This window comes from Pristis pectinata, chromosome 22, assembly GCF_009764475.1.
Source record: "Pristis pectinata isolate sPriPec2 chromosome 22, sPriPec2.1.pri, whole genome shotgun sequence".
NCBI lineage: Eukaryota > Metazoa > Chordata > Chondrichthyes > Rhinopristiformes > Pristidae > Pristis > Pristis pectinata.
The window spans coordinates 1,602,202-1,746,380 of NC_067426.1; the positions used below are offsets into that span (position 1 = coordinate 1,602,202).

The window sequence follows — 144,179 nt, forward strand, 5'->3', positions numbered from 1 at the left end:
TCCAAATGATTAGCAAGTGCTTTTTGTCTTCTTCTAGGCAAAAATACTATCAAGTCTGCAACAGTTTGCATTCCGTGGATCAAGAAAGATTGGCAGCCGAAACAGCTGTTGTAAGTTCCAGATGCTGCCTAGAGATTCCTTCGGTCACTAAACTGGTCTCCCCGGCAGTTCCCCAGTGGGAGTGAGAGTAGATGTACAAAGGCTGCTCAGAACCCTCATCAGCCCAGGATCCCGACCACAGGTACTGAACGCAATGGCACCTTTCAGTGCTGCCTTCTCCTCGCCTTACCATCCTGCACTTGGAGCTTGCTTCCCCTTGATCTTCCTCCTCTTGCCCTGCAGAGCCCTGGATGTCCAGGTGATTTCCGGATGTTGGCCATTCTTCATGATCCTTCAGCTGGGAAGACAGGAAAGTGACCATATATTGTGGGTGACTGGGAGCGTAAGAACAGAGGGAAGGAGTGTAAGTACATGGTTTCCTGAATGTGGAGTCACAGGTAGATAGGGTAGTGAAGAAGGCTTTTGGCACACTGGCCTTCATCAGTCAGGGCATTGAGTACAGAAGTTGGGATGTCACATTGCAGTTGCAGGTGAGGCCACATTTGGAATACTGTGTTCAGTTTTGGTCGCCCAGCCATGGGAAAGATGCCATTAAGCTGGAAAAAGTGCAAAGGAGATTTATGAGGATGTTGCTGGAACCGAGGGACTGAGTTATAGGGAGAGGTTGGGCCGGCTAGGACTTTATTCCTTGGAACATATGGGAGATCTTATAGAGGTGTATAACATCATGAGGGGCATAGATAGGGTGAATGTGCACAGACTTTCGCACAGATATAAGATATTTATTTATTAGTCACATGTACAATGAAACACACAGTGAAATGCATCTTTTTGCATTACTAAGAATGTGCTGGGAGCAGCCCGCAAGTGTCGCCACACTTCCGGCACCAATGAGGGACTAGGGGGCATAGGTTTAAGGTGAGAGGGGAGAGATTTAATAGAAATTTAAGTGCAACTTTTTCACCCAAAGAGTGGTCAGTATGAGCTGCCAGAGGAAGTGGTTGAGGCAGGTACATTAACAACATTTCAAAGATTTGGACAGGTACATGGATAGGATATGTTTGGAGGGATCTGGGCCAAACCTGGGCAATTGGGATTAGCTTAGATCAGCATCTTGGTTGGCATGGACCAGTTGGGCCGAAGGGCCTGTTTCTGTGCTGTGTGACTCTGTGATGCTAAGGGACAAAGTACAAGGAAAGAATGAAAGGAGGGAACTTCAGACGGTCAGTGGGATTGGCTAAGGTTGAATAGATCTTTAATTGTGGACTAAAACACAATCAAACAACAAAGACACCCCCACAAACACTGGCCCCCCAGCCATGATAAATGAAGAAAGTGGCCTTGGAGTTTACATCTCTAAAATTAGAATGACAGGTCAATACAATAGTTGGAAAGTCTCCCTTGCTTTCCGTAATAACCTTGGATATATCCCGTCCGGCCCCGGTGACTTATCTATCCTAATGTTTTTCAAAAGTTCCAGCATATCCTCTTTCCTCACGTCTTGTTATTTTCGCACCTTTCCAAAATCTGCCTCCCGATCTGCTCCTCTGTCTCTGCTGCTATTGGGGGGTCTGTAGAATACTCCCAATAGAGTGATCGCTCCCTTCCTGTTTCTGACTTCCACCCACACTGACTCAGTAGACAATCCCTCCAGGACATCCTCCCTTTCCACAGCTGTGACACTGTCTCTGATCAGCAAAGACACTTCGCCACCTCTTTTACCTCCGTCCCTGCCTCTTTTGAAACATCTAAACCCCAGAATATCCAGCAGCCATTCCTGCCCTTGTGACAGCCAGGTCACTGTAATGGCCACATCATCAAAGTTCCACATATTTACCCATGCTCCAAGTTCATCAGCCTTGTTCCTGATACTTCTTGCATTAGACATTCAGCTCATCCAACTGACTGGAATTTTGCCCTTTCAACTGCCTATCCTTCCTCACAGCCTTTCTACATACTTCATCAACTTGTACACTTAAATGCACCAACCTCTGACCTATCACTCGGGTCCCCATCCCCCTGCCAAACTAGTTTAAACCCTCCCCAACAGTTCTAGCAAACCTGCCCACAAGAATATTGGTCCCCCTCCAGTTCAGGTGTAACCCGTCCCTTTTGTACAGGTCATACCTTCCCCAGAAGAGATCCCAATGATCCACAAATCTGAAACCCTGCCCCCTGCACCAATTCCTCTGACCAACAAACTTTCATCACTCACCTACCAAAGTAAGCCTTCTGAGGCCTGAACAGGACTTTATCTGAGACTAAAAGACAATAACTGGCAAATCTCACACAAGGTAGGACTAACAATGCATTCGTTCAGTGACCAGGATCTAACGTATTATCACTTGGAGCACCATGGAATGTAGTAAGACTGAGTCTTGAGCAGTTATCTTATTCCATTCCATTTGTTTAATTATCCCCAGCAGTTTTCTGGCTTAAACAGTTAATGCAACATTGTGGTTGCTGCTCTTCAACCACACCAGGAGTACAAACATACGAACAGAAGGTATGGAGGAGAAGGCTATTCAGCCTCTGGAGCTTGCTCTGCCATCCAAGGTTCATGATTGATTTCTACATTGACACCATTTTCCTGCCTATCCCCATATCATGAAAAATGAAGAATTAGCCCACATCAAGGAGAAACTCAAACCGTTTGGATCCAGACTGGACATTCTAAAATAGAACGCAACTTGTTGCAAACTAATATCGAACTGGCAAAGGAAACTGGGTGAGCAAGTGATAAGCAGAGAACATGTGACAATCTTCTGGTGTAATCTCTCATCATTACACGTAAATACAGAACTACTCTGGGAGAGATTTTAGTTACCTTTTTCCCCACAAGACAGCAATAAGCCTGTTACAGGGAATTTACTTTGATGGCCTCCAAGTGGTGTGGCTTTCTCATTAGCTCTGGAAACATAACCAATGTTATTCAATAACCTGGGTGCCAATCAATTTAATTACTGGCCACTTCATTTACAATGTTTTGTATAATCAACTAATCCATTACTCTTGGCTCACTCTAGTATCATTCTATCCTGTGACTTATTTAGTTGTTAAACTTTTATTAGTCATTATAAAGAAACTACACACAAAACAACACCTACATTCTCACATCTGATATGTCAGAAGGCTGTAATAGGAACCATTAGAAGATGTATTAAAAGCTACTGGATCTTTTGAATTAATACTTTATCACTAAAGCTTTGAATAATTGCAATTTATTTCAGTATTACCATTACAAGTATGGTCCGTATTCCACTCCCTCAGATATCCAGGTGTAATTTCAGCAGACTCACAGCCAGGCAGTGGAACAACAGGTAAGATGCAAGTCAGAACCATGTAAATATAATTCATTCAGGCTTTAATTACACCATTAAAAATACATATACTTTCGTTACATGCAATATGAAAAGACAAATCATTCTGTATCAATGCTTTTAAATCAGTATTAAATTAGATTAACAAAACTTAATTAACACAAAATATATAGGTATAATTCATGTGTAAGATAATTCAATGGTAGTGTATTAATTCAGATTTCATTGCTTTCTGAGAATTGTGGTTTATTTTCAAATGATTTTTAAAAGAACACTTCCTTCTGCTGGCAGTTTTTGTACCTCAAGGACACTGCGGGCAGCGCTTTTGTACCTCGAGGACACTGCGGGCAGAGTGCGGACCGTCCCCTCAGCAAGCACCTTCTTGGATGAATTCATACTCTCCAATCACTAAGGACTGGGACTGCCTCTGATTTCCTTATTTTACGTTTTGCTTTTAGTTCCAAATTAAATTGCCATCTCTTCCTTTCTTAAAAACAATACCTTCACAAAATGTATTGGTTAATCTAGTAGTTTTTTTAAATGTGATCTGGCTTTTAACTGAGATGTATAAAAACAAAATTAAGAAAAATTCTTAATACAGCCAGCTAGTGGGACACAAGCCACAAATTCACTTCTGTGCCCTACTCTAGCACGAGATGCTGAAGGTGCAGTTTGTACAAGGTTACACAGGCTATCACTGAGTCAGAGAGATTTATCCAAAGACCATTCAGCCCATTGTAACTCTGCTTGTCACAAAACCAGCTGTTAAGTTTACTCCCACTTCCCAGCTCTCAGTTGTGGTCTCCTAGTTTATGGCTCCACAAGTGCCTGTCCACGTTTGTACTTTAAATACGATGAGAGGTTCTGCCTCCACCACCCTCTCAGTCAGTTCCAGACTCCTACCGATCTCTGGGTGAAATATTTTCATCTCCCCTCTAATCCTTTCCCCAGTTTACTTAAGTCTACATCCGCATGTTATTGACATCTGTGTCAAGGGGCACTCTGTGTGTCCTGCAATATATATTGAATCTACAACATTATGTTCTGTGATTTAATGTCTGCTATTCAATTCTTTCCTTGCCGACTCTGCCGTCCAGATCTTTCACGATGCCATAAAGACTGCTAAGTTTGAATGGTACTTCAGACCTGATACACGGCTGCCCATGATGCACATCAATGACCGTCACCGAGCAACCTTGCAGTTGAAGGAGGCTCCAGCAGATTGTCTCACCATGAGAACCAACAACATCAGTACTATGAGCTTCACTTCACAGGAGCTCATTTGTAAGGTTTGCAAGCACTTGCCTGAGAGCTGGAGGTCTCCTGAAAACCAGATGAAGTTCAGCAGAGCATTGGTGAGTAAAGCAGTTACAACGTGTGGCAATTAGAGAACGTCACCCTTGGGTATTTCAGGAAGACATTGTAGTTGCCACAGAGATGCACTTTACTTTGTTAATGGTGCCTGCAGTCTGGGATTGTCTGTATGAAATTTGATACCAGGACATGTCCTTTGAGAGGGCTGACTGAGAGGCATGATCATCAGTGCAGCAGACACATCACTTTCAGGGAGGCCACAGAAAATTAACATTGATTCTTTCATCTAGATTGCCTTATTTAGTGATAAACTGGCAACTTGCCCTAGCCCAGCACAACCTCCTGTTGTCCTGCACATTGTAACAACACACTAACCTGCAGTTAAAATAATTGTATTTTTCCATTAAAGGAGCAGTATAAACTTTATTTCCTCTCATACCTGAGGAAATAAAGCCACTTTTTCCTCCACTCCATGGCTTAAGGCATCGGCTCTTGGGCATAGCTCCAAAAACACTGCATTGTGACCTCACCCAAATCACCCTTATTCATCAGAATGCAGGAGCTTGAGAGAGTGTCAGTGGACAGCTCATTGTGTGTAAATCATGGACCCAGCCATCCAACAAGCACTCACACTGCTGCTGCAGCTGTCACCAAGGAGATGGCAAGATCAGGAACACTGATTAATTTTCCTTGTAATAATCCAGGATGTTAGGACTCATTTAACGGAGATCAGTTGACTCACAAATCAGGGATCAAGCTAGGTAAATTCTGGTCCATGAAACCCTTTGATGTACTGAAATTTGCTGAACCAACAGCAAAGATTGATTTCCCCCCCCCCCCCCCCACAGGAAGCAGTCTAACTTCAAAAATTTACGTGTCTATTGATTTTGAGGTCTTTTTGGGATTCAACAAAATTGAGGAATTTAGCAAAATCTCAGCAGTTTGGTGAAAACATTGACACAAAATTCTGCAGATGCTGGAATCTGAAACAACACACACACACACACACACACACACACACACAAAGTGCTGGAGGAACTCAGCAGGTCAGGCAGCATCCATGGAGGGAAATAAACAGTTGACATTTCACGTCAAGAACCTCCATCAGGACTCATGAAGGGTGTCGACTCGAAACGTTGACTGTTTATTTCCCTCCATAGAGGCTGCCTGACCTGCTGAGTTCCTCCAGCACTTTGTGTGTGTTGAAAACATTGTTATTTCTACCAAGAGAGATAAACAAATCAATTATTAAGCAATTTTAGTAAAGACTGGCATATTATTCAAAGTTCCAATGTCTGAAACAAGTAATTAAATCCTTATGGATATGTTTTGCTTTAAAATCACAAAACATCCCAACATGCTTCACATGATGGACATGGGCAGATTTTGTGATGAACATATCATAAATGGTCATCTTCAGTCCAGATTGTGTGTCGATCCATTTGAGACCAGTTGTCTGTCTCTCAATCTCTGCACCGTCCATTAACGGAGAGGTACGTTCAATGAGTTTACGAAGGCAAAGATCCTATTGGTGCTGACATCGACATGCCTTCCCTGGAGCAGGTACTCACTGGTTTGAAATATGATTTTATTCCATTACTGACAAAGGCCTTATTCTCAGGAATGGAGTAACCTCTACAATATATGAAGGAAGGATTAGCTTGATGAGCACTAATTCACATTTTAATTAAGGGAAAACGTTAGTTGTTTTTAATGGAATGTCTAAGATTTTATTGTCCAAGTTTCACCTATTGCTGCAGGAAATTAATTGTAACAAAAATTCATTGCATTCAGTTTTAATTTTATGACCTGCCAATGTCCTTTGTACAGTATCCACTTAACAGAATGGACTTTCTCCATCAGAGCAGCAGTCTGCCTGGTTAAGTTGATCACCTTTGCTGCTGCTTTAACGTGCTTGCTCCCTTTACGTGGCCTCAACAGTAACAGAACGAGTTGAGAAAGCAGCTGTGTTATGAAATCCTGCACAAATCCACATTACTAACACGCATTTGTAAACTCTTGTGTGTAATTCCACATTGACAGATACAGAGCAGTAAATTAGCTTTTTATTAAGAATAGGCTTTGCCCTCGCTGTGACAGTGCTTTGTTCAGTGCAGTAGGCCAACGATCACGTGTCCATGATATGAATTGTTACAAGGAATTTAAGTTTTTCAGCTCTGCAGAACAGCACAAAGCATAGAATAATTAAACAACAATGTCACCTTCACCAGGGAAATCGGCCAATATATTGCTTCAAATGAAGTATCAGTGTGTTCAAAATTAATGTCATAAACCATTGCCTAATGGTTCAATCAGCAAACCTCAACCAACGGAATCCACAAAATCTCTACTCACCTCTCAATGTGAAACAAAATCCTGGCAAAGGATCACTGCCAGTTCCATAAACTGAAATTGACCTGACTTTGAAAGAAGACTTCTGTGTGATTTTAATTAAGCTCATTAATCAGGATCACTAATATTTCTTTCCGGAAATATATTTTTTTCTTTGAGATACTGGCAGGTTCAGTGGTCTTTCTTAATACCTCATTCCACGAACATTTTACCAACAGAGCAATGCATTGGCCTCATTTTTGTCATCTGCTTACATTATCCTAATCATCACCGTCAATGACCATGGGTGTTCCACCGATTAGAGGTCTGAGCTGCAGGCCCATCGGAGACAAACACCAAGTTTGGGCTGGTTTCTGGGACACAGCTCAGCAAGGACTCTGTTTCCATTTTTTACTGCCTCGATAAAGAAGCCAACATAATCAAAGACCCCACCCAGTCTGGACATTCTCTCTTCTCCCCCCTCACATCGGGCAGAAGATACAAAAGCCTGAAAGCACATACCAGCAGGCTCAAGGACAGCTTCTATCCTGCTGTGATAAGCCTAACTGAATGGTCCCCTAGTATGACAAGGACTCTTGACCTTTACCTTGTAATGGCCCTTGCACCTTATTGTCTGCCTGCACTGCACTCTCTCACTTTATTCTGCATTGTTTTTCCTTGTACTACCTCAATGCACTGTTGTAATGAAATGGTATGTTTTTCACTGTACCTCAGTACGTGACAATAATAAACCAATTTTACCCATTTTGCAGTTAATAACTTGATTCTCTGAGCCAATTTGACAATAATCTCCTTCAGAGGACAGCTTGATATAGAAGAATGCAGAATTTGTATTCCTTCATCTTCAGGCTCTGGACCAGCATCTATTGTCCATCCTTAGTACCCTGGAGGTGATGGTGAGCCACCACCTTACACTGCTTCAGTCCTTCAGGTGAAGGTGCTTCCAGAGTAGTGTTGGGCAGTTCCAGCAATGACGAGGAAGGAATGGTGATGTGTTTCCAAGTCACAATGGAGGGGAACAGGCGTTCCTTTTCCTTGCTGCCCTAGCCCAGACGTAATACCTCAGCCTTCCTTCTCAATGCAGCTGATGGCTGGTCGATGAGCTTCGAAGACAGCAATGCTCGAAGACTCGGGGGGTGGTAGCACGTGTATGGACGCAAGGAACTAGTAGCAGACATGCTGCAACATCCGCTTAAGGAACAGCAATAATGCACGTGTCAGGTTTACGTAGAACATGAACCCTTTGTCATTGGTGGTCCCGAGAACATTCGATTTAGTCTTAAACCTTTTCAGAAAAACGCAACAATAAACAGCTAATAATTTGCCCAGGTGTGGATATCTGTTGCTGTACTGAATTCAGTTGTGTAGAAATTGATCAGGATTAAAAGGATTGCAAGTTACCAACAAAATCAAGATCACTGGCCATTCAGCCCCTCACATCCTGCTCACCCATTCAACAAAATCATGGCTGATCTTATCGTAACTCAACTCAGCGTTTCCACCTACCCCTGCTGACCTTCCACTGCCTCTTATATTAAAATATCTGTCTACTTCTGCCTTAAAAATATTCAGAGCCTTTGCTTACATCACTTTAAGGGAGAAGGTTCCAAGGAGACAACCCTCAGGAAAAAATGCTGCCACTTCTCTCTTAAATGGACAACTCATTTTCTACCACAGAGGAAACATCTTCTCCGCATCCATCCTGTCAAAACACCAATACTCTGGGTTTCAATCAAGTCTTCTCTTACTTTCCTACCCATTCCAGGTATCAGTCTAGTAAACTATCTCTGAAATGCTTGCAACATATTTACAGCCTTCCTCTACCAAGATGAATAAAGACAATCTTCTAGAGCACGAGCTGTTTTGGGATAGTAATGCAACTAATTTTCCTTAGAAGTCATTCCCATGGATATGTAAGTAAATTGGTAAATTATTGTCACGTCCCAAGGTACAGTGAACAACTTTGTTTTGGATGCCATCCATGCAGATCATTTCATTACAACAGTGCATTGAGGTAGTACAAGGGAAAACAATAACAGAATGCAGAATCTAGTGTTACAGTTACAGAGAAAGTGCAGTGCAGGCAGACAGTAAGGTGCAAGGCCATGACGAGGTAGATTGTGAGATCAAGAGCCCAGTGGTATGTGCTTTCAGGGTTTTGTATTTTCTGCCTGATTGGGGAGGGGGTGGCAGGGGGGGGAGAAGTGAGAATGTCTGGGGTTTGTGGGGTCTTTGATAGTACTGATTCTCTGGAGGAGCTGCTGGCCTCAGCCATGACCATCAGATACACGTTCCCACCTGAACTGTCAATCACGTTAAGGCCCTCTCACCTGACAGAGAAATGGCTGCCCAATGATTTAGTTCTCTTTATTTATACTTTTTATTCATCACAACATTGTCTGATCCAAACACAATCAAGTGCCAATTGTTACATTCCCCATCAGTAAATTCAGCAAAAACTCTGAAGCTCAATGTTCAGTGAAACAGTCTCAGGATAGTTTCAGTCACATCTTGTAAGAAATAACGTCATTGTTAATTTTTGCTCACAAAACCATCTGCACAATACACTGCACATGTAACAGGACTTCACTGTAAAACAGTTGCCAGAGCACCAATCATTTCAACAAAATCCAGTATCTAGGATGTAAAATAACCACAACCAATTTAGGAGCTCAAACTACCAAACCTTTATTTCAGAACATTTGTGAAACAATCCTTTATTCCATTGGGCTAATTTGGAACACAATTTATAAAATAACCAAATAAACACTAATTCCATCAAGGAACAGCATCAGGAGACGGCATTGGTGCTTTTGGCAAAGTGACTGCAAACTTTACCGTTTGAGTCCTTGTGCAAAGGTGCAGTTAAACGTTGTCAGGTTTTCTTTGTAACAAAGTCCAATTAAGCAGAGCAAGTGAATAAATGAAGTAAACAAAACATAAATGCTGTTAACATTCTTCTGTATTTATTTAACAAAATAAACCCTCCGTTACAATTTGGAAACAACACTCTCCACACCTTAAAATTCCATCTCAAATTCAAAATACTGCGGGTCAAAGTGATGTATTCTCACGTAACCATCTTCACCTCCACTGCTGTAGCTGCAAACATGAAAAAGTATCATTAAACTAGGCTGTGGAATGTTCCAGACCACCCCAAGGTATGGTTTGAGAAACAGGGCAAGTTAGATTTCATTCTCTCATCCCATTCTCCACCTTCTTTGCATTTTAATAACAACTTTCCAGAGTGTATTACTCTGGGTTCACTCAGGCCATTGCCTCACCGGCTGCACAATTCGCTGCCTCTCTGTTGTCTACACTATCTTTTGTACAGGGAGGGCCAAATGACAATCCAAAACACTTTCGAGAATGTTCCCATGATGTTATGCCGACCTATACAAACCTACTCCGTGATCAATCTAACCCTTCCCTCCTACACAGCCCATAACCCTTCATTTTTCTTACATCCATGTGTCTACGAGCTTTTTTAAATGTCCCTATTGTGTCAGCCGCTACCACCACCCGCGGCAGTGCGTTCCAGGCACCCACCACTGTGTAAAAAACCCTACCTCTGACATTCTCCCCCAAACTTTCTCCTCTGACCTTGAACTGATGTCCTCTGGTATTGGCTGACATGAAACCTTTGATTTTTTGTAAGTGGTGACCCAGTGGCCTGACATGACAGGCTGCCAGACCACTCTGAAGGTGTCGCTGTCAGTTATTGCAGGAAGTCTCACCAGTTGGGACCCTGTCCCATAGATCAAGGTGCCACTACAGGCAAGTTCAAGTAGAGGAGAGGCGAAGTGGGGGGCCTCGTCACTGACTGAGGCAAACCAAGTTTTGGGTCAAAAACTAAACAGAAAAAATAAGAGGGAAATTTCGCCCATTGTCTGGGCTCATTTTTGTAATTGATGCAGCAAGATTTGCTGGATTGTAGAGTAAACCAGATCACTATGAATTATCCGACATGTTATTACTGTTACTGCATAGCCAAGTATAAACTGCCTGCAGTTTGCTGGATATCCTCAGAGCCAGAAACTCAAGCCCCAGGATACCACTCAACTTTGTATTGAACACAAGCACACCTAAAACAACCAGGTCTGTTTGAAGAAGATTAAAAGCCTCTAAACAATGGAACTGAAACATTTTCTGACTGTTCAATTTAACACACTAGGATTTTTATTGAAAAACACCTACATACCTTTTCCCGTCTGGATGGAAGGCCACACTATTGATTGGGCCAAAGTGACCCTTTACCCTACCAAACTCCTCTTCAAAAGACAAATGGAAAAACCTAAAAAGGAAAAGAAACAAACTACTGATTAAATCATAAGAAACAACAGAGCAGGCAAGGGCCCTTCCATTGCCAGGAGGTATCCTCTGAAACCAGGATAGAGCAATCAATTCCCACCTTTATTACTCTTCCAGTATCTAAAAGCCAAGCGTTCTGTAGATCAGACCTTTCAACTGAAGGCTTCTTATCTTTCCCTATCCAAGGCAGACTGTTCAAAAACCTGAATACATTGACTATACCACCTCATCTCTGGTTAACATTGGCTTCATTTTCCAACATTTATATAATTTGCAGTGACCAGAGAGGAACGTGGCTATCACACCCTGCTGAAGTCACTCTGCCACAGCAGATAAACATCTGGAAAAGACAAGCTGTAGTCTGAATGCTGAACTTGAGGCTGTTTCAAAACTTTACTGATAAAATTATTACTCACTATGTACATTTTAAAACAGAATGCTGTTTACAAGATGCGAATCCCTTCTCTGCCTTTCCATAATTTATATAGTGATACAAACTGATTAGCAGAGTGGGATCAGGTTATTGCATTCTTCTGAAAGTGAACCTCAATACGCAAGGCTCAAAAGCTGCCTTCTATGAAGGACAGCCTCACAAAAAGCAGTGTGAATGATGAATGTCACACAAGGCTGAATCACAAAATCCATCTTGAACATTGCTGTGGTGAAAGGATGGACACAAATCTAATTTAGCATATTTACATAGATCAAATAAAGCAACTTCAGATTCAACTTGGAAAACGTGCAAATAATGTTTCAATTAATTATATTTTACTTTAATTCCACATCATTGTTACGTACCGAGCTTCAAACTTCCCAATTCTGGTTGAGGTGGTTGTTACATCCATGGCTTCCTGACCACCACCAAGAACAACCTATCAAAACAAACCTGGTGTTAAGAGGATTAATCACACAGAAGACCGAAAGGATGAACTAATACATTGACATTTCGTTCACGCGTCAGACACAAAATCAAAACACCGTGGAATGCAGTGTGTGTACAATGGAGCAGTAAAACACACTCCCCAACTCAGGAAAAAAAATCTGCAATGTCTAGAGACGAGTTATCTGGGCAAAGATTCTGCCTACATCGGTTCTCAAATTAAATCCTTTGATAAGTTTCAGCCTTCTGTATGAAATAAGGTGTTTTTATAAGATGCAAAATGCAAACCAAACTGCAGTGATCAAGGTTTAACAAAATAAATCAGCCTTCACTGTTCACTATGCGAATTGCACCGATAATCTATTCTGGCTTTAATGCTACCCAGTTCAGCACTGGATACACTCAATTGAACAGGGAAGTAAGCCATTTTTCATGACATCGCCACATCCTGTTCTGGCCATGAAGATCTTGTTAAAGATGACTTGTACTTAAGATCTTTTAATTTGTCACGATCAGTGTGTTGTGTCACAAAATGACACCAACAATTTAAATGTGACTAATTAAAATTGGACACGTGTATTCGCAATCAAAATGGCAACACAAGAGACTGCAGACGCTGGAATCGGGAGCAACAAATTAGGAGATAACGGCAGGGTAATAGATGGAGGCAGAGAAAGAGAGAAAAGGAGGCAGATGGAGTGAGGTAGGGGAAGAGGAGGGCGAAGGTTGGAGGCAGCTGCTGGAGGGAGATAAGCAGGAACACAGAGGACTGCCAGTGCTGGATCTGATAAGGAGATGAGAATGGAACCTTAGGGCAGAGGTGAATGGTAGATGGAATCAGAGCCAGAAAAAGGTTTTTGGGGTGGGGGGGGGGGGGGGGGGGGGGGGTGAACTGCGTGTGTAGTGCATGTGGTGGGGGGGGGGCGGGGTAAGAAAGGAGGGGGGAAAATCCAGAGGGAGGGGAATGTCGACTTTGTCCCCCCACAGATACTGCTAGACCCACCGAGTTCCTCCAGCAGATTTTCTTTTGCTTCATAATCAAAATGCTGCTTGCCAATTCTAACCAGGTGGTGTTCTCACTCTGTACCATGATGGTTTCTGGTCAGCTCCTAAATAATTGCTCCCTGGCAGCTCTGGTCTTTTCAGGAGACAGCACCTAATCTAGATCAGCAATATTTAAGCTTTGTCCCCAAGCTGCTGCACACCATGGTCACAAATAACGAATAAAATCAATGCTCCGATTAATCTGTACAAGCTCAAGGTGTACATATTACAAAAGACTTGATGTTCCAATTTAGAATTCTACACAAATTGCACTACAGTGCCAAAAACAAAGCCTACTTCATCAGCTGGCCTGAAAAATTCACTGGGCAAACTAGTTCATTAAAGGCTCAAATTAGAATTACATTGCTTGGCATCACTGGTTGGTTTACTGTTTCTCCCAGCTGCATGTCCCCATGGGCTGTACTGCAGAAAACACTGGTTTAGATAAAGGTTTTTGTTATAAATACATCCCAAAAGGAATAAAAAAAAATCTAGTTTAATCCATTTGTTATTCAATTTTAACTGGAGAATTGTGATGTAGAGTCATCTCACATCACATGGTATTCACTGTGGAAGCACAGATTATTACCCTTCTCACGCCCAGGAAACAAGCAAACCTTGGAGATACAACACTATTACCAAGCCAAAAGTTAACTGCTAATCTGCACTTTATATTAACAGCATTCCACTTTAGTGGACAATGTCAATCAGTCCCCAGTATTCCATGGCATTAGGCTCTGTACATTTAGACAATACAGTCTGGGTACAATAAATTATGAAACAAGAGACATCAGTTGGGCTCGACAAGTCATCTCCTTTACAGTCCGTGCGTAGTCTTTTATTGGAACACACGTTAGCTGGAACTCTAACATGAACAAAGCAAATCAAAGTTATCTAAGCAGTGTTCTGGTTTACTGTCAAACTTGTTACAGTTTGGATCAGCTTTGCTTCTCTCCTCCAAAAATATAGTTTGGCAAGAATGAACTGAAGGATTTTATAGATGATGGTTTGAAGTATAAACCCAGGTAACCTAGAAGAAAGGAACAGCACCTTGAGGATAAAAACTGCTGTTGGCCCAACCTCAAAACTGGTCTCCACAGGCAAGCTGGCAGATAACATGACCACTGACATGTGAATAATCTGCATTGTTAACTAGCAAAGCAGAAACTGCTTACTAGAAAGTAATTTTTTCCATTGAATGGAATGTCTATGAAGGCAGACGTACAAAGAAATTATCACATCCTTGGAGCCAATGACAGTGGCATCAGCTTTCCCGGAGCTACATCATTATTGGGAAAAGACTGGAACTTCTGTGAAAAATGGGGCTGGAAGGTGAAGGCGAGAGGCAGTAGCTCACATTGCAGTACAGCAAACGAAATGCCACAGAGATTCAAGTGGAACACTAATCCTGTCTGAGGAACCACCATTAAATACATTCTACAAATGAGGAGGTCCTGTAGCTGACTCCTCCAGTCAGAGAGATCATGGCCGATCTGTTCGTTTTCTCAACTCCACATTCTTGTCAACACCTAACCTTTTGCCCCTTATCAGGAATCCACCTACTGCTTCCATAAGGAAGCACATTTCAAAGAATCACAACACCAAGGAAAACAAAAGGATTGCTTCATCTGTCATAAATGGACAACCCCTTATTTTTAAAGTGACCCATACTTCTAGATTCTTCCACAAGAGGAAATATCCTCTCTGCATCCACCTTGTTAATATCCTTCAAGATCTTATGTATATTAACCACACATACACCAGTACAGCACAGAAACTGGCCTTCTGGCCCACAATGACTGTTCTGACTATGATGCTATTTTAAACTGACCCCATCTGCCTGCACATGGTCTATATCCATCCATCCCATTTGCTCATGTGTCTGTCTAAATGCCTCTTAAATGTTCCTATCGTTCCCTCTCATTCTTCTAAACTCCAGCAGATACAAACCTAGCTTGTCCAACCTTTCCTCATCTAACAATGTGCCCATTCCAAGTATACAAGGGAGCTTTCCTACTCATTTGCTGTACCTGCACATTAGCTTGTGTGAATCAAGCCCTCAGACACCAGATCACTCTGCATCTCATTGCTCACCATTTAAAAATGCTCCTTATTTTTTTATACTCCATTTAACAGATCTTTGCCCAGTCAGCTCACCTATCTATGTCCCTTTGCAGCCTCCTTACATCCTTTTACTGTCCAACCTACCTTCACCAATCATACCTTTGGTCACTTCATGCAAGTCATTCATATAAACAGTAAAAGGCCCATTTACTGGCTAACTGAAAACAATCTTCCATCTCACCAAGATGTTAACTACGACACCACAGTCTGTTGTTTTCCATAATAACCTTTGATGCTACAATTTTCAAATGCCTTCTGGAAATCTCAGCATAGTACATCCACTGGTTCCCCTTTACCCACAGCACAGTTCTTTTCCAAGGAACTCTGATAAATTAGTAACATACGATTTCCCTTTCACAAAACCATGTTAGCTATATTATAGAAAATGCTGGAAATACTCAGCGGGTCAGGCTGCACCTATGAGAGAGAAATAGAGTTAACACTTCACTGATCTGGTGATTGTAATTGTCCTCAGTTACTCTCTTTTCCAACTCCTAACCTACAGTAATTCCTTGAATGTTACTTATATCTTCTATAACGATAACTGTTCAAAATATTTGTTTAACTCATATACCATCCCCTTATCTCAATTATTAATTGTACAGACTCACTTTCTATAGGATCAACTTTGTCAACTCATTGTGTTTTTAAAAAACTCTGGTTTTACATTTCTAGCTCGTTGTCTTTTACAATAATTTTATTTTCCCCATTAATCTGTCATTCTTTAATGTTTATATATTCTGTACAATCAGCTGAGCTGCCACCAGCCTTTGCCCAATCATATGCTTTATCATTAAGTTTTCTTTTGTCTTTAACGTTTTTTAACCATGCATGGTGGATCCCCTTGAACATCTACCTCCACCTCTTGATTGAAGACGTCTTGTTGCTCATTTGCTTTAACTGGTTCTCCTTTCATGCCACTATAAGTGCTCTTATTTAACTTTAAAATATTAGATGGGCCATTTTTATCTGTCTCAAACTGAAAGTAAAATTCAATCATATTATGATTGTTGCCACCCAGGGGTGCTTTCACCACCAAGTGGATAATAAATCGAAAAGATATTTTGAGCATTTACCAGTCTAGTATAGCCTGCTCCCTTCTTATTCTATTCCAAATGCGCTATTCTAAGGAACTACCCCACAACCCCTCTAGGAACTCAGGATACCTTTGCCATCTGATTTTTCCAGTCTGTATGTAGATTAAAATCTCCATGATTATCACCCTCTGTTTGACAAACCCCTGTTACTCCTTTGCTTATACTCCTTTCTCCCATGTGATTACTTTTAGGGGGCACCACTCCCAAATGACTTTTTGCCATTTTATCTCATTGCCACCCACATCGCTGCTACATCTGGGTTTCTCGAACTTAAGCCATCCCTCCCAATTGTGCTAAGTTTCTTATTAATTAACAGAACCATTCCTCCATCTTTTCTTAGCTTCTCATCCTTCCTAAATGTTGTGGACCTTTCAATCTTTAGGCCCCAATTCAGGATATCCTATGATCATGTCTCTGTAATTGGCCATCAGATCATACTTATTTCTGTTTGCACTCTTGGAACATCTGTTTTGTTTTCAGTTGTGTGTGTGCTTACATACAGAGCCTTTAGTTTTGTCATTTCATTATTCCTGTAACCTCCAGGCATATCTGCTGACTTAGGGTTTGTGCTCTCTCCTCCTTTCACAGTCTGTTTATCATTTCCATTGCCTTATCTCTACTCTTTGATTTACCACATCTCTCCAACTTTGATCCTTTGTCCCCATTATTTAGTTTAAAATCCTCTACTTTCCTAGTTACATGGCTTGCTAGAGCACAAGTCGAAGACCTGGAATGCAGTTCTACCAGGTCAGTCTCTGAGCCATATCTAACCTTATTTGCCCTCTGCCAATTTACACACGACTCGGGTACTAATTCCAACTCAATTTTACAGAAATAACTGCAAGTCTTTGAGTAAAGCTTATTTATACCTACGTTACATAATATTAATTTATCAACCACCAAATCAGATGGCAAGTATCAACACGTTGGTACTTCAGAAATTCTTTTAAAAAATTATTGTATTGTGTGCCTTTGACTTTATTACCCATCTATCCCCCAGTATATACATTTTTAACCATGAATACTTTATTTTAAAAAATCTTTGGTTTTAGTTTCTAAATGAATCAATGACCTATTCGCAAAGCTCAGATCCTTTCATTCTTTCCTGCTGTGTGCGCAGAAATAAATGTTTTAACATAGTTTGTAAGTATAAGGTGCATACTTGATCTTTCACACTTTGCTCCTGAACTGAATCACTACCAGAATGTTTGCCAGTCTACTTACAAGTACTGATTAAAGCTTAAAGCACAGTGAACCAGAAAAGAGAATGCCTTCTATCTATCGGCACTCTGGAATCACCAAACTGAAGTGCACAAAAAGTTTAGAAATTCTCGCAGGAACCACTATCCTAGAGATGCTTCATTCATCTGCAAGGCCAAAAGGGGAAGTGGGAGGATTGTTGAATCAACACTCCCCAATGACTAAGCCAGGGATTGCAATTTCCTTAGAAAATATTTCGAGCAAAAGATTCCAGAGTACATGAAATATAAATGGAAAAAGCTGGAAGCCCCTGGCAGGTTTGTGGAATGAGAAACAGAATTATTTCAGGTCAATAACCTTTTATCAGAGCCAGGTGCGTGAGCTTTTTACTAAATTGTTTATTACAAAGTACACATGGAACCCTTGCACACAATTCAAGCAACTTACATGTTCCACAGAAGGTGAAATAGCAGCAGAATTCACAGGTCGTTCAGTCCTGAATGTCTTCAAGTGCTCTAAACTCGCAGAATCAAACAGCTGTAATAGAGAAAATCAAAGTTTAAGAAGAGCAGAAAGGTAGCTGCTTTTACTTCAATCAAACCTATGTGCAAAAGTCTAAGTTTAGTTATGCCCTCACGACTAAAGCCCCAATCAGAGCAGGCCCAGCACAACCTCAGCAAGACATGACCATGGCCAGGTGCATTCCCTTCATAAAAAGCAGAACAAACTGAACCTGACCAAATCTTGCCAACTCCTTAATTATTAAAGTAATAGTGACACACCGATAAACCGAATGGAGATCAGTTCAGGTTTGCTCAGATCATATGGTTCCTTAATCCTTCACAGGTCTGGAAACAAAAGCTGAAGAGCAAAGATCAGAGGAGGCTGCCCTTGTACACTCGTACAATTAAATTCCAGCACTTAACTGAGTAAAGTGCAATCACATTCTTTAAATAAAACCCCACAATGTAATGTTACAGATCAAAATCTCCAATCTTTCTACATGCTTCAGTTGGAACCGAGTGCTTTGCATCTGGCTGAACTTACCGCTTAGTTTACATTACCACTGGAACATTTTAGTCTGACGTTTGAAGGAAGGATGTTAAATTGCTTACCTTAGCAGTATTATCCTTTGAAGCAGTAATAAACATGGTCAGGTCTAAGGATGTCTGGATGTCATTAATTTGCTTGGTGTGCTCTTTGGCTTTAGAAATTACTTCCCCAGACTGTCGAAAGTTTAAAAATAATTCACAAAGAGAATAACATGTTAATACCAGCAAAAATGCTAATAAATCATTTAATTCCTACTTTGAAAATAGATATTTAATAATATAGTCATACTATAAAATGGTGAGCTCTCTCAAATCACTGTGATACAGAACAGAGACACGAGAAAGGAACACCCCTTTAGCATAGTTCAACTACTATTGAAAAAGGTGACCAAATATCTAAATTTAATAATGTTACTGTAATGAAATTCAAGCGTAGTTCTTAAAATGTATTCCAAGAGAAAATTAGCTTTAAGAGCTAGATTTTAATACTTAGAAAAGGCCATTGGAAGTTCACTTATTAGAATAATGATTTTTCAAATTGTTAGATTTAAATAAAAAAGCTTATTTTGATCTTTTCCAAAATAAGAAGAACAATCCTCTTTGCCAGGTGTCCTGTTAAACTCATATGACATTGCATAGATAGCAAAAGAAAGTTTCAGACAAAGGATGAAGAACTCAAGCACATTTTAAAAGCATTTAAGGGTCAATTACTTCAGACAGTGAAATTCAGGAGTTCTAATGCTACTACTACAGATCAATACACCAGGCAGGCATATCCATAAATTTCTGGCACACAGTGCAAGTTTTGAAAAGATTCCACGAAACTCAGAAGCAACATTTTAAATTAATCACCAATTTACAATCTATTTAATTATTAAAATTACTCAGTTTGCCACTTTATCATGGATTAATAAGATCGGCCAACCAACATTATCTAACTTTAATCTATTTTTATATTTCTAGTGTTAAGAATAAATAGAGGCAGTTATTTCTTACACAATTCCTACACAGCTTTGTTTTATCAATTTAAATGTCACAAAATCGAGTTACACTAATAGTTTGGGCTACACTTTTCTACTGATCCCTCTCAACTGCATATCAAATACTTTGGCAGGAACAGCAGAGTTAATTCCACATAAAACAACTGCATTTCCAATGAAATCAAAATAATTCATTTTACAATATTATCAACATAACGTTCTGAACCAAGCTTGCACTATCCATTAAAATGTAACATTGAGCTGACATTTTGTTCTACTTCCAAAGGTTCCAAATCAACTTACTACACCACAAAGCTTTGTTCTACTTCCTAGGAATAAAATAAGAATAAGCTTCTGTGCATTTCCAAACAATGCATTGTCCTATAGGGTAGGAAAATTCTGAATAAAAATCAGGTGGAAGTTACAATGACATCCATGCAGACATGTGCGTGGAGATAAGCAGTCAAGCATACTAATTCACACAGTTGTCCACTGCCCATCATAGTAACAATTTTTAAAACAAACTTACCTGCATAATATTTTCCATTTGATTTAAATGCCGTCCTCTTTCTTTTTGATCATATTTGCTTCCCATGTTCTGAATTTTGTGTATTTTCATGGTAGTTGGGGTATTTTGTGACATGATAGAGGTATATAAAAATTGAGGCATAGATAGGGTAGATAGCCAGAGTCTGTTTCCCATGGTAGGGGTTTAAGTTGAGGAGGTTTAGAGGGGATCCGGGGTGTGGGGGTGGGGGGCGTAAATTTTTCACACAGAGTAGTTGGTAGCTGCCAGAGGTGGTGGTGGAGGCAGGAACAACAACATTTAAAAGGCATCTGGACAGGTACTTAACTGAGCAAAGCATAGAAAATACAGGCCAGGGGATCAGGGGATTAAATAGGCATAATGGATGGCATAGAGACAATGGGCTAAAGGACTTGGTTCTATGTTGTACAAATCTATGACTCTCGTTTCATAGAACCATACAGCAAAAAACAGGCCCTTCGGCCCACCATGTTGTGCCATCCATCAAACCACCTTCACACTACCTAACCCCTTCCTCCTGTATATCCCCCATCCCACACTCCTCCATATGCCTATCCAACAAGCTCTTGAACCTGTTCAATGTATCTGCCTCCACCACCACCCCAGACAGTGCATTCCATGCACCAACCACTCTCTGGGTGAAAAACCTCCCCCTGACATCTCCCCTGAACCTCCCACCCATAACCTTTCTCTGAACTGCTCTCAGTGCATTGCCACCCTTCCTTAAATATGTAGACCAATATTGTACAGAGTACTCCAGATATTATCTACCTCTTTATTCAATGCCCTAGCAACAATCAAGTTTCCCAATTACTTGCGAATTACCGTACCTACACTCTCTCATTCTACAAATTGTACACCAGGATCCCTCGAACACATCCCTACACAGGAACACCCAGATTCCTGCACTTACCTTGGCACTGAACTGGACCAATTCACCATTCTCATGCCCTGCAATGACAAATTCTCCAAGGGGTCCCCAAACAGCACTTGTTATTTTGGATTCATTGGCTGACACCTTCATGTACGGTTCATTATTACCTAAAGATCAACAGGACATTAAGGATAAGCTGAAGGTTCCAAATCAACTTACTACACACAAAGCTTTGCATGTGCATAGCAATTTTAACTGAACACTTTACAGCCAAAGTAATCAAAGATTAGACACCAAGACAGGAATCAACTTACATAATGGAAGCCTGCAAAAACAGCAACATGATAGTGAACAAAATTTTTTTTAAAAGCATGATTCAGGGTTAACTAAGAATCCTGGGATAATTCCACCAACTTCCGCAAAAGTGCCACGAAATTTTATTGATCCACTCAAGACAGGCAAGGCCTTCCGTTGATATCCCATTCAAGTGACTGCACCTCTGATGGTCGAGCACTCCTCAGTTCTGTCCAGAGTTTGTACCTCTAGCATGGGTTTGAATTCACAATGGTACAACTCAGATGAGAACACTATCAGTGAGCCATCACACCTAACATGATCTTACAGTAGGTGACCAATAAATTACCATCTTGGATTAATTTGGGAACAGTGATATGATGAACTGAATTCTGTGCTTTCGTACAAACGTTTCCCAGAGATCAAATCTTTAAATACCATGCATTTAGAGCAAATGACTTCCAAATAAAATCAACAAAAATGGGGAAAAAAAAACAATAAGCTTATAGCATGGTACTCAATGCTGCAATTTCTTTTGATTATTTTTAATTGATGAGAAGCATCATGAATTTTCTTTTACAATTATTAAAGAAAATCAGATGCTGGAAATCGGAAATAAAGAAAATGCTGGAAACACAGGCAGCATCTGTGGAAAGAGAAGTTAATATTTCAGATCCGGGACCTTCATCAGAACGGAAGAAGAGAAAAATACAAAGCTGGTGAATGCGGAATCAAGTCTGGAAGGGTGCAATGTGTGAACCGAGTCCCTGGCTGCATATCATCTACTTCCCACACTCCTGTTTTCACCCTTTGCAAGAATAGAGAAGAACAGAGTAAAAAGGTTCCCCTCGCCCTTACCTTCTGCCCAGCAGACTCCACATTCAACAGACCACAATTCACGGTATACACCAGCTGTTACTACATTCCACCACAGACACATTCCGTTCCCTTCCCCTTTCGGCACGTCAAAGGGTCCACCTCCTTTGTGACCCCCTAGTCCGCTTTTCAGTTTCCAACAACCACTGTCCATTTTATGGAACTTTCCCATGCAACTGCAGGATATGCAATACCTGTCCTTTCATCTCTTCCCTTCCTACTGTCCAGGGACCCACCGTCTTTCCAGGTGAAGCAGCACTTCTTCCAGTCTAGCATACTGCATTTTGTGTTCACAATGTGGTCTCCTCCACAATGGAGAAACCAAACACAGACTGGGTGATCGTGCTGCAGGGCACCTGCATTCAGGCCACAGGAGTGACCAAGCTTCCAGTTGCTGTCACTTTAATTCACCATCCCACTCTGACCTTCCTGCCTGTGGCCTCCTGCACTGTTACAACGAGGCCTAATGTGAACAGTGAAGGTGGTTGTCAAAGGATACAGCAGGTTGTAGATAAGGGGAGGGAAATGGCAGAGTTTAACCCGGGAAAGATGTTGCACTTTGGGAGGTCAAATGCAAGAGGAAAGTATATAGTAAATGGCAGGACCCTTAAGAGCATTGCGGTACAGGGGGATCAGCACTGCAAATGACAAAGGTTGATGGTGTTGTGGATACTGTAGAAGGTTGCTGTAGGTTACAACAGGACAGTGACAGGATGCAGAGCTGGGCGGAGAAGTGGCAGATGGAGTTCAACCTGGAAAAGTGTGAAGTGATACACTTTGAAAGATCAAATTTGAAGGCAGAGTGCAAGATTAATGGCAGGATTCTTTGCAGTGTGGAGGAACAGAGGGATCTTGGGGTCCATGTCCATAGATCCCTCAAGGCTGCCGCACGGGTTGACAGGGTTGTTACGAAGGCATACAGTGTGTTGACCTTCAATAGTTGGGGTATTGAGTTCAAGAGCCACAAGATAATGTTGTAACTCTATAAAATTCTAGTTAGACCACACTTGGAGTATTGTGTTCAGTTCTGGTCACCTCATTATAGGAAGGATGTGGAAGCTTTGGAGAGGGTGCAGAGGAGATTTATCACGATGCTGCCTGGATTGGAGAGTGTGTCTTATAAGGATAGGTTGAGTGAGCTAGGGCTTTTCTCTTTGGAGCAAAGGAGGATGAGAGGTGAATTTGTAGAGGTGTACAAGTTAAGAGGTAAATTTCGAGTGGACAGTCAGAGGCTTTTTCCCAAGATGAAAATAGCTAACATGAGGGCGCATAATTTTAAGGAGACTGGAGAAAGGTATAGGGGGATATCAGAGGTAAATAATATATTTTTTTTTACCCACAGAGAGCGGTGGGTGCGTGGAACACACTGCTGGCAGAGGTTGTGGGGGCAGATACTAAGGACATTTAACACATAAATGATAGGAAAATGGAGGGCTATGTGGGAGGGAAAGGTTAGGTAGACCTTAGAGCAGGATAAAATGTCAGCACAACATCGTGGGCCTGTACTGTGCTGTGCTGTAATGTTCTATGTTCTAACTCGGGGTCAAAGCTTGAGGAACAAAGCCTCATTTTCTGCCTTTTGGACTCTCCAACTTTAGGTAATTCATTTTTTCTTTGTCTTTATCAGAAACATCCATCATTTAGCTCAGTTTCCCTTATTCGATTTGCATTGCCTCACCATTTACAACATATTTCATCAATAAAGAAGCTTAATCTGCGAGTAAATGTCCCATTTGGACTCACCCTACCAGAGATATTCCTACTCTTTAGACCATCCCTTCCCCACCTTCTCTGCTACTGAAAGCTAACCCGGTTTTCCCGTTTCTCATTTCTGATGAAGGGTCCTGGACCCGAAACATTTTTTCCCCTCTCCACAGATGCTGCCTGACCTGCTGAGTGTTTCCAGCATTGTTTTTATTTTAAACAAGTGATACCCTGGTCTTCCACACCGCAAGTAGCACTATCTAATGGAGATTACTGAAAACAAAGTTGTCCCATTCCAAATCCAACATTCTTTACATATAAAAATTTGACAGGAATTCACTGTAAAATCGAGAAAGGTAACACAGTAATTAAATATTAGACAAATAACCTAGCGATCTAGAGACATGAGTTAAAATTCCATCATGGCAGCTGGGAAAGTTTAAATTCAGCTACCTAAATAAACTTGGAATAAAAAAGCCCAGTATAATGACCATGAAATTACCAGATTGTTGCAAAACCCATCATGCTCACTGCAGCTCATCAGGGAATAAAAATCTGCCATCTTTGGTCGGTCTGGCCAAAATAACTCCAGATCCGCATTAACATGCTGAGCTTGTACGGTCCTCTGAACTAGCCCAGCAAGCACTCAGTTCTGGCAGAAGATTGGCAAAAAATACTGGTCTTGTTAGCACCCATGAATGAACAAAAAGTTACATCAGTAACACAACTGGCTCAGACTTCAAAGTCAAGCAACTAAATACTTTCAATTGACAACTCATTTTAACTGGCAGAGCATTAAAATTAATGACTGTTAATTGTGGATTATTCCTTTTAAATTATAAAAAATTGAGATGTAGCACTGAAAGAAAAAGCACATTAGATTCAACTGTTTTCTATGGAAACATCACAGAATCTATCCATTTGGGAAATGTAGATGCTGAAGATGTCAGTTGTCATCTAGATATACCATCTCTTGGAAGCAAGTGAATAAGGAGGCATCACAGCTAATTAAAATTAATGTACTGCTACTGAAAGTTGTCCTTTTGCCAACTCTCATTACTTTACTCAGACAAGTTGTCTTAATAAATCAAATGGGTTTTAAGTCTCTAACAGACAGTCAGCATCTTCTAAATACTTTAAGGAAAGGACATCCAATCCCAGAAGGGAAGATTTTTTTTGTAATTCCTATTAGAATGCATCATCCTTACTTATTTGAGCAGGATCTCGAATGTCAAAGAAGCTGACGTAACAATTGTAGCCCATTTGCTTGTCTGTTGTAAACATGATGATGTTGCCACTGAAGTCAAATCCACCCGTTCGGACTGCAGAGCTGGTTTTAAACAAAGCAAGTTGCTTCCCTAATAATGAAAACAATCCAATATGAATAAAGAACAACAAAGCACTACAGATATTAAAATATGCAAGAGACAAAAAAAAGTAATATTACCGCATTCTAATTGTTGTTTTGCACTCAGAATTTATGAAATAAAAAAAATTCTGGGAATTTGCAACAATTATACAAGGACTGTGAGACCACTCCTAGTGAAAACTGTGTGTTCTTTTCATTGCCTTACCCAAGAAAGGAAATTACTTGCCAAAGGCTTACCAGTCATATGAGGAGAGATTAGGTCAATGAGGCCAGTATTCATGAATTTAGAAAAAATAAAGGAGATCTTATTGAAATGTACAAAATTCTGACAGAGCCTGACAGGCAGGACATGGGGAGGATGTTTCCCTTGGCTGGGGAGGTGGCACCTAGAACCAGGGGTCACAGTCTTGAGAGTAGGGAATAAGACACCTGAGTGGAGGAGATATCGTGGCCAGTGGTGTTCCACAGGAATCAGTGCTGGGACCTCTGCTGTTTATGATATACATAAGTGAGTTGGATGAAGATGTAGATGGGCTGATTACTAAGCACGGAGACAGAAGTTAATGGAGCTGTGGAAGGTGAGGAAGGTTGTCGAGGGATACAGCAGGATAGACATCAGTTGAAGATATGGACGGAGAAATTGCAGATGAGTTGCTGCACTTTGGGAGGTCAAGTGCAAGAGGAAAGTATACAGTAAATGGCAGGACCCTTAGGAGCATTGTTGTACAGAGGGATCTCAGGGTCCAAGTCCATAGCTCCCTGAAAATGGCAACACAAGTAGATAGGGTAGTAAAGAATGCATATAGCATGCTTGCCTTCATTGGTCAGGGCATGGAGTATAAGAGTCAGGAAGCCATACTGCAGTTGTATAAAACTTTGGTTATGCTGCACTTGGAGTACTGTTTCCAGTTCTGGTCACCCCATTACAGGAAGGAAGTGGAGGCTTTAGAGAGGGTGCAGAGGAGGTTTACGAGGATGCTGCCTGGATTCAAGGGTATAAGAGGCTGGACAGACTTGAATTGTTTTTTTTTCCCCCTGGAGTGTCAGAGACCTTGGGGAGACCTGATAGGATTATAAAATTATGAGAGGCATAGATAGGGTAGATAGTCTCTTTCCCCAGGTAGGAATGTCAAATACTAGAGGGCATAGCTTTAATGTGAGAGGGGGAAGTTTAAAGGAGATGTGCAAGGCAAGTTTTTTTTTAAACACACAGTGGTAGGTGCCTGCAACACACTGCCAGGTGTTGGAAGCAGATACGATAGTGACGTTTAAGAGGCATTTAGACAGACACGTGAACTTGAAGGAAACGGAGGCATATGAATCACATACAGGCACATGGGATTAGTTTCATTTGGCATCACAGACAGCACAGACATTTGGGCCGAAGGGCCTGTTCCTGTGCTGTACTGTTCTATGTTCTAAATTTCTTTGCTACGAACTCATGGAAATAGGAGTAGGAGTAGGGGAGAGCCACTAGGCCCTGCAAGCCTGCTTCACCATTCAATACAACCATGGCTGATCTACGCTGGTCTCAACTCCTCTTCTGTGCCAGTTCCCCATAGTCCCCAATTCCTTGATCTTTCAAATATTTATCTATCTCCATCTTAAATATATCTAATGATCCAGCCTCCACCACCCTCAGGGGCAGAGAATTCCAGAAATTCATTATTATGAGAAGAAATTTCTACACACCCCAGTTTTAAATGACTGTCCCCTTATCTTGTAGCTGTCCCCTTGTTTGCAATTCTTCCACTAGTGAAAACATCTGAACATCTATCATGTCAAGGCCACTTAGCATCTTATATATTTGAACAAGGTCACCGCTCATTCTTCTGAACTCCAAGGAATATAGACCCAAACTGCCCAGCCTCTCTTGATAGGACAACCCTCTCAACCCAGGAATTAGCCTGGTGAATCTCCTTTGGACTGTCTCCAATGCTCCCATAGCCCTTTTAAGGTAAGGGATCAAAACTACACGTGGTACTCCAGATGTGGCCAGCACCCTGTACAACTGTAACAAAAGTTCCCTATTCTTAAACTCTAACAACTTCACAGTGAAGGCTAAAATGCCGTTTGCCTCTTTATCTACTTGTTGGACCTGCCTGCTAACTTTGTGATTAGAAAACTTGGATCCCCCGAACTTCAGTCTTGCAGTCTCTCTCCACTAGATAATAATCCATCTTTTGTTTCCACGATAGGCAAGGGTGGTAAATGGGTTGAACTGTCTACCACATAAGGTTGTGGAGGCCAAGTTGCTGAACATATTTAAGTAACAGAAAGATTTCCAAACACATAAGGCATTGAAGGATGTGGGAAGAGTATGGGATGAATGAGAAAGGGGATCAGCCATGACTGCATTGAGTTTCAGAGCAAGCTTGAAAGGCTGAACAAACATTTCTACCAAGTCGCTGACCCAGAGTAGGAATTTCCTGATTCAATTGTTCATCTCAGCCAGTGTGATGCTGGGAGAGATGTTCGGGTTCAAAATACTTTAAACTAGGGAGAGGGCAAAGAAAAAGATTGGGCAGGCATTCCATCCCCGATCACCGCCCAGACTGATGTGCACATGTGTGAATGTTGAGGCAACATAATTAAGTACAGTTTCCATTCTCACTTCACCAAACATCACAGTAGTCAGAGTACGACAGCACAGAAACAGACCCTTCGGCCCATCTAGTCCATGCCGACCTGATCTTCTGCCTAGTCCCATCTACCTGCACCCGGACCATATCCCTCCAATCCCCTCCCATCCATGTACCTATCTAAACTTCTCTTAAATGCTACAGTTGAACCTGCATCCACCACTTCTACTGGCAGCTCGTTCACACTCACATCACCCTCTGAGTGAAGAAATTTCCCCTCAGATTCTCCTTAAGTATTTCACCTTTCATCCTAAACCTATGCCCTCCAGTTCTAGTCTCACCCAACCTGAGGGGAAAAAGCCTGCATGTGTTCACCCTATCTATACCCCTCATAACTCTGTAAGACCTCCCCTCATTCTCCTGTGGTCCAGGGAATAAAGTCCTAACCTATTCAACCTTTTCCGATAACTCAGGTTCTCAAGTCTCGGCAACAGTAAATTTTCTCTGCACTCTTTCAAGCTTATTGATATCTTTCCTGTAGGTAGGTGACCAGAACTGCACACAATACTCTGAATTTGGCCTCACCAATGTCTTGTACAACTTCAACATAACATCCCAACTCCTGTACTCAATGCCCTGATTTATGAAGGCCAAAGTGCCAAAAACTCTCTTTACGACCCTATCTACCTGTGACGCCACTTTCAAGGAATTATGCATCTGCATTCCCTGGTCCCTTTGTTCTACTGCACACCTCAGAGCCCTACCATTCACTGTATAAGTCTTGTCCTGGTCTGTCCTCCCAAAGTGCAACACCTCACACTTGTCTGCATTAAATTCCATCAGCCATTTGTCAGCCCATTTTCCTAGGTGGTCAAGATCACGCTGCAAGGTTTGATAGCCTTCCTCGCTGTCCACTATGCCCCCATTCTTGGTGTCATCCACAAATTTGCTGATCCAGTTTACCACATTTTCATCTAAATCATTGATATAGATGATAAACAACAACGGACCCACCACCAATCCCTGCAGCACACCACTAGTCACAGGCTTCAGACCAGAGAGACAACCATCTACTACCACTCTCTGGCTTCTCCTGCTAAGCCAATGTTGAATCCAATTGGCTACTTCATTGGAGTAGTCATAGTCCATTAGCCAAAACCTCAGAGGATGCAAGTTCTTGCCAGAGAGCAATGTCTTTAGAAAGAGTGGGAAGAAATTAAGAAAGCCAGTATCACCAGCTGAAAACAAATGTAACCACTGCTGTACAACATGAGCAAGTAGTAACAATGCAACCTCTCACCTGTTTCACAGTCCCAAAGTCTGCACGAGTTATCTGCAGAACCGGTTAACACTTGCTTTGTATCCCCTGATTATTAGATTAAGGACAACAAGAATCACTTGATAGGATACTGAAAGTCAAACAAACACACACACACACTTACACTACGTCAGAACAAGCAGCAAAGTATGTCCTGGGAACATTTTTAGTTTCTTAGAACAGTGATATTTCATTGAAATTAGAGAAGGCTCATACAGATCCACTACGTTTCTAAAGTTACAGTTCATTGTCTGATCAACTCTTTGATAATGAGCTATTGCTGGATACTTAGAATTGTGTAGATTCCCCTATATCTGCAAGTATTTTGCTAAGCTTCTGAACCTTTCTAGTATAAAGCTGCAAGATTCTATCTGTAAAATAACTGTTCAAAACATGAAAGATTAAGTTAGATTAGAAAAATTAGAATATTCATGGCAATCTATGAAATCTTACGATATGCAAAAACTGCACCAGTCAATCGTGTATTTGTAGAAGACAGCATTCAAAACAAAGGATTCCACAAATAGTAGCTGTCCTGCATCAAGATTCAGAGGTTACAAAGAACTCAATGCTTCTTCCATGCAAACTATGTTCTCAGTGCTATACTGGGTAAACACACACCATGGATAGAAGATATGCTCCCTTTTAGAGTCAAAGAGCACTACAGGACAGAAACACGTGCATCTAGTCCATTCTGACCTGATCTCCTGCCTAGTCCCATTTACCTACACCCGGACCATATGCCTCCAAACACTTCCCTTCCCATCCATATACCTAACCAAACCTCGTAAACATTACAATTGAACCGCATCTACCCCTTCCGCTGGCAGCTCATTCCACATTGGCACCACGCTCTCAGTGAAGAAGTTCCCTCTCAGATTCCCCTTATATATTTCACCTTTCACCCTAAATCTATGTCCTCTAGTTCTAGTCTCATCCAACCTGAGGAGAAAAAGCCTGCATACATTCACCCTATCTATACCCCTCAATTTTGTATACCTCTACAAGATCTCCCCTCATTTTCCTCTGCTCCAGGGAATAAAGTCCTAACCTATTCAACCTTTCCCTATATCTCACATCCTCAAGCCCCAGCAACATCCTTGTAAATTTTCTCTGCACTCTTTCAAGCTTATTGATATCTTTCCTGTAGGTAGGTGACCAGAACTGCACACATCACTCTAAAGTTAGCCTCACCAGCATCTTGTACAACTTCGACATAACATCCCAACTCCTGTACTCAATCCCCTGATTTATGAAGGCCCATGTACCAAAAGCTCTCTTTACAACCCCATCTACCTGTGACACCACTCTCAAGGAATCATGGATCTGTATTCCAAGGTCTCTTTGTTCTACTACACACCTCAGAGCCCTACCATTCACTGTGTAAGCCTTACCCCTAGTTTTTCCTCCCAAAGTGCAACACCTCACACTTGTCTGCATTAAACTCTATCTGCCATTTTTCAGCCCATTTTTCTAGCTGGTCAAGATCACTATGCAAGCTTTGATAGCCTTCCTCGCTGTCCACTACACCCCCAATCTTGGTGTCATCCACAAATTTGCTGATCCAGTTTACCACATTATCATCTAAATCATTAATATAGATGATAAATAAAAATGGACCCAGCACTGATCCCCGAGGCACACCACTAGTCACAGGCCTCCAGTCAGAGACAACCATCTACTACCATTCTCTTGCTTTTGCTCAGCCAACGTTGAATCCAATTGGCTATTTCATCCTGAATGCCAAGCAACTTAACCTTCTGGACCAGCCACCCATGCAGGACTTTGTCAAAGGCCTTGCTAAAGTCCATGTAGACAATGTCCACCACCTTCCCTTCATCAACCTTCTTGGTAACCTCCTCGAAAAACTCTACAAGATTAGTTAGACATGACCTGCTAAGCACAAAGCCATGATGACTATCCCTAATCAGGCTCTGTCTATCCAAATACTTATACATCCTGTCCCCTAGAATACCTTCCAATAATTTACCCAGGACTGACATCAGGCTCACCAGCCTATAATTTCCTGGCTTATTCTTAGAAGCTTTCTTGAACAACAGAACATTAGCTATCCTCCAGTCCTCTGGCACCTCGCCCGTGGCTAAGGATGTTTTAAATATCTCTGTCAGGGTCCCGGCAATTTCTGCACTAGCCTCCCACAAGGTCCAAGGGGACACCTTGTCAGGTCCTGGGGATTTATCTACTTTAATTCACCTCAAGACAGCCAGCACCTCCTCTTCCATAATCTGGATACGATCCATGACCTCATTACTCTATTGCCTCAGTTCTATAGATCTCCCCCATCTCTTTTGGCTCCATGCATAGATGACCAGACTGATCTTCAAGAGGACCAATTTTGTCCCTTACTACCCTTTTTCTCTTAATATAGCTATAGAAACCCTTGGGATTCTTTCACCTTGTCTGCCAGAGCAACATCATGTCCTCTTTTTGCCCTCCTGATTTCTCTCTTAAGTGTTTTCTTGCATTTATACTTCTCAAGCGCCCCATTTGATCCTAACTGCCTATACCTGATATGCACCTCCTTTTTCTTTACCAGGGCCAGATTTTGAAAAACTACTGACATTATGGAAATGGGAAGAAAACAGAAAACTTCTCACCCCCGTGGCAGTATGCACTCTCACCCCCGTGGCAGTAGTTTTTGAAATTATTCAGTTTAACAATTTTTGAAATTATTCAGTTTTACAATGACCGACCCCCACCCCCGTTCCAAGTTTTGAACAGTGTTCCCACTGAGAATTATGACCTGTATAAATGGCATAACCTGATGGGCCAAATGGCCACCTCTATACAGTAACCATTCTGTGACTGTGAAAAAAAGAATATTTCAATGGCGTTTTCAAAAGCTCAGGCCATCCCAAGGGATTCCCTAGCTAATGAAGTATTACATACATTAAATTTACCTGTACATTATGCTGGTTACTACCTCAACAAATCAAACACAAATGGCACCTTGCCATGAAGGATACAGTCAACATCCACGCACCACACTGCTCCTGTGTGCCCATTGTAAGTGCCAAGCCTCTCTCCATTCAAAGAATACCAGACATTAACGACCTGTGCAATAGGAAAAAAAAATCCATCATGGTCTGATAAAAGGATGTGCTAATAATAACTCTGAAGACTTATTTTCACTTCACACCAGTACTGATGCATAATTTCTACCAAATGATGCAAACCAGTGTTAAAGTGAAACATTTGCTGATCAATTAAGAAGGACCAGATAAATGCCACGGATCTCAAAATTTAAATTGTGGACACCTTGCATTCTTTTGTAGAAATACAAATAAATTCATTTCTTAAATTCAGAAATGGATTAAAACACTATTGTTCTGTCACAAATCAGGTTTTATTTTACTCGGTTCACATATTTGATATTCATATTTTGTATACAACCACATCTGGCACAGTTGCTCAGAAAGATGAGTGCAGGAGATTTGTCCACTTCGTGCATTTTATAGTGAACAGGGAGGGCTCACCCAGAAAGATATCATGTTGCTTGATCTACTAGAAAAATCAAGAGTTGTAAGACAATAAGAATTTCCTCTATCTGATTGAGGAAATTGGCTACAAAACATGAATAGCAAATGTTGCTGTAGTAACTTATCCATATTAGAAGCCTCTGGACTTTCTGCTGTACGAAGTAGAAAGCTTTTGTTCTGTGAGTTATACATTACATGACTACAACTGCTATTCAGACATTATGAATGGCTACAGGCAGGTAGCCACGGATCAGCGGCCCTGGGGGCCTCCAACCAATGGAAAGATGATGGGAAGGAAGGAAAATTTAGCAGCTCACCTTTAGACACGTCACAGATTAAAAATAGCAAGTAATTTTGGAAACACTTAGATTTATGACTTCAAATCCTTGCAAATACAATTATAAATACATTTGGAATAGTACAACACTTTCAGTGCTTCTTCTTCATAATAAATTTAAGATAATAACAAATCCATTGCACTGTGATAATATGTAGCACATTGGCTCAATTAGCTGTCAGTTGGGTCGATACAACTGGCCTCCCTGCCTCTGGCCTTCGTGGTTGGCAGGAAAGAATGAAATCAGCCAGGTTATCACTTCACATCACAGTCTAGTTGAAGATCCAGGACAATAAGCAAAGGCAAAACTGCAATATTCACCAAGCTACATATTGTCCAAAAGCAAAATACTGCAAATTTGAAATCAAAGCAGAAAATGCTGGCAAGTCAGGGAGCATCAATGGAGATCAGCTTAGGTAAACAATCCGACTGCTCCTCCGATCTGAGGATTGTTACACAGGGGAATTTGGTATGCTTGCCTTCCAAACCCACCACCTCTACCTGCTGGAAAGACAAGAGCAGCAAGAGCACAGGGACACCATCACCTGGAAGTTGCCTTCCAACCCCCCATCACCCCCTCTTAAACTGCTCACCGCTACTTTCTCGAGGGCAACTGAAAGCTGGCTCAGCCTGCGGTCCACATCCTGTGACTGAATATAAACATAGGCCAAGGCACTGGGAACAGTTGGGATGTCATGTTGCAGTTGGTTAGACTACACTTACAGTATGGTGTACAGTTCTGGTTGCCACATTGCAGGAACGATGTGGTAGTGAAGAGGGTGCAGAGGAGATTCACCAGGGTATTGCCTGGAATGGAGGGCTGTAATTATGAGAAACTGGATAGGCTGGGCTTATTCTCACTGAAATGTAGGAGGATGAGAGGGGATCTCAGCTGTTTTCAAAATTATGAGGGGGATAGATAGTCAGAATCTTTTTCCCAAGGCAGGAAAATCTAGAACTAGAGGGCACAGGTTTAAGGTGAAAGGGAGGAACTTAAAGAAGATCTGAGGGACAAGTTTTTCCACACAGAGGGTGGCGAACATTTGGAATGAGCTGCCAGAGGAGGTAGATGCAATTACAACATTTAAAAGGCATTTGAACAGGTAAGTGCACAGGAGAGGAGTGGTGGGATAGGGCCTATCGTGGGCAAATGGGATTAGCGCTCCTGGCCATCACGGTCAGCATGGACAAGGTGGGCTGTGAGAGCCCATTGCTGAGACGTACACTTCTATTACTCTCCAGGCTTTAAGAGGAAGAAGGGAGGAAAGAACAAAAGGAAGTCTGTAGCAGGATGGAAGTTATTTTAATTATAACCCAGCTTCATCATAAAAATGGGTGAACTGAAGGGCCAAAACCATGGAACTACATCCCAACAGGAGAAGGGAATAGGAGGGAAAAATGGATCACATCAAAGCAGACAGAAGACAAAATGGTTCAAGCCCATCAGTTCACCAGGTGGGAGGAAATAATCTTATGTTACCGGAAAATGTATATGGAGCTGAAGATGGTGCATTCCAAGCACTTTAGCAGATATTGAAAAACGAGAGCTGCCAATTTCAAAGCATCGCTATTAGCATAAATTAATTTGATAGTGTTGATTTAACAGGAGTTATAGGAAAGTAAGTAAACTGTACCTTAAAGTAAGAGGGTAAATATTTAAAGGAGATTTGAGGGGCAAGTTTCGTTTTGCTGTGCATGTGACTAATCAGTAAATATCTTATCTTACAATTACAGCATTTAAAAGACATTTAGACAGGTACACAGATAGGAAAGGTTTGGAGGGGAATGGGACTAGCTCAGGTTGGCATCTTGGTCGGCATGGTCGAGTTGGGCTGATTACCCCGTTTCTGTGCTGTATAACTCTATGAATCTATTGAGAGCATGAAAGGCTGAACTAAATTATCAGGAATGAGAAAATGGGTAGCAATAGATTATTGTTCTTGACGATTATATATCACAAATAGATTATACACTTGATCACCATCTCACAAAGTTATTACTGATGATTTTGTGGTGTGTCAATAAGAATTGCATAGAAGTTACCAATGAACTTGCATACTTACAGTGTCCTTTGCACAGGAGAACACCAAATCTCCCTCCCTGTTGTACTTAATCTGTGTGATTGATCTTTCATGACCCTGTAACAGGATGGGTTTCTGATGCAGGATAGAAAAAGAAAATTGGATAAATTCAACAGATGATACATTAATTATTCAAAATAAACACACAAAATGTACAACTTGTTATAGGCTAGTAAAGCTCTCTAAACCCCACTGTTCTTCTATCAATAACCTTCTCCTCAAAATGGTTTCCACAAAAGCTCCCAATAATTTAGCTGCTCACTAAACGTCACTCTGATTCAGACTCATATCGCCGCTGGTTAGACTGGCATGGATGTTGGAGACACGACTGGGCCCCAAGAAGCCGTCCAGCACCCTCTGGTACCCATCCCAACACCGAGCGTTCTCAGGTCAGGCGTCATTCGATGGAGCCGAGCCTCAGCCCAGGCTGGGAGGGCACAGGCTCCGCCGCCCCGCCACAAACACCCCTCAGGCGACGCATTAAACTGCGGCCGTTGTAGAGCCCCGGGCGCCAGTTCAACCAGCAGCAACGGCGACAGCTGACGCTTCCCGAGCTCGTTCATCACGGCGGACAAACAACATCCGGGGGGACTAAAGGCCCACCGGGGGGGGGGGGGGGGGACTAAAGGCCCACCGGGGGGGGGGGGGGGACTAAAGGCCCACCGGGGGGGGGACTAAAGGCCCACCGGGGGGGGGGGGGGGGGACTAAAGGCCCACCGGGGGGGGGGACTAAAGGCCCACCGGGGGGGGGGGGGGGGGGGGACTAAAGGCCCACCGGGGGGGGGGGGGGGACTAAAGGCCCACCGGGGGGGGGGGGGGGACTAAAGGCCCACCGGGGGGGGGGGGGGGGACTAAAGGCCCACCGGGGGGGGGGGGGGGACTAAAGGCCCACCGGGGGGGGGGGGGGGGGACTAAAGGCCCACCGGGGGGGGGGGGGGGGGGGACTAAAGGCCCACCGGGGGGGGGGGGGGACTAAAGGCCCACCGGGGGGGGGGGACTAAAGGCCCACCGGGGGGGGGGGGACTAAAGGCCCACCGGGGGGGGGGGGGGACTAAAGGCCCACCGGTGGGGGGGGGGGGACTAAAGGCCCACCGGGGGGGGGGGGGACTAAAGGCCCACCGGGGGGGGGGGGGACTAAAGGCCCACCGGGGGGGGGGGACTAAAGGCCCACCGGGGGGGGGGGGACTAAAGGCCCACCGGGGGGGGGGGGGGACTAAAGGCCCACCGGGGGGGGGGGGGACTAAAGGCCCATCGATTCTGCGCTGCCCCGAAGCCCCCTGCAGGGTGAGGCCAGGCCCCGGGAGTGGGTCCGCCGCCGAGGGCGAGGCCCGGGACGGGGCCTCGGCCCCCACCCACCGTACACCCCCAGCCCCCGGTCGCCGGTCCCCGGTCCCCACCATCCCGCCGCCGCCGCCGCCGCTCCTCTCTCTGCCGCCGCACGGGGACCGGAAAGAGCGATCACGCCGCCGGAAGTGGTGCTGGGGGTGAGGGGTGAGAGGGCGGGGCGCCGCTGCCATGGCGACTGTCTGTGAGTCCGTGGGATCTTCCCGGTGAAGGGCGCGACTGACCCGCGGCCGCTCGGCCAGTGCCGCCCCCCCCCCGGGCCGCTCGGTCGGGACCCTGGGGGGTGTGGGTGTGGGTGGGGGGTTGGGTGGGGATGGGGTGCGGTGGGTGGGGGGTTGGGTGGGGATGGGGTGCGGTGGGTGGGGGGGGTTGTGGGGGTGTGGGTGGGGTGGGGGTGTGGGGGTGTGGGTGGGGTGGGGGGTGTGGGGGTTGTGGGGGTGTGGGTGGGGTGGGGGGTGTGGGGGTTGTGGGGGTGTGGGTGGGGTGGGGGGTGTGGGGGTTGTGGGGGTGTGGGTGGGGTGGGGGGTGTGGGGGTTGTGGGGGTGTGGGTGGGGTGGGGGGTTGGGTGGGGGAGTGGGTGGGGGTTGGGTGGGGATGGGGTGCAGTGTGGGTGGGGTGGGTGAGGTGGGTGGGGGTGTGGGGTGGGGTGTGGTTGTGGGTGGGGATGGGATGGGATAGGGTGTGGGTGGGGGGTTGAGTGGGGGTTGGGTTGGGTTGGGTGGGGTGGGGGGTTGTCGGGGGAGCGGCCGCCAGTGGCCTGGCTGAGGGATCTGCCCAGTGCTCGGCTCCCCCCAGCCCCACATCGCTCGTATGTCGGGGGTGTCTGTAAGTCGAGCGTTCGTAACCCGGGAAGAGCATGGTCAGCACAGAAACAGGCCCTTCAGCCCACTGAGTCCGTGCTGACCATCAGACACCCATTTGCAGATTCAGATTCAGATTAGTTTATTGTCATCTGCAGCAGAATTCCTTGCTCGTTTGAAGCTCGCAGAGTAAACTATACGTGGGTGATAATAAATAGAGCAAGGAGTACAAACCAACAGAATGGTGCAAAGATTGTAGTGCAAAAAGAAATGCTAATCCTACAGTAATCCCAGTTTACGCTCGCTATATTCTCATCAACTCCTCTCAGATTCTACCCCTCACCTACACACTGGGGGCAATTTACAGTGGCCAATTAAACCACCGATGTGCATGTCATTGGGATTTGGGAGAAAACTGGACCACCGAGAGGAAATCCACGGTCACAGGGAGAATGTGCAAACTCCACACAGACAGCACCCGAGATCAGGATTGAACCCAGGTCTCTGGATTTGTGAGGTAGCAACTCTACCAGCTGCCCACTGGGGTGGAGAATTCTAATGACTTGTTACCTTTTAAAGAAGGAATTTTTAAACGAATGAACCTCCAGATTTCCCCTTAGGGAGAAACATCTTCTCGGCATCAACCCTGTGAACCTCCTCAAAGTCTTATATTTTTCAATAAGATCATTTCTCATTCTTCAAAACAACACCCATTCCTTATTCTAGGAATTAACTGAGTGAACCTCCTCTGAATTGTTTCCAATGCATGTATATCCCTCTTTAAATAAGGAGACCAAAACTGTATGTAGTAACCTAGATGTGTCCTCACAGGTGCTCTGCACAGTTGCAGCAGGACTTCCCTATCTTTTTCTCCATTCCTTTTGTAATTAAGGCCAGTAAATGGTTGACCTGCCAGTGATGTCCACATCCCACAAAGAAATAAAATTTGATTTATGGAGCTTCTGTTTCTTGGGAAAATGTGACATTGATTTAAAATATAAACCTATCCAAATTTATGCAGCTGCATTTATTTTTCAAAGAGTTAATTATATAACTGTTTTATTTCAGTTGGTATTTTATGATTTCACTAGGATTATGTGAAAAAAAGACTTCTGTTATTTACCAAAAAAAACTTTGCATTTATAAGTTGGTAATAACTGCAGTAAAATCACACATCACTTAAAGCAGTGTGCAGGATAAAATAAAATTATAGCTTGGATATGGGAATGGTAACTGAAGTTAAATCAAATTTGATTAAGATGCAATGGAGAGTGTGGATGAGCGTAATATGGTTCACAGTCACACAGTCCTCAGGTACCATTCCCATATCGAAGCTATAATTTTATTGTATCCTGTACATTAATTTTCAAAAAGGTGTTAGATAAGTCACCACATGGACATGTTTTCAAAATTGAAGTCCATGGAATTAAAGGAACAGCAGCAGTGGGAACATCGGATTGTCTAGGTGTCAGAAAACATAGATAATTCTGCTTACTTATTTTTTCATATCAATATCAAGACCAGTGCACGACTTTAATAGTGATCTTAGCGTGGGTGTACAGGACGTCGTGTCAATATTTCTATATGAAATAAAACTTGAGAAAAGGTTGGGAACAGAGAGGACAGAAACAAAATTGGACAAACTGGTGGAATGGGCAGACACATGGAAGTTCAGATTTAACCTAGAGAAAGTAAATTGTTTCATTCTGAAGGGAAGAATGAATAGAAGTAAAACAAATCACTTGTTGCAACTTTAAAGAAGATGCAGGAGCAGAGAACCGGAAGCACACACACAAATCATTGAGGATGACAGGAAAGGTAGAGGAGCCTGTTTAAAAAGACATGTAGGTCACTGACTTTATAAACAGGTAGAAAGTGCAAAGACTTTATAGTTTTACAAATTTTCGTACCACACTGCTTGGGTACTAGCTGAAATATTATGCTCAATTCCAGACACCACCCATTAGGACACAGAAGGTGCAGGAGAGATTAACAAAATGGGATACCTGAGAGACCAGAGAAATTGGGATTATTTTTCTTGGAGGAGAGGTTAAAATGAAATTTGACAGAAATGTCAATAGTAAATGAGGAAAAAATGTTTGCAATGGGAGATGTGTCAGTAACCGGAGGACAAGATAAAGTTTTTGCCAAGAGGACCTCGTCCTCGTCCTAAATGACAAAACATTTTCGCATGGCAAGTTATGATAGGACATAGAACACTACAGCACAGTACAGGTCCTTCGGCCCACAATGTTGTGCTGACATTTTATCCTGCTCTAAGATCTATCTAACCCCTCCCCCCACCACCACCACCCCCCCACATAGCCCCCTATTTTTCTATCATTCATGTGTCTATCTAAGAGTCTCTTAAATGTCCCTAATGTATCTGCCCCCACAACCTCTGCCGGCAGTGCGTTCCACGCACCCACCACTCTCTGTGTAAAAAATTTACCCCTGACATCTCCCTTATACCTTCCTCCAATCACCTTAAAATTATGTCTCCTCGTGTTAGCCATTGTCGCCCTGGGAAAAAGTCTCTGACTGTCTACTCGATCTATGCCTCTTATCATCTTGTACACCTCTAGTAAGTCACCTCCTTCTCTCCAAAGAGAAAAGCCCTAGCTCGCTCAACCTATCCTCATAATACATGCTCTCCAATCCAAGCAACATCCTGGTAAATCTCCTCTGCACCCTCTCTAGAGCTTCCACATCCTTCCTATAATGATCTGAAATACATTTATTGAAAGGCAGTGTAATCAGATTCAATAGTAATTTACAGAAGGGAGTGCCTTACAGTGCACTGTTACTAATTGGAGAGCACTTTCATAAAGCGGGCGCAGGGACCTGGGCTGAACTGTCTTTTATGTTGTGTCATTGTATCATGTTGGGCAGGAGTGCAGCCGGTGTGGATGTCCTCAAATCTGTAATCTTTGATTTCTCTCCGATTATCAGACTAGTTTAGAAACAATAGGACTGGTTTGACTTGATCTCCCTTTATAATTCCTCCAGCTATCTATTTTTGAAGTTATAAGGTGATTCTTCAACGAATTTGTAAGCTTATTTGTTGGATGAATTAAAATTAATTAATTTATCTATTGCATCCCATTCCAGAACCCCATTAGTGCTTGAATTTCTCCATGTTGTGTATTTGTCCTCATTAATCCAAGGTTGAAAGCGGCCTGTAAAGGCCCCTGGGGACTAATGGACTTCATCATAGAGTTTTAAGAGAAGTGGCTAGTGGAATCATTGATGCATTAGTTTTAATTTAGTTTATAGAATAGGTTACAGGGAAATGATTAGGGGAATGGGATTACTCTGAGACATGCCATAGAATTGATAGACTGAACAGTCTCCTCTATCGTGACACATATGAAATGTGAAAATGTGAGATTTGTGCAAAAAGTTTGTATCTTTAGGATTTAAGCTGGGTATGATGACAAATGCAATGTCATTAACTTGATATTAAAAGAGAAATAGTTGAAAGTCTTCATTATGTCAGGCTGTGTCTGAGGAAAGAGAAACAGTTGTGTTTCAGGTTGATGATCTTTCATCAGAACTTGTACTACATCTGTGAAGTGGAGGTTTTGAAAATTGTTATGTTTATGGTCATGTTCCTTGACCTGAAGATGCATTTCCTGTAACTTTAACTTGTTTGTGTAGTGCACTAGTTTGTAGCATTGAAACATATTACATTGTTCTCAACCCTTATATATCCTCTGGGCCTGGTTATTCCAATGTTGTTGGCATTTGATAACTTGTTAAAATGTGTTTTTCAGGTAGAATTTAAATAGAATTTAAATCTCAAATAGAATTCTGCAAAGCAGACGTATTCTGAGGACATTGGTCTGGTCATAGGTTCTGGAGACTTCTTTGATCTGTTGCATGTATAAATGATGTACCGGTCAGTGAGGTGTTACTGAGAACCTCGTGTGTTTCCTATTTCAGTGGAAACTTCCTGCCTCATCCTGGTGGCACTGCTGTGGGGGGCAACCAACCCTTTCCTCAAAAAGGGCACGGAAGGGATAGAGAAGGTTAAGTCTGGAAACTTTGTCACTCAGCTGTTTGCAGAGATGAAATTTTTAATTCTTAATTACAAGGTAATGACATAATTTTGAAATTCTGCACTAAGTGACCTGCCTTTAAAAGATGAGTGATGTTATGTAGAGAAGTCACCACTATTTATCATTTTTGCCATCTTTATCTAAGTTGGAATGAAATTTGTGTGTTGCTCATTGGTGAAATTTTAAAGAATACACTCCAACAGTCACATCTCCACCTCTGGCAGCTCTGTGTAATCAGTTTAATTGATGCCTCTCTGCCCAATCCTGCCTCTTGCTCACTAGCTATGGTAGAGTGGCTACCGCTCCAGCTCCCCACTTCTTGCTCCTCACTCATGCTAACCCTCTACTTTCCTGAAAAAGATCTTGCTCACTGCCCTGTCATTTATTCCAGGTTGAGCTGGCATTGTATTTTACTGAGAGTTTAACTTCAAAATTAATATCTAAGAAAAATGCCAAAATGAGCATAATCATCATTGAGAAGCACTGGAAGCTGAAAGTGTTAAATACACTTCCACCAGTGAGAAATAGATCTTGCATTTATACCGTTCCTTATTCTACCTCTCAAGTATATCCCAAAGCACTTCACGTGTGATTAGTTACTTCTGAAATGCAATAGCTTTTGCTACATGGGCAATGTGTAGCCCTTTTCTCCTGAGCCAGAATCCACAAGTAGCCTCAGTTAATCTATTCTTGGTGATTCTGAATGAAAGAGGTATGTACTTCTGGACACAGGTAAATGTGACGTGTCAGACTACGCAGATTTTATCACAGATACCCTGCAATGCCCTCATATCCTGCAGCCTCCACCTCCACTTCTCTCAGCTCAGAATTCAACTGTCTGCTGACCTTCCCTGATCCACCAAAGCATTTCCCAGCTCATTTCTATTTTCAGTACTCCCATATTCCACAACCTCTACTTCCCCATTTAGAGTCGTAGAGTAATACAGCACGGAAACAGGCCTTTCGGCCCATCTCATCCATGCTGACCATGGTGCTCACCAAGCTAGTCCCATTTGCCCATGTTTGGCCCATATCCCTCTAAGCCCCTCCTATCCGCATACCTGTCCAAATGTCTTTGGAATATTGTTATTGTACTTGCCTCAACCACTTTCCTCTCTGCGTGATGGAGTTGCCCCTCAGGTCCCTTTTAAATCTTTTACCTTAAACCTATGTTCACTATCCCTGGGAAAAAGACGATGTACGTTCACCTTATTATGCCCCTCATGATTTTATACACCTCTGTAAGGTCACCTCTCAATCTCCTACATTCCAAGGCAAAACGTCCTAACCCATGATGTAGATCCCCTTTCAATAACTTTCTAACTTAGAGGAATGGAATTGACAACATAATATTGCTCTGTTTCTACTGAGAAATTTTAGTTCAGTATTATTTTTTCTTTTTTTGTTTGTTTTTTTTGAAATTTTTCTGTTTAGTTTATATTGTTTTATAATTTTTCTTATTGATTTGTTTTTTTTTCTCTTTCTTTTTTTAAATTTATATAATAAATCTTTTTCTTTCCTTTCTTTAATATTATATTCATTTACTAAGAGATCGTTGAATCTACAGATTTTTTTATATCTTATTGTTCTTTATGATTATCTATGCCATGATTGTTATCCAGATCTCTTTGTATTACATGTACAAAGATTGATGTTCTATATTAATCTGTATTAATTTGAAAACTAATAAAAAGATTGAAAGAAAAAGTCCTAGCCTGCCCAACCTCTCCCTGTAACTCAGGCCCTCGAGTCCTGGCAGCATCCTTGTAAATATCCTTTGCACTCTTTTCTGTTTATTGATGTCTTTCCTATAACAAGGAAACCAAAACTGTACATAATACTCCAAGTGCGGTTTCACTAACGTTTTGTACAACTGCAACATAATGTCCCAGCTCCTATACTCATTGCCCTGACTGATGAAAGCTAGCATGCCAAACACTTTCTTCACCACTCTGTCTACTTTCACACTGCTTTCAGTGAACTATGTATGCACTCCTAGGTTCCTCTGTTCTACAACTCTCTCCAGGGCCCAACCATTCACTGTATGAGTCCTATCCTAGTTTGGCTTCCCAAAATGCAACACCACACTTATCCGAATTAAACTCCACTTACCCAGCTGATCAAGAACCCTCTGTAATTTTTGATAGCTTTCTTCACGGTTTTGGGTACCACCTATTTTATTATCATCCGCAAACTTACTAACCACGTCTTGTGCCTTCTCATCTAAATTGTTTATATAAATAATGAACATCAAAGGTCCCAGCACTGATCCCTATGGCACACCACTAGTCACAGGCCCCCAGTCTGATTTCATCCAGATTGCTCCAGTTTTCTCACACCTGTAACTCTTCCCTCCTATTCCAAGGCTTGGCTTCCCAACACGTATACATCTGTGCAGCCACACCAATTATTAGAACTGCTGCATGCACCTACAGCTTAAAACTCCTCTCGATAGTCTTCCTTAGGTCTCCTTTTCGGTTAAGTATTTAATGTTACATTTGGTCGTAATTAGGGCTGCTGATCCACAATTTCCACATATATCGTCACAGAATCAGAGCCTGGAAAGATAATTAACCACAAAAATATCTCAGAATAAAAAGCATTGCATTACTGTAAATTTGAGGTCCTGATGGTGCATTGCCCAGAACATAACACGGTACTCTTTGTCTGATCATGAGCAACAGCAGTGGACATCCACTGTATAAGTAATGTCTTATGTAGAACGGGGCTTGACCTGGATTCCCACATGCTCCACAAATACACTCAATGGTTCAGTCCAGTAACAATGGCCTGCATTAGTCTTTTCAGTCAGGAGGGTAATGTTATTGGTGTTGGAAGGAAAGCTGAGAAACCACTGTTTGCTTACATGTTTGCCTACTCTTGTCCATTTATGTTTTCCAGTATTTGATACCCTTTCTTCTGAACCAAAGTGGGTCACTTCTCTACTACTTCACCTTGGCTTCTACAGGTCTGTGTGTTTACTTATTTGTATTCGTGTTTTACAATACGTGTCAACTGTCGTTCTTTTGATCACTATTATACCAGGTTCCAGGTTCAAGTCCCAATCCAAAGACTTAAACACTAAAATATAGGTTGACAATCCACTGAGAAAGAGGTGCACTGCTGGGAGTGCCAACTTTCAGAGAAGACTTGAAACCGAGGCCACATCTGCTTTTAGCAAGTGGATGTACAGGATCCCACAACACTATTTTGAAGAAAACCTTCAAAGTTAACCCCAATGTTCTGCTCAGTATTTGTCTCTCAGTGAACATTACTGAAATCAGATTATCCAGTCATCAGCACTTTTTTCTCCACAGATGTTTTTGGATATTCCAGTTTCAGTTTGCCCCTTTGTTTTCTGTCTGTCTCTAAGCTGCCAGAATTCCAAGTAATTGATGGCTTGACAACTTTTGTCTGCACCCAGTCACAGACATTCCCAATGCTCTCTCCACCCCTCTCAGCAACTTTTCTAGTTCTGATGAAGAGTTAATGACGTGAAGTGTTGACAGTTTCTCAGTCCATGAGTGCTGCCTGACCCGCTGAGTCCTTGCAGTATTTTCTCTTTTTGTTTCAGGATTCCAACATCTGCATTTCTTTTCCCTCCAATTACTGTTGTTTGTGGGAACTCCTGCATAAATTGGCTGCTGCCATTTCTTGCATAACAGCAGTGAATACGCCAATAAATGTACTTCATTGGCTGTAGAAGTGCTTTCGACTTCCTGAAAGGGATACAAAAGGCACTTTATAAATGCAGATCTTTATTGTTGATATGTTGTTAAATCTTCTGCTTTTTGAGGCAGAATCATCATCAGAATCAGATTTATTATCACTGACATATATGTTATGAAATTTATTGTTTTGTGGCAACAGTACAGTGCAAAGACATAAAAATTGTTATAAATTACAAAATAAATAAATAGTACAAACAAAAGGGATAACGTACTAGTGTTCACGGGTTCGTGGACCGTTCAGAAATCAGATGGCAAGGCCTTCCCAAAATACCAAGCAGAACTTGGAGGTGATATAAAATCCTTAAACATATTCTCTTCCCCACCCCACTTTGCTAAAGAACAACTTTGTAGTTTATTTCCTTTAAGTACAGATTTTTTATGTTGTTGTCATGCAAGTCTTTATATTTATGGATACTTTAAAGTAAATACCATTTAGTGGTACATGGAATTAATTTTCTCAGGAATCTGGGGTCCAGAGTTAAGTTTGATGTTTGGCTGCTTTCTTGATCTGTAAATTATCATTCTATGTATTCTCAATATAATGATATTCCTGACAAAAAGTCCAGTTCCTAGACCAGGCTCAATTATATTTTTCGTAAGGTACATGGAGATCATGGAGGTTGATTCAATGCAAGAGGTTTCTTTCTGTTGGGAAAAGCCCCTCTGAAGAAGCTAAGACCAGGCACCTGAGCTCAGGACATCAGGATTCCATATTTAAACTTAAATGTGATCTGGTTTAAGCTGGGTACATGTATTGTTCATATTTATTCCTAACTCCAGTTGTTCTGAGGAGATAGTGGTGAGGCCTCTGTGAAACAGCTCTGTTTTGTGACTTTACCACAAATTTATTATCTGAAAGGCATTCCAAAAGTTGGAAGTTGGAAAACCAAGAATAAATATCTCACATGACTCAAGAGTAAATTGGAGTGAATACTGTGCCCATGATTTTTATATTGTGATTAGTCATGGGTCTGGGATGTGCAATAGGAAGGTTAAGGACATCACTTTCTTATCATGAGTAAAATTGAAATGTCAAATGTCTGACTTAAACACAGTTATTTCCTTTATTGAAACATAAAGTGTATGCACTCCAGCAAATTTCCAAACATCAGATTTATTTGGTGATGGTGCTCTGTTCCTCTGTGAGATCTGAGGAAAGAACCCATAGAGGAGCAAACTGGAGATAGATTAAAGTGAAATAAGCTTAAAAAAGTAGCTCAGTGTTGCAAGCAGCTATGTGATTAATATAAAACCAGAAGGTTGTCAACATACAAGAATTGGGTCAAGCAGCATCTGTGGAGGGAAAGGAATTGTCGACGTTTTGGCTGAAGACCTGATCAGGGTCTCAGCCCCAAATGTCAACACTTCCTTTCCCCCACAGATGCTGCTCGACCCACTGAGTTCCTCCAGCAGATTGTTGCTCCAGATTCCAGCGTCTGCCGTCTCTTGTGTCTATGCTTGACCTAGTGGTTTACCACAGATCTGGTTGTGGCGACTTCTGCCTTGTCCATTGGAAACGTTTCCTTCCAGTTCTTGCAACTTCATTGCTTGAGTGGACACCTTCAGCCAGGGTCCAAGTTTGGTTCTCTCCATTTTGCTTTTTATGCACAATCCTTTTCCTACGTCCTCTTTCATATTTATGCTTCTGATGATCAGCTGCAAATCGTGCATTGATACATAGTCATAAGCCAACATGAAGAACTGGGTATCAGAACTTGTGAAAATATAATAGCCAATCTGGATGTCTTTGTCACATGAAGATCTTAATTTTGAAGTTATTACAACTGTGATCTAAGTCATGTAACAGTCCAACCTTCTGACATGTAATGATACAACTGCTCTGGTGAACATTGTGTGATGAGAATGTGACATTGCAATTACAGTTTATACCAGTTTTAATGAAGTTGACCATGTGAATGAGACTTGTCTGCTGTATGCAGAACCCAGTGTACTGAGTTAGAATGTTTCCAAGCAAAAGTTTTATAATTTCCTTGTTACCTGCACCTCTGGGATAAAGAGCCAGTAACAAGGAAGTGTAGTATTTGAAATGAAGTTAAATGATTTCAAGCTTTCACTTTAATTAATTTCAATTCACTTTGTAAAACTGCTATTTAATGTTGATGGTAGTTGCACATAAATACTCTCGTAGGTCTGAGGAGTAACAAATGAAAATCTCTGTCTCTTCAGATTTGTCCTTGGCTGTGCTCTTGTCAAATTCTCTTACATTTTTGTTCACATTACTAACTGGAAAGTTACTGGGGGAAGATATTGGTGGTAAACGTAAGTACAGTGCATCATATACAGCAATATATGTATTCAAAGTACTGAAGCAAGTCATTGGGTCCCTGCCTCTGCTTATGCTCTACCTGGGCCTCTTCACCTTTCTTTATTTAACTCCATAAACATATTCTCCATTTCCTGTTGTTTTGTGTTAATTTTGTATCTGAACTACATGTGTTAATGTGATTCACATTCCGAGTAAACGGGGTTCTTCTGAATTCTATGTTTAATTTATCGAGTGCAATGTTTATGGTCCCTAGTTCTGCTACCTTGCCAATAGAAACACGCTTTCATAATCTTCGTAATCAAACTCTCTCAGTATACTTCTCACATCTGTCATCGAGAGAAAAGATCCCCAGTCTAATCAATCTTTCCTGATAGTTCTGAGGCCTTCATAGTAAATCTATTTTGCATGTTCTGTATCTCATTTACAACATGAAGACAGATCACTTCCAGTACTATTTTTAAATGTGGTCTGGCCAAGGTTTAACATAACTTCTCTGCTGTGCAATTTTTTCCCTCTAGATTTTGAGGTGCTATATTTGCTTTCTTTTTATGGTCTAGTTAATAAGGGTCACTATTTTTATTTGTGTACCTTTCTGTTTCTCCTCAACCCAATTCGGGCACTTACTTTCCAAACACATTCTTTGTCAGATTACATCGCCTCACATGTATCTATCTTGAACTTCACAAAGAGTTGTTGATCTGCTACTTTACATAAGGACATTAGAAGCAGGAGTAGGCCATTCAGCCGCTCATGCTTCCCGTGGCACTCAATAAGATTGTGCCTGATCTTTTATCTCAGTACCACTTTCCTGCACTAACCCCATATCCCTTGATTCCTATCAACCCCTCCCGTGAATATACTCAGCAATTGAGCCTCCATTTGGGTGGAGAATTTCAAAGATTCGCCATCCTCTGGGTGAAGAAATCACTTATTACGACAGTCCTGAGTGACTGATTCCTTTTTTGAGATTATTACCCCTGGTTCTGGACACACCAGCTGTAGGAAGCTCAACCCTGCATCTACTCTGCCAAGTCCCATTAATCCTTTGTACATTTCAGTGCACTGTAACCATTGATCAAAAGCAGATTATTAGTGCTCACCAGCATCATGCAGGTTGGGACAATGTGGCATTGCTACCCATCTGTTGTGTTTTTGTTGTCACTCTTACCAAAAACATGCTTCTTTTTAAATGTCTTTACTCAGAGGCAATCACAGGAATGCTGCTGACTCTTATGGGAATTACTTTGTGTGTAGCAAGCAATATCAGCATGGAAACTTGACAAAAAGGAGCTCGATCTATCCAAACCATGAACTGAAGCTCTTACTTCTTTTGCTGAATTTGATCATCTCCTAAAATGAGGAAGAAACTGCAGAATGGCAAAAAACAAAAGTCTTTCCTGGATGGAGCAGAATTTGAGCAGATGGGACGGTCAATTATCTTGGACAATATAAAGCTGTACTGCAGTTGGTGTGTTCACAACTTTATCACAGATTTGTACCGCCCTAAAAATTCCAGTTATCTTCAATTTGCTGTCAGATTAGAGGCGAGTAATTTTCAATTCTCAGTTGCTACTACTTAACAGCATGAAGTTTTCAAATTAAAATCTGTATTGACAGATATACAATCAATAGAGATTACTCCCATGACATGGCATAAAATAAAATAACCATGGAAAGAAGTGAAAAGCTTTGTAATATTGAACATCGAAGATGAGTTAATTGTCACATGCACAAGTACATGTGTGCACAGGTGCAATGAAAAACTTACTTGCAGTAGCATCACAGGCACAGAGCATCAGATAAGCAGCGTTCACAAGAAAAACATAAATATAAATTATACACAATTTTTGCAAGAAAGAACATCATTAGAACAAAAAAGAATAAAGTCCATTTTAGTGCAAAATGATTAAAGTGGTCATAGTCATTAGGGCTGTGCCGGTTGGTTCAAGAACCAAAAGGCTGATGGGAAGTAGCTGTTCTTGAACCTGGTGGTGTGGGACTTCAGGCTTCTGTACCTCCTGCCCAATGGGAGCTGTGAGAAGATGGCACGGCCCGGATGGTGGGAATCATTGATGATGGATGTTGCCTTCTTGAGGCAGTGCTTCCTGTAGATACTACCGATGGTGGGGAGGGATGTGCTTGTGATGTATTGGGCAGAGTCCATTACTTTTTGAAACTTCTTACGTTCCTGCATATTTGAATTGCTGCACCAGACCGTGATGCAACCAGTCAGAATACTTTCAACAGTACATCTGTAGAAGTTTGTTAGCATGTTCGGTGAGAAGCTGAACCTCCTTAACCTCCTAAGAAAGTAAAGACGCTGGTGTGCCTTCCTTGTGATTGCATCTATGTGCTGGGTCCAGGACAGGTCATCCGATATGTTAACGCCCAAGAATTTAAAGCTGCTGACCCCCTCCACCGCTGATCCCCCAATGTAGACTGGCGCATGTTCACCCTCCTTCCCCTTCCTGAAGACAACAATCAGCTTTGAACATCAAGAAGTAGAAAAAACAATATGTAGCTGATTGGAAAGGTGTAGCTGCTGTGAAAGTAAAGTTGTCAGACAAAATCAATGCTCTGTGCTGACACCTCCATTGTTTCAAACGCAACTCATTTTGACCAGTCTGTGATATGGTGTTCCTGCCACTAGGTGGTATTAATGCCTTTGTAAACCCTTGCAATAACAGTACTGTTCAGACACCATAAATCTGTTAACAAAGTACCTACATAATTTTTGAGGGATTTCTAAAATTTCACCAAATAGCATTCCTTTTATGATCACTGTGGCTGTTATTGTGGAAAAGCATGTAAGGAGTTTCCTATTGAGAGTTCTGAGATATGAGAAATATTTTCCTATCGTATTAATGTAAGGAATGAAGGACAAATTGGATGAGGTGCAAATAATGAGCCCTTGTGACAATGGGGAATGAACCATGGTGCATTCATCATGTTGAGTAATATTTATCATCTAGCCAGATATAATGTTTGGCAAAAAGGACTTGTGTTGCATTGGAATTTTTTAAATTAAATTTTTTTAAATCTCTCAGTGTCTTGATCTTCCTAATGTGAGTATGCAGTTTTTACATAGTCATAGAGTCATAGAGCAATACAGCACGGATACAGGTCCTTCGGCCCAACCAGTCCATGCCAACCACGGTGCCCACCCAGCTAGTCCCGATTTCCTGCCTTTGGCCCATATCCCTCCAAGCCCCGCCCCTCCATGTACCTATCCAAGTGCTTCTTAAATGACGCTATTGTACCTGCCTCAATCACTTCCTCTGGCAGCTTGTTCCATATCCTCTGCATTAAAAAGTTGCCCCTCAGGTCCCTTTTAAATCTTTCCCCTCACCTTAATTCTGTGCCCCCTAGTTTTGGACTCCCCTACCCTGGGGAAAAGACTGTTACCGTCCACCTTATCTATGCCTCTCATAATTTTAAATACTTCTATAAGGTTGCCCCTCATTTCCTACGTTGCAAAGAATAAAGACCCAGCCTGGCCAACCTCTCCCTGTAACTCAGGCCCTCTGGTCCTGGCATGCAAGCAGATTCTTCTCACAAATAGTACAGTTGTTGAAAGTTGAATATTGGAGAGTCATTTCTTCTCTCAAGAACAAACTTGTTAAATACCACAGTGTGAACCAACAATGCGGGATACAGGAACACATGGCAGAACCGTAAGCATTAGCTTCATGTGCAATATCAGTCCAAACCAGTCTAAACATTAAACCATGGTATACACATACAAATAAGGAAATGGTTTAATTCATTATTAACAGTCTGGCCTTGTTTCTAAATCTCTTGTTAATTTAGTGAATGCTGCTTTAATTGAAGATTGGAAATTCAGTCACGACAAGATTTGCCAATTTCTGCTGATATTGTGAAATGAAATGAAGGAAGGAAACGTATGGCAGTAGCACATTACAGATGACTTCTGTAAGTGTTTTAGAAGGCTATGGCAATATGGTGTGTTCACACCTTCTGAACAATCAATTTGAACGTGGAAGATCATGTGGATCTCTGGAATACATTCACAACATCCTTGGACATAACAAGTCAGGACAACTGGAGGACATATGGCTCATGTTGACAGCAAATATGTTTTTGGTACTTGATGTGCAATTTTGTGCTAACATTTGAAAGAATTTTGATTCACAAATATTTTCCTATTTTTCTTTCCACCTGAAGAGTTTGGTACCTTGCTGGAAATGTTGGTGTCAAATTTAAATTAAATTTAAATTTTACTTACAGTGTGGTAACAGGCCCTTCTGGCCCAACGAGTCTGCGCCGCCCATTTAAAACCCAAATTAACCTACTTGTACGTCTTTAGAACGTGGGAGGAAACCGGAGCACCTGGAGGAAACCCACGCAGACACAGGAGAACGTACAAACTCCTTACAGACAGCGACGGGAATCAAACCCCGATGCCTGGCGCTGTAATAACGTCGTGCTAACCGCTACGCTGCCATGCCACCCACATTGACTTCCATCTTGGATAGGGAGCCCTGGGCCTTGTAATCCTTACAAATCTCCAAAAGGCGTTGTTGATTCCGTGGTTGTTCTGCAGTACTTTAATCAGGTTTGCCAGTGCTTCTCTGGAAACATAACATTTGAGCATGTTGAGATGGGGAATGGGAAAGAGAACCAAATGAGTTCCTTCCCAACCTCATCTGATTTCTTTATTCAACAACAGTAACCTACTTTTCAATGTGTGAGGCATGGGACCGATTTATGCATAACTGGATTCCAGTAACAATAGTATGAAAATCTGCTCTCATGATGTAAATTAAGGCAGATGTTGGAAGGACACTGGGAAGAATCCCTCAGCTATTCTTCAAAATAGTTATGGGATCTTTCACTTCCATTGAGAGAAGAAATAGGATAGTACCTCAATTATGCTCAATTCCCTGGTGTACACAACCTTTTGAATTTGTGTTTGTAACTGAGACATAGCTGACAGGCTGTAAAGATCTATTCAACAGAAAATATTCATACTTTCCAAAGAAGTCAATGGATAGTACCAAGTTACCTCCTTAACCGATAAATACAGGCCACTGACACGTTAACAAGAACAGCTAACTTGATCTAGTCTGCGGATGCCTCACCTATCAAAAATCTTAACCAGCTGAGCCATCTCAGAAGCCTTTCAGTTTGAACGATGATTAGTGGCATGTATGTTTTTGTTTAATTCTGAAAATGGGAGGTGATACATAAGTGCAACTTCTCTCATTACAGTGCGATTGAGGTAACAAGGGAGGCAGAGCAAATACGTGGAAAATGGGCCACGCAAAGTATTGGAGAACAAATTCTAAGGTTTAAATCTATTGTTATAGATTTTGTGGATCAATGAAACACAATATCAATAAGTCTGGTCTCAGTAAATAATAATGATTAAAGGTCAAAGTACTTGCTGCTCTGTGACATCACAGAAATCTAGTTAAGAATCTCTGTTACTAAGGTGATCACTGGGAATCAATTGTACTGGTCAATTTAGTTTCTTTAATGCTCGTCAGACATTGGAACGTTTCCCATTGGTGCCCTATTTTCACTTCTCTTGGGGGTTATCCAGCTCTGAAGTTAGTCATTTTTTCACTTAATAATTTAGCATTTATATTGTTCACCAGGTAAGCTTAATAAAAAGAGTTAAAACAAAATCAGAAACTTCTTTACCTAGGGAGTGTTTGGAATGTGAAACTTGCTGGCACTGGGAATATTGAGGCAGTAATTCAGGAGTAAGCTGGATGAGTGTGAGAAGGAAAGAAGGATGTGGTGTGAGTGGCATAAAGTAACAGGAAGCTGTGGAGCATTAACACTAGTGCAGCACATTGAGCTGGATGGATTGTTTCTGTACTGTGTGCCTCATGCAACATGTAATCCTTTATAAATCCCTTATAATATTTTAGCTGTGAATATTTCCAATTTGCACGTACTGGGTTTTATTATGATGCAAAGTATTATTTAACATTATACAAGGAAGTTGTTGAAGAGCTCCACGTTTCCAGTTTTCTCCCTTGCAGGCTACTCCGCCTGGCATTGCTTCTCACCTTGCTGCCCTCCATCCAACAGTTGGAGACAGGGTTCACACAGGGCTGCTTCCTTGCACCCAGCCAAGGGAGGACACTGGCTGAGAAGGGACACAACTCAACATAGTGCAACAAACAGCTCTGATCTGCAGCCACCTGGGCCTTCAATTCATCCCAAATGAGCTAGGCAACAGGCAGATTCAACGATAGCACCTTGTATTGGCACATGGCTTTGTATGTCACAGAACTTCCCAAGGCACTTCATAGAAACCTTATTGAACAAGATCTGACACCAACCCTCTTATGAAATTTGACCCAGCTAAGTGCAAAATTATTAATTTTGGTTAGAAGATGTACAACAGCAACTCAACTCTCGAACAGGAAGACCTGGGTACGTGTTCCAAAGTTTTAGACTGTGACAGGACAAGTGGTGAAGTCTAACAACATAGATACATGGGGTCCTTAGCTTTACTAGGAAAGAAAAAGTACAAAGGCAAAGAAGTTATGCTAATTTTATATAAAACACTGGTGAGGTCTTTAATTGGGATTGTGGTGAATTCAGGATATGGATGTCTCTTTCAATGAGCTGCAATAGACATGACAGATTCAATTACCTCCCATGCTGCAACATTGGAGGATACTATATCAAACAAATGGCTAAAGAGCTCGGTTTTAAGGAGTGAATGAAAAGAGGCAAAAGAGGAGAAGGGAGGACTTGGGGAGGGAATTCCAGAAATTAGGACCTTGGCAGCTAAGAACATAGCCACCAATTCAGGGATGATCTGGAAGTCAGAATTAGAGGAACAGACAAACACTGGAAGGATTGTAGGGCTGGAGAAGATTCCAGGGATGGTGCAATGCAAGGCTGTGGAGGGATTTCAAAACAAGAATAACAGTTTTAATAACTACCAGGAGCCAGCGAATGCAACAAACACACAAGTGATGAGTGAACAGGGCCTGGTATGAGGTGGGAGACATGGGCAGCATATCTATGAGTTAATGCTTATGAACCAAAGTAAAATAAATGATGTGAAATAAAAACAGGAATTCCTGGAAAAAGTCAGGTAGGATCTATAGAGAAAGAGAATTAACACTCTTAGGTCAGTGACCTGGTGACACAACAGCTGTGACATGCATTGTTAATTCTCTTTCATCAGATGTTTCATACATGGCATTATATGCTTATATTTCATCTTTTGAGAAAAAAAGGACGTAGGCAAAAGGCAGGTAGCCATAGGCCAGTTAGCTTAACATCTGCAATTGGAAAATGCTTGAAAGCTATCATTAAGGAAGAAATAGCGAGACATCTGGATAGAAGAGGTTCCATCAGGCAGACACAGCATGGATTCAGGAAGGGCAGGTCCTGTTTGACGAAGTTACTGGAGTTCTTTGAGGATATAATGAGCACAGTGGATAGAGGGGAACAGGGGATGTTGTATACTTGGATTTCCAGAAGGCGTTTGATGAGGTGCCACATAAAAGACATCCATAAGATAAGGATGTATGGAGTTGGACTAATGTATTTGTATGGATAGGGATTGGTTAACCAATGGAAATCAGAGAGTTGGGATAAATGGGTGCTTCTCTGGTTGGCAATCAGTGGTGAGCGGGGTGCTGCAGGGGTCGGTGCTGGGCCTGCAACTGTTCACAATATACATTAACAATTTGCTGATGACACTAAATTGAGTGGAAAAGCAAATTGCACATGAGGATGCGGAGAGTCTCGCAGAGAGATATAGATAGGTTAGTGAGTGGGCAAGGGTCTGGTAGATGGAGTACAATGTTGGTAAATGTGAGGTCATCCACTTTGGAAGATTATTATTTAAATGGTGAAAGATTGCAGCATTCTGTTGTGCAGAGGGACTTGGGAGGGCTTGTGCATGAATCACAACAGGTTGCTTTGCAGGTGCAACAGGTTATCAAGAAGGCAAATGGAACGTTGGCCTTCATTACTGGAGGGATTGAATTTAAGAGCAGGGAGGTTCTGCTGCAACTGTACAGGATACTGGTGAGGCTGCACCTGGAGTACTGCATGCAGTTCTGGTCTCCTTACTTGAGGAAAGATATACTGGCTTTGGAGGCAGTACAGAGGAGGTTCACCAGTTTGATTCCGGAGAGGAAGGGGTTTAGCCTATGAGGAGAGATTGAGTTGCCTGGAACTATACTGCTGGAATTCAGAAGAATGAGAGGAGATCCTATAGAAACACATAAAATTATGAAAGGGATAGATAAGATAAGATATCTTTATTAGTCACATGTACATTGAAACACACAACGAAATACATCTTTTGCGTCGAGTGTTCTGGGGGCAGCCTGCAAGTGTCGCCACGCTTCCGGCACCAACATAGCATGTCCACAACTTCCTAACCCCTATGTCTTTGGAATGTGGGAGGAAACCGGAGCACCCAGAGGAAACCCACGCAGACATGGGGAGAACGTACAAACTCTTTACGGACAGTGGCCGGATTTGAACCCGGGTCACTGGTGCTGTAAAGCATTATGCTAACCGCTGTTTCCACTGGTATGTGAGACTAGAACTAGGGGACATAGCCTCAAGATTCGAGAGAATAGATTTAGGGTGGAGATGAGGAGAAACTGCTCCCAGAGAGCAGTGAATCTGTGGAATTCTCTGCCCAGTGAAGCAGTAGAGGCTACCTCATTAAATATATTTAAGACGCAGTTAGATAGATTTTTGCATAGTAGGGGAATTAAGGGTTATGGGGAAAAGGCAGATGGGTGGATCTGAGTCCACGGCCAGATCAGCCATGATCTTACTGAATGGCGGAGCAGGTTCGACGGGCTGGATGGCAGACTCCTGCTCTTATTTCTTATGTTCTTACAGTTGGAGAGCATCCAGGAGAGCATTGGAGTAATCATGTGTAGAGATGATAAAACCCTGGACATGGTTTTCACTATAGATAAGGTGAGGCAGGGGTAGAGTTGGGTACTGTAACAAAGGTAGGAGTAGGTGGTCATTGTGGTGGACACATTGGACTGGAATCTCATCCAGAGTCATTACCAAGGCTATGAACAGTCCAGATCAATATCAGGCAGATGTCAGAGAGTGGGACTCAGTTGGTTGCCTGGAAATGGACCAACTAGTGAGCTGTAGAGTCGGCTGATACACGATTTTCTTGTGTATAAGAGACGGTTACATTGGCCTTTATTCATATAAAAACTGTCAGTCTGACAAAATAGCAAGTCCCCCTCCTTCCCTTGAGAATGGGTGCAACTGAGATAATTAGTAGTTTCATTTCTCCTGTAAATTATATCACATAGTTTATTTTGTGGATGAAATTTTAATAACTAATTTTCACATGCCAAATTTGAGAGGGTTTACCCCTCTACCCACCAGTTTATTCAGAGTTTGGATGCAGAGGTGTTATACAAAGCCCTCTGCTGTCTCATCAGTATAGTCAGTGGGTAATGCAGATTTCTAAATTACACCAAACATCACAGCCACACTATGTACCCCTCTCTGTATACTGTCACATTCACAGCACTGACCACTAGGTCATGGTGAGGAAGTAGAATATTGACAGATCCTCTCCTTACCACTAAACCTATCATTACCACACCGATTACTGTTGAAATTTATGGAAAGGTTTTATTATGTGTTTAATCATCCTCTATTTCCCCCCTCTAGTGTATAGATGCCCTCGAAGACATTAATAGGCCATCAGCTGTGTGTAGCTGATGGGTGATGGCATCCTGTATAGAAGGACTATTGATGTAGTGATATGATATTCCAGTTAATTACTGAGAAATAAAAGCAAATATATCTTTTTAAATAAAGTGTGAATGATGCAGATGTACCTTTGATGCCACATAATATGAAAAAGGTACTAAGTCATATAAAGAATAATGGATAATGGGTGAGGATACAGATCTGTAAATCCACTTTTTCAAATTGCCTTGTATTCAAAGGGAACAAGACTAAGTATTTCTGACGTGAATACAGAGGTGTGTTTACAGCCTCAGAACATCTCTGAAAGAAATATATTTCCTCTCTACAGGTTTTTGAAAAGCATGTCTGAGGTTTCTATGCTCTCTGAGCCCCAACCTGAGCCAGTGGAATTAAACAGAGAGGATGAAGCCCTTCCCAAAGATTGTGAAATACCTTCAGTTCGTACAAAAGTGAGGAAGGCAATAGAGCAGAATAAGAAGTACACACGTGAGGCAAGTGATGCAAAAGCAGCTTGATGGAGTTGTCCAACAACATTGCAAGTATTGTTGTCCGATTTTTAGTTTAATGGAAGAAATTGCTGATGTGGCTTGAGAAGTTCCAGTTCATTAATGTAAATAATTCACCATTCTCTCCAAGTTTTGTTTTGGCTTCATGATTTATCTGTTCCATGGTAATTTTATTTCTATTCCTTATAGTCTGATGCCTGATTCAGAATAATTCTAGATATTCACCACAGATGTGGGTCATAGTATTTATATAACCATCATTAGATTCGACAGCAGTGTCTCAAAACATTTCATGTCTCTTTCAGAAACTGATGGACCTGAAGTGTAGTTAGTAATTCCACTCACAGTATGCCTATTTTGACATATTTTTACTCTTCCATTTGTTTCAGATAAGATATCTTTATTAGCCACATATACATCAAAGCACACAGAGAAATGCATCTTTTGTGTAGAGTGTTCTGGGGGCAGCCCGCAAGTGTCGCCACGCTTCCAGCCCCAACATAGCACGCCCGCAACTTCCTAACCCTTACGTCTTTGGAATGTGGGAGGAAACCAGAGCACCCGGAGGAAACCCACACGGACACAGGGAGAATGTACAAAGTCTTTACAGACGGCAGCCAGAATTGAACCCGGGTCGCTGGCGTTGTAAAGCATTACGCTAACCGCTATGCTACCGTGCTGCCCCATTTAAGTTTTCAAACTTACTGAACTAATTCTGAATCTACATTAAACCTGTATAATCAGGCAGTGTTTTAAACTGTAACCTTTTAAAAAAAAAGCTTCCTCTGTATTTCTAAGTATACATAAGAAAGATAATGTTTGATGAATGCAGGTGAAAATTAGTTTATCATAAAACGTGAGCATTTTAAATTGCAGTCCATCCCCTATTTGTACATTACTGAAAATTACTCCTAAGAAATATGCTAAGCCAGTTCCCAGTCCAATTTGGAACACATTAATTAGTTCTTTAGCAATTCAACAAAAAATTCTAAGCTCTCATTCAGTACTTACTGTTTTTTTGTACCCAAACATTCCAGATTAATGTTAGCACACAGAATCACAGAAACCTGTGTTTCACTGAAAGCAATCTGCACTTAAAGTTCTTTGATCGATTTGAACGATCAGGCAGAAGCTTCGGGCTGTTTTTATGGAGATTGTGCTACATTTCAATGTTATCATCACAATATGATGTAAAAATGTGTCACTTTCAATTTTATGTACCTTACGGATGTGACCATCAAACACCAAGAGGGATGGGGTTTCCTTGGTGGACCTGCCTGCCCTGGAGTATGACACTGAGATGGTGCAGAGTTCTATTGCTGCTCCAGTTCCTTTCATTTCCTTCCCAAACAACCTGGATCTCTATTGGCCTCTTGACCATAAATGGTGGCAGGAGCACAGAACCTGGAGCTCTGGCATAATCCCCTCACATACATCTCAGCTACTCTGTCCCCATGGCCACCCTGTGGAGTAAGTGGGATTGTGGACTTGAGCCCAGGGAAGGAAGCAAGAGTGTCTCAAAGTAACGGCCCCACCCACGATGGAGGCCTTGCAACTATTTCTGGTTACTCTTTGTGGCTGTTCTACCCTTTATAATTCCCAATGCAGAGTTAGAGTCATTAGTGTGGAAATCTGCAGTGACTGCTGCTCAAAATCAATGACTGTCAACCCAGCCAAGGGTGGTTGCAAATTCTGTGCATGAGCCAAACTACTGTCTGGTTTTACGTTGCCTTCTAATTTGGGACATTCTGCCCAGTAAATTAAATATTTGGTAAATTGGTTTATTATTGTCACATGTACCGAGGTACAGTGAAAAACTTTGTTTTGGATGCCATCCATACAGATCATTTCATCACATCAGTGCATTGAGGTAGTACAAGGGAAAACAATAACAGAATGCAGAATAAAGTGTTACAGTTACAGAGAAAGTGCAGTGCAGGCAGACAATAAGGTGCAAGGTCACAACAAGGTAGATTGTGAGGTCAAGTTATCGTACTATAAGGGGACTGTTCAATAGTCTAATAACAGCGGGATAGAAGCTGTCCTTGAGCTTGGTGGTATGTGCTTTCAGGCTTTTGTATCTTCTGCCCAATGGGAGGAGGAGAAGAGAAAATGTCTGGGGAGGGAGGGTCTTTAATTATGTTGGCTACTTTACCGAGGCAGCGAGAAATGTAGACACAGTCCATGCTTCCTGCTTGAACTGCACAATGGTAGTTGGCAGACTATTCCCAAATCGATTAGATCCACTTCCACGGATAGATAGAAATATCAGGGAATGAAAAGTAATTAATCTAGTTGTTAGTGGATGGGGAAACTATGATCTTTGTTAGTAAGAAATAAATGTATGAACAGGGCCAAGCAGGTGGTCAATTAGTCGGGCTACTTCTGACACTCAATAGCCAAAGAATACTTTGATAGCTTAAAACTAAGTCTTGAGATAAATTTTCAATATAATAACCATGTAACATACAGGCTATCCCTGGGTTATGACTACCCAACCTATGGACATCCCTACATATGAACGAGCTCCCGCCATATTAATAAATCCAAAAGACCAATGTACGGACATATGTTCATTCCTACGAATGGCAGAACTAGTTTCCTCTCTCTCTGCACTATTGATTATCAGTCTTATGTGTTTTGATGCCTTTAGTTACAATACTTTGGAGGTATGGTTATCATATCAAGTGATGTTTGTGTATTTTCCGACACAGACAAAATTGATGTCTGTAAAAACGGAACCTGTTTGTTACCAAGGGACAGCCTGTACCATCGATTGGTAGCAATCTATCCTTCGAGTCAGAAGGTTCCAGGTTCAACTCCTATACAGAGACTAAACACCAAAATGTAGGCTGACACTCCATTGCAGTACCGAGGTAGCACTGTACTGCTGGAGGTGCTGTCTTCCAGATGAGACGTTAAACCACATTTCCAGCTTACCCCTCAGGTAGAAGATGACTGTTTCAAAGAAGTGGGGAGTCCTCCATGGTGTCCTAGACAATATTAAAGATCATAGTTTCCCCATCCATTAACAACTGGATTAATTACTTTTAATTCCCTCATATTTATATCTACCTGTGGAAGTGGATCTGTTCTATTTGGGAGTTGTCTGTTGACTACCACTGTACAGTATTATCAAAGGACACAACTGAAACAGATAATCTATTCATTATCATATAATTGTTTCTGGGATCTTGGTGTGTACATGTTGACTGCAGTGTTTCCATTCACTGTGTCATTGACCGGTTCCAAATAACATCATTGTCTGCAAAACTCATCCAACCTTCCTGAAAGGAATGCTGAAGGCACTTTATGAATCACTTCATCGACTGATCATTATGCTTCCAACCAGAACAATATTGTTCAGATCCTGGAAGGTGTCAACCAGTGCTAACCCTTGCACCTTGCCTTCTCTTTCTACAGAAATGCATCGAATGCAACAGCTGCAGAGGAAGCAATCAGCACTTAAAGAGAAATTATCAGGGAAGCAGTGAACAAACTCCAGCAATTAAATCTTGCAGGTATTTCAGCACGTCAGATTTTTTTGTCAATAAAGAGTTATATGTGCCCAACCTGGCAAATAGCATTAATTACTCCAGGTGGCAACAAATGTTTACAGAAATTTCTGAAATGATCTTTTTCCTTATAGTTTTTGAATGAAGTCACCTTAAGATTGTAATAAGAAAATACTAAAAGGATGCAAAAGTAATCTTCAGAAGTTGAATTAGGTAAAAGAATGTTCCTTTAACAACAACCTGTCTTCATACAAAACATTAAATGTAAGCTAGCTGAGACGCTTCAGGGGAGTGTTATCCAGCAAAATTTGATGCCAAGTCATGTAGGGAGATATTACGGCAGATGGCCAAAGGCTTTTTGAAAAATTACAAAGCAATGTGAAGGAAAAAAGTGAGATGGAGTGGTTTAGGGAGCGAATTGCAGAGTCTCAGCAGTTAAAGGCACCGCCACCAGTTGTAGAGCAATTACATTCAGGCATGAACCAGAGGCCAGAACTGGATGACTGCAGATATGTTGAAGGGTGTAGGACTGCAGGAGATGTGAAGGGGTCAGGAAAGTGAAGTGGAGGGTGGATTCAGGTGATGGAAATTTACTATCTTAGCCGTGATGATCTGAAACTCACCTCTGGCCAAGATAACATCAACATTACAAATAAATTGGTTCAGTTTCTCATTTAAACAAATGGCAAAGAGAGGGACAGAGTTGTAGACCATGACAGAAGTGGAGATCTGCTCAGATATAAAATTAAAACCGCACCAGATCATCGTCATGGTCAATCAAAGCCTGAAGACCTAATTTTACCCATATCCAACCGGGCCATCGCCATTAATGTGACAATCTTAGCACATGCTGTTCACATACAGGTGGATGTGAATAAATCACCCTGACCTGGGTAAAATGCTGAACTCACCTTAATCTGAGTGTTTCATAGAATATGCAGCCAACACAATGGAACGACACATATCATCGAGCTCAGCATCAAGTTGCAGTTTTCAATAATTCACATCCAAAGTTTGACACCATTTTGAGAGAATGGTTATGAGGATGAGTAATTCTCTGAGACCCCGGTGTGAAATTAGTTTGGACAATCTTAACCTGCTGATCATGAAGCCAGAATATAAAACAGCTCAAGATATGTATATGTTGAAAAACATTATAGATACTGAAAATTAGAATACGTTACAATGCCGCAGAGCTGCTCTTCGTTGGTCAGTCCTGAGACACAGATAAGGTTTATAAACAAAAATAATGCTGGATATACCCAGCAGCTCAGGCAGCATCTGTGGAGAGAGAAACAGAATAAATAATAACTCTATTTCTGTCTCCACAGATGCTACCTGACCTGCTGAATATTTCCAAATCTGCAGTTCATTGCTGTTTGACATTTGGCTTCCATAGTCTCTGGAGCCAGTTATTCATTGCTTTTCATACTCTGGTTTGTGACTGAAGGATTTGTCAGTGATCCATTACAGCCTCTTCGTTTCGGTCCATTGTAACCGCCAGGCAGGCAATAACAGGGACACTGTCCAGTCCAGCTGAGGATTGCCAGTGCTGGACATCACCCCACTTGCCATTCGTCATCATTTTCGGAGTCACACCAGCCTCCCCATTTACAATGACTTGGCAAAACCACTACAGAGGTGTTTAAATTCCCACTGGCCATTTGAGGGAACGGCAGTCAACATCTGTGCCCTGGGCATAGCTCACTATCCAGGAGGGAACCACAGGATGGATCCATTGCAGGGAAGGAATCATCAACCTTTTGCTCTGGATGTTTGAGAAATAAGCAGCACAAACACAAACTATTTCTTAGAAAAACTCCTTGTCTCCTTAAGTATGAAACAGTAAAGTTACAATGAACAACTCACAACTTGTTGCCATAGCAAGTGCAGGCCAATATGCATGTGAGCACCAGGTACGTCCTGTGGCATCCAGTCCTATTCCTTTGTTCTTAGCATTCTGCTACAGCTTACGTGACATGTATCAGAGTTCAGGGGCAGACATTTCCTGGTTAATATGCAGGTTCTCAAAGCATTGCTCCATTTGCAGTGAATCGTCACTGCCTTGTGTCAGGATGTGGTAAGACTGATGACCTAGTTCATTGTTTAGCCTTTCCATTTCCAGCTGGAAAATACACAGTGTCCAGTCGTTAAGTCAGCTTAGGTTCCCCTTACACTCTGCTAACTTGACATTCAGCAATGGTCCTTTTACAACATCTTGTCACTGATCCCACTGTGGATCAGTATTCCTGGCTTTGATCTCCCATAAAACAGTCGATACTCTGGACAAAATCTGCACAGGTCGTAGACACTGCCTGCCTGACAAACAGTAGAAGGTGACCCAAAGAATAACTGTGACCATGGAGCACATCACATTAATCTGCCTAGTATGTTCTGCTGCAGGGGCACCACACTTCTCCAAACTGCTGACTTTGGAAATCTGAAATAAGAACCGAAAATATAGGAAATACTCAGCAGGTCAGGTGGCAGCTGCGGAGAGAGAAACAGACTTAATATTTTGGTCACTGAGCTTTCAGCAAAATAAGTAAGGGCCACAACTCGCGAAGATGGGTTCTGATGAAAGGTCGTCAACCACTAAGGTTTGCTCTGTTTCTCTCTCCACAGATGTTGTGTTGCCAACATGTTTCCAGCATGTTCAATATTCACCTAATTTCTCCTCTTGGCAACTCAGGAGTCATTGCTTTGATTGTTAGACGGGACATCCAAATGTCAGGCTTTTCATGTCATACAAAAGAAAATTAAAGTCATGTTATTATAACCAACACTGACACAATGACAAAGTTTCTTTGGCCAGATTTCACAAGAAGTACATTGCCAGTGTCACACTAGAGGGCATTTAAGTCAGGAGAGGAAACCTCAGTGTTTACTCCTCAGTTAGATATGTAAATAAAACAAAAAAAAATTACCAGCGACCTTCTGGGGAACCCGTTTTTCCCATGGTCGGGATACCAAAAACGAGGGCATAGGTTTAAGGAGAGAGGAGGGAACTTTAAAGGCAATTTGAGAAGTGGTTGACATCGGGAATGCACTACCAGAGGAGGTGGCGGAACCAGCTACAATCACTATGTTCAAGAGACATTCAGACAGACACGACAATAGGCAAGACACAGTGAATACGGTCATAATGCAGGCAAATGGGATGAGTGTAGATGGGCAAAAAGGTCAGCACGGATGTGGTGGGCTGAAAGGCCTGTTTCTGTGCTGTACAATATGATTCTATCATCCAGCAAGTGGCAACCAGGAGTTAAAGCCAGCAGTCATGAAATTCAATAAACAGTTGAAAATGGGTAATTAGCAAGATCTACAAAGTGGACCACTGAACTAGCTCAAGACATTTATTTGTGTCTGCTCTTTGGATTCTTCACATAGCTTAAACTGTCCTTTTGTAGTATAATGACCTAAAATGTTATAACATTTACAATACTTTTTATGACAGTTCAATGCCTTTATGACAAGTTAGAGAGCAATGAATTTGGCAGGGTTTAAGACAACTGAACATATGGATGAGACCAAAGCTACAGAATGTCTGGGACTGTGTGGATGTGTAGGGAAAAGTTCGGAATGGTGTATAAAATTATCTGCAGAAACATCGAATCTTTAGAAAGACGTATGCTGAGTTTATTTTTGTAAAGAATTCAAAATAGACAAAGTCATGAACTTTGTTACACTTCTTAAGTTTTAACAGGAAATTTATTTTTAGAAGTACTCTGCTTTTAGAAAAACAAGGGATGAATCCTGGATTTTGTTCCTCAAAAATTTCAAAGTACCGGTTAATAAAAACAATTTGACCATCAGCTGCCCTAATAATTGTAACTTGTCTGACATGATATAGCATGCTTGTCACTTCAAAACTATTCTCCCTTTCAATACTATTTATTATAAAACTACTAGACAAAATATATGCATTGTACAATCAGGCACGGAATGCTAATGTCAAATATTTCTTTATCTATGTATTACATAATAAAAATGCATTTATTAGCCAAGTATTAGTGAAAGTTACACTGCACATTTTACCAGTGAGGACCGACTGATAGAAAAGAGGTGTAGTCCAACCAATGGAAGGAAGCATTCAAAGAAGACCACAGATTATGACAATGGTAAGCCTAAGACCAGAACTATAATTGGTGAGCCCATGGTAAAGATCATGAAATAAGATTGGTGAGCCCATGGACACGACTGTGGTTTATGATGATGGGCCATGCATAAGGCTATGAACTATGATTGGTGAGCGCATGGATAAGATCATGAACTACGACTGGTTGTTCATGGACAACACCATGAATTATGATAATGGTGGGTCATGCATAAGACTATAAACTATGATTGGTGGATTCACGGACGGGGCCATGAAATTTGATGGTGGTAGGTCTAAATGATCTAACACAACAAATACAATATCTATAAAGCACCATCAATGTATCAACACAGGACAATGTACCAATAAGTATGTTGTCAAATGAAAATTGATGCCAAACCACACAAGAAGAAATTAGGTCAGATCACCAACTATTTGCTCAGAGACAAAGCATTTTAAAAAAAGGCAAACAAGGTGAGAGAGGGAGTTCCAGAGCCCAGGCAACCGAAGGTGAACCAGTGATTCACTTGCACTCTTTCCAATTTAATGTAGTGCATTCAGTGCTTACAATGTGGCCTCTTCCACATTGGAGGAGCCAATGAAGATTGGGTCAACTTTTTGCCAAACACCTCAGTTCAATCTGTAAGGGCGACCCTGAGTTTTCAGTCACCTGTCACTTTAATTTTCTGCCCCGCTCCCACACACCAACCAATATCTTTGCCCTCCAACAATGTTCCACTGATGCCCAGTGTAAGCTCGAGGAAGAGCAGCTCATCTTCTGACTGGGTATGTTGAAGCCTACAGCACTAAGAGTGCCTTAACAGTTTCAGATAACCATTCTTGTCTCTACATGGATGTGGCTATACCTCTCTCTTTCAGTTTGATTCACTTTTCTTTCTGTCTCCAACCACAGCTTTTTAAAGTAATTGTTTCCTTAACCACTTTGGGGTGCAGCCTATCACATTCCTTCGCTTCTCTCTATCCTCATCTCTCTGCAACCTTACGTGTTAATTTTGTCACTTTTCCATTTCCATTGAAGGGCCCTTGACCCAAAGCAACAGCTCTGTTTGCCCCTTGCTCCCATTGATGCTTCTTGTCCTGCTGGCTGCTTCCAGCATTTTGTTTTTGTTGCAGATTTGCAGCAGCTGCGGTATTTGCATTTTATTGCTGATGCTTTTGCAATAATTGTGTGGACAGTTGCAAGAATAACCACAGAGCACAAGCTTCCTGCAATCCAATGCATATGGCACACAGTGCAGGTGGCCATGTGGTTCTCATGCTACTCCATAATCTGCTCATAAAACCACAGAGCTCAAGCGGAGGAAGATTGCAGCAGCTCAGACCCCTCCTCACACAGTACGGATGTGCTTCACCGGACATAGAGGTCATGAGCCACAGCTGGGGAATGCCAAGGCCAGGGTTAAATCATAAGATATAGAAGCAGAATTAGGCCATTCAGCCCATTGAGTCTGCTCTGCCATTCAATCATAGCTGATTTTTTTTCAATCCCATTCTCCCGCCTTTTCCTCATAACCCTTAACCCCCTTACCAATCAAGAACCTATCAATCTCTGTCTTAAATAAACCAACGACTTGGCCTCCACAGGCCTCTGTGGCAATGAATTCCACAGATTCACCACCCTCTGGCTGAAGAAATTCCTCCTCATCTATGTTTTAAACCACAGAGCTTTATTCTGAGGCTGTGCCCTCGGATCCTAGACTCTCCTCCTGACGGAAACATCCTCTCCAAATCCACTCTATCCAGGCCTTTCAGTAGCTGGTAGGTTTCAATGACGTCCCCCCCTCATCCTTCCGAACTCCATCGAGTACAGGCGCAGAGCCATCAAACGCTCCTCATACATTAAGCCTTTCATTTCTGGGATCAGTCTTGTGAACCTCTACAGGGCCAGCACATCCTTCCTTAGATACGGGGCCCAAAACTGCTCACAATACTCCAAATGCGGTCTGACCAACGCCTTATAAAGTCTCAGCATTACGTCCTTGCTTTTATGTTCTGGTCCTCTAGAAATGAATGCTAACATTGCACTTACATCCTTTACTACCGACTCAACCCACAAGTTAACCTTAAGGGAATCCTGAACCAGGACTCCCAAGTCCCTTTGCACCTCTGATTTCTGCATTCTCTCCCCACTTAAAACCCCATTTAGAATAACGGTTCTACCATTATTGTTAATTCTCCCTTTGTTTATGCATTCATTCTCATGTTTTGCAGCTAAATATTCCTTTGAAGCTGTGTTTCTTTGAGCAACTTCTCAACTATCGATTTCCTTTGCTACCTGGAGCAAAGGGCAGCCTGAGGCCAGGATCCCACAACATGCTGTGTCAATCCACAGCAACAGTACGGGTATATCCACCCAACAGGCATTACAGTATAGTTTGTTGAGATAGGGACTTATCCATCAAGTCCTGTATAACTTTATAATGTTAAACCTCGTATTACAAAGCTGTGATGATTTTTTAAACTTTATCACAGGGTTTCAGATGGAGAGCTGGATTAAAATTCTTCAGGATAGGTTGGTGTAATAAAAGGTCTGAAGTTTCTGTCTGATTATCCTAAACCTTTGGCACAGTGTTGGTGCAGGCTGCACAGAAAACAGGTGTAAGGCCAGGTTGTCTTAAGATTTCTGCAATCTTCTACACGGGTTGTGAAGACACCTGGTTCATGAGCAGGCCCTGCCCATAAGCAGCGCGTCTCCAAACTGAACTAATTGCTGTTGGATGTTTCTGCAGCTTGTTATCATTTGTGGCTTTTGAGGAAGCTCTGGCAACTAAACCTGATGATGCAGGGCAACAGTAGTTAAGTTTTCAAAAGTTTAGAATATACCTTTATAAATTTACTTTGAAATGGGCTAAACAATCCGACAAGAAAATCATTTGGATTCCTTTTGTTTAAAAAGTAATTTTCAGTATTTTCATCCTGGATCACTGCAGTTTGGCACTGGGTGGCACAGTGGTGCAGTAGTTGGTGCTCCAGAGACCTGGGTTTGATCCTGATTTCTGGTGCTGTCTGTGTAGAGTTTGCACGCTCTTCCAGTGCTGCTTATATGACGTTCTGTGTCTGTGATGCTGCTGTAAGTAAGTTTCTCATTGCACCTGTGCGTACATGGACTTGTGCATCTGACAATAAATTTGACTTTGACTGCGCGGGTCCTGTGACTACATTGCCAGTTTCCAATGACATGCAGGTACTTTAGTCGGCTATTGTAAGTTGTCCTTCGTGTAAATGGGTGTCAGGAGAATCAGGGGAATTGATGGGCCTAGGAGAAAGTATAGGCCGCGGGAGAAAGGAACTGATGAGGTTGCTCTGGCACAGGCTTGATGGATTGAATGGCTTCCCGTATCATATGAGAAATATGAAAATGCTTTTGCTTTGTGCATTTTCATCAGTGTTGCAAGTTGCCACTCTCAAATATACCAAGAAACTGTTTTTAAAGCAAATTTCACAAAACAAGTATGTCTTTCAAAACACTGATGATGGCACTATACAGTGGTGTCCATAGCAGCAAATAAAGAGCTTTTGAGATAACACCATCTTCCAACTCAGCTGGTATTCTGTAGGGTCCGGCACATCAGCTGCCTGTCAGTTATTATCTGATAAGGGTTTCCATCTCCACCTCCTTTTCAGATCCCCACATTCTTGTGAGAAAACCTTTCTCCTCAACACCCCATCAATCTTTCTACAAATTACCTTAAACCTGTCCCCATTAGTCACTGGCCTTTTTACCAAGGGAAGCAGATCCTTTCTGTTCACTTTGAGGAAAAAAACATTTTGGATGCAATCTGCATCAGGTTTGTTGATTGTGTCTGGAGCAGACTTTCTGGCTTGAAGCTAGAAACCATGAGTTGGTGAAGGAAGGAGGATGTTTAATAGCAAAGCACTGAGACGGTCAGATGCTGTTGCTTACTTTTGGAATTATCAATGAACTCGTATCCTTTCAATCATTCTTCTCAGCAGCCTTTTAAACAGCAGATGCAACTGAGCCCACAGAGGAAGGAGTCATGGAGTGGCATGGATAGATGTGTGATTTAGGTTTCTGACTGCTCAGCTGGGTGTAGCTCACTTCTCCACAGTTCGTCGAGAGTAGAACACACCAGCTCCTGATGACACAGCTGCTGCACTTGCACTGTGGTGCTACTCTTTGTAAGGGTCATGGGAATCACTGTGTTGAACAGAGCCAGTGAGGGATTCAGCATCACACCAGGTCTCTGCAGACGTTGTGCTTGTGGCAGCCCCGGTCTTGGGGGTGTCTCCTGGTGCAGCCGTAATTCTTCCCCTGGAGCTAGGTTCCAGTCTGAGTCTGGAGTTTTACTGCAGCACATCCTAGGCCAGAAGGCAGGTATAATACAGCCACTGAATGTACCTTGTACAATAATAAACTAATTCCAATTCCAAATTGCCTGAAGAATATTCCAGCACTTGCAAAAACTCCCTTCAGCAATTTTCAGTATTTTCATCTTGGTAAATTGTTTGTTATTGTTACATGCACCTAGGTACAGTGAAAAACTTTGTTTTGCATGCCATCCATACAGATCATTTCATTACAATAGTGCATTGAAGTAGTACAAGGGAAAACAATTACAGAATACAGAATAAAGTGTTACAGAGGAAGTGCAGTGCAGGTAGACAATAAGGTACAAGGACCATGATGAGGTAGATTGTGAGGTCAAGATTTCATCTTATCATACAAGGGGACCGTTCAATAGTCTTGTAACAGCTGGACAGAAGCTGTCCTTGTGGCTGGTGGTACATGCTTTCAGGCTTTTGTATCTTCTGCCTGATGGGAGGGGAAGAAGAGAGAATGTCCGGGGTGGGTGGGGTCTTTGATTATGTTGGTTGGTTTACCAAGGCAATGAGAAGTGTAGACCAAATCCATGGAGGAGAGTCTGGTTTTTGTGATGTGCTGAGCTGTGTCCACAACTTTCTGCAGTTTCTTTTGGTTTCGGGCAGAGCAGTTGCCATACCAAGCTGTGATGCATCCAGATAAGATGCTTTCTATGGTGCATCAATAAAAATTGGTGAGGGTCAACCGGGACATGCCGAATTTCTTTAGCATTCTGAGAAAGTAGAGGTGCTGGTGAGTTTTCTTGGCTGTAGTGTCTATGTGGTTGGACTAGGACAGGCTATTGATGATGTTCACTCTTGGTAACTTGAAGTTCTCAACCCTCTTGACCTCAGCACCTGTCCTGGACCACTGCAGTTTGGCATTGAGTGGCACAGTAGTTGGTGCTCCAGAGACCTGGGTTTGATCCTTATCCCCAGTGCTGTCTGTGTGGACTTTGTACGTTCTCCCTGTGATCATGTGTGTTTCCCCCGGATGCTCCAATTTCCAAAGACATGTGGGTAGTTTAATTTGCCGGTGTAAGTTTCTCTGGTGAAAGTAGGTGACAGGAGAATCAAGGGAAATGATGGGTATGGGAGAAAGGAACTGATGGGCTGAGTGGAAGCAGCCTCGCCCTCCTCAAACACCATCCCCAAACACATCAGCCTTTCTCCTTCAAAAAAACATTGTAAAGTTCCCATATTCACAGAACACCAGTTGCCCTTGACATTCATTCTGTCTGGTTGATTCAAGGACCAGATATTTTGGTAATTGTACAGGAACATACCTTAATATCAAGATTGGTGGCATCCACTTTCCTGCTACCCTGATTCTAGCAAGGTGTAAACACCACATCAGTCCCTGACCATCCCTGTTGATTCTTTGACATCTGTGCTGTGGGAACAGTTGGAAAATATATCTTCTCTATGGAACTACTTGCATAAAATGTATCTGTCAGTATTTGTTGTTAAGGTGCCATTTTCCTCTATTGTTCTCAGACCTGGTACAACTTTATGTAATAAAGGTGGTGCCAGAGGAAGGAATTAAGGAGAAGAAACTCAACCATTGTGTTTGGGGGAGACAGTATGGTCAACTGTTTCCATCTTGTCTCCACCCCTATTATTCCTGAGTTGGAGCCAATTAAGTAAATAGGGCAATAAACAATCTGCTGGAGGAACTCAGTGGGTCAAGCAACATCTGTGGGGGAAAGGAGTTGTGAATGTATCAGATCAAAACCCTGCATCGGGATTCAGAAACATTGATAATTCCTTCCCCTCCAAGATGTTGCTTGATCCATTGAAATCCTCCGGCAGATTGTTGCTGCAGCTTCCAGCATCAAATGAATAGGACAGACTCCCAGGAATGTATCGGCTCTATATCACAACAATGCTGTCCTTACTGCAGAGCTGTAAGCAACTGGCCAGCAGTGACTTGGTGCAATAAATCATTCTGAAGGAAGGCAGAAATGGGCAGTAATGGTCTCAGCGTTGATGCTGCTTGCACGGTTTCATGAAGGCATAGCTGGAATGTACTGTCACTGTAATGCAAAGGCCAGTGAGCTCTATCTCCAGGCCACCATCGGTGCTTTGTCCACATGGCCAGTCTTTCCCAGGGCTTTTATAGACTGCTCAAGGATCTTACCTGGCTTCCAAAGTAATTAGATGGCAATCCCCAGCTGGAACTCACCAACCTTGGATATTGTGGACAGTTTTGGTCACCCTGTTACAGGAAAGACATCATTAGGCTGGAAGGAGTGCAAAGAAGATTTACAAAAATGTTGCCAGGACTTGAGGGACTGAGTTATAGTGAGAGGTTGGACAGCTAGGACTTTATTCCTTGGAGCATAGTAGACTGAGAGATGTTCTTACAGAGGCATATAAAATCACGAGGGTAATAGATAGGGAGAATGCACTCAGTCTTTTCCCAGGGTTGGGGAATGGAGAATTAGAGGGCATAGGTTTAGGGTGAGAGAGGAAAAATTGAAAAGCAACCTGAGGGGCAACTTCTTCATGCAGTGGGTGGTGGGTTTTTAGAGGAGCTGCCAGAGAAAATAGTTGAGGCAGGTACAAAAACAACATTTAAAAGATATTTGGACAGGTACAGGGATAGGAAAGGTTTAGAGGTACATGGGCCAAATGCGGGCAAATGAGATTAGCTTTGGTAGGCACCTTGATTGGCATGGATGAGTTGGGCTGAAGGGCCTGTCTCTGTGCTGTATTACTCTATGAAACATTGGATACTGGTACTGAGGCCTTCTGGTCAGTGTAGTTTAGTTCCACACCATCAATATTTGTCCACTAAACCATCAGGAAGTACTGTACGTAGTTTCTGGGTGACGTGACACTGTGACCTTTTACATTTCTTCACAGATGGTGATTTTCAGTCTGACAACGGGCAGTGTAAAGTACATCAGGGCAGATGTTACAGCTGTGGTCATAGAAAGACAAAACAAGATGATGAATGTTGTGGGGAGAGGGGAAGTAAAAGTAATCACACCGTCAAAGAGAGATCAGATGAGCACTATTTTGAGACAAGGATTAGTGATGTTCCCTCAAAGCACCTTCAGGAGAAGAGGTCAGTTAATATTAATTATATAAAAGAATTACCACACTCCTTTCTAAAACCCAATTGTTGCCTCTAATTGCAAACCAGTTTCCTATTGTGCCATATCATCTCCATGGCGATATCATGTAACAGAGGTGTGATGATGTCATTGTACACTTTCAATGGCATCATTAGTTCCAAATCAATGCCTGGTCAGTTCTACTTTACCTGTCCCCAGGCAGATTTACTCTTGGATTTCTTTGGTTCAGTAATGTGTTGGCATCAAATGGAGATCTTGGGCTCCAGTATAGTGGTTGCAAGTTGTGCCACTGCTGGAACAGGCAGAAAGGCAGGTGGTCCAGGGCACCTGGAGCCAATGACTGCTTGAGGTCCTTGTGAATTGCCATGTCACCAACGGCCTGATGAACCAAACCTCTCTGTGGCCCAATGGGCTGTCCGTTAAACAACAACGGTAGGCCCTGCATAAAGGTATGGTTTCAAAAACATCTTTGTCACTGTTCTCCACCAGCCCCTGGCTTTCCCATTCCATCACTGATCTGATGATTCAAATGTTCTATCGTGACCACTGTATCGACCCCACATCACAGTCTCCGCACACCCTGACCCCATTTTCACTGTGCCTTCTCCCCAAGACTTTATTTATTTTAGTGAACAAGATTTTCAAAACGTCATATTCTAATTGTGTGCAGCAAAACTGCCAGAACCGGACTAGTATCAGTTTATGGCAAATTGTCTGCCATATTTACTGTATGACAAGTGACTCCACTCAGAAAATTAATCCATCAGTTGCAAAATACTTTGGGACTTTGCAAGGATATCTTCTAAGACTTCTTCCATCGGATTTTCTCTAGCCTGCATGTACTGTATGTATGTTATTAACATGTTTCTAAATAATCAGATCTGCACAGTAAGATATTGTAAACTGTGAGTGTTGAACCCTTTTATCTGGTGTTAATTACACTGAGTCACTGCAACCAATGCCTGTTTACTGCCATAATCATGGTGCAGGGCATGTTCAGAACAATACACTGTAAATACACACAATCTTCTTAAAAGCTAATGTACCAACAGAGCATAACAACACCACTGGCCTCCAGGAGTTGGCCACCTGGCTCCACAGTGCCCCCTTTTCCAAGATACAAGGACTCAGAAACAAGCTGAGAGTGAGACCAATGAAGAGTAGAGTTTAGTGGCATGGCTGCCTGAAGCAAATGGAATATTCTGATATGAAAAAGCCGATCTAAAACACTCAGAATCTGTCCCCCACCGCCCCCCCCCCCCACAACCCCTGGCAGTTCATGGACCCCTCCCCACCTTCTCACAGGCCAGAAAGCAATGGGTGGTGAAAAGTCAGGGAGTCAAACAACGTCCCATCATCATTGTGCGTCTCGACCCTCCTGGCCCTTCCTCTACAGATTTCCATCTAATGGAAAATCTAAAGAAATCCTTGACCCCATCCTCCTACTGATGGTTCAATCGTTAGTTAACATTGTTTTGAGACTTTCTTGTGTGGATTGAGTTGATAGTACTGATATCACATATAGCACTGAATTGAGACAGCTACTTGTGCATGAAGATTTTCACAGCTCATTTATTGATTACTTCTCTGTTCCCTTTGATAGCATCTTTACATGGAATAATGCGCTTCCTGAGAACCAGAGTGGAAGAGTTTGGACGAGGCAGAGCTCTCTGGTTCTTCCCTATGAGTGGGAGGATGACTGTGAGATGATTGACTGGGTGATTGACCAATATGTGCAGGAGGATTACAGCATTTCTGCCTACTACAAGGGCAAGATCATTCTGACCCTAAAGGATGCTTTGGGAATCACGTCAGTGACTGCAGATTCAGAAAACCTACCTAAAAGACTCCAGAGTCATGTGTTTGAAACAAACATCCCGGTCATCCCAGAGGTCTGTTAATTAATTCTATTTTTAAGTGTGAGATTGTCATGCCTTCCATTTTCCTTGTTCAGTTTTCTGCCATCACAGAGTAGGAGAGATTTCTACATGCAGTTGCTGCTTTCTGTAGCTTCATCCACCTCTCCTTTCTGGACGTGTGAACTGAGATAACAAGCAAGGACAGGTCACTTAAACGCTTTGTCCTAACCAATCGCAGTCTGACTCTTGTTCAGTGTCAATAGATATCACATTCCAACAGCACTCACTGGGTAATGAGCAGCACATGATCCTGCAGATTTTCATCCTCCTGTTACATACAGCCCATGACAGCTAAACTTACCGACTTCACTGCAGCTAGCACAGCACAGGACAGGACAGGCTGTGATGGAGATCTTTCCGATCTGCATAGCTGTCACAAAATTGCATACGGCAGTTCACCCGCTAAATCTCTGGGAAAATTGTGTTCTCAGTGCATAAGACAATATCACCTAAGGTCTAAAGGATTGAAGGATCAGGATTGAAGGATTGAAAAATCAAATGATAATTTTAGGGCAAAAAGAACTAATGATAAACAAAGTGCTTAAGGCATTAACAGCCATGATTTTTCACCTCAAGGCTCTGAGCTTGAGTGTGGAACACTTCCTGAATACACATTGAGCTCACCACCTTTTGTCCCAGGCTGGGGTACTGGAGATACATGACTCAACGGAAAAGCAATGTGGGGAATTGGTGCCTAAGATTTTTCTTTAAAAAAGCCACTGTGCAGACAAACCTACCTGAGCGAGTATGGGTGAAAGGGGCAGATTGATGTACACCCAGTGAGTTGACTAAACGTACAGCAGAGATCCATTGCGCATACAAAGACCTTTTGAAAGGCAGTAACCAGAAAAAGAAATTTCTCTCTGCAGTGTATGATTACTAATTTAACAGTTCAGGCCACCACTACAGTGGATTGATGAGTTCACAAGTAGATGAGTAAGCACATACATGCCACCCAGGGCTACCAGCCACTCAGCTCGTTGTCAAAATGTGAATGTTCTCTTTCTGTATTTCAAAACATTTTGTCATTAGGAAGCAAAATTAATTTTTCATAAGCAGTATTAAACATTCCCGATAGTCAGCAACTCAGAGACATGAAAGTCTGTCCGGATACATCTTGAGCACTTATCCATAAGGGCGACATTTTCTGACAATCAAGCCTTGAATTGAAGGGTGTGCTGTAAGTAGTTTAATGAAGACTAAAGAGCACAGATGGTATGTAAGACAGCATAAAAGGTATTCCACTTAAACTAAAGGCTTGGAATAGCCTAAAATAAGCCTGTTTCCATAGTGACTGCTTGAGCAGAACACCAGGCACCGTGCCCATGGAATTCAGGTCCATACTGGTCTTTTCATGATGATGTGTACGAGGACATTGAAAATACAAGTTTCATGTAGCGTTTGAATGCTCTGGATGACTGACATTCGTAATAACACACTGCTTCAGCTTGCAGTTCTGCCCAGTTACATGTAGCAGTCACTGCTTCTGCTTTGTGGCTACTGTTTACATTCACAGAGTTTTATTGCAGCACTTCTGAACTTTGCATCACCCAAGCACCCGAGGTCTAATGGACAGAGGCAGCAGGCACATTCACAGCAACATATCCTAACAACAAAATAGACTTTGCCACAACACTGTCATTTCACAGAGTGACACTCTGCTGAGAACTTCACTAACCAGATAGAAGTACAAATCTGAGTGTGAACCAGTGTTACTATGGAGCTAAAAGGCATTTTTGTTCAGATAAAGGTGTTTGCTGCATAATTGAATTACTTTGTGTTTTCTTTAGAGTCAGAGTCATACAGCATGGAAACAGGCCCTTCAGCCCAACTGGTCCATGCCGACCAAGATGCCCATCTAAGCTAGTCCCATTTGCCCACGTTAGACCATATCCCTCTAAGTCTTTCCTATCCACATACCTATCCAAATGTCTTTTAAATGTTGTTATTAATTATTAACTAATTTTTAGTTATCTTACTGATTTGTATTACCTTTGAGCTCTGGACATACACTCCAGAGTCCCTCTGTTCCTCCACACTGCTTGCTATCCTTCCACTCACTGTACATTCTCCGTGCCTTATTTCATAGAATCATAGAATCATACAGCACAATTCAAAACTTGGTTCTATGCCAGGACATTAGACTAATGTATTAGCTTGTTTTAATATCATATTCAAGTAATATGTGAACATGGGTGAATGAAAGGGAAGTCAAGCTTGACAAACCTACTGGAGTTTTTGAGGGTGTAACTGGTAGGATAGATAAGAGAGACTCTGGACTCTGGATGCGGTATATTTTGATTTTCAGGCGCCTTTGATAGAGTTCCATATGAGGAGTTCATGTGCAAAGTTAAAGCAAGTGGGATGGGGTCATAAACTGGCATTGACTGAAAATTATATAGAGCAGAGAACATGGTTGAGAATAGGAGTAAACGAGGTGTTCTTGTGAGGGCAGGCAATGACTCGTGAGTGGGTTCAGCAGGGATTATTGCTTCAGCACCTGCTACCGACATTATACACCAATAATACAAAACAGGGAAGGAAATGTAATGTTTCTAAGTTTGTTGATGATGTGAAACTGAGTGAGATTGTGAGTACTGAGGAAAACCCAAAGAATCTTCAAGACAATTTGGACAATTTGAGTGAATGGACCAATACATGGCAGATGCACTTTTATGTGGATAAAAGATAGCCGATTCCAAGGGAAAACAGAAAGGCAGAATATCGTTTACATGATGATAAAGTGGGAGATGTAGATGTACAAAGGGATCCAGGTGTCCTTGTACACCAGTCACCGAAAGCAAAAATACAGGCACAGGAAGCAGCGAAGAAAGCAGATGGTATATTGGCTTTTATTGCAAGAGGTTTCAGGTACAAGAGCAAGGCTGCCTTGCTACAACTGGGGAGAGTTTTGGTGGGATGACAACAGAGTATTGTCTCAGTTTCAGTTCCGTACTTATGGCAGGATCTACCTGCCACAGAAGGAGTCCAATGAAAATTCACCAGGCTGATTTCTGGGGTGCTGGGACTCTGAGGAGACGTTGGATCCACCAGGCCAGTATTCACAAGCACTTAGAAGAATACGAGCGAATCTCATTCAAAGGTACAACATTCTTGAAAAAGCTAAGCAGACTCAAAGTGAGAAGGATGTTTCACCTGGTTCGAGAGCTGGGACATTTAAATCAGGGTCACAGTCCAGGATATGGGTAAGAGGTCTCGGACTGAGATGAGGAGAAATTTCTTCACTCGGTGGGTGGTGAACCTGTGGAATTCTCCACCATACAAGGCTAATAGAGAAGGAGATATTGAGATTTCTAGGCACAAAATTCATCAAGGGATATGGAGAGCAGGATTATGATACTGAGATAGAGGATCAGACATGAATGTATTGAATGGTGAAGGAGACCCAGAGGGTCGAATAGCCACTCCTGCTCCTACTTTCCATGTTCCATGTGTGGTTAGTGCAGGATTGTAAACAGATGATTTATTCTGCAAATTCACAGCAAAGGAGAGAGTGGTAAAATAACCTTAAACTGACTGAAGATCTTGAACATCAACATACTAAATTTAATTGCCACATTAAGCTCCACTTGTTTTATTTCTTATCCAAAGGTCTCAACCAGGAGCTTAGGTGATGAGTTCACAAAGATGCAGCATTATTGCACGTTGTTCACTCTGCTTCATTGTTTTCCCTGTAGCTCTGCTCCAAGTTAACTGTGACAGATTGCCAGCCACCTGAAGAAGACTGTAACAGAGAATCCCTAAAGCTCCAAAACTCAAGCCCTCTGCCTCCCTGTGAGATGTCTGCGGAATTAGTTAACATTCTTCCTGAAGTAGGGCAATCTGATGAATCCCAACCAGGTATGGCAACAAATCAAAAGCAGTTTATCAGACAGCTGAAAATTTCATAATGTAAATTTTAATATACGGTCATTCATTGTTAACATGAAGTTTTTTGAATGCTGTCTCCTCTGCCCATCAGACTTAAGATGACGCTGTCTGATGTAAATTCCTGTGTCAAATCTTCTTAAAAGAGAAATGTACAAAGAAACTCGCAAAGAATAGAAAGTACAAGCCACACTATCTGCAAGGTCTTAATTGACCTTCCAATGAACAAATGTTCTGATCTCTCGCCAGAATAGTTGTTAACATTTGAATGAACCTATTTGAAGTAAAGAATGATTAAACTGTGGCTTTGATGGAACGTGCATTTACCAGGAGCAGAATAATTTATTGGAACAGTTTTTGTCCTATGCCAGAGAGGCTGGCAGCAGATCCCAAACTGGATGGAAGGTTGACTGGTAGATGCTCATCGGTTTTTCACTCATTCTGTCTTTAGGTTGAGTTACAATGTAAACAGAAACATGCAGAGATTCCAGTAACAAATCTAGAACATTTTGTGTCTCTGGCCATATTTCCACACTCAAGTCATGAGAAACAAAAAGGTGCCCGTGCTGAAACCTGAACTAGAAACAGGAAATGCTGGAAACACGCAGTGGGTTGGGCAATATCTGCAGAGAGAGAAACAGGGTTAACGTTTCAGACTGATGGCTGGGAAAGTTAGAATTCAAACAACTTATAAGTTGGAGAGAGAAGGGAGAGGTGGAGGGAATGGAGAAATGTCTGTGATAGGGTGGAGACACAAGTAGTGGTGGTGCCGGCTGGGACAGGGTGTAAAGGCTGGTTAATTGCAGATGATCTGATGGAGGAGAAGTAAACTGAGGGGCATGAATGAGAACAGGAGAAAGATAAGCGATGCTGGAACTGTGAGATGCAGAACATTGTTAAACAAACTGTTGGAAATACTCAGCAGGTCAGGCAGCATCAGCAGGGAGAGAGAAACAGAGTTAATGTTACAAGTTGATGGAATGTTATCAAAATTGGCCAATTCTGATAAAGACCAGAAGGGCTGGTTATCTGAAATTGATGGTTATCATTATTGAGTCCTGAGGACTGTAACATGTCTTGTCGGGAAGTGGGGTGTTGTTCATTGATCTTATGTTATTCTTCATTGGAAACCAAAGACACAGAGGTTAAAGTGGAAGTAGGATGGAGAATTAAAGTGACAGGCATCTGGAAGTTCAGGGTCACCCTTGTAGAATGAAAGAAGTGTACTAAAAAGTGGTCTCGTAATCCTCCCTTGATCCCTCCTGAAAAGAAGCCCACATTGTGAGCATCAAATGCAGCAGACCAATCAGGGAAAGTATAGGTGACCCAGTTTCACCTGGAAGGAGTGTTTGGGTCTGTGTATGGTGGGAAATGGGTTGGTCGAGAAGCAGGGAATGCTGAAAGGGGAGTGGAGGGGACAGAGGGGAACAGATGTCTGGCAGTGGCATCTTGTTGAAGATGGCAGAAATTACAGATTATCTGTTGAATGTGGGGTGGAAGGTGAGGATTAGGGGAACCCTATTCTCCTCTGGATGAGAGGAAAGCAGGGGGTGGGGGGGTGAGAGCCCTGTCAACAATGGCAGAGGGGAAAGCATAACTAAAGAGAAAGGAAGACACGTCTGAAGCACTGGTCTGGTAGATGCGATCATCAAAATATATTCGATGGAGCGAAAGAAGCTGAGGCCATGGGTGGGAGGAAGTGGTCAAAGGATTTGCAGAATGTCTGTTCAGTCCTCAGGGATGACACTGAGCTTTCAGGCATTTTATTCCTTCATCATGGTCCCACCCACTGGCCGAGCCTCTCACACTGTTCCAACAGGGCCCAATGTAAACAGCAGTCCATTTTCTGACTGGCCATTTCTGATACAACAAGTAAATCTGGTTTCTCTCTCTTCAGATGCGGCTAGACTTGCTGGATAGTTCAGCATTCTCTTTTATTTCAGATTTCCAGCCACTACAGTGTTCTGCATCCCACAGTTCCCACCATTGTTTCTATTCCCAATCCTCACTGCATGTCCCGGTTACACCTCCTCCAGACAGTCAGCGCCTTTTAGTCTCCATCCTCATCACAAACTTTCCTTTTGTTCTCCCAGCTCTTCCCTTCCTCTGCAACTTGAAACATGCTTCATTCCTAACTTTTCTTGGTTTTTACATAAGGATTTCTAACACTTTCTGTTTTAATTTCAGATTTTTGATTCCTGCAGTATTTTGGAATTCTGAATAAGCCTTGCCTTCAAGCACATTTTGCACCATAACTCAGGCATTGCCTTCCACAGGCGCTAGGATACCAGCACTATTTCACACTTTATTCATTATTGACAGGGAGAAGTGATAACAGGGGACTGAAATGCTCTAATAAATGAGGCAGAAAGCTTAGAGGGAAATTATTAATCAGAATGTTCCAAAATCCTCCAAAGGATTTTTGAGGTTACTTTATCCATTGTTCCACATTTTCACAAAGCTGAAGGTCAGGCCAGTTTCTCACAGAACGTTGGGAAGACTGCAGTTATCAATCTTCACGAGTGACCATGTGGCACCAGATTCTTCCACCAATGAGATCACAACTGAGCTGTGACCCAGCCCGAGTTACCTGCCTTTTTCATATCCTTGAATAACTTTGATTAACAAAAATTTATCAATCTCAGCTCTAAAATTAACAATTGACCCTGGATCAACTGCCTTTGTGAAAGTGTTCCAAGTTTTTGTGATTTCAGTCTTTGCTCCTGTAATGCTGGCCTCCTGCCTTTAGACTCTGCCCCCAGTCCTCAATTTCTAACCAGCTGAAACCTAATTTTTCCACCCACCTAGCAACTAGGAAACTTTAATCAAATCATCCTGTAACCCATTAAATTCCAGGGAATGCAGCCTGGTTTGTGTAATGTCTCAGAACTCAGCACTTGGAGTCAGGTATTATTCTGGTAAATGTACAGTCCTCTCCCTCTGAGACTGGTATTTCCTTTCTCAAGTGTTGGTGCCCAGAACTGCTCACATCACTGCAGGTGTGGTCTCATCCATCCACCCCTGTACTCTGGTTGCTATTGCATTCATTTTCTGCCTTCCCCTCACATGTTAATGATTGACACACATGGACCCCCAAGTCTTTTTTAAATGTCCCATATTTCACCACTAAGCACCAGCTTGTTCTTTCAAACCCCAAGAAATGACCTCAAATTTGCCCATTTAAAATCCATTTGCTCCATTAACTCTTTATAACTTAATGGTTCTGCCTAACACTGCTGTAGTGTCACCTGTCTTTGTGTCATCAGAAAAGATGGATATATCATCATAGAATCATACAGCCCTTCAGCCCAACTCATCCATGTCGACCAATGACAATTGGTTTCTCTCCTTGGCCCATCATCGAACTCAGTTGGAACATGGTGAATAGATGCTTCCCAACACACATCTTTCCCAGATCTCCAGAGCCGCATCATCCCACCAGTTGAGATACTGGTTCATTATCCCCACTCTGCCCTCTGCTGCTCAGCCACAGGATGGCAAGTGACAGGCCCCTGTCGTTGCTGCAGGGTGTTGCAATAAGCAGAGGAAAGGAGGCATTGGTCGCAACAACTACAGAAGCTGCACCTGCTCCCCCATCTCCAACCTTGTCCATTCACGCTTCTCGTAACCAAAGCACACACACTGCAGGATGGCACATAATGGCCATGGGAGCTTCTGGAGAACAGAAGCAGAGGATTAAGACAAGCAGAAATGTGGAAGACAAGAGAGCAGAATGCAGCAGTTATCAGATGATGAGGTTGTGCATTTGGATTGCAACTTGGACCCTCTATTTCAAACTGTGGTTTTGTGCTTCTCCAGGAAGTGAAGAGCAGCATTGCCAGGAGGATGCAGACAAACAATACCGGGAGAACACGGCCACACAATGGCAGGACGATACAGCCGAACAGTGCCAGGAGGATGCAGACAAACAATACCGGGAGAACACGGCCACACAATGGCAGGACGATACAGCCGAACAGTGCCAGGAGGATGCAGACAAACAATACCGGGAGAACACGGCCACACAATGGCAGGACGATACAGCCGAACAGTGCCAGGAGGATGCAGACAAACAATACCGGGAGAACACGGCCACACAATGGCAGGACGATACAGCCGAACAGTGCCAGGAGGATGCAGACAAACAATACCGGGAGAACACGGCCACACAATGGCAGGACGATACAGCCGAAAAGTGCCAGGAGGATGCAGACAAACAATACCGGGAGAACACGGCCACACAATGGCAGGACGATACAGCCGAACAGTGCCAGGAGGATGCAGACAAACAATACCAGAAGAACACGGCCACACAATGGCAGGACGATCCAGCCAAATGGTGCCAGGATGACATGCCCAAACAATGGCAGGAGAATGCAGACAAACAAAGCCAGGAGAATGTGGCCACACAATGGCAGGACAATGCAGCCAAATGGTTCCAGGAGAACGCGGCCACACAATGGCAGGATGATACAGCTGAACAGTGCCAGGAGGATGCAGCCAAACAATACCAGGAAAACATGGCCACACAATGGCAGGACGATGCAGCCAAATGGTGCCAGGATGACATGCCCAAACAATGGCAGGAGAATGCAGACAAACAAAGCCAGGAGGATGTGGACAAACAACACCTGACGACCTCATCAGTCTCCATAAAGTAAGTCTATCAGGTAAAGAACTGCTCTGTCTATACTTATACCCTGACTGGTTTGATAGGTAGTATTTGACGACTCAGTTTAGTTTTCCATTGAATAAGTATTAATAGAGCACAGTTTACATAACTACAAAAATTTCTACAGAAAATCCTGAGCAGGGATTATTCATAAAAATAATTTAAATTCCTGATATAACTGTGCAATGTTTTTGTTTAATACAGGATTTATGATTTTCATTTAGTAAACACACCAAGGATAATAATAATTTATCTTTCTTGCTAACCTTGTTTTATTCCATTTAATAACAGCTTATTGCATAATAAAAATTCTGCATTTTGAACACTAATCATATACAAAAGGGTCTAAGTGCAGTTTCCGATTGGTACGAATGTTTTATCGGAACGCAGCAACATGTCACAATTGAATGGGCTTGGCAGCATAAAAACTGATGATTTCCAGCAACAAACGATCTGCTGCAGGAACTCAGCAGGTCGAGCAGCATCTGTGGGGGGAAAGGAATTGTCAATATTTTGGGTCAAAGCCCTGCATCAGGACCCAAAACAACAAAGCTCTTGTATTCCTGGGAGTGGCAACAGAAACTTATTCCCGGGTCACGGATGGACAAGAAATATAAGATGGTGCCCAGAACACTGCCTCCACAAGTTACACTGGGTAACAGACCTAACTCTCATAGAAATCATCCCGATCAGAAAGGGAGATGTTTCTACACTGGTCTTTGTACTTCCATGAATAATGGAATGAAAGTTTTCCTCTGTCCTCCATTGTAAATATGAACAAAAGAGGTTCAACCATTCTGAGCTATCATACAATATGTAAACATTGCAACATTTTGGTCATGGAGTCACAGAGTGCAGAAACTAACCCTTTGGTCCATCATATCTGTGCCTTCCGACACTGATCCCATTTACCCACATTAGGCCCATAGTTTTCTCGGCCTTAGGGATTCAAAGTTTAAATACAAATTTAAATAAAAAGTTCCACTTATAACTTTAAGCAACAGCACTGTGCTCCATCACATAATGACAATCCTGAGAGAGGTCAACTTCTAATTAATGGTTTCATTGTGACAAGAGCATTACGAACGACTACATTTAATGCTCTTTGCCTAGAAGTTGGACTTTGATGGGCTAAGCATGAAGTGCTCATGCCCACTTGAATATCCTGGAAAAAAAACTGTGAAATTGGCCAAAGTTATGTTAAAAGAAGCACTATAATGTAGCTCACACCAAGTCAGCTGCTAAAATGAGAGCCGTGCTACTTCCCTGGAGAGGGTCAGCAGAGCTCGAAGTTGGATTGTCAGATGGAACTTAATCCTGATAAGTGCAAGGTGATGCATTTTGGGAAGTCAGCTAGGGGTAGGACATGTTCAATAAGTGGTAAGGAGCTAAGGAATGTTGGTAATCAGAGGGATCCTGGGGTTCAGGTCCACAGCTCCCTGAAAGTGGCAACACAGTAGATAGGGTGATGAAGAAGGCGTATGGCATTCAGAACTGGGGGCATAAAATATAAGAGTTGAGACTTTTTTTGCAACTTTATAGAATACTGATTAGACCGTACCTGGAGTATTGTGTGCATTTCTGGTCTCCACACTTTAGGAATAATGTGATTATGCTGGAGAGAGTGCAGAAGAGATTCACTAGGCTGTTGCCTGGATTGGAGGACATTGGTTATGGGGAGAGATTGGACAGGCTCGGCTTGTTTTCCCTGGAGCAAAGGAGGCTGGTGGATGACCTGATAGATTTGTATCTAATTATAAGAGGCATAGATAGGGTAGATACAGCAGACAGAATCTTTTTCCCATGGTAGGGGTATCTTAAACAAGACGGCATTGACAAGGTGAGTGGAATGAGCTTAAAAGGGGATCTGAGGGGTAAGTTTTTTCACACAGATAGTGGTTGATATCTGGAACAGGAGGTGGTGGAGTCAAATACAGTCACCACATTTAAGAGACATTTTGACAGGCACTTGACTAGACAAGGCACAGAAAGATTTGAACCTAATGCCGGCAACTGGGATTAGTGTAGCTGGACAGAAGGTTCAGCATGGGTGGGCCGAAGGGCCTGTTCCTGTGCTGTACAACTCGATGACTCAATGACTCCATGAGCCTTTAACTCAGTTCTCTTTGCTAACCTTCTGCTGGATTTGCTCCTTGTTTTTCATGCCTTATAAATGAAAATTAGGAGTTTCACCTTTGGAATTGGTTTATTATTGTCACATGTACAATGAAAAACTTGCCTTGCATACCGTTCATACAGATCAATTCATTACGCAGTGCATTGAGATAGTACAGGGTAAAACAATACAGAATGCAGAACCAAATGTTACAGTTACAGAGAAAGGGCAGTGCAGGCAGACAATAAGATGTAAAGTCATGACAAGGTAGACTGTGAGGTCAAGAGTCCATCTTGTCGTACTAAGGAACTGTTCAAGAGTCTTATAACAGCAGGATAGAAGCTGTCCTTGAGCCTGGTGGTATGTGTTTTCAGGCTTTTGTATCTTCTGCCCGATGTGAGGGGGGAGAAGAGAGAATATCCAGACTGGGTGGGGTCTTTGATTATGTTGGCTGCTTTACCAAGGCAGCAAGAAGTGTAGACAGAGTCCATGGAGGGGAGGGGCTGGTTTTCGTGATGTGCTGAGCTGTGTCGACAACTCTCTGCAGTTTCTTGCAATCACGGGCAGAGCAGTTGCTATACCAAGCCGTGATGCATCCAGATAGGATGCCTTCTTTGGTGTATCGATAAAAAATTGGTGAGGGTCAAAGGGGACATGCCAAATTTCTTTAGCCTCCTGAGGAAGTAGAGATGCTGGTGAGCTGTCTTGGCCATGGCATCTATGTGGTTGGACCAGGACAGGGTGTTGGTGATGTTCACTCCTAGGAACTTGAAGCTCTCAACCCTCTTAACCTCAGCACTGTTAATGTAGACAGGTGCATGTGGACCTCCCCCACTTCCTGAAGTCAACGACCAGCTCTTTTGTTTTGCTGACATTGAGGGAAAGGTTGTTGTCATGACACCATGTCACTAAGTTCTCTATCTTCTTCCCGTACTCCGACTCATCATTATTTGAAATACGGCCCACTACAGTGATGTCATCTGCAAACTTGTAGATGGAGTTAGAGCAGAATCTGGCCATGGAATCATGAATGTATAGGGAGTAGAATAGGGGGCTGAGGACGCAGCCTTGTGGGGCACCAGTGTTGAGAATAATCTTGCTGGAGATGTTGATGCCTATCCTCACTGATTGCGGTCTGTGGGTCAGGAAGTCAAGGAGCCAGTTGCAAAGGGGGGTGTTGAATCCCAGGTCTCGGAGTTTGGTGATGACCTTAATGCACCTGTTTCCTTTGGCAATCACGGAAGTGACTGTTATGCACTGATGATGTCATTAAGTGCTCGACCAATGGCTGGTGGCTATCAGGCCGACAGGAATTGTGTAGAACTGTCTGGACCAGTTTTCTCAAAGACTGCTGAGCAACCTGGAAATGATCACTTGTGCAACCTAACTCAGGAAAACCGACCTTATGCACAATCTGCTCATAAGAAAACATAGCAAAGAAAGTCCAATTTCTCGGCAATAATGTTTTATAGGGGAACTGTGATTAACCTTGTCATTATTGCACAATAATCTCTGGAAAAAGTTGCAGTAAAATTCCAGCAATTTAATCTTTTTGAACAAAATTGCAATTTATTGCAGCAGTTCATTTGATAAATGTCATTTTCAAAGCAGAATATAATTCAGAGATCAATCTTTTTGATGCAATAACACTGTCTTGAAGATGACAGCAAATAAATATATAGATAGAGGGGTGCAGTAGTCTGTGGGTTTCCTTATTGGACTATTATCCAGAGACCAAGACTAATGATCCAGGGACACGAGTTCAAATCCCACTGTGGCAGGTGGAGAATTTAAATGCAGTTAATTCAATAAATTTTGTTAAGTGAACAAATTAAATAAATCTGGAATAAAGCTGTTCTGTGCAGTGGCAAGGTGAAAAGTATAGCAATGCTATAAAAATCATCTGGTTCCACATTCATTAGGGATGAAATCTGCTATTCTTATCCAGTCTGGTCTCTAATTGACCCAATGTGGTTGGTCCTTTACTCCGAAATACTCTTCAGTTCCGGGGTAATTAGGGATGGACAGTAAATGCCAGCCTTGTCAGTGATGCCCTCGCCATGTGAATGAATATTAAGAAGTTGTTTGCCCTGATACTTTACCCATCTCTGTTCCTTTTCACAGGGAGAAAGAAACCCCAAGATCCTTTAAGTATCAAGAGCATAGCTGACTGGAACAGCACCCTCATTCCACACTTAAAATCGAAAATCTCTACCAAATGGCCTGCTGTAATTGTAAAGAGTTACTTGCGAGAAGTATTATGTGAATGAGGAACTGGTGGAAATTAAAGTATCTTCACATCCTCTGGTTATTATTTGTTGAAGGAATGCATCTGTGAAATTCTATTTCCTGGGAGAATCACAGCCTGGTTTAACTTTTACCAGTTAATCTGTGCAGTTTTTATCAAAGTCTCATGAAGCCTTTTCTCATTGTGACAAGCTCTGATGCCCTACTCAATCTTTACTGATGCATTAGTGCAGCCAATCAGTGAACAGCAGCTGGCTAGTTTCTGGCAAAGACATCACTTGCCATGATCCTGCCTCCTCTGGTCAGCAAAGACAAGAACAGGTGGGTGAATGATCGAGACGGATTGATAAAAATTCTGTGGATGATAGAGATGCAAACAATTTTATATTTTACTTGCAGTGGTGGGAGGTTGAGCGAACAGAATCAGCTGCTCCAGTGCCACTCTCAGAATGCCAGTACTCACTGGTCACAAGGAATCAGTGCCTCAGTTTGTAACTCAATATGGCATCTGCCAGATGCTATACTCACCTGAGGTACACACTTCCCAGCAGGGCTGTACTGGATGGTGATCAGGAATGGGAACTCAGACAGATTATCCCCCTCTAAACCCAAGTTCTGTGGATTCTGAGCCCATTTGCCTGTTGTGGGCTGTGGTTGTGCAGCCTCCCAAATTTCTGTCAGTAACATTGGGTGTACGGTATAGAGAGATATCACCCTGACACCAAAGGTGAACATTTCACAAGATCACAAGACAAGGGAGCAGGAGCAGGCCATTCAGCCCATCGAGTCTGCTCCAAGGAAAAGGGAAAAAAAGAAATGAGAAGTGGGGAATGGGGAGGGTGGGGGGTGAAAAAAAAAGCCTATTCTAATCCCAATTTCCGGCCTTATCCCCATATCCCTTGATACCCTGACTATTTAGATATCTATCTATCTCCTCCTTGAACGCCCCCACTGATCTGGCCTCCACTGCTGTACGTGGCAAGGAGTTCCACAAATTCACCACCATCTGGCTAAAGAAATTTCTTCTTATCTCTGTTTTGAAACTGTACCCTCTAATTCTAAGATTGTGCCCTCTGGTCCTGGACTCACCCACCAAGGGAAACAGCCTAGCCACATCTACTCTGTCCTTTCCTATCAACATTTTAAATGTCGCTATGAGGTCCCCTCTCATCCTTCTGTACTCCAGTGAGTACAGTCCAAGAGCCGACAAACACTCATCATACGTAAGCCCTTTCATTCCTGGAATCATCCTCGTAAATCTCCTCTGAACCATCTCCAACGTCAGCACATCCTTCCTAAGATGTGGGGCCTAAAACTGCGCACAGTATTCCAAATGAGGCCTCACTAGTGCCCCGTAGAGCCTCATCAACACTTCCTTACTTTTAAACACTATACCTCTCTAAATGAATGCCAACATAGCATTCGCTTTCTTTACCACCGATCCGACCTGGTTAACCTTTAAGGTATCCTGCACGAATACTCCCAAGTCCCTTTGTACTTCCGTACTTTGCATGTTCTCTCCTTCTAGATAATAATCTGCCTGCTTATTTCTGCTTCCAAAGTGTACAACTGCACATTTCTCAACATTGAATCTCATCTGCCATTTCCTTGCCCATTCTCCTAAACTATCTAGGTCTCTCTGCAACCTTCCTGTCTCCTCAATACTCCCTACTCCTCCACCTATCTTGGTGTCATCTGCAAACTTAGCCACGAAACCATTTATTCCATCATCCAAATCATTAATGTACAAGGTAAAAAGGAGCGGCCCCAACACCGACCCCTGCGGCACACCACTAGTAACCGGTAGCCAATCAGAACAAGATCCTTTTATTCCCACCCTTTGCTTCCTGCCAACCAGCCAATGCTCCACCCATTCTGTTATCCTACCCGTAATTCCATGAGCTCTCATCTTATTAGTCTCTTATGAGGCACCTTATCAAAGGCCTTTTGAAAGTCTAAATACACAATATCTACCACCTCTCCCTTATCCACCCTACCTGTGATTTCTTCAAAAAACTCCAATAGGTTGGTCAGGCAGGATCTTCCCTTCACAAAACCATGTTGGCTAGGACCTATCTTGCCTTGCGCCTCTAGGTATTCAGTAACCCCATCCTTAAGGATAGATTCCAATAACTTTCCCACCACTGACGTCAGACTAATAGGTCTGTAATTTCCTTTATGCTGCCTCCCTCCTTTTTTATACGGCGGAACTACATTTGCGACCCTCCAGTCCTCCAGAACCATGCTGGAATCTATCAATTCCTGGAAAATTATCACCAATGCTTCCGCTATCTCTAAAGCGACCTCCTTCAGAACCCAGGGATGCACCTCATCCGGTCCGGGAGACTTATCAGTCTTTAGCCCATTTAGTTTTCCTAGCACCTTCTCCCTAGTAATTTTAACTGAACTCAGTATCCAAGTCTATCCAACCTCTCCTTAAGACTAATACTCTTTAATCCAGGCAACATCCTGGTGAACCTCTTCTGGCAAAGCCTCCACATCCTTCCTACAGTGCAGCAACCAGAACTGCACACATTACTCCAAATGTGGCCTAACCAAAGTTTTATACAGCTGCAACGTGACTCTCCAACTTTTATACAGGGCTCCCTGTGTTACAGATGACCCGACTTATGGAAATTCAACTTTATGCAAATTCCCCCATCCATTTTTAAAGCATTTTTCAAGATAGAAATAAGAAAATGTTTCATGGCATTCATTAATGACTGGGCACAATGTGTATTCCATTAGACTGGTTATGGGTGGTATTAGGGTGAATGAAATGAAAGTGTATGGAGAGCAATACAAATACCATGGAAAATGGATCTTTCTGACTTGGGGAGAAATCAGCTTATGGACAGTGCTCAGGAATGAATCCCTTACATAACCGGGGACTTCCTGTACTCAGCTCTCTCACTAATGGAGGCAAGCGTGTTGTTTGCATTCTTCATCACCCTATGTACTTGTTTTGCCACTTTCAGGGAGCTATGAACCCACCTCAAGACCCCTCTGTACTTTAATGCTCCAAAGGATCCTGACATTTACTAAACACTTTCCTCTTGCATTTGACTTCCCAAAATGCATCACCTCACAGTTGTCTGAATTAAACTCCATCTGCCATTTCTCTGCCCAAATTTCCATCTGTTGGAAACCTGCCTGTAAGATGGGCACTTGATGGGTGGCATGGACATGGTGGGCTGTAGGGACGGTTTCTGTGCTGTAAAGCTCTATCCCTGAGTCTTCCTGGCCAAACAACATATTGTGCACTACAAAGGTTGCCCTTCATGTTGTCATTGCCTACTCCATCTGCATCATTTACCACACTGAAAATACAGCCCTTGTTCAAGGTTGTGTGGCAGGAGTGGGCAGAGGACAGGATCAAGGCAGGAGGCAACTGTTGGGGCCAGTGGTTCCAGCAAGGAGACTGAGCATAACCCACATGACTCAGGGAAGCAGGCTGGCCACGTCTGTGTGCAGGAAGATGTGGACAACAATCAGGCTTGGGCTGCTAGGTGGAAAGGAACATTTGGACCACAAACACAAACAACACACACAAAGTGCTGGAGGAACTCAGCGGGTCAGGCAGCACCTATGGAGGGAAATAAACAGTCAACGTTTCGGGTCGAGGCCCTTTATCTGGACCGGGACTTTTGAACCACAAAATTGCCAGTTAGGTCCAACAATGGGTTGGACTTCTAAATGTTTAAACTCAGAGATATCTAGGGATGAACAATAAGTCTCAACACTGCCGGTCACACCCAAAGCCCTGGAACAATTAATGATTGAGTTCAGTTTCAAGTTTGAGAAGGAGAAGCTGATAACTGGTGTATCGATATTTCAGTGGAACAAAGGAAATTACAGTGGTATGAGAGAGGAGCTGGCCCAAATTGATTGGAAGAGTAAGCTAGCTGGAGGGACGGCGGAGGAGAAATGGAAGGAATTTATACAGGAAATAAGGAAAATGCGGGATAGATATATTCCAAGAAAAAAAGGTTTTGAGTGGAAAAAAGGCACGTGTGGATAACGAGAGAGGTGAAGGCTAAAATAAAAGCAAAAGGGGCGGCGTACAAAGAAGCAAAAATTAGTGGGAAAACAGAAGACTGGGAAGCTTTTAAAAACCTTCAGAGAGAAACTAAGAAGGTCATTAGGAAGGAAAAGATGAATTATGAAAAGAAGTTGGTGGATAACATTCGAAAGGATACTAAGAGGAAAAATAGAAGATCAGACTGTTATTTAAATGGTGAAAGAGTGCAGCGTGCTGTTGTGCAGAGGGACTTGGGAGGGCTTGTGCATGAATCACAACAGGTTGCTTTGCAGGTGCAACAGGTCATCAAGAAGGCAAATGGAACGTTGCCCTTCATTGCTGGAGGGATTGAATTTAAGACCAGTATAGGGTACCTTAAATTGAATTACATAAATTTAAATTCCACCATGGCTGTCCTGGGATTTGAACTTCTGTCTCTAGATCAGTAGTTCAGGCCTCTGTATGATGCACCAATAATTGAACCACTGATCTACAGTGTCTAATGGCACAAGTGACTGCCACTTGTTCCACGGGTTGGCCTCACTGCCTACTGCTCTCTCCCAGGAAGAGTAGAACAGCCTCTGTCACGTCCAGAGGTAGAAGTGGGTGGTACTTGATGCCTGTGGCAGTGAGCCAGGAGCTAAAAAACAAAGGCCACTGTGAATTGTCTCTCACGGGTCCAGGCTCAGCATGTGGCAGAGCTGAGTACCGACTCTCTGGTGAATCTTAACCTCGGGAAACATTGCTGCTCAGCACAAAACACAAGGGCCCTCTTCTCTCTGGATAACCTTGGTGAGTGGCCCTTTTGGCCAGAGCCCCTCCTTGCATCCATTGATACCTTGGCCTGATTATTGGACCCTCCCCCTCCTCCATGCCATGCTGGGGGCTTGGTGACACTTTAAAGCACTCACTTGTCCCACAGAAATTCCCACCCCTGTGCACCTCAGTGCCAGATGCAGATGTCCTACTTTCTGCACAGGTTCTCCAACTCGCTGAGCACCTAATCCATCACTGACAGGCCAGGAAGTTATGGAAAATGTGCCTGAAGAGTGCATGGAGGAAGAGGGGTCTGGGGAAGGCAGGATCAGCCACAGTGAGATGAGATCTTCAGACAGCTTTCTCCATGTGAGTAACACAAAGTTAGCTGGTCAACATGGGCCAATTGAACAAAGCTGACGTTGGTTCAACGCTGCACCAGGATGGGTGTCACCAACAGCCGTCTCTGCATTCCTCCGCTGTATGTGTTACATGGTGAGCTGTGCTAATTGGTCGGACAAGTCAGGCAGTTCGCACTAGAAATAGGACTGTTATGTACCAGCAACAATGGAAGCACAACGAGCCATGTATAAGTGTTAGAATCTATTTATTAATAACTACCTGTAATAATAAGAGAAATAAAAACATTAAATATTAAACATCGACCCCAAAAATAAACTCAAAGTGTGTGCGTGGCAAATTCCCAAACCCCAAGTCTAGGAATAGTTCTCAAAGTTCAGTTCAGCAAGTCATAAGGTAGAACGATCAGCAAAGGCTTTTGAAAACCACAGTAGATTTTAGGGAGAATGTAGAGAGAATTTACAAAATCCACATGTTCCACGATGGAACTCATACGACACATCAATCATCAATGATCTCCATTGCTTTGTTCCGAAGTATCTGCCACACCGAGGGCACTCAACTTGTGGCCGCCCACAGATATACCTGCTTTCCAGTACAGGTTAACGACAAAGTGGACTCCACAGATTGCTGCAAAAATCCATACATGGATTGTATCGTGACAGTCACAGCGATTGTTCCTCATCTATAGATACAGAGACCGGCAGTCACTGTTTTTCTCTCTCTCTCTCTCTTTCTCTCTCTCTCTTTCTCCCTCCCTCCCTCCCTCCCTCCCTCCGACTCTCTGTGCAGCAGCCAGTACGCTCCAGATATAGTCTTGCAGTCCTCAGATAACACCACACACACACACACCACTACACTACTGTCCAGGTGCCTTAAAGGGACATTCACCAAGTAGCAACCTGGCTCGTAACAGGGACCCATGATTCAGAAACACAAATTTCAAATGTACCAGCACAGTGCAAGCAGATCATTCAGCCTCAAGATGATGATAAACACAGAGCTTCTTCATGGAACATTCTACTTTCATATTTAACTCAAGCTCCCTGATAGTTTTACACAGAACACAGAACAGTACAGCACAGGGACAGGCCCTTTGGCCCATCATGTCTGTGCCAACCAAGATGCCAATTTAAACTAATCCCGTTCGCCTGCACGTGGTCTGTATCCCTCCATTCCCTGCCTGTTCATGTGCCTGTCTAAATGCCCCTAACGTTGCTGTTGTATCTGCTCCCACCATCTCCCCTGGCAGCCCGCTCCAGGCACCCACCGCTTTCTGTGTAAAAACTTGCCTCTTTTAAATGAATTGTACTTTGTGGAGGCAGCAGTGGCAGAATGTTACCAGGTAAATGTAAAATCAGAGCCAGTAATTTGTTGGGACAGGACACGTCCATGCTGTTTTATGAACCGAAGATTAAATTTAGATTATGAACTGCAGTGTATTCAAAGCAGAGATCGGCAGACTTCCAGCTGTTAAGAGCATCGCGGGAAGTGGGTTAAGTGGAGGAAAGTGGCTCTGAGGCCAAGGATCAGCCATGATCTTCACGAATGGTGGAGTGGACGTGAGGGGTGAAAGACCTCCTTGTTGTGATATCGGCAGAGTGAATGTCCGGATGTCAAATCCTGCCAACACTCCAACGTGGGAGGGAGAGAGATTGGCCTGCATTTCTGTGTGCACTGATCTTGCCACAGCAAGCTTCTATAAACAGAGACAATTGCTAATCTCATATTGAACCAAACAGAGCAAACATTTGATAACTTGTTTGGCTTGATTCCTGAGGTACTTTACACAGTGGCAGAGAGAGATAGAGCACAGAAACAGGCCCTTCAGCCCAGCAAGTCTGTGCTGACCACCAAGCACTCATTTTGTACTAATCCCATCAACTTCCCCAGAAACTATCTCTTACTCCCACACGAGGGGCAGTTCACAGCGGCCAATTAACCCAACAACATGCTTGTCTTTGGGATGTGGGAGGACACCGGAGCACGCGGAGGAAACACAGGTTGACACAGGGAGAACGTGGAAGCTCCACACTCACACAGTACCCGGGGTTGGGATTGAACCTGGGTGAGACAGTGGCTCCACTACCCGTGTCACATATCTCCGTGGAAACCATCATCTTGGAAGCTTGTAGTGACTGAGCCATGGGTGTCCACATGAACTGCCTGTTGTCCTCACGGAATGTCTGGGGGTGTCCTCACGGAATGTCTGGTGTCCTCACAGAATCCCTGGTGGTGTCCACACGAAAGTTACGTGAATTGCCCTGTGTACTTCTGTACATGTAACTGGTGTGGCCTCAGCTAACCCAGAGTGAACAGACTCTCTTTAGAGATTGTAGTGGGACTGTATTGCAGGAGATGAGGGGTATAAGTAAAGGGGTTCAAATCCCTCAATGAATATCACACACAAAATGCTGGAGGAACTCAGCAGGTCAGGCAGCATCTACGGAGGGAAATAAACAGTCGACATTTCGAGTCGAGACCCTTCACCAGGATTTTGAAGTGGGCATGACTCAGAACTGTGGCATGCTTTGATTGTGAAGCCTATAAGCAAACAATAGGTGTAAGTTTATCCTATTTGTCTCAAGCTGCTGTTTCACTGGCAGCTCTGCACACAATACAACCATTGATGAAAACAGCACCATGGAAACCAAGGTACCTCTACACCCCACGGTCACTCACAGCACTCAGTAACTTCAGAAACAGTTGAGTATGGGTTAAAGGGAAGGACACTGGCTCTGCGAAGGAAAATGGCCTCAACAGGTGTTCCCCTTATCCCTCAGGCAAAAAATGTTGTGGTCTTTAAGAATGGGGATCCTTTCTTTACAGGAAGAAAGCTTGTGATCAACCAGAGACAGATTCTAACTTTTGAGACCTTTTTAAATGAAGTAACAGGTTACATCAATGCTCCTGTGGCTGTGAGGAACATCTACACTCCAAGTGGGGGACACCGAGTCCTTACGTTAAGTCAGCTACAGAATGGATGTCATTACGTGGCTGCAGGATTTGAAAAGTTTAAAAAAATAGAGTAAGTGGATTTATGCTTTTCTGTTTCAACTTATACACATTTTGGTGCACTTTGAGAAGTTTGGTGGGATTTCTCAGCATTAATGGACATTTTTATTAATTAGTGCCGATTCAAGCAGTTTATCTTGAGGAACCATTTATACTGAGATCTTGCCCACGTTGAGCTGTGACAAGGACATCCACCTCATTCAGTGGAAGCTTCCAGACTAGTTGCCAAACTGGGCTTCATTCTGCTCAAACAATGTAATCTGAGGAGGGTCGATGGATGGGGCTTGGAGACTCGCACCAGGTTCTGTGGTGAGACACAGGAAAACAAATATAAGTTAGTCACTTACTTTACTTATGAAAAAATAAAATTAAGTGGAATTGAACTTGGTCACCTCTGCGAAATGATGAAAGGAATCTGGGGGTAACGTGGAGCGGAGTCTTCACTTTAATGATTCCACCACAGATCTGGTTTTGACCTAAAACTTTGATAAAAGTACTTTGAAAATGATAAATGAGGCCGTGTCCCAGCAACAGGGGCGTTGTCTTTCCTGTGGCTCCCTTGGCTATGGAACATACCTTGTGAAGTGAGGCGGAAAAGAGAGGAAAGTAAATATTAAGTGGGAGTAATAAATTGGTCGCAGCTTCGATCTTGAACTATTCCACCGTGGCAGTCAATGAAAATTGAGGATATGGTCACTTTGTTCCACTTCTGTTCTTTTCTACATTTTTCCGTGGTGTACGAAGGCTATAATAAATCTAGTCAACAGGAAAAGAAAAGCATACAAAAGGTGCAGAGAGCTCGGTAATGTTAGAGATCTGGAGGAGTACAAGGCTAAAAGGAAGGAACTTAAGAGAGAGATTAGGAGAGCCAGAAGGGGACATGAGAAGGCCTTGGCGGGCAGGATTAAGGAAAACCCCAAGGCGTTCTACAAGTATGTGAAGAGTAAGAGGATGAAATACGAAAGGATAGGGCCTATCAAGTGCAGCAGTGGGAAAGTGCGTATGGATCTGGAAGAAGTAGCGGAGGTCTTAATGAATACTTTACGTCAGTATTCACCACGGAAAAAGATCTGGGGGATTGTAGTGGGGATTTGCAGTGGCCTGAAAAGATTGAGCATGTAGATATTAGAAAAGGGGTGGTGCTGAAACTTTTGGAAAGCATCAAGTTAGATAAGTTGCTGGGACCGGATGAGATGTACCCCAGGTTGCTGTGGGAGGCGAGGGAGGAGACTGTGGATCATCTGACGATGACCTTTGTGTCGTCCATGGAGACGGGAGAGGTTCCAGAAGATTGGAGGGTTGCGGATGTTGTTCCCTTATCTAAGAAGGGGAGTAGGGATAGCCCAGGAATTTATAGTCTGGTGAGTCTTACCTCAGTGGTTGGTGAGCTGATGGAGAAGATCCTGAGAGGCAGGATTTATGAACATGTGGAGAGGTATAATATGATTAGGAATAGTCAGCATGGCTTTGTCAAGGGCAGGTTCTACCTTACGAGCCTGATTGAATTTTTTGAGGATGTGACTAAACACATTGATGAAGGGAGAGCAGTAGATGTAGTGTATATGGATTTCAGCAAGGCATTTGATAAGGTACCCCATGCGAGGCTTATGGAGAAGGTGAGGAGACGTGGGAGCCAAGGGGACATTGCAGTGTGGATCCAGAACTGGCTGGCCCACAGAAGGCAAAGAGTGGTTGTTGAAGGGTCGTATTCTGCATGGAGGTCGGTGACCAGTGGTGTACCTCAGGGATCTGTACTGGGACCCTTACTATTTGTGGTTTTTATAAATGACCTGGATGAGGAAGTGTAGGGGTGGGTTAGTAAGTTTGTGGATGACATGAAGGTTGGGGGTGTTGTGGATAGTTTGGAGGGCTGTCAGATGTTACAGAGGGACATAGATAGGATGCAGAGTTGGGCTGAGAAGGGGCAGATGCAGTTCAACCCAGATAAGTGTGAAGTGGTTCATTTTGGTAGGTCAAATATGTTGGCAGAATATAGTATTAATGGTAGGACCCTTGGCAATGTGGAGGATCAGAGGGATCTTGGGGTCTGAGTCCATAGGACGCTCAAAGCGGCTGCGCATGTTGACTCTGTGGTTAAGAAGGCATATGGTGTATTGTCCTTCATCAATCGGGGAATTGAATTTAGGAGCCGTGAGATATTGTTGCAGTTATATAGGTCCCTGGTCAGACCCCACTTGGAGTATTGTGCTCAGTTCTGGTCACCTCACTACAGGAAAGATGTGGACGCCATAGAGAGGGTGCAGAGGAGATTTACAAGGATGCTGCCTGGAACGCGGAGCATGCCTTATGAAAGCAGGTTGAGGGAACTCGGCCTTTTCTCCTTGGAGAGACGAAGGATGAGGGGGGACCTGATAGAGGTGTATAAGATGATGAGAGGTATTGATCGGGTAGATAGTCAGAGGTTTTTCCCCAGGGCTGAATTGGTGGCCACAAGAAGACATAGGTTTAAGGTGCTGGGGAGTAGATATAGAGGAGATGTGAGGGGTAAGTTTTTTACTCAGAGAGTGGTGAGTGCGTGGAATGAGCTGCCGGAAATGGTGGTGGAGGCTGATACGATAGGGTCTTTCAAGAGACTGTTAGATTGGTACATGAAGCTGAGTAAAATAGAGGGCTATGGGTAAGCCTAGTAATTTCTAGGGTAGGGACATGTTCGGCACAGCTTTGTGGGCCGAAGCGCCTGAACTGTGCTGTAATTGTTCTATGTTCTATGTCCTACATGACACTGAAATGAAGATTGATCCAGTGACACAGCAGTTAGTGTTGCTGCCTCACAGCTCCAGAGACCTGGGTTCGACCCCAATCTCTGGTGCCGTCTGTGTGGAGCTTGTATATTCTCCCTGTGACTGCGTGGGTTTCCCCAGGTTCTCCAGTTTCCTCCCACATCTCAAAGATGTGTGGGCTGGTAGGTTAATTAGCTGCTGTAGATTGTCCCTAGTGTAGGCGGGCGGCAGGAAAACTGGGAAGATGGGTTGATTGGGATGTGAGGGGAATAGAGGGGATGGGGGTAGAAGGGTCCTTGATGGTTCACGTGGATGTGAGGGCCAGATGGCCTGGGTCAGTGTGTGTGGCCCTGACACTAGTGTTGAAGATCCCAAGCTCATCCACGAGATGCCTGCCACAGTCCCAGCCAACAGACTCGGCACCGAAGTCACCAGAGTGACATAGACATCTTCCACACGAACAACTGCAGGATAAAATCGGGTGGGTGGGTTTGCAGGCAAACAGGCAGCTTGTGGAATAATGTGTGCTGGTTTCTGGTGAGCAACCTCCTTTCACCTTGACAAACTAATTTTAGATGTGTGAAGTCTCATTCCCTTTGAATTAAAAGCAAAGTAATTGTTCCAGCCCTCTCTTTGTCCCAATTATCTCCTCCCTCTGCAATTCCCAGTCTACATTTCAATTCCCTACCTCATTGCCTCCTTATGGCAATCCCTACTGGTTGAGAATGATTATCCCCGGGGATACCTGATCTGTGAGTCTGAAGGTGGCTGATGAGATCAGTCAGGGATTGGCAGATTGCAACCTGCAATCAATCTTCCTTACAGTAACAGCTCGCCTCATGGTGTGGAGCTGTCAGAACATTTTGTAATAAATCATCATTAAAAGTTCCCTCCACCGTATCATTTATGGTAAGTATAAACAGGGAAGAACAAGAATCAGATCCTGCCAAGCTTCACTCATTAATTTTCTCCCACACAGATCCTGTACACCACCTGTTTTTTTAAAATTCAGTTTGGAAACACATCCTTGGTTTTGTATGTTTAAGCATTTTCTTTAAAAGCCTCACGTGTGGAACCTTTGAGATGGAATTGTACCAGGTTTCTATAATAAAAGCAGAAATTGCTGGAAATATTTGAAACATCAGGCAGCATTTGCAGCGAGAGGCGGGGAGTTAACATTCCAAGTGATGATCCCACAACAGGGTCTTTGTTTAAGATGTCGTAGAAGAGTTAGGGACAGATGTGTAAGAGCACGTTATAGTAAATTGAGTGCTTCTGAAATTACACTTTGATTATAACAGTAAAATAAATCAATATTTACAAGCAAGTTTGTCTCAAAGAGTTTACTAATGTCCATGTTACATAAATTTGAATGTAATGGAGTTTGTTAATAAACAGTTAAGTTTTTGAGTGACCTCATGTAGGATCACTATTAATCAGGAAAGACCTGGAGGATCAAAGATAAATCAAATTTATACAGCACACTTCAGTGTCACGGTAAGGTAACAAAACTGTGATTAATTATAACAGTTTCGAGAGAGAGGAGTTCAGAACATTCAATTTGTGTGACAGACTATATAAAATTATGGTTTAGCTCAAGGGTCGCCCAGTGAAAGGAGCTGCCAACTGCAGCTTTGTATCACAATTAAAAACAACAGAGCAATATTGAGATATCAACACCTAAAGCACATTTAAGGAGAATGTTACTTTCATGTCAGCATTAGTTCCTCCAACAGGTTTTTTTATGATGATGGCTCTTTATACATTTATTCATTTATGGGATATGAGCAAACCTGGCTCAGGTCAACATTCACTGTCCATCCCACCTGCCTGTGAGAAAGTTTGACAATGAAAGTCAATGAAAGATTTGGGATTTTAACCCTTTTGGGTTAACTACTGCTGAACTCAGCATGTGCTGAGCTTGATCACACAAACAGGACTATAAGTATATTTACTTCTTTTATATTGTTGTGGAAAAGGTAGTGCAGTCAGGGTATAGGTCAAGGAACAGAGGTGGTCTGGACCTGTGAATTGTGGTGTGCTTTCTTTGAAGCTCAAAGACTTAGGTTTGCAAAGGGGGTTAATACCAGTGAAATGTTCAAAAGAATCTGTAACAGGATCTTCTCCTCCAACTAACCGGTTGTAAACAAAAGTGGAATGTAGGATTTAGGATTCAGAAAAGGAGAAGTCTGACAAATGTAAGAAGGAATCTTTCTGAGGACGATAGTTCATTGATGTAGGGATTCAGTGAGGTACCTGCATCTTACACAGACAACTTCCCATTTACAGGGGAAAGCTAATTAGCTAAAGTATCCATCAAGGTAAATCATAGACTGATGAACTGTACAGGGTACTGGTGAGGCTGCACCTGGAGTACTGCGTGCAGGTCTGGTGTCCTTACTTGAGGAAAGATACACTGGCTTTGGAGGTGGTGCAGAGGAGGTTCACCTGGTTGATTCCAGAGATGAGGAGGTTAGTCTATGAGGAGAGATTGAGTCACCTGGGACTATACTCACTGGAATTCAGAAGAATGAGAGGGGATCTTATAGAAACATATAAAATTATGAAAAGAATAGGTAAGATAGAGGCAGGAAGGTAGTTTCCACTGGTAGGTGAGACTAGAACCGGGGGACATAGCCTCAAGATTCAAAGGAATAGATTTAGGAAAGAGATGATGAGAAAATGCTTTCCCCAAAGGAGCAAATCTGTGGAATTTTCTGCCCAAGGAAGCAGTAGAACTACCTCATTAAATAGGTAGATTTTTGCATAGTAGGGGAACTAAGGGTAATGGGGAAAAGGCAGGCAGATGGATCTGAGTCCACGGCCAGATCAGCCATGATCTTACTGAATGGCGGAGCAGGTTTGATGGGCCGGATGGCCTCCTCCTGCTCCTGTTTCTATGTTCTTACATAAGTGCGTATTTTTATTTTTAAATAATAGAATTTTTTTGCTGGAAAACAGACTGGATGTATCGTGTTGATGGTATAATGGAGTGAAGGGAGAACTGTGAGATATTCTCCATGTTCCACACTTCAGGCTTTCACTGTTACAAGAACTCACCTGTGAGGTTTTACGTACTCACAAGGATCACATCTGCAACATTGCATCACGGATAATCAGCAGACATTAAATGCTTAGTAAAGTTGTTTGTATTGTCTGGAGCCCTCCAAGAATGGTTTTATATAATCTGTTCCAAAATTATTCGTGTGTTGATATAAATAACATATAGTCCTTGTGGTATTACATCGATATTTCTCAGATATAGAAAGTACTTCACAACCAATAAGTACTTTTGAAGAATAATTGCTGTTGTTAAATAACTAAGTAGGAAAACCAGGTAAGGCCCATGAATTACAAACTAGATCAGTCGAGGTGTTACCTGCAGAAGTTTTGTCTTCTGAAATCACTGTCACCTCCAAATCAATGCTGCACTTGGATACTCCTCCTGTCTCTCTCTCCTCTGTTCTCCCCTCCCTCTCCCTTTGCTCTTCTCTCTCTCTCTCCCCCTTCAGCCTTGTGAAGATACTCTTCCCTCCAAGTCACACTGCTTGATTCTACAACACTCACTGCCTTTCTCATAACACCTTCTCCATGAGCACTGAGACTTTATGCCACTAATATGCACTGAAAGGAGCATAACATTTACACTAGATGTCTTCGATAATGGAAAAGCATCAAACCGGCAGACAATCTACTTGAGACTAATTGACATATTGGCCTTGGTTCTAACCTCACACTGGGATATCAGTTGGTTGGACAGGAAAATGTTAAAATCTCAGAATCCAACAACTACTCATTCTTATCCCTTTAGATTTTAATCTGCGAGAGTGGGGATGTGGATGAGGATCCCACACAGAAAGGGGTGGGGGTGCAAATATTGGACCAGGTTCACTACCAGTGCCATCCCAATCACTGACTCTCCCCACTACTAGCCCCCACTTCCTCTGATCGCTGGTTCCCACCCACAGTGGCCTTCCCACGTACACTGGCAGGTTAGGCCTTTGACAAGGTTCCACATAGGAAACTGGTTCAAAAATTTAAAACCCAGGGTATCCAGGGCAAGTTGGAAAATTGGATCCAAACTCGGTGGTGTTGATAGTGAGGACGGTAGCCCGATGATATTGATCAGTTGGTAAGAAGGGCAGAGGATGGCGGTTGAAATTTAATCCTGATAGGTGTGAAATGGTGCACTTTGGGAGGGTCCTAGGGAGCACTGAGGAACAGAGAAATCTTGATGTACAAAAGGGCAAGAATCCCTGAAGGTGGCAGCACAGGCTGATAAGGTGGTGTAGAAGGCCTGTGGGATACCTGCCTTCATTAACCGGGGCGCAGAATCTAAGAGCAAGGAGGTTGTAAGATATTGGTTAGACCACAGCTGGAGTACTGCTTGAAGTTCTGGTCACCACACTGCAGAAAGGACGTGATTACACTGGGGAGGGTGCAGGGGAGATTCACAGGGATGTTGCCTGAGATGCAACACTTCAGTTATGAGGAGAGACTGCATTGGCTGGGTTTGTTTTCCTTAGAACAGTTGCAGCCTTAGTTTATGGCAGAGAATTTGATATTTTAAATGTGCTCTATACAAATAACATTATTCAAAATTCTCTCAAGTTTATGCCTTCTCTTTACTGCCACTCCAACTGTCACCAGCTTACCTCGAAACTTTCTCAATTGTCTTTGTAATCTCTCTGTCCTTGTTTCTTGATTTCTTGAAACTTTACACAATGCACCTGTACAGCCAAATTAAGGTTCCGCACAGTTCAACACAACCTCTGTTCTTTTCATATTCTCCACCTCTAGAAATAGAAACACACCTCTTGTTTGGCTTTCATGGAACCACAAACGTTTCTGGATTCTTGGGGTACCCAAAGACTTCTGCTGCTCTAATTAAAACATGAACCATCTCCATTCCAAAGTGTTTTCCATCACTTTTTCCTGAGGCAGACTTGGTTTAGTCATCTCTCTGCCCGTGGTGGAAAAGTGGACTGCACTTCAAAAGTATTTTATTGGTTATAAAATATTTTGGAACATCCAAGGTCATCAAAGACCCTATAGAAATGTAACTCCTTCTTCCTTGTATGGTAGCCTCGATCCCAACTTGTCATAGCTGTGATTAACAATTGCGACTGCTTGCTCAGTTTCTGTGCCTACTTCCTGGACAACCTGACGTCTTGTCAAAGGAATTTATTTTTACGTATACGGCAACTCATTTCAGCCAAGCCATAAAGACAAGTCCTTGCCTGCAGTTAGAAATGAGGGGCAGTTCCATGATGCTAAATACTTAGGCTGTGGTCACAAAGTCAGAAGTGACTTAAGATCACACGGCAGGATTAATGCCTATCCACCTCCACCTGCAAAATTCTATTTACATTTCTTATTCACCTGTGGGATCTGGCTGTCACTGATAACACAAGCATTTATTGCTTATCCCTAACTGCCTGGGTGAAGTGGGGTTGAACCACCTCCTTGACCCAACACAGTAAACTTGGTGGAGCTGCTCCCAGAGGGTGTGACTGATTTTACACAACTAACTACACCATGTAACAAACAGCGGCTTTCTAGTGTAGTCTCAGATAGATTTACTTCCCTGAACAACACCAGTGAACCAGATGGGTTTTTACGACATTTCATGGTCACCATTACTACTTAATTAACTGAGTTTAAATTCCACAGCTGTGGTGGTACAATTTAAATGCACTTCTCTGGACTATTAATCAGGGCCTGTGGATTACAGTATTTGTTTCTCAACACTTGCAGCTGATCACACATTGTCAATGTAATAATTGGCTGCGTTAGGAGCCGTTAAAATTAAGAAACCTTTAGTCTACTCCCCTGTGATATTGCTTCTTACTTTCATGTGAAACCCAATTTGGGGGCACCCCTCTGTATTTTGTTTACTTAATACAGTGACATTGAAGAAATTCAATTTTCTTTTGCGAAAGGATTTGGGGACAGAAATTGGAGGCTTGGTTTTTGTGAATGATGCTTCTTTTGATCAAACGAGGTTCCTCTGTTGCCTCCCTTACAGTTGCTTAATATCTTTCCTTCCTTCCATCAGTTATTTGCAAAAAAGGAATGAAAAACCAAATGGAAACAGAAGAAAAAATGGGATGATGGTAAGTCTCTTGAAATCACACACCAGCGATATTTTGTTTGTGGTTAAGCCAGTTTCCGGCTGAGAATTGTATACATTACAGTGTGACACTGTTTGCACAGTAGTCATTACTGCCAGTCACGGAAGCCACTGTGCGCATGTACACCACGTTTCCTGGTCCTATATTTCGTTAGTCAAAGGAATGGACAAAAAAAGTGCCAAGTGAGGGAGGCAAAGTGTTAGTATATCACTAACACTGATAGTAATGTTGAGGACACTATGTGATCCTTTGATGGTGCTCCAGTGAAGCACCTAGTGCTAGATGAATAAAAGTTGTTGTTGTTATTGAATGTTTAAGCAGGTGTGGGGTGCTGCTCCTACTTTCATGTGTTGGTTATTCTGGGGACACCCAGCATTGTATCTGGAATTCAGGGAGAGCTCGACCAAAAGTCGGCAAGCACCGACCTGTCTGAGAGATAACACTCTGAGAAGCAGAGCTCGTTGGGTTCTGGTCAGAGGAAGCACTCACAGTGCGATCGGATGTTGTTGGTGATTTGAACTCTTCACTGTACATGTCTCTTTACTATTAAATCTGGCAATTGATAGATTAGACCTTGAAATTATACAATGCAAATATTAGCTCTTGATTATTTAATGCATTTATAACCATTTTCTTTCAGCCATACGTTTACATTAATTCATTTATTTTGAATGAATTAGCATCTTTGTTAAGATAACAGAACAATCACCCACTAACGTCCCAGCATTTCCTGTAGATTGCATTTCACCACCACCCTCTGATACGGGAGGTTATATTCAGGATAATTACCTTGGATGTTCCAAGGGCGATAAGGCAGAAACCACTCTCCTCTGTGTCCCACTCACATTCTGGACATTCTCTCAACATTGACCCCAGCACTTGCTGGCATCTGGCAGGGTTGGAACTGGATATCAGATATGGACGGAACTACTGATCCAAATCTTCATCATCACTATTGATTGTCACCTCTGTGGCATCTACCCTGCCCCAGCCTGTCTGATGATGTTTGTTGGTTCCATAAGCAAAAGGAACAGGGGTAGGCCATTCAGCCCCTTAAGTCTGTTCCACCATTCAGTAAGATCATGGCTCATTTGATCGTGGCCTTCATTCTTTGCCCAATCCGTACCCACAACCCTAATTCCCCTGTCGTCTCATCTTAACCATGAATATATTGAAAGATCCCACCTCCACAGCTGTCAGGGGTTGAGAATTCCAAAGATCCATAATCCCATGGGAGAAGAATTTCCTCCTCATCTCCCTCGGAGAAGGACAGAGTCTGTAGTTCCAGATACCCCAAAAGAGGGGAAACATCTTCACACATCTACCCTGTCCAGCCCCCTCAGAACGTGCATCAGCCCAAACTGCTCAAGGGTTCATGATTGGACAACCCTTTCGTTTCAGGAATCACTGTACTGATTCTCCACTGCCCACCTCCACTGTAAACATCTCTCTCTTTAAACAAAATGACGAGACTGTACACAGTGCTCCAGGTGTGGTCTGAACAAAGCTGAGCTGTAGCCAGGCTTCCTACGTTTGCTCTCCAACACTACAGAAAAGGCCAATGTTCCACTTGCCATTCTCATTTCTCGTGTTTCCTGAAGACTAACTCCCTGTGTTTTCAGACTCGTTTGACGGATGTTGGATCATGCCATTTAAACAATATTTCTCTGTCCTGCCCACTCATTAAATCTGTGCAGAAACCTTGCAGACTTCTTGTGTTTTCCTTACAGCATACTTTCCCATTTATCTCTGCATCATCAGCAAACTTGGTTACATTATGCTCAGCTTATTTGACGAAAGTCATTGTATAGATCGTAAGTAAGACCAGCAGTGATTCCTGAAGTTCCCAACTTTACTGTTCTGTTTGTTAACCAATCCTCAAACCACAGTTATATGTTCCCCTCCACCCCATGAGCTCTTATCCTGTGTGGTAATCTTTTATGTGGCACCTTATCGAAGACCTTTCAGAAACCCACACAGGCAAGATCTAACTCCTCTTTGTCAGAACTGCTGGCTACTACCTCAAATAACTCTAATAAATTGGTTACCATAAAATACCTCTCATCAAACCTTGTTTCACTCCCTCTAAGTGCTCTTTTATTATTTTGTTATCAATGGATTCCAGCCTCTTGCAGACCGTCGAAGTTCAGCTAACTGGTCCGGTCCTTCTCTTTCCTGCTCCTGTCTTGAATAGAGATATTACATTTGCTGTATTCCAATCCACTGTTTGCTTTCCAGAATCTTGGCAACTTTGTAAGATCAACCAATGCATCCACAATCTCTGGAGGTACTTCTTTTAGAAGCATCATTTGCAGGTTATGCGGATCTGTCAGCCACTCGTCCAATTAGTTTGCTCAGTGGGTTTTTCCTCTTGTGATATTGATTGTTTTAAACTTCTCACTCTCTTTTGTCACTTTGCCACCCACTATTCTGGCAATGTTTCTCATGTCTTCCATTGCAAAGTATCTGTTTAAACTCTCTGCCATTTCCATTTATTATTCACCTGTTTCAGCTCTTAGGGAACCAGTGCTTCCCTTTTCTACTCTTTCCCTGTTTATGTGATTTATAAAAGGTTGTACATTCTGCTTTCATTTTGCTGACTTAGTTTACTCTCATGTTCAAGTTTCCCTCTAAGGATATTTTTAGTCATCTTTTGATTTAAGAACCCTTCTTAAATTCTCAGCCCTTGTATTATTGCAGGCAATTTTAGAAGACATTTATCTCAATTGAATACCACCCCTCACTCCTTTCCTGAGCCACACGTAGATCATCTTTTGTGGAATTTTCACTTCTCAAGGTTTAGAAGGATACAGGTCAAACGTGGGCAAGGGGACTGGCTTAGATGGGCACCTTGGTCAGCACGAACAAGTTGGGCCGAAGGGCCTGTTTCCGTCTTGTTTGACTCTATGACTCTAAGTCTATATCTATCGATAATAATGATTTTCATTAAACTATCTGCCTCAGCTGTCATACCATGTAATCCAATTTCCCAATCTACTGTAGTCAACATTCCTCGATACCAATGCAATTGCCTTTATTAAGTTTCAGATTCTAATTTTGGAGCTAAGTTAGTCACTCTCAAACTGAATATGAAATTCCACATTATGATAATTTTTCCCTTGGAGGCCTTTTGTAATGAGATCACTAATCAGTCTTGTCTTATTCACATGACTAGATCTAAATTGTGGTAGGAGTATTGTGTGCAGTTCTGGTCGCCCCATTACAGGAAGGATGTGGAGGCTTTGGAGAGGGTGCAGAAGAGATTCACCAGGATGCTGCCTGGACTGGAGAGAATACTTAGCTATGAGAGGTTGGACAGACTTGGGTTGTTTTCTCTGGAGCTTCAGAGGCTGAGGGGAGACCTGACAGAAGTTTATAAAATGATGAGGGGCACAGATAGAGTAGACAACCAGAGTCTTTTTTCCCAGGGTAGAAATGTCAGGTACTAGAGGAAATACATTTAAGATGAGGGGGAAAGTTTAAAGGAGATGTGTGGAGCAGTGGGTTCCTGGAACGGGCTGCCAGGGGCAAGGGTGGAAACAGTAGAGTTTAAAAGGTTGTTACACACATGAATGTGCAGGGAATGGAGGGATATGGGTCATGTACAGGCAGAAGAGATTTAGTTTGATTTGGCATCGTGCTCAGCACAGACATTGTGGGCCGAAGGTCCTGTTCCTGTGCAGTACTGTTCTAAAATAGCAAGTTCTAGTTCCTTTTAAAGAAGGTTAAGGTGAAGGACGTGGAAGGTCTCATGTCCTTCTCTTCCCACTAACGCTGCCGAGGAACCACTTGCCACCCAAGTTCCTCTCCCACCTGCCTCCACTTCTCAAATGCCTCCAGTTATTGTTCCCTTGAGCTTCCACTCAATGTCTCATTATTTTCTGCATCACTCGCTCTGTGGCCGTGAGTTCCACATCGGTAGCCAGATCTTCAGCTCCTGAGTCACCAAGCTCTGGAATTCCCTCCGGATACACCTCCACCTCTCTCTTTCCTCCTTTATGACCCTCCTTAATGTCTGTCTCTTTGGTCACTTGCCCTGATCTCACCCAGAGTCTGACTTTGTTTGCTTTTGTGAGGCACTTTGTGAAGTTTTGCAGCGGAAGTGGTGCTTTATAAATGTGAGTCATGAAAGTTGACCATAGCCTTTCATTCAGTGTGTGAAGGATCAAAGGTGGATGTTGCTCTGTGATCTTTATTCTTTCCTCTGCCCCTTCTCCTCCTTAAGATTCTCCTTGAAATCCAACTGTTTCTGTCCCAGCTTCTCCTTGTGTGGTCAACGTTTGATGTCACCGCTGCAAATACACTTCACTGCAACAGCAGCATTACATCTGCCGGGTGTTGTAGTCAGAGGGTCTGAGCAGAGTTCCTGAGTGGTGGGCACCTGGTGGGAGGGGCCGCACTGGGTGGGAGGGGCTGCACTGGGTGGGAGGGGCTTCACTGGGTGGGCGGGACCACACTGGGTGGGAGGGGCCGCACTGGGTGGGTGGGGCTACACTAGATGGGAGAGGCTTCACTGGGTAGGAGGGGCTTCACTGGGTGGGCGGGACCACACTGGGTGGGAGGGGCTGCACTGGGTGGCCCATTGGTGGGAGGATGTCTGGAAAGGTATGTTTTAGTGCTGGCAGCCAGAACCTCCCGGGGGTTTCACTGGTGAGATTCCACGTTCAGCATCAGCCTGTGGATAGAGGGAGGGAGAGAGAGATGAAGAAATGGGAGTGGAGCAAAGAGCTGGAATGAAGTAGTTTGAACTTGATTGTTCTTGGGCAAGCTGCAACATGTCCGGGCACGGTCCTGTGTGACGTGCAGTACACTTTGGAACAGATAAATCTGCTTTACTCATTCAACAATAAGGTATTTTTGCTCATTTGTTCTGTTTTGGGAAGTGATTCAATTAACATTTAGATTCTGGAATGAAACCACATAAACGTCCCTTTGTGGGTAAGCTTCACATCAGTGCCCGCTGCACATCAGCCTTTCACCCTACCTCACGCCACACGCAGAGTCTGAGTCACCGGCGTCTGCTGCTTGTGGTGAGACGGCACAAACCATCACTGACCTCCCCGGGGAATGCTGCCTGCAGGCTACAAACTCCTTCAGCACTTCGAATAAACAATAGAGCACTGACATTCAAAAAGCCTCTCTGCACCGTGTGCAGCAGCACCACAGGCCTCTCACCTGGAGTTAACAAAGTAATTAAGGTTAAAGGCAGTGATGTGACCACTGCTGGAATGCAGGGTGAAATTACTTAGCCATGTCCTGGGGCCAATGTTTACTGCTCTATCAATTCAGAGACACAGCACGGAAACAGACCATTCGGCCCACCAAGTCTGTGCCAACCACCAATTTACGCCAATCCTGCGCTATCCCATTTTATTCTCCCCACATTCCCATCAACTCCCTCCAGACTCTACCCCTCACCCTCACACTGGGGGCAATTTATAGTCTCTAGTTAGCCCGCCAACCTGCACGTCATTGGGATGCGGGAGGAAACTGGAGCACCCGGGGGAAACCCACATGATTGCAGGGAGAACGTGCAAGCTCCACACGGACAGCACCCGATGTCAGGATCGAACTCAGGTCACTGGTGTTTTGAAGCAGCAGCTCTACCAGCTGCTCCACTGTAAAAACAAATTCATATCATAAGCAAATGATTTTGCCGTTAGCACACTTATGGGATCTTGCTATGTACAAATTAGCTACAGCATTTTATATGTTACTACATTGATTAAACTTTAAAACATGTTATTGACGTAATGTTTCAGAACTGCCTGAGGCTGTGTCAGTCTTTCTCCTCTATTTGTCGGGTGCCCCAGTCATTTTGAGCAGCACCAGTGTTGTTGCCGGGCGTGAGTCGATCGCTGGGCAGTAGAGGCTGGGTCTGTCTCACCCAGCATCACCACGAGGGGCAGCTGCAGAGCCCACCCTGAGGCTGGAATGGGCCCTACCCCCAAAAGGTGCACCGGAAATGTAAACAGGCTGTTCCTGGGGACACACACCGAGACAGACATCAAGTGCAGCTGGGGGGGGGGTGGTCATCAGCTCGGTGAAGGACGCCCTTTGGTCTGCCCGAAACTTGTTGGTCTCCCAGCACAGCGAGATGTCCGTCAGGGAACACTACCGACTGGCACCGTCCCGGCTGCAGGAGTCCGTGCTGAGGGATGCACTGAAGCTCGGTGCAGCCAATGCTCAGGCTCTGCGGGGAAGGTCCACAGTCTGGGCTCCTTCCCCTACCGGACATGGAGGAGCAGAGATGGGCGGGAAAGCCCCTGGAGCAACAGAATATATCGCCCCAGGGGTCACATGAGTGGTTTTGGTGCTGTGCCCAAAAAAGATGTGCTGAGACGACAATGTATAGGACCAGTAACATCGAATGTACAGACCGAGCAACATCAGAACGTAAAGAGCTTTGCACGGTGTCCTTCCTTTGTAAATATTTTTTGTTATGAATAACGTTTATTTTTTTAAATTGATGTCTTTACCAAGGACCAATGAAAGCAATCTCCTTCTGAGCTGGGGTTTATTGGATGGGGGTGGGGCACTGGGTGAGGGGGTGGGGCTGTGAGTGAGGGAGTGGGGCAGTGGGTGTGGGGTAGGGCAGTGGGTGGGACAGTGGGTGAGGGGGTTATTACCTCACCTGTTCCAACCACCAGAGGCTGCTACTCACAACCACTCCCCAACCTGGCAAAGTAGAGAGATAGCACCCCTCTCAGCACTTCCCACAACCACAGCCGTCTCTTCCCACTCCCTGGAATGACATTTGATGCAGAAAGTCTCTCCTGAAATTCACAAGAACCAAGGGAAAAGTGTGGACAGATTTAACCCGTTGATAGTGCGCAGCTTTCTAAACCCTGTCCTCAATGGTGCTCAGAGATATTCAGAGCTGTGTTTGACAACATTTGAAGAATTTCTGAGACAAGAGAAAAGAATTGGATTTATTTCTGTAAAAAATAAGGATTGGGAAACGACGTATGAATTTTCACAATATTGGTAAGAAGGCAGAATACAGAAGGCGTGATCTTATTTTTAACGTGTACTGTCAGTGCAGAGCTGTGTGATCTACAGATCACGTCATCAAGCCTCGAGGAAGATCAGAGATTAGAAGGAAGCTCTTATTCTCCAAAGGCAGCCAGGCAAGGAACAAGCAGTGTTATCTAGCATCTTATAAAGCAGCTGAACACGCTTTGAGGAATTCAGTAATAACAACAGAGGAAATTAAATCTGAATTAAAAAATGCAAAATTATTTGTAGTGTTAAGCCATTTCTAGCGTGTTTTGGCTGAGTCTGACTGATATCTTTGGTCAGACCTTACACACTGACTTTTCCTGGGTTGTAGCTGCAATAAAGAATGGCTGAGCCTCAGTGTTCAAGTCCCTAACTCAATGTGCACTGATTTTTGATCTTCTGACCTCTTGAAGCAGTAAGTGTTGCATTGGTAAACAGTATGCTCAGGGAGAGGAAGGGAAGGGGAATTCAGTTGTTTCTTTGTGTCTAAGTTGAGATAATAATCTTTTAAAAACTGGGTGATCAGAACAAAAGCAAATGCGGACGATGATAAGGAACTGGGGTGGATGCTTTATCACACAATCGAATGCTTGTGAGGCTTGGTTGTGTGAACAAGCAGACCCTACACAACACTTCCAGGATGCTCAGCATCTAAGCTGATGGCTGTCACAAGATTCCCACCATTTGTCTCAAAGTTATATTTGTCTTTCTCAAGAAAGCCAGGAGTATCACGTGACTGTCCATTGATCGTAATCAAATTTTAGGGCAGGGATTGGCTCCATCTGGGAACTGTTTATTTGCAATCAGGCTTGCCCACCATCCACTTGATACCATCCAACACCAGCAGAAGGTCATGTTGAAGCCAAAACTGTGTCAGTGGGCCTGACTTCTGCTGCATGTTCACACTCCAATGGTTTGCAAGGACTCTGTTCCTTTTGGTATTTATGTACCAAAATAACACATCCTCTGCCTGTCGCCATTTAAATGTCCTGAGTTAACTCAGTAGCAGGAACATGCAGGACCAATTTAATCACCAGCAGTGCTAGTCCGTTCAGCTGACTCCACCATTCAAAAAGATTGTTGCTGACCCTATACTCCATCCACTCCCTCACACCACCCCCTGCCCCCCCTCACCGTGTATCTTGATTCTACGGGAGGTTTCTGTTGGATATTGCCCAGCCTGTGCCCACCAACTCACTGGCCTGAGTGGCCAAGTTGTGACGGCCAGGATGGGAATGTTCTTGCATCAGCTCCTTCGGGACATTGCACGGTGGTGCCTGGTGCCCTGAATAAACCCTGCAGCACCTTCACCGGCTGGCTGTGGAATCCCAAGCACAGCAGGAGCTGACACATGGCCTTTCTTTATTTTATATATCCCAAAATAAACTTTATTCATCATAAAAAACAAACTATATACAACAATAAAAACAGTGCAAGCCTTACATTCGTGTACAGATCAATCAGTAGTGTTACCTTTTTATATATAAAAAGAACCACAGCACCAGTGCCACTCGTGTGGCTCCCTGGGGTGATACCCCAATCCATACTTACAATATTTAAGGGGCTTCCTCGCCTGACCCTGCCCCTCCCTCTCCTGTGGCAGAAGAACCTTAAACTGTGGTCCTTCCCCCACCGAGCCCTTGCGTTGGCTGCGCCCAGCTTCAGTGCGTCCCTCAGCGCGTACTCCTGCAGCCTGGAATGTGCCAGTCAGCAACGTTCCCCCGACACACGGCCTTTCTCTGCAGATGCCTCGAGGTGAAACAGTGCCTCGTGGAACAGATCTGGCTCCTCTTTCTTCTCCCTCTGTTCCCCACCCACCTCTAACTCTGACATGCTCATCATCTTCCATTCTTCCTTCATCCAATCCCAATGTCCAGTCACTGACCATGAGCTGCACTCCACCTCAGCCTCCCTCCTGTCCCAGAGCCCAGTTCTGTTCACCTTGTTGCTGCCCTCAGCACCCCAGCTGGCTCTTTATCTAAAACAATCCACACAAAGGAAATGATTAACCAAAACCTTCCTTAAAATTTTCTTCCAGACAAAGGCCGTTACTCCAACAGAAGAGATATCTCTGCCCGCTGGAGGAGACACATCCAGATGCCTTGCATAGTGAAGTGAGTATTGGAACCTTTCTTGTAACCTACCCACCACAGCTGGCAGGATTTCCTTCCCGACAGTCTCAAAGTGAAAATTTCCTTTCCGTCAGTCCCCCAATGCTTCCAGAACATTCTGTGGGAAGTGATGCAGCCTTTGAATAATCTGACACCAGGGTTCAGGTCTCACTGACTCGGAGAGCAGTGGGAGGTTCAAAGCTTCACCAACTCTTTTAATATGCCCAACGTTGTTTCCGCAGCATAGACGGGGTCACTGCAAGCAACTTCACTGCAGTGCCCACGTCCACCTCAGCTCCATGCGCCCTTCACTCCAAGACACCAGAGGTAAGACTGGAAGCCTCCCCCATCCCCTTCCCGTCCCCATCCATTTCCTCATCCCTCTTCCCATCATCCTCTGTCGCCTGATCCATCCCCTTTCCCGTAGCCAATTCCATCCCATTCTCTTCCCTTCACCCATCTCCCCCATTCCCACTCAGTTCTCCTTCCCTTCTTCTTCTCTGACCCCTTCCTTTCCCTCCGTCCGATCCCGTTCCCCACCCCGCCTCTGTTCCCTCCCCAATCCCACTTACACCAACATCGAACGGGAGGATCTGGTTGTGACCGTGATCTGAACTTTTCCCTCTGCTCCCACTGTGTCTGCTGCTTTCTAATCCAACACATGCCCAAGATTTCCGGCCAATGGCAGGTTTGGAACATTGACATCTGTCCTCGTGAAGAGTCTGAGTCCATCCTCTGCTCCGATAGTGACCAACCTGTCGGCTGTGTCCAAAGATCGGACACTTTGGTCCAAGTTCAGCCAGCGGTTGTCATTGCAGTCTTTGGGTTCCAGTTTCATCAATTCACTTGTGCCTTACCTCCAGCCGTTACTTTACCTTCTTTTGAAAGGTTAGTGGGTTGCTTTGTCACCTCTGTGTCTGAAGGTGTGTGTTCAATTTCCATCTCAGACTGACAACACGAAAACCAAGGCTGACCCTCCAGTGCAGTGCTGACAGAGTGCTATGTTGTCAGATGTCTTGGCCATGGGATGCCACACCAAGACTCCAGCAGTCTCTCAGAAGAGCAGGGGGCTGTCCTGGGGTAATCACATTCACTGAAACAACATCACTTAAACGTTTGATGCGATCTTTATCAGGTTACTGTGTATGGAGCACTCCCTGTGTGCACAGTGGCTGCCAGCTTCCCCACATTACCGCAATGATGCTGCAGTGGCTGTACAGGACTGTCCCAAAATGGACGGGAACGGTGCTATGGAAATGCAAGTCTTCCATTTTTGTCCAGTTCACAAGGAACCCTCAGGGGATAATCAAGGACCCCTCCCACCCCGGCCATTCTCTCTTCTCCTCCCTCCCATTGGGCAGAAGATACAAGAGCTTGAGAACATGTACCACCAGGCTCAAGGACAGCTTCTATCCCGCTATTATAAAATTCTTAAACGGACCTCTTGTATGACAAAGATGAACTCTTGATCTCTCAACCTACTTCATCATGGCCCTTGCACCTTACTGTCTGCCTACACTGCACTTTCTCTGTAACTGTAATACTTTATTCTGCATTCTGTTATTGTTTTACCTTGTACTCCATCAATGCACTGTTGTGGTGAAATGATCTGTCTCGATGGCATGCAACACAAAGCTTTTCACTGTGTCTCAGTACACGTGACAATAATAAATCAATTACCTTGAGATGGTGCCCTAGTGCCACAGAGGGAGTACCACGGAGATTTGCCGGACTGGATCCCGAGATGGAGGAAGAGAGACTGAGTAGACCAGGCCTGTTTCCTCTATGCTTAGACTTTGGAATTCTCTCCACTGCAGGCTGTGGGGGCTCATTCAATCCAGAGTCCAAAAGGTTTCTGGACCTTGAGGGATATGTGGATAGTGCAGGGAAATGGTGCTGAGGGAGAAGAGCAGTCCTGATCCGGGCGAATGGTGGAGCAGGTTCAAGGGCCAACTGGCCCATTCTTGCTCCTAATCCTTGCATTCTTATGTTTTACTTCAGACAAGTTAATGCAGTCATCAAACAAACCTGTACCACACTGTAACAGCCCAGATCTCCAGCGTGTCACATGGTTATTTTGCAATAAGTGTGGTTGACAACCTCAGACTTTGCTTTTGTTGCTCATTTGGACCTGACGGATAAAACTAAAGGGAGATGCTCTTTACCACAGGCTGCTGTTCTGCTGTGAAAACCCAGTCTAAAGCCCAACATTTGTCCGACACAGCTTTTAAATGCAACACTGGCCTGTCTGATTTAAGACTGGGTAAATAAAACACATCAGAATGTGGTCCTGAAGTTTCGTAGAGAGACTGTCTTGTCAATAGATTGTTTTTACATTAGCTGTTGCTGTCAGTTTTCTCTCTGTACTTCATTTCTGAACTCAAGCAGAGTTGATGCAGGGTGAGGGTTGGGAGCTGTGGAGATGCACGGGGCTGTGGTGATGAACGGGGCTGTGGTGATGCGCGGCTGCGGTGATGCACGGGGCTGTGGTGATGCACAGGGCTGTGGTGATGCACGGCTGCGGTGATGCACGGTGCTGTGGTGGTGCACGGGGCTGTGGTGATGCACGGCTGCAGTGATGCCAGAGCTGTGATGATACACGGTGCTGTGGTGATGCACGGCTGTGGTGATGCACGGAGGTGAGGTGATGCACAGCTGTGGTGGTGCACGGTGCTGCAGTGATGCACGGTGCTGTGGTGATGCATGGGTCTGTGGTGGTGCACGGTGCTGTGGTGATGCACGGTGCTGCGGTGATGCACAGCTGTGGTGATACACGCTGTGGGTGGTGCACGGTGCTGTGGTGATGCACGGCTGCGGTGATGCACGGCTGTGGTGATGGGATCAGAACCAGAACCAGGTTTATTATCCTGACTTAGATGACATAAAGTTTGTTGTTTTGAGGCAGCAGTACAGTGCAAAGACATAAAATTACCATAAATTACAAAAATTAATAAATAATTGCCAAAAAAGGGAAAGTGTTCATGAGTTCACTGACCGTTCAGAAATCTGATGGCAGAGGGGAAGAAGCTGTTCCTGAATCGCTGAGTGTGGGTCTTCAGGCTCCTGTACCTCCTCCCCGATGGTAGTAACGAGAAGAGGACATGTCCTGGGTAGTGAGGATACTTGCTGACTGATGCCGCCTTCTTGAGGCATCACATCTTGAGATGTCCTCGATGGTGGGGAGGGTTATGCCCGTGATGGAGCTGGCTGAGTCTACAACCCTCTGCAGCCTCTTGCGGTCCTGTGCATTGGATCCTCCATACCAGGCTGTGATGCAACCAGTCAGAATGCTCTTCACTGCAATTCTGACAAAGAGAGTCTGGCCTGAAATGTTCACTGTGTCTCTCCCCACAGATGCCTCCTGACCTGCTGAGTGTTTCCAACATTTCTGTTTTATTTGCGATTCCAGCATCTGCAGTTTTGATTTAATTTGCTCCCCTTATCATCATATCTCACAAAGGAAAGTGTGTACCATTTGATCCTGTCCCTGTGTCCTTCGGGACTGTTTTAGATGCTCTTTTGTCTTTAAACAAATAGAAGAGATTTCATGATGCAGCTCGTTAGAGAAGTTGTGACCCTCAGATCAGTGTCTGGATCTCGGCCCTCTCCCCCTTCACTCTTCCCCTACTCCTTAAATACCGGTCTTCCTCAGTTCCCGACCCAGATCTCTCTTCACAGGCATGCCCTCCGGATCGAGGATGACTCCATTTGTGGGTTCTGATGTGGACTAGTGGGCCAATGTGGGAGCTCCAGACTTTCCACAGATGGGGCAAGAGGTGCCTGACGGGGCAGTGGGTAGTTTGAGAGGTGGTGTGCTCCTTTCATCACTTTGCAGGGTCTCTGTGTGTTCCCGATGCATGGCCTCGAGGTTCTCAGTACCTTCTCAAATGCTCCTTCCCCCCCACATGAGGTCATGGGCCAAGGATTCCCAATCTGACCCTCTCAACCCAACCACATTAGTATAGGTATTTTGGTATTGGTTTATTATTGTCGCTTGTACCGAGGTACAGTGAAAAACTTGTCTTGCATATCGTTCATACAGATCAATTTATTACACAGTGCATTGAGGTAGTACAGGGTAAAGTAATAACAGAATACAGAGTAAAGTGTCACAGCTACAGGGAAGTGCATTGCAGGTAGACAATAGGGTGCAAGATCATAATAAGGTAGATCGTGAGGTCAAGCAGTCCATCTCATCGTATAAGGGAACTGTTCAATAGTCTTATCACAGTGGGAAAGAGGCTGTCCTTGAGCCTGGTGGTATGTGCCCTCAGGCTCTTGTATCTTCTGCCTGATGGGAGAGGGGAGAAGAGAGAATGACCTGGGTGGGTGGGGTCTTTGATTATGCGGCTGCTCCACCAGGCAGCAAGAGTGTAGACAAAGTCCATGGAGGGGAGACTGGTTTCTGTGATGCGCTGGGCTGTGTCCCACAACTCTCGGCAGTTTCTTGCGGTCCTGGGCAGAGCAGTTGCCATACCAAGCTGTGATACATCCAGATAGGATGCTTTCTATGGTGCATCGATAAAAGTTGGTGAGTGTCAAGGGGGACTTGCCAGATTTTTTTAGCCTCCTGAGGAAGTAGAGGCGCTGGTGAGCTTCCTTGGCCATGGCATCTACGTGATTTGACCAGGACAGGCTATTGGTGATGTTCCACTCCTCGGAACTTGAGGTTCTCACCCTCTCGACCTCGCACCATTAATGTAGACAGGTGCATGTGCACCGCCCCTTTCCTGAAGTCAATGACCAGCTCTTTTGTTTTGCTGACATTGAGGGAAAGGTTGTTGTCGTGACACCATTCCACTAAGCTCTCTATCTCCTTCCTGTACTCCGACTCATCAATAAAAATTGGTGAGGGTCAAAGGTCCCCCAGCAGAAATGCTTTGCTTAGGGCCATAGGGTCAGAGAGTCATACAGCACGGAAACAGGCCCTTCGGCCCAACTGGTCCATGCTGACCAAGATGCCCACTTAAGCTAGTCCCATTTTGCCTGCATTTGGCCCATATCCCTCTAAATATTTCCTATCCATGTACCTGTCCAAGTGTCTTTTAAATGTTGTTAATATACCTGCCTCAACCACTTCCTCTGGGCAGCTCATTCCATATACTGACCACCCTCTGGGTGAAAAAGTTGCCCCTCAGGTTCTATTAAATCTCTCTCCTCTTACCTTAAACCCGTGCCCTCTAGTTCTTGATTCCCCTTTGATTATACTCTTTTCCTGTCCTTATTTTGTGTTACTTTCTAGTATTTTTAGGAATGGGGACCTGCTGAGCCCACCTTTTCGGTTAATTATCCCCAAGCACGTGATGCTGGACTGGGAACAAATTCTTGCCATGGTAACGGAGAAAGCAAACATCCGTACTGGAGCTGTCCGTCGGTGAGTGTCCCTGGTAAAATGGTGACTGGTTATCGCCTGGTCTCTCCAAGTTAAATAAGCACTGGTTACAAACTGATAAAAATCATACTTTCTACATGTAACATAATCACCTTTATGGTGTACAAGTAAAGTTTCTTGATGCAACACTTAAATACAACATTTAATATTCGAACAAGCAGGCAGGAAGTAAGAGGCTCAAATTTGCAAAAGGATGAGGCAGAGTTCACAAACTGATCTGGAATTTCTCGCAGGGCACCTCATTTAAGGTGTTAGAAATGTGCTTCACCTTATTTGCATTGACACTGGCATACGGATGGAATTGTACACGGCAGGTCTGCTGGTTACTGTTTGCAATAACAGAGTTCTCCTTCTCCTGGGAGCAAGGTGACATGCATTTAATTGACAATGAAAGACACCCTGTCTCTCACCTAGCAATGCTCCATGACTTACGGAACATTTCAACTCATTATTTTGCAGTTCTGTTATTAATATTTCAACAGACTGAAGAGGAACTTCCATTTGCTGAACTAAATCCCAGTGATTGGGTGAGAGGGACCAATACAGAGCCTGCAGCACAGGGGGTGCAGTGCAGGACAACCAACATCTTTCCTTCAACCAACTGCTTGAGGCAGTGGTTGAGACTCGCTCGCTGACAGCATTTAACGAGCGTCTGAAGGAACACGAATCACTTAGGCATAGAGGGCTACGGACCAAGTGCTGGAAGATGGAACAAATACTAATGCAGTGGGTGCCCACTGGTCAGTGTGGATGAGTTGGGCTGAATGGCCTGTTTCCATGCTGTACAATTCTATGATTCTATGACAATAGGCATTTGAAATGGTAGATGAAAACATCACATTACAGACAGAGATACCTACAGGAGGGCAAAAGAATCTTATAATCTTATGTGAGGGAGAGAAAGGGGGAGAGAGAGGGGGGAGAGAGGGGAGTGTGAGGGCAGTGTGAGGGGAGAGAGAGAAGGGGAGAGAGGGGAGGGAGGGAGAGAGAGATCTGCCTCTACCACCTCCTCTGGCAGCTTGTTCTATAATAACCACCACACTCTATGTGAAAACTCACCCCTCAGATCTTTAAATTCTCTCCTCTCACCTTAAACCCGTGCCCTCTAGTCCTGGACTCTCCCACCCTGGGGAGAAAAAGACTCTAACTCTGTAGTTGTCTATGCCCCTCATAATTTTTAAAACCTCTATAAGGTCACTCCTCCACCTCCTATGTACCTGTTGAGAACAAACCCAGCCCATCCAATCTCTCCCTATAACCACAGCCCTCCATTCCAGGCAACGTCCTGGTGAAACTCTTCTGCACTCTCTATTCCTACCGCATCCTTCCTGTAGTGTGGATACCAGACCTGTACACAATAGTCCAGCTGCGGTCTAACCAATGTTTCATACAACTGCAACGTGACGTCTCAACCCCTGTACTCAATGTCTCAGTCTGTGAATGTAAACATGACAAATGCTTTCTTCACAACCCTATCCACCTGTGTCGCCATTTTCAGGGAGCTATGAGGTTACACCTCACGGCCCCTCTGCATATCGACACCCCTAGCTCCTTGCCACTTACTGCATATGTCCTGTTAATATTTGATTCCCTCGCACTTGTCTGGATTAAGCTCCATTTGCCACCACTTCTCCCAGTTTCTAACTCTTCACCCACTGCCCCATGATCTCTGACCTGTACTGGCTTTGAGTTGTGCCTAATGTTAAAACCTTTATTCTGGTTTTTAAATCTGTCTATGGCTTTCCCAGCCCCCACTTTATTTCTGTGATTTTCTTCAGTTAAATAAACCTCTTAGATCTCTGTGATCATCTCATTCTAACAGCTCGTGCTGTCAGTTGAAGCTCTCGGCCACTGGAACTGCGCCCGCAGCTGAGTGGACCAAAGCTCTGGAGTGTGCGCTCTAAACCTCTCCCCTTTCTTGCAATTGTTCTGAGATGCTGCTTAAAATCTTACATCAAGTTTTTGGTTGTGGAACGAGCTGCCAGAGAGAGTCGTTGAGGCAGGCACAGTAACAACATTTAAAGACATTTGGATAAGTACGTGGACAGGAGGGGTTTAGAGGGACAAATGGGACGAGCTTAGGGGGGCACCAAGGTCAGAATGGATGAGTCGGGCCAAAGGGCCTGTTTCTGTGCTGTATGACCCTATGACTATATAAAACCATGAGACATAGGAGCAGAATAATTCCGACAGAATAACATACGTCTCTTTGACTCGATGACTATATGACTCTATCTAATAGTTTTTGGTCAAATTCTGGTTAACAATGCTTCTGTGAAGCATTTTGCCACACTAAACAGGTTTTATAAATGCAAATTATTGTTGTTGCCACAGGTTTAGAAAAAATAATGCTATCAATGTTTTTGTAGTAATCAATGTTCATTTCAGCTGAAAGGTCAACTACGTGAGCTGTTAACTGTCCCACTGATGCTGCTGATATGATGGGTATTTCCAGCACTTTCTGTTTCTATTTCACTTGCGGTGTTACTTGCTAATAAATCATGAAATGATTTTTAAAAAACTGCTTTAGTGATAAATGATCAGGTACTTCAGCCTTGGTAAAAGCTGCCTCATTTTCTGCAGGCTTTGTACCATGGAGGGACAGGTGATGGAGAGCAGGGTGCAGCTCGAGAGTGGACATTATTACGTGGCTGTTGGGTCTGAGAAGTTCAAAAATCTGCCTTACCTTGAAGTCTTGGTTTCCAAAATGTCACCCCAAAATGCTCTCAGGTACTTCTTATATAAAGATTTTTTTCTGTTCTGACACACAGCTTCATAGTTTATACTGTCTCGCTTTGATCAGGGGACACTGTGAGGACTAATTGGGGGTGAAATTCCACTTCCATTGATAAATGAGTGAATGTCTGTCTTCCTTCATGATCACTGACCTACAAACTCAATTGTATTCTCATAAATCACACACAGCTCTGTGTGCCCAGAGTCCAGAACTGAGCTGATATCCAATCACACTCCTCTGATTAAGATGCTAAACAGAAATACTGGAAATGCAGCTGTAATCTGACCAAATCATACAGCTGACATTGTGAATAACATGGATGGATGATCTCCAACTGGTTCTCCGTGTTGACCTCTGAATGATTGTGGTGCTACAGATGTACCTGACAGTGATATCACTCATTCCCATCATTGGAGAAGCTTTGAACACCTTGATATTTTCCAAACTCAACCCCACCCAGTGCCTGGGTCACAGCTTTCTCCATTCCTCTCACCTGATGGAAAAATAAGGTTCAGGTCACTGTGAATAACATTTAAGGATCATGACATATCTGGATCCTTTGAGTTTACCTGGGGCTTTGTCCTTGGTATTTCCTGTATCCAAAGTTCTGCTGAGGGAATGATGTTCCGATATTTATGTCAATGAGCAGCCTTCGGCAGAGATCCCACAACAATGAAGAGCCAATTCTCTCTTCCCTTTTCCCACCCACTGTGAATACATGGTTAGATTTTGTGCAAATGTTTTCTGACTAAGATTAATATTTACAGCATGAAGAACATATAAAGAAAAGTAGGAAGCCATTTGGCCCTTCATGCCATTCAATCATATCATGGCCAACCTTTCACCTCAATGTCCTGTTCCTGCACTAACCCTGTATCCCAGGATTCCTGTGATGAGGTTTCTCCTTTGAGTTCACTCAGCTACTCACCCTCCACTGCAGGCTTGGGTAGAGAACGCTAAAGATTCTCCACACGGTGAGTGTAGAAATTTCTTCTTATCTCTGTTGCGAATGTCCAACCTCTTGTTTCCAGACTGTGGCCCTTGGATGTGAACAGCCCGTTCAGGGAAAACCAGCTCTGCACCCACTTGGGCAAGCCCCTTTAAAACTTTGTATCCTTTAAAGAGATCATCTCTCACTCTTCTAACCTCTAGAGAGTACATGTCTAGGCTCTTCAATTTCTCTTCATAGAACCAACCCTCCATTCTCAGGAATCAATCAGGTGAACCTTCACTGCACTCTATCACAAGTACATCCTTCTGGGATGTATTAGAGGGAGTGCAGTGAATGTTCTACTTGTGGTGGTGGAGGCAGGGACTGTCATAACCATTACACATCTTTATGAGCATGGCATAAAAGGTTATGGACCAATTGCTAGAAAAGATGACTAATATAAGTCCCCTGGAGCGGATGGACTACACCCCAGGGTTCTGAAGCAGGGAGCTGTGGAGCCATTAGCAGTGATCTTTCAAGAATCACTAGATTCAGGAATGATTATGGAAGACTGGAAAATTGCAAATGTCGCTCCACTCTCTAAGAAGGGAGGGAGGCAAAAGACAGGAAATTATAGGCCGGTTAGCCTGACTTCAGTGGTTGGTAAGATGTTAGAGTCCATTGTTAAGGATGAGGTTTCAGGGTACTTGGAAGCTCATGATAAAATAGGCTGAAGTCAGCGTGGTTTCCTTAAGGGGAGATCTTGCCTGACAAATCTGTTGGAATTCTTTGAGGAAATAATAAGCAGGATCGACAAAGGAGAGTCAGTGGATGTTGTTTACTTGGATTTTCAGAGGGCCTTTGACAAGGTGCCACACATGAGGTTGCTAAACAAGATAGGAGCCCGTGGTATTACAGGAAAGGTACCAGCATGGATAGAAGATTGGCTGACTGGCAGAAGGCAAAGAATGGGAATAAAGGGGGCATTTTCTGGTTGGCTGCCAGTGACTAGTGGTGTTCCTCAGGGGTCGGTGTTGGGTCCGCTACTTTTCACGTTATATGTTAATGATCTGGATGACGGAATTGATGGCTTTGTGGTGAAGTTTGTGGATGATACAAAAGATAGGTGGAGGGGCAGGTAGAGTTGAGGAAGCAGGGAGTCTGCAGAAGGACTTGGACAGGTTGGGAGAATGGACAAAGAAGTGACAGATAGAATACAGAGTAGGGAAGTGTACGGTCATGCACTTTGGTAGAAGGAATAAAGGCGTCGACTATTTTCTGAACAGGGAGAGAATTCAGAAATTGGTGGTGCAAAGGGACTTGGGAGTCCTAGTGCAGGATTCCCTAAAGGTTAACTTGCAGGTTGAGTCAGTAGTAAGGAAGGCAAATGCAATGTTAGCATTCATATCAAGAAGACTAGAATATAAAAGCAAGGATGTAATGCTGAGGCTTTATAAAGTGTTAGTCAGACCACATTTGGAGTATTGTGAGCAGTTTTGGGCCCCATTTCTAAGTAAGGCTGTACTGGCGTTGGAGAGGGTCCAGAGGAGGTTTATGAGAATTATCCTGAGGATGAAAGGATTAATATATGAGGAGTATTTGATGGCTCTGGGCCTGCACTCACTGGAGTTTAGAACGATGAGGGGGATCTCATTGAAATTTACTGAACATTGAAAGGCCTGGATAGAGTGGACGTGGAAAGGATGCTTCCATCAGTGGGAGAGTCTAGGACCAGAGGTCACAGCCTCAGAATAGAAGGACGTCCCTTTAGAACAGAGATGAGGAGGAATTTCTTCAGCCAGAGGGTGGTGAATCTATGGAATTCATTGCCAGAGACAGCTGTGGAGGCCAAATCATTGGGTGTATTTAAAGCGGCGGTTGATAGGTTCTTGATTAGTCAGGGTGTCAAAGGTTATGGGGAGAAGGCAGGAGAACGGGGTTGAGAGGGAAAAATGAATCAGCCATGATCGAATGGCAGAGCAGACTTCATGGGCCACATGGTCTAATTCTGCTCCTATGTCTTATGGTCTTATTAACTGGTACGTTGGTCGGCATGACATGGCGGGCCGAAGGGCCTGTTTTTAGGCTGTGTGATTGATAGAAACATCAGTCTTTAAGGACGAATGATTTCAGTGTTAGAGTGGCTTAAACCTTGAATTAAATTTATTATCAATCACAATGTGTGAACCTCCCTTGCCCAGGGAAGAGCTCGTTAGGTGGATTCAAAGTTGGCTGGGAGGTAGGAAGCAAGAGGGTGGTGGTTGAAGGTGTTTCTCAGAACGGAGGTTGGGGACTTGTGGTGTGTCGCAGGGGCCGGTGTTGGGACCTTGTGTTTCATTATTTATATCAATGATTTGGATGTGAATGCACAAGGCTTGATCAGTAAGTATACAGATGAAATTAGGAGATGTTGTTGATAGTGAAAACAGTTATCATAGGATTACAGGGGGGATCTTGATCAGTTAGGGAAGTGGGCCGAGGAGTGGCAAATGGATTTCAATGCATATAAATATAAGGTTTTGGGAAAGTCAAACCAGTGTAGGACACTAGTGAGGACACCTCTGAATGGTAGGACACTAGGGAGTGGAATGGAACAGAGTACAAGTGATAGTTCATTGGAAGCAGCATCACAGGTAGACAGGGCGGTGAAGAAGGCATTTACCATGCTGGCTTTCATCAGCCAGGGCATTGAGTACAGGAGGTGGGACGTTATGTTGCAGTTGTATAAGTCGTTGGTGAGGCTGCTCTTGGAGCACTGTGTACACTTTTGGTCGCCCTGTTATAGGAAAGACGTGGTTAAACTGGAAAGAGTGCAGAAAAGATTTACGAGGATGTTGCCAGGACTCGAGCGCCTGAGTTACAAGGAGAGGTTGGCCAGGCTGGGTCTTTATATATAAGATATTTATATATTTATTTATTAGTCACATGTACATTGAAACACACGTGTAATGCGTCTTTTTGTGTTACTGATTCCTTGGAGTGTAGGAGAATGAGGGGCGACCTTCTAGAAGTGTTTAAAATTATGAGAGGCAGAGATAAGGTGGACAGTAACAGCCTTTTCCCCAGGGTAGGGGAGTCCAAAACTACAGGGCATAGATTTAGGGTGAGAGGGGAAAGATTTGAAAGGGACCTGAGCAGCAATGTTTTCCCGCAGAGGGTGGTCAGTGTATGGAACGAGCTGCCAGAGGAAGTGGGTGAGGCAGGTAAAACAATATCATTTAAGAAACACTTGGATAGGTCCATGGAGGGGTGGGGCTTGGAGGGATATGGGTCAAACGCAGGAAATTGGGACTAGCTGGGTGGGCACCACAGTCGGCTTGGACTGGTTGGGCCGAAGGGCCTGTATCCATGCTGTGTTGCTCTATGATTCTATGGCTGCAGAAAATACTCCGTGGGAACTCTTCATGTTGCCTACACACAGGCAGCATTGGTTTCTCTGGAAGTGTTTTCGTCTCTTTCTGTCAAACTATTTGATACAGAATCTCGTTTCACTGTTGCTGGTGCCATGGTAATTAATCTCACCCATTTCAGAGGTCATACGCTACAGTTGTCCTGCTACATGTATCCTGCTCCTGGTCATCATCATCAGGTAAACTGGGGGATTCTGGCTCTCAAGGACCTCCAAGCCCAACCCCAATGACCCATTGGGGAGGGAACATCCAGCAATCTCAGCCCCACTCAAGAACCCACTCTGCAAAGCTCTCTGACCCCTAGCCCCTCTCACACCTCCAACAACCAAGCTGTTAGTCACCTCTCCTCAGCTGCTGCAAAGACTTGCCCCCTGTCCTTTCTCCCTCTACACTGCTTTGAGATGGCTTCATACATCTAAGGGTGCCCATGTGTTTCAGTTACAGCCATTGACACCTGCCACATATCCGTGAGCCAACAAATCCAAACTCTTTCCCATCTCTGCAAACATCAACATTCAGGGAAGCTCCAAAGACTGAACACACTACCATTTGCCCTTTGACGCTTGTCTTATGGGAATATAAGAAGTGTTTGTTGTGTTCATGTTTTTTCAGACATCAGCAAATGATGAAACACAAGAATCGTGACAAAGAGGTAAAATTTCTGTTAAATGGGCACGTTGGGAAGTAGAACTGTTTTCTGAGACATGGTCACCTGTGGTGGAAGGAGTTCCTATTGGAACACTTCCCCATGCATTCGCTGCAGATTTGTTTGTGTGCTCCCTCTGCTGATTGGCTGTCGAGGTCGTCCACTACTTCCAATAATTAAAATAGAGCTTTTTCTTGTAAGATCACCATCAGTGTTACTTTTGAAAAATATGTGTCAATTTCCCCTCAAACACACCCGATCCATTGGGAATACCAGGCACTGGCATGGAACAGAATGAGAAACATGAGGTGATGTTCAATAAGTAAACATATAAATTATCTCCGAAATAATTCTGGGCATTTTGCATTCCCAGGATAAAAACGGAACCGATGAAGAGATGAATCTTTATAACATAAAGGAATGCATACTCTCGGCCAAATGTCTGCTGCTCTATACCTTCAGCCCTTTATTCCATCCTAGAATGGCAGCTTCTATAACTCCCACTGAGAGGCTTGTTATAGCCACTTGGTTCTGGATAATCTGGGACCAAGGAATGAGGTGCTGGCTGCAAGCACCCCTGTGCATTATTGTTAATAAATTGATTCCTGCATTTGGTTGAAGACAGTTGGTTTGCACATTTAATGAACCTAATAACCTGTGGAACTTTGCCATTGTTCAATGACCAACTTAGAAAAGTTGTACATGGCTTTCACTGTCCAGCGCATCTTCACACTGGTCTCCCTCAAGGTGCACAGCCCAGGCACATATTCAGATGAACTTGAAGATGATGTCATGGCTGATAGTTGGCTATAAATGTAAACATATTTGCCGAAAACCATTCCTTCCTGTTTGAGCAGTTGCCCAGCTGAAGGTCTCTGCTCTTTTTTACATGACAAGTAAACTGAAGATTGATCCAGGGTGCACAGTGGCACAGCGGTTAGTGCTGCTGCCTCACAGCTCCAGTGACCCAGGTTTGATCCTGACCTTGGGTGCTGTGTGTGTGGAGTTTGCATGTTCTCCCTGTGATAGCGTGGGTTTCCCCTGTGTGCTCTGGTTTTCTCCCACATCCCAAAGGTATGCAGGTTGGTGGGTTAATTGGGCCCTAAATTACCCCTAGTGTAGGCAGGTGGTGGGGGAGGAGTTGATAGGGATGCAGAAACATAAATAGGATTAGTGTAGATGGGTCGTCGATAGCAAGGACAGGGTGGGCCAAAGGGCCTACTTCTGTGTTCCGTGACCCATGTTCACCCAAAGCAAAAAACACTCAGTAAAGACATCTTTCAATGCTGGAAACACTTTACAATTCAGCACAGCAATTACAACGTATTGGTTCAAAAAATTCCCATTCATTCCAATTCAATCCTCTTCCATTCAATGTTAACTGGACAGAGTGATTCTGTAACAATAGCTTTGGCCTTGGATCTTCAAACACACCACATACTCAACAGAATTTTTATTTCAATCAATGCCAAAACCTCAATGAATACTTTATCCTTAATGAATACTTTGATTCAGTATTTACCAGAGAGAGAGACCTTGACATTTGTGAGGATGGCGTACGACAGGCTGATATGCTAGGGCATGTCGACGTGAGCAAAGAGGATGTGCTGGAACTATTGAAAAACATTAGGATAGATAAGTCACTGGGGCCGGACGGGATACATCCAAGGTTATTACAGGAAGCTAGGGAAGAGATTTCTGTGCCTTTGCCGACAATCTTTGCATCCTCACTGGCCACAGGAGTAGTGCCAGATGATTGGAGGGTGGCAAATGTTGTTCCCTTGTTTAAGAAAGGGAGTAGGGATAACCCTGGGAATTACAGACCAGTGAGTCTTACTTCAGTTGTGGGCAAATTACTGGAGAAGATTCTTAGAGACAGGATTTATGGGCATTTAGAGAAGCATAGGCTGATTAGGGACAGTCAACATGGCTTTGTGAGGGGTAGGGCATGCCTCACGAGCCTGATTGAATTCTTTGAGGATTGGTGTACATAGATTTTAGTAAGGCGTTTGATAAGGTTCCTCATGGAAGGATCATTCAGAAAGTCAGGGGGCATGGGATCCAGGGAAACTTGGCTGTGTGGATTCAGAATTGGCTCACCCATAGAAGACAGAGGGTGGTGATAAATGGAGCGTATTCTGCCTGGAGGTCAGTGACCAGTGGTGATCCGTAGGGATCTGTTCTGGGACCCCTGCTCTTTGAGATTTCTATAATTGACTTGGATGAAGATGTGGAAGGGTGAGTTAGTAAGTTTGCTGATGATACAAAGGTCGGTGGTGTTGCGGATAGTGTAGAAGGTTGCTGTAGATTACAACAGGATATTAATAGAATGTAGACCTGGGCTGAGAAGTGGCAGATGGAATTCAAACTGGATAGTGTGAAGTGATACACTTCGGGAGATCGAATTTGAAGACAGAATACAAGGTTAATGGCGGGACTCTTAGCAGTGTGGAGGAAAAGAGGGATCTTGGGGTCCACGTCCATAGATCCCTCAAGGTTGACATGCAGGTCGATAGGGTTGTTAAGAAGGCATATGGAGTGTTGGCCTTCATTAGTCAGGGTGCTGAGTTCAAGAGCTGTGAGGTAATGTTGCAGCTCTATAGAACTCTGGTTAGACCACACTTGGAGTATCGTGTTCAGTTCTGGTCACCTCATTATAGAAAGGATGTTGAAGCTTTAGAGAGGGTGCAGAGGAGATTTACCAGAATGTTGCCTGGATTGGAGAGCATGTCTTATGAGGATAGGTTGAGCGAGCGAGGGCTTTTCTCTTTGGGGAGAAGGAGGATGAAAGGTGACTTGATAGAGGTGTACAAGGTGATAAGAGGCATAGATAGAGTGGACAGTCACAGACTTTTTCCCAGGGCAACAATGGCTAACACGAGGGGACATAATTTTAAGGTGATTGGAGGAAGGTATAAGGGAGATGTCAGGGGTAAGCTTTTTACACAGAGAGCGGTGGGTGCATGGAACGCACTGCCGGCAGAGGTGGTGCGGGCAGATACATTAGGGACATTTAAGAGACTCTTAGATAGACACATGAATAATAGAAAAATAGGGGGCTATGTGGGAGGGAAGGGTTAGATAGATCTTAGAGCAGGATAAAATGTCAGCACAACATTGTGGGCCGAAGGGCCTGTACTGCACTGTAGTGTTCTATGTTCTATGTTCAACTGTATTATTTTCTAGATTTCTTCAGCACACAGCAGCAGTGAATATTATCATTCTAACATTAGGTGGTCAGATACCGTTCATGGCTCGTACACAAACACACTGCTACAATCAGCTCAGCTCATCATTTCTTGCCTCCTTGCACTGGGGTTTTTCTTTACGTGTGAACCTTGGTGACCATTTCTATGGTCATGAAAAGAAAGTTTTCTAGAAGGTTGATGAAGAATGGATAGTTCCGCTGTTGAACAACTTTGCCTGAGATGAATGTTGTAGGGGTGGGCAGATGAAAGATAAATGATTTATACCTAAAATGTTTGGATAAATAAATAATTCTGAAACTGCTTGTTTTTCAATTATTTTCTCCGGTGACACGAGCAGCGCATCGTAGCCCAAGACGTAGTCAGTGATTCTGCGCTCCTGCCTTCACCCACTCAGGTAATCATCATTCGAGCTCCGGGTTCCTCTCCAACCACCTGGGAAATCTCTGCAGTTAAGTTGGAGCCTCCAGTACTTTATGAAACTTATTGGGGCTGGAGAGAACTTGGAACAAAATCTGGAGCAACACATAATCTGCTGGAGGAGCTCAACAGGTCGAGCAGCATCTGCTGAGGGGGAAGGAACTGTCGACGTTTCAGGTTGAAACCCTGCATCAGGGCTGAGGATGGAGAGGGTAGATGGCTACCCTCAATTCCTTCCCTCCCACAGATGCTGCCTGTCCTGCTGAGTTCCTCCAGCAGATTGCTGCTCCGGATTCCAGCGACTGCAGTCCCCTGGTGATCCAGGAGTAAAGTTTGGGTCTGTGCAGGTAGAAGGCCGGCCCCTACCCCTCCACCCTCGAGTGATCCAGCTGTTCATGTGCCATTGGAGAGGTTTGAACGGTCCCGTGTAAAGTGGTGAGTTCCAGGGCTTACCCCTTACCCAATTCGAATGGCTCCTGTCCTCTGTATCATCCAGCTTCTCCTGCCACTGTGGTGTTCCACGCCCTGCACCTGTAGGAGGGAATCAGAAATGGGGACATAAAACTGCTCCTCAGCAAGTGCCGGAGGGAACCCGTGATCAGATCATGGAACTGCAATATTTTCACACACAGAAAGGGGCAAAACTAACAAAAATGCTGCAGTGTTTTCTGGATTTGCCTGTGCGGCCCTGACAAATTCTGTGCAACTTCCCATTCTGCAATAGTCCCAGCAGCAAGGATGGGTTCTCCTCGAGGGTTGGTTGATGGACCCTCCCTTTGGGTGCAACTCGAGGAGATGGACCAGGGAGGCTGAAGGTTTCGTCTGTCCCCTGGACTTAACCAGAGAGCTGTGTGTGTCCCACAGACTCAGAGATACTGGTCAGTGGGGGCAAAAACCAGCCTTGTTTGCATCTGGATTTGGGATTGAGAGACTGACCAGAGTGAGGCTACCTGAGTGAAAGCGGTGCCAGGATTCTGGATTGTCCTTACTCTCGAGATCATCTGGGCTTCAAGTACTTTTCAGTGAAATGGATGAATCTCACAGGAAGCTGGAGTGGCAGTGAGAGAGGGGGGCCAACAGGGTCAGATGATAGGAGGACAACAATACAAAGTCTCAGGTGGTGGCATGAGGGGGTCCTCACTCTTCCCGAGGGCTGAATGCAGAAACCTAGGCGGACACACCTGTGCAGGAATAAGGGAGCATTGCACTATCAGATGGTTGATACCGGGAGAGGGCCACACTGTGGGAGAAGCAGCGGTGAGGGAGCAAGAGCACACTCAGAGAGCAGTGGTGGGGGGTGCTGCACTGTTGCAGGGGCAGTGCACTCAGAGAGCAGTGGTGGGGGGTGCTGCACTGTTGGAAGGGCAGGGATGAAGGAGCACTGTACCCTCACGGGGACAGAAATGAGGAGGGTTACACTTGCCCCAAGAGCAATGCTGAAGAAGATCCTCCTTGTCAGAGGGCAGGGCTGTGGAAGGGACTGTACTGAGGGTGCATAGTACTGTTGAAGAGAGTGAGGCTAAGGGGGTGACCCATTTCTGCAGAGCTGGGACCTACTTGCCCCCTCAGATCCCACCACACTGTTTTGAAGAGCAGGGGAGTCTCCCCACTTATCAGTCAGCAACATGGCAAAATACAGATGATCTGGTCCTTTGTGCCTTCTGGTTTGTGGGATCTTGCTGCTCACGGGCTTCCAGTTTTCGTACGTTATAACAATGACCACAATTCCAATGCACTTCATTGCCTGTGAAGCAGCTTGAAACATCCCGTGACCATCAAAGGCATGAAAGAAATGCAAGAATTTCTGTTTTTCTTTTAAAATTCTTTTATAATTTCACTTCCAGTTGGACAACCGGAGGGTCCAGTCCACAGGGGATGCTGCAGCAGTCGGGGTGCTGGTGTCTCCACAGACTGTGAGGAGGAAGGGAAAGAACATCACCCGGGAGGAAAGCTCCGTGTTCTTTGCAAAGCCAGTTAGAGTGAAGTTGAACCAGAACGTGACTCGGCTTTCACAGGCAGGAGCCGGCAACAAAGGTGAGAGCCGCTTGTCAAGCTGCAGCTTTACTGAGCACGAACTGGCAGCAGCAATGTTTCCTGGCCCCACAGTGTCACCGGCCCCAGGAGCAGACACCAGCTCCCGTGTGTGTGCATTTGGTGTAAGGCGCTCCAGTTGGATCCAGTCCTGGATCTGATGCTTCCGTTCACTGGGAAAACCATCAGGCTGGTGGAGAAAATCAACAAATGGCAACACACTGCTGTGGGAATAAACACAGTGACTGTCAGTCTGCACAAAGCATGCTCCCTCTGCAATCATATGTCAAATTCAGCAACACATACAGACACACTCACACCAACAGATAGCACACCCTTACACACCCTGACACCCACACACAAAGGCACACACTCCTGCATACTTACACACCCAGGCAGACACCCCCTTACAAACTCAGACATATTCATACACACAGACAGGTATGCAGCCCATGCCACCCTCCAAACACACACACACACACACACACACACACACACACACACAGAACCCGGAACTTACACACCTCTACATATTTGCACACATACTACACCCACACACGCACACACATGTGCAGATCCTGGGAGGATGGACCAGGTGACAGCAGCAGCAGTAAACCTTTGGTCACGTGCTCAAATCCTGAGCAGGTGTCAGTCAGTTTTCCAACACACAGCCAATCACAGAAAAGCCCAGATCTGTCTTCCAAAAACTCCCAGGTTCTGGAGAAGTCACAACATAAAAAGCTGCTGTGGTTTAGTTACCTTCCCAACACTGGCTACGTAGAGTTGGGTCTGTCTGCAAAGGTCAGTACCAGGTAACCCAGTGTCCTGGGCTGAGGTGTCACATTTGATACCTTTTGACAAGGGGGAACCTGTCAGTCTGTATTGAATATATGACCAGGTTGGGTATTTGTAATCCATGGTCAGACTTTGACACACCCTTAATGACAGCAGCATATTTCCCCATTCTCATTGCTCAGGATTTGATTGAGTCTTTTTCAGAAGATGTCTTTGATTAAAAAAAAGGCAAGGACTTAATCAAATCATTGATTATGGAACAGTAGTTTTAGTTCCATTATTTTCCTGCACCAGTCAGACTGTCCATCTTGTTTGGACATTTTTCTGGGAAAACTTTGCTGAGATGGGAACCACAAAGCATCACAGTCAGTGTGGACAGGGTGGGTCTGTGGTGTACAATTCTGTGATTCTGTGTGGAAACAGGGCAAGAAGTCAGGGTCAGCCATCATCTCATTGAACGGCAGATCAGACTCGAGGGGCCAAATGGCCTGCTCCTGCTCCTATTTCTCATGGTTTTAATGATCCTTGCAGGATAGAGATATTAGTAAAAGTTCCTGACGCTTTGATACAATCCAGGTCCAAACCAGCTGAGCCAGCATGGGCAGCACTGTTTATTATGTATGGTCTCTTTGAGAAATCTTTGTGTGTTGTTTCATTGGCGGCTACAATCTGTTTAATAAACTTTACATTCTCCAGGGGGCAAAGGTGTCTTCAAAGTGACTGAGAAACGAGCTGAGCTACAAGGAGCTCAGGAAATTCCCGATGATGAAAACACTAAAGTGGAGCTCCCGATCGATAAGGTAGGAAATTATCTCAGGTGATGCATTCCTCAGACTTGATTCTCATTCATTATCTCAATGTTACCGCAATTCCTCCTTCACCGAGAGGGAGGGAGCAGTGAGGGAGGCAGATTCTCCTGCAGTAACAGTGCACGCCAAATGTCATGTAAGGAACTTGTGGTGTTTTGATAGTTGGTGTGTTTCCTGAGATTCTACCTTATGACACTCTGGCAGCTTTACAAATCCCCGAAACACTCTCGTGTCTCAGTGGAAGGGGTGCAGATCAAAAGGTGCATTTAAACTTGGAAACTAAATTTGGAATTGACAGAGATCCACCAGCGAGTGGATCAGACTGAGCTTAAATATCCACCGTATGTGACCAAGAGCCACTTAAACCAGCAGAGTGTTGTTGGAAGAATCACTGAATCACAAAATGGCTGCAGCATGAAAGGAGGCCACAGAACCAATCTGGCTCGTCCCACTCTCTGCCCCATTGCCCAAAGCCTTGAAATTCCTTCCTCTCACAAAGGTACTCAGCTCCTTTTAGAATGGTAAAATTGAATCTGCCTCCTCCACTGCCCATGGCCATGCAAACTAGATCCCAAACACTCAGGGCGGGAAATAAATTTTCCTTATGTCACATCTGGATCTTTTGCCAGCTGCTCTCTTCTGCATCCTTTAGTTTCTGACCCCCTCATCAATCTTTCGACTTACTCTTCCTGCACCCTTCACGACATTAAATTCTTTCGTCAGATTCCTCACAAGCTCTGCTCTTCCAAAGAGAACAATCCCAGCTTCTCAACTCCATCCACATAATTAAAGCCTCCTCATCCATGGAATTGTTTTACTGAATCTACACTCCCTCCATAGCTCTCACCCCTTTCCCACAGGTTGGCACCACATCCGTACACATTCCTCCAGTTGTGGCCACCAGTGTTTTTATAAAGGTTCATTATGGCTTCCTTCTTGTGTACTCTGGGCTTCTATTTGTAAGGTCCAGGATCCCATCTGCTTTTTAACCACTGTTGAGCATTCACTGCCACTTTCAGTGAACTTTGCACAAGTACTCCCTGACTGTCTACTCCTAGTATTGTGCCCCTATCTTTATATTACCTCTCCTCATTCTTCCTACTAAAATATCACACTCCTCAGTATCATCCACCACTCATCGACTCATTTCACCAGCTGTCTATGTGTGTTCAACGTCTGGTATTGTCCCTAAGTTTTGTGTCATCTGCAAATTTGGAAATTGAGTCTTGTCCATCCAAGTCCAGATCATTGATACACATTAAGAGAGGTAGTTATCATAATACTGTCTGCTGGGGAACTCTGCACTGCCCCACAGTCCAAAAACAACCTTTCACTATTGCTCTTGGTTTCCTGTCACACAGCCAATTTCCTGTCCATTTGCCATTTCCCCCTTTATTCCATAGTTTTGATGACATTTATTACTTGGCACTTCATCACCTGCCTTTTGGAGGTCCATATATATCACGTTAAGTACACTTCCATCATCAACCCTCTCAGTCACTTCATCAAAAACTTCTATCAATTTAAAGAAGCAATAAAAATAAAAAAGGACCCGCAGTTGCTGGAAATCTGAAATAAAATCAGACGAGGATGGAAATACTCGGCTGGTCAGCAGCATCTGCGGAGAGAGAAAGCGGGTTAATGTTTCAGGACAAGGGCAGAAAAGAAACTAGGTTCAAGTTGCAGGGATGGTGGGAGAGAGATCATGAGCAAATTTGCAGATGACATGAAGATCGGTGCTGTTGATAGTGAGGAGGTTACTGCATGACATTGATCAGTTGTAAATTGGGCAGAGAAATGGCAAATGGAATTTAATCCTGAAAATCCTGAGGTGAGGCATTTTGAAAGACTAATGAGGCAGGGATATACACAACGAATGGTAAGACCCTAGGCAGTATTGAGGAATAGGGGGACCTTGGTGTACATGTGCTAAGATCCCTGAAGGCAGCAGCATAGATAAGGTTGTGAAGAAGGCATCTGAGGTACTTGTCTTCATTAGCTAGGGCATGGACTACAAAAACAGGGAGGTTATAAAGTCAAAGTCAAAAGTCAAAAGTCAAAGTTTATTGTCATATCCACAAGTCCATGTGTGCACAGCTGCAATGAAAAACTTACTTGCAGCAGCATCACAGGCTCAGAGCATCAGATAAGCAGCATTCACAAGAAAAACATATTAAACATAAATTATATACAATTTTTACAAGAAAGAACACAACTAGAACAAAAAAAAAGTCCATTTTAGTGCAAAGTGAACAAATTTGTCATAGTGTTGCTAAAGTGTAGTGATCAGGGTTGTGCTGGTTGGTTCAGCTACCGAATGGTTGAAGGGAAGTAGCAGTTCCGGAACCTGGTGGTGCGGGACTTCAGGCTTCTGTACCTCCTGCCCGATGGGAGCTGCGAGAAGATGGCACGGCCCGGATGGTGGGGATCTTTGATGATGGACGTTGCCTTCTTGAGGCAGCATGTGCCCGTGATGTATTGGGCAGAGTCCACCACTCTCTGCAGCTTCTTATGTTCCTGTGCATTCGAATTGTCATACCAGACCGTGATGCAACTAGTCAGGATACTTTCAACAGCAATAGAACAATATAAAACGTTGTATGATACAACAATATAATACACTGGTTAGGCCACAGCTGGATAATGTGTCCAGTTCTGGCTGCCACACTAAGGGAAGGATATCATTGCACTGGAGAGGGTGCAGAGGAGCAGTGGTAGGACAGATGGTGAGAACTTCTTCCCCTAAGTAGGGGTTTATAACTAGAGGACATAGGTTAGGGTAATGAGCAAAAAGTTTAGAGGAGCTCTGAGGAGGAAAGTTTTCACCCAGAGCTGTCGGGAATATGGAACACAGCCTGAGGGGGAGGTGTGGGCTGTGTGCTCCATAATCCACGCACCTCTGGAATATGGAATAACAATTAAGGACTATTAGATGAGCACTTGAATCACCAGGGCACAGGTGCAAGGACACCTCCCATCTAGACCAGGTGCTTTTTCCACTTTAAGTGTGGCTCCCCTTCCTCTGATCTCCATCTTTTCAATGTTAAGCTCAACCACATCTTCCTCCTTGGTGAAGACTGATATAAAACACTTGTTCAGTAGCTCAGCCTTGCCCCCTGCCTCCATGAGTACATTTCCTTTTGGTCTTCGACCAGGCCGACCTCTCTCCCTGCAGTCCGTCCTCTTCACATACAGAACATTTTACTCTTTTACTAGTCATTTCTCATCTTCTCTCTTTGCCTCTCATTCTTTTTCCACAGCCCCTCTGAACTCTGTAATCAGCCTGCGTTAGCATCCTGTATTTGTTATATGCTCTTCTACATGCTCTAATTTACTCTCTTTTTATCATCCAGAAAGCCCTGGCTTTAATTTCCTTTCTCTACTCCTTCATGGAAACAAACCCAGACTGGTGCTAGAACATCTTCACTTTAAGGGCCTCCATTTGCTCAATTATAGTTTTGCCCACAAAGCTTTGATTCCAGTTTACCCTGGCCAGATCTGTTCTCATTCCATTGAGGCTGGCTCTTTCAACTCTTTCTTGCCTTATATCCTTTTCCATGGCTACTCTAAACCTTTCAATATTGTGATCACTGTTTCCCGAACGTTCCCCCTCTGATAATTGATTCATTTGGCCTGGCTTGGAAGTTTGTAATATATCTGAAAATAGACAGGAGGAGGTTTATAATAAGGGGAGGGGATAACGTAAGTGTTGTAGAGACAGTCAGCTGTAGTTATTTTCCTGAAAAGCAGTTATTTCCCTTGTAAGGGCCTGGATAGAGTAAATAGGAAGATCAGGGTCAGAAAGTGGGTGCATTGATTTGAAGTATTTGGCAGAAGGATTAGTGGGAAAATGAGGAAGAGGTTTCTTACCCAGAGTGGTGGGGATCTGGAATTCACCACATGAGGGTGGGAGAGATAGATTGAAACATTATCTGGGTGTGTGCAGGAGGAGCCATGACCTGCAGAAAGTTGGGATTAGGTCGGGGATCTCTACTACACCTAGTAACGACACAATGTCTGAATGGCCTCTTTCTGTGTTGTGAGCTTTCTTTAATTCAATCATTCCAACTGTATGAATAAACTGGTGTTTAAAACTTTAGAAACAGAAGTAGCTGTGTCTGGGTTCAGGTTACTGGACATTATTTGGAATGGCATCAAGCTTTTGTGTTCTTAGCAAAGCAAATTCATCAAAAACCAGATCGTCAAATGGGATCAGGAACTCACTGCATGGTTTGGTGTGGTCTGGTTCATTCCCCTCCCTCGTGTTCCTGGAGCGTGCATGTGCACAGGGCGCCAAACACGCGCAGTGATTCACCGCATGCCTTGTTGTCAGTTCGCCTGCGAGGGACGCGGCCGCTGGTGAGGTCTGATTCAGCACCAGCTGAAGGGCTGAGGCTGAGAATGTTCATCCCAGCTCACGGGACTGATCCAGTCTCGTCTGATCCCCTGCTCCCACCACCCACTGCTGCTGGTCTCCTTCACCCTCCCCTCCACCAAACCCCAACCCAAATGTGTTCCCAGCCAGTACCCAATAACCCAACCCAAATGTGTTCCCAGCCAGTACCCAATAACCCAACCCAAATGTGTTCCCAGCCAGTACCCAATAACCCAACCCAAATGTGTTCCCAGCCAGTACCCAATAACCCAACCCAAATGTGTTCCCAGCCAGTACCCAATAACCCAACCCAAATGTGTTCCCAGCCAGTACCCAATAACCCAACCCAAATGTGTTCCCAGCCAGTACCCAATAACCCAACCCAAATGTGTTCCCAGCCAGTACCCAATAACCCAACCCAAATGTGTTCCCAGCCAGTACCCAATAACCCAACCCAAATGTGTTCCCAGCCAGTACCCAATAACCCAACCCAATCCTTGAGGTCCTAAAGCTCCAGCAGCCTCTACCCACTTGTCCATCTGACCCCCCTCACCCCGTCCCCTCAGCAGCTGCAGCACATGACTCACCTAAGTAGCTCCGATCACTCTGCTGTGGTGGAGCTGGTGAAGGAAGGCGCGGTGAAAGGCCAGGCCTAGCACACAGCATGTGTCAGCCTCCAGGACGTTACTGGTTTAACATTCATCTGGAGGGAAAGGGCATTCCTTAGACCTTCACTCAATGAACACCAACAGGAGGAGCCCTCAGCAGCCCTAGCTCAGGTGGTCGCACGCTTATATAGAACATGGAGCAGTACAGCACAGGAACAGGCCCTTCAGCCCACAATGTTGTGCCGAACACAATGCTGAATTAAACTAAATTTCTTCTGTCTGCACATGGTCCACATCCCTCCACTCCCTGCACGTTCATGTGTCTGTCTAACAGCCTCTTAAACACCTCTATCATATCTGCCTCCACCACCACCCTTGGCAGCCTGTTCCAGGCACTCACCATTCTCTGTAAAAAACTTGCCCCCCCCCCCCCCCCACATCTCCTTAAAATTTTCCCCCTCTCACCTTAAATGCATGTGCTCTAGTATTTTGACGTTTCTACGCTGGGGAAAAGATTCTGACTGTCTAACCAATTGATGCCTCTCATATCTTGCAGAGGGTAGCTGAAGTTATTGAAGATGAAATCATTGCTGAAGATGGAACGTATCACATTGAAGAGGTAAAGTCTGTTTCCTGTGTTTGGTGCTTTTAGGTGAAGTGAAACAGGCCATAATCCTTTATTTTTGGAACCCGGGAACTGGAGCCTTGTTTGCTGTCCTGCCTCTTCCCAATCACTTTCATTATAAAATGTTTACTTGGAACCAAGCCACACAAGGCAGAAACATTTCAGTCTGTGGTTTGTTCAGGTAGTCAGTGTGAGCTGAACCAAAACAGGAGTACTGGAGATGGCCAAGAGCTGTTGCTCAGGGCCGGATAGATCAGTTGAGCCTTGGCTCCCAACGACTGCTCTGGGAAACTGTGTGTTGACTAAATACAATGTCAGGCTTTGCTGTGGTCCCAGTGACTAAATGAATTCAAAGCTTGAAGACGATGGACTTCAGCGGAGTTACAAACTATAGGCACCATCATAATATTACGGACATCTGTCAAGTTCAACACCACCCAGAACAGAGCCCCATCGCTGGATATTAATGGTGAGGTACACAGTGATGGTAATGCCATTAAAATGTTAAGGATAAGTGGTTACACACTGTCCTGTTGGAGATGGGCATTGTCCACTGTTTGTAGTGTGATAGGAAGCTCATTGATGAAGCAGCGGAAGGTGGTTGGGCTGAGCACACTGCCCTGAGGAACTCCTGCAGGGATGTCCTGGGGCTGGGAGGATTGGCTCCAGTAATCACAACCATTTCCCCTTGTGCGAAGTCTGACAACGGCCACTACAATGTTTTACCTCTGATGCCCCTTGACCTTGGGGGTAGGGCTGTCTAGATGCCTCTATAGAACAGCCACATTTAGAGTATCGCGTACAATTCTGGTCACCTCACTACAGGAAGGATGTCTAGGCTTTTAGAGAGGGTGAAGAGGAGGTTTACTAGGATGCTGCCCAGATTAGAGGGCATGTGCTATCAGGGGAGGCTGGACAAACTTGGGCTCTTTTCTCTGGAGCGGCAGGGGCTGAGGGGTGATCTGCTGGAGGTGTATAAAATTATGAGGAGCATAGATAGGGTGGACAAGCAATATCTTTTTCCCATTATTGTGCGATCCAATACCAGAGGGCATGCATTTAAGGTGAGAGGGGGTAGGTTCAGAACAGACGAGAGGGGTATGTTTTTTACTGAGAGAGCGGTGGATGCCTGGAATGCGTTGCCTGATAGGGTGGTGGAGGCAAGTTCATTGGGGGCTTTTAAGAGGGGCTTGGATGGGCACATGAATGAGAGGAAAATGGAGGGATATGGGATTTCTGCGGGTAGAAGGGATTAGCTATGTCGGTACAACATTGTGGGCCCAAGGGCCTGTTCTGTGCTGTACTGTTCTATGTTCTATGTCAAGGGCACATGCCTGAAATTGTGTCTAAGCCAACTGCAAGTTCAAATCAGGGGCTCAGTGTTGGTGTGAGGCACATTTTCCTAAATTGGTGAGTGTCTGATTAGTCCATTTGAGGAATGTTTTGCTGTCTGTCTCATCCTGGAGCTCTGCCCCCAGTTTAGCGCAGTTTACAGACAAAACGAGTTAAGTTAACCAAGTCTTACCGAAAGGGGTCTGAAGCAGCAGGAGCATGCAGCTACAGTCCACACCAGTACTGCAGCTCACTGCACCAGAGACCGAAGGAGATGGGATACGAGACTGAGAGAGGGGGAACCATCTTGAAGCCAATCAGGACATTCAGTGTTTATGAATATTCCTCAGAAAGTCAGAGTACTAAGCAGCTGGAAAATTCACTGTGATAAAAATTGTCGAATACCATCTCGTGCACTTTGTTCAGCTGTGCTATGTACTGGTCAGTAAGTCCAAGGCAGGCTTCTTGTTAAAAAAATGTGAATCTTTCAATTACCACAAGCAATGTTTTAGCATGATTCCTGGTTTGTTATTAAATATGGTGCTTGCTGTGAACCACAAACCTTGCCAGAGATTTTGCAATTTCTACTGTTGCCAATGGTTACCAGTATAAATTGCTGTTATATTTCCCATTCCATTTCACTACGTCAATTTGCTGCAGATTAATTCCAACCTCTGACACTGTGGCTTTGTGCATTGAGCTTCAGAAATCTCTTGCTCTACTCCCGAGCCATCTTTTAATAATCAAGTCCCAGCGCCACACGACTGATCCACACAGCAAGTGCAAACTTATCTTTTGCAAATCTGCCATTGTCAACCCTTGCTCCCAAGGTATCCCAATCCTCAAGGGTGTAATGCTGTCCCTTAGGTGGGCTGGAGCAAGCCCTGCCTTCCTGACAGCTGACAAACACTTTGATGGCCGGCTGAACCTCACCCTTGGCATTTAGAAACACTTAAAATCATTCAAAGCCTTTAAACGGTAAAGAAAACATTTTAAAATATTACACACAATTAAACATTTTTAAAGGAACTAAAATGCTTAAAATCACTTGAGCACTTTTAAACAATTAAAAACATTCACAAAACACAACTAATTGAAGAATCATACATTATCTCATCTCCCCTGCAGCAGTCCCTCTCTATTCTATTTAAAGTCAGGGCTGATTCAGAGGGCAGATTCCTCAGTGTAAGCACAGCAACCCTGAATGTTTTTTAAGAAATTCATTTCCAGGACCTGGGCATTGCTGGTAAGGCCAGCATTTATTTCCCCTCCCTAACTGAGAAGGTGGGGGTGAGCTGCTTTCTTCAACCACTGCAGTCCTTCTGGTGAAGGTCTCCCACAGAGCTGGCAGGGAGAAGGTTCCAGGACTGAGATACAACAGCAATGATGGACCAGGAATATATTTCCAAGTCAGGATGGTGTGTGACTTATAGAGAGATGCAGTGTGGAAACAGGTCCTTCGGCCTACCAAGTTGATGCCAACCATCGAGCACCAATTTTTACACTAATGCTACACTAACATATTTTGTTCTCCCAACATTCCCATCAACTCCCTTGCCCCTCAAATTCCAAGCACTCACCTCCACAAAGGGGGCAATTTACAGTGGCCAATCACCCTGCCAACCTGCACGGCTTTAGAATTGTCTGCTCCTCAGAGGACAGAAGAATCAACAGGCCCCTTGAACCTGCTCCACCATTCAGTTGGATCGTGGTTGATCCAATCTAAGATCAGGACAGAAGATGGTGAAGAGACTCAGGCAGTTAATGTTTCAGGTCTGGCACCCTTCCTCAGGGCTGGGGAAGAGAGAAATGTTAGCATTAGGTCGCAGAGAATGTGGAGGGTGGAACCGTCTCTGATAGGGTGAAATAATGGAGAAGTTCAGATAAGGTTTCATGACTGATCCAATCTCAGCTTGACTTTCCCACTCTCCCATGACCCTGGACTCCTCTGTAGTGGAGCTGTGGAGGCTGAGATTGATTCAAGCCTGAGCTGAACACAGGTGGATGGATGGAGTTTGGGGGACGTGGAAATGGGAAGTGGAAAACACTGCCCTGGACTTCCAGCTTTCACTTTCATTGAATATGTCACCCAAGGAACAGTAAGCCCTGATAACCACTGACAGTATAATAAGCAAATATATTACAGCTTTCAATTATAGCAGCCAGTAATTAGTTAATAAATGAGAGATTTATTTATCTTATTGGTTGTACTTGGTGTTTGTTGGTCACAGGCTTCATTTCATACAGAACTGATCTCATTTCTCATTTTGCTCCCCATAGGGTTTTATAGCTAAGCTTCAATGAAGTCTTCAGAGAGACAGGAGATTGAGAACAAAGCAAATGTCCTCTGACATAGTGTTCAGATGGTAAAGGCAAGCTCATTGTTTACTCCGAGATGGATACGCTGAGACAAGGAGTGATTATCCAGCAAGCTATTTGATTTTCCTGTTGCAAGCTCTGTTGCAGAATGTCCTTGGAACCTCAGCTGCCAGCAGAGTGCTTGGTTCAGCCACCAACACCAGCGATCTCTCTGAAATTGGAATGCTGTGGTATTCTAACTAATAACGTATACTTCATAACACAATTTTAAGGAAAATAAAGTAAAACTTTGAAAATCAGGTTGAAATGAATGTAACAATCTCTGTAGTTATTTTGTTTGTCTGAAAAGCATGGGGTTATTGAGTCATAGAGTTGTACAGCACAGAAACAGGCCGTTCGGCCCATCACATCCATGCCGACCTTTTTGCCCATCTACACCAATCCCATTTGTCCACATTCGGGCCGTATCCTTCCACGTCTTGCCTGTTTAAGTGCCTGGCTAAACGTCTCTTAAACTTAGTGACTGTATCTGATTCCACCATCTCCTCCGGCAGTGAGTTCCAGATATCAGCCAATCTCTGTAAAAAAAACTTTCCCCTCAGATTATCTTTAAAGTTTCTTCCTCTTACCCTAAACCTGTGCCCTCTTGCTTTGATATCCCTACCATGGAAAAGAGATTCTGACTGTCTACCCTATTATTCCTCGCATAATCTTACACACTTCTATCAGGTCTCCCCTCAGCCTCCTTCGCTCCAGGGAAAACAAGCCCAGCCTGTCCAGTCTCACCCCCATAATGAAAGTCCTCCAATCCAGGCAACATCCTGGTGAATCTCCTCTGCACTCTCTCCAGTGCAACCACCTCCTTCCTGT

At 43.7% G+C, this 144,179-nt stretch overlaps 3 protein-coding genes across 4 annotated transcripts; 2 read left to right on the forward strand and 1 right to left on the reverse strand.

Moving 5' to 3' along the window:
- Window positions 1-9,990: 9,990 nt before the first annotated feature.
- eif3i (eukaryotic translation initiation factor 3, subunit I) lies at window positions 9,991-36,689 on the reverse strand. The gene is made up of 11 exons (XM_052036688.1): window positions 36,614-36,689; window positions 35,199-35,291; window positions 32,286-32,373; window positions 29,281-29,346; window positions 25,238-25,387; window positions 21,195-21,322; window positions 18,818-18,928; window positions 18,150-18,239; window positions 12,156-12,229; window positions 11,248-11,340; window positions 9,991-10,148 (listed from the first exon to the last, which is right to left on the reverse strand). The coding sequence occupies exons 1-11, from the start codon at window positions 36,614-36,616 to the stop codon at window positions 10,067-10,069; spliced, it is 978 nt and encodes a 325-aa protein (XP_051892648.1). The 5' UTR covers window positions 36,617-36,689; the 3' UTR covers window positions 9,991-10,066.
- A 22-nt stretch (window positions 36,690-36,711) lies between these two features.
- tmem234 (transmembrane protein 234) lies at window positions 36,712-51,591 on the forward strand. Of its 2 annotated transcripts, none has more exons than XM_052036690.1 (5): window positions 36,712-36,744; window positions 41,306-41,457; window positions 44,323-44,389; window positions 47,340-47,432; window positions 48,643-50,484. In XM_052036690.1, exons 1-5 carry the CDS (start codon window positions 36,732-36,734, stop codon window positions 48,717-48,719), a joined length of 402 nt encoding a protein of 133 aa, XP_051892650.1. In that variant the 5' UTR covers window positions 36,712-36,731; the 3' UTR covers window positions 48,720-50,484. The 2 variants fall into 2 exon arrangements, with proteins under 2 accessions (XP_051892650.1, XP_051892651.1); XM_052036691.1 differs by lacking the exon at window positions 48,643-50,484 and adding an exon at window positions 51,250-51,591 and having other exon boundaries at window positions 36,726-36,744.
- A 9,497-nt stretch (window positions 51,592-61,088) lies between these two features.
- LOC127581873 (trichohyalin-like) lies at window positions 61,089-87,539 on the forward strand. The gene is made up of 5 exons (XM_052036693.1): window positions 61,089-61,174; window positions 74,295-74,583; window positions 78,309-78,471; window positions 82,318-83,155; window positions 87,411-87,539. The coding sequence occupies exons 2-5, from the start codon at window positions 74,398-74,400 to the stop codon at window positions 87,454-87,456; spliced, it is 1,233 nt and encodes a 410-aa protein (XP_051892653.1). The 5' UTR covers window positions 61,089-61,174; window positions 74,295-74,397; the 3' UTR covers window positions 87,457-87,539.
- Window positions 87,540-144,179: the final 56,640 nt, after the last annotated feature.

Excerpts from the sequence above, each read along its gene's own strand:
- eif3i (XM_052036688.1), bottom strand. Across the intron at positions 25,388-29,280 it reads ACTTTGGGACTGTGAAACAG|GGAAGCAACTTGCTTTGTTT; the intron begins GTGAGAGGTTGC and ends TTTCATTATTAG. Across the intron at positions 18,929-21,194 it reads TGGTCCAGTTCAGTGCCAAG|TCTGGGGAAGTAATTTCTAA; the intron begins GTAAGTGCAGGA and ends AACTTTCGACAG.
- tmem234 (XM_052036690.1), top strand. Across the intron at positions 41,458-44,322 it reads TTTTAATTCTTAATTACAAG|TATTTGATACCCTTTCTTCT; the intron begins GTAATGACATAA and ends TATGTTTTCCAG. Across the intron at positions 47,433-48,642 it reads GGAAGATATTGGTGGTAAAC|AGGCAATCACAGGAATGCTG; the intron begins GTAAGTACAGTG and ends GTCTTTACTCAG.
- LOC127581873 (XM_052036693.1), top strand. The coding sequence starts at position 74,398 with ATGATTGACTGGGTGATTGACCAATATGTGCAGGAGGATTACAGCATT. Across the intron at positions 74,584-78,308 it reads ACATCCCGGTCATCCCAGAG|CTCTGCTCCAAGTTAACTGT; the intron begins GTCTGTTAATTA and ends TTTTCCCTGTAG. Across the intron at positions 78,472-82,317 it reads ATCTGATGAATCCCAACCAG|GAAGTGAAGAGCAGCATTGC; the intron begins GTATGGCAACAA and ends GTGCTTCTCCAG.